This window comes from Phyllobates terribilis, unplaced genomic scaffold (genome assembly GCF_046119375.1).
Source record: "Phyllobates terribilis strain yellow unplaced genomic scaffold, ASM4611937v1 Scaffold_263__1_contigs__length_2631358, whole genome shotgun sequence".
NCBI classification, from domain to species: Eukaryota; Metazoa; Chordata; class Amphibia; order Anura; family Dendrobatidae; genus Phyllobates; species Phyllobates terribilis.
Genome location: NW_027363023.1, coordinates 2,228,574 through 2,372,752, shown reverse-complemented (window position 1 = coordinate 2,372,752; position 144,179 = coordinate 2,228,574). Strand labels below are relative to the sequence as shown.

The 144,179-nt window shown below is 47.5% G+C and overlaps 1 protein-coding gene and 1 long non-coding RNA gene across 2 annotated transcripts; one reads left to right on the top strand and one right to left on the bottom strand.

The window, feature by feature from the left end:
- The first annotated feature begins 34,755 nt into the window (after nt 1-34,755).
- Nucleotides 34,756-87,482, top strand: LOC141219323 (microtubule-associated serine/threonine-protein kinase 3-like). The gene is made up of 8 exons (XM_073666086.1): nt 34,756-34,764; nt 38,189-38,354; nt 38,461-38,559; nt 38,802-38,924; nt 39,069-39,178; nt 39,280-39,371; nt 39,768-39,904; nt 87,391-87,482. Exons 1-8 carry the CDS (start codon nt 34,756-34,758, stop codon nt 87,480-87,482), a joined length of 828 nt encoding a protein of 275 aa, XP_073522187.1.
- Nucleotides 87,483-128,507: 41,025 nt separating this feature from the next.
- LOC141219315 (uncharacterized) lies at nt 128,508-129,399 on the bottom strand. Its single transcript, XR_012287862.1, has 4 exons — nt 129,311-129,399; nt 129,106-129,204; nt 128,741-128,863; nt 128,508-128,596 (listed from the first exon to the last, which is right to left on the bottom strand). It is a non-coding gene; the product is annotated as an uncharacterized lncRNA (long non-coding RNA).
- Between the last annotated feature and the right edge of the window lie 14,780 nt (nt 129,400-144,179).

The window sequence follows — 144,179 nt, the reverse complement described above, 5'->3', positions numbered from 1 at the left end:
GCAGAGGTAGGAGCCCATTCAGGGCCGGCGTCAGCACCCGGCGCACCCGGGCAAATGCCGGGGCCCTGAGCAGGCAGAGGGGCCCACTGGCGGTCGCGCACCCCGCTGGGCTATGGGCGGAAGAGAGCGGTGTCAGCGCCCGCCCTTCTCCTCCGCTTGCTCAGGGCCCCGGCAGCTGGATACTTACCTCTCCCCGTGCCTCCGCAGATCAGCTGTCTTCCTGCTCTGCGCTCCCTGTGACGTCTCAGGTCAGAGGGCGCGGTGACGCCTTTACACCGCGCCCTCCCCTGAGCCGTCACAGGGAGCGCTGAGCGGGAAGACGCCGACAACGCTGGAGTTCGGACCCGAGCAGCGGACAGCGGGCAGCAGGCAGCAGGTAGCAGGTAGCAGGTGAGGAGAAGGGAGGTGAGTATTTGATTTTTTTTTTTTTAATGTATGGAGGCATGGGGCAGTATAAAGAGAAGGGGGGGGCATCCTGCATGGGGGATTATAAAGAGGAGGGGTGACAGCCTGCATGGGGCATTATAAGGTGGGGAACAGCCTGCATGGGGCATTATAATGAGGGGGGGGGACATCCTGCATGGGTCATTATAAAGAGGAGGGGTGACAGCCTGCATGGGGCATTATAAGGTGGGGAACAGCCTGCATGGGGCATTATAAAGGGGGAGGACAGCCTGTATGGGGCATTATGTGGGGGGTAACAGCCTGCATGGAGCATTAAAAGGGGGGGGCCTGTATGGGGCATTATGTGGGGGGTAACAGCCTGCATGGAGCATTATAAGGGGGGGGCAGCCTGTATGGGGCATTATGTGGGGGGTAACAGCCTGCATGCAGCATTATATGGGGGCCAGTATCCTGTATGGAGCGTTATAAGGGGACCGGTATCCTGTATGGAGCGTTATATGGGGGCCAGTATCCTGTATGGAGTTTTATAAGGGGACCAGTATCCTGTATGGAGCGTTATATGGGGGCCAGTATTCTGTATGGAGCCTTATATGGGGGCCAGTATTCCGTATGGAGCCTTATATGGGGGCCAGTATTCCGTATGGGGGCCAGTATTCCGTATGGAGCCTTATATGGGGGCCAGTATTCCATATGGGGGCCAGTATTCCGTATGGAGCCTTATATGGGGGCCAGTATTCCGTATGGGGCCTTATATGGGGACCAGTATTCTGTGTGGAGCGATTCACCGGTTTCTGAGCTATTGTGGAATTTACAATAGATATCACTCATGTAATGTAAGAAGTGAAATCTTTGCATTGTACTATATATATATATTTCTCCGCCGTATCTCTGCATCATGAATCGTGGTATGTGTTAAAGGGGCCCACTGAGACTCTTTCGCCCGGGGCCCAGAAAAACCTGGAGCCGGCCCTGAGCCCATTGGTTGCTCGTCACCTGGGCTCGGGTGTCAGAGGGAGTATATAAGGTGGGCACCATCTTAGGACAGGGTCTTTTTGGTCTGCTCTGTGCAGAGAGGAGCTCAGCCAGAGAGGGCTGACAGGGAGCTGTGGCTCCGTCTGGGCCCAGCTCCAGAGCCAGGCCTGAAGCAGAGAGAGAGAGAAGTCAGAGGAAGAAGGAACAGAAACACCAGGAAAGGCCCAGAGACGCAAGAGAAGAGGGAACCCTGAGATCCCACGAGTTAACGGGTGAAGGGTTGGCAGAACAGGGTACCGGATCCCAAACTGGTGGAGGCCAATTATCCTCAGCCAGGAACCGGAGGTCGTGGACAAGTTTTGGCGCGACCCCTCGCCATATCCACCAGGAAGGCATACCACGTATAGGGTCAGGGAAGCCGGGAGAGGTTTCACCACCAGAAGGCCCGAGGGAGCTGGACAAAGGTGGATCCCTGGTGGGGACGGCCAGTAGGAAGGAAGAGAGGGGAGCTCAGGACCACGCTCTGGAACTGCCTGGGAGTTGGCTGAGTCCCGCACCTGGTGGACGCAGCACGGCTCGGGTGGTCACTCTTGGCCGAAGTGATCTGAACACCAACTGTGAGTAAAGCTGTGAAAACTGCAATGCACGTCTCTGAGCTTCCTTGTCACACCACTACCACTATCATCTTTTCCTGCTTCATCAGCTGCCCTGAGGCTATACCCCTCCCGTTGGGGGTTATACCATCCACGCTGCACATCCGTACCACCGGCCTCAGCGGACTGCCCTGCAGCGGCGGCTTCATAGCCGCATTCAACGGGTGGCGTAGTCGGACACTAATACCATCATATCAATAACGCCACTTAGTTTGACACCCTGGGCACGGACTGGGTCACCGCCACGAGGACTACTACCCCTATCTGATCCGGCTCCGAGTATTCCCCGCGTGCGCAACGCTACACAAACATGGCCCAGGGGGCGCGTCACCTTTGGCGTAGTCGGCAGGATTACGTGCCCGCAACCACCGGGTACTGCGTGCCTGAAGAAAAGTTCACATTTACCTCAAAAAGGAGTCTCCCGCCAATTCCAGAGGGTTCCCGCCATCAGACGCCGTCCGGAGTCGTTTCCCGCCGTTTGCCCGCCATCTGCAGCCTTTGCCCGCCATCCACGAAGTTTCCCGCCATCAGTGGACGATTCCCGCCATCTTGGGCAGTTTCCCGCCCTGGCAGAGCGGACGCCATTGTGGGCGTGCCAGAGAGTGGCAAGAGACCACCTCCCATCGTGGGCGCGGTCCCAGAAGGGCGCCAAAAGCGGAGACCGCCCCCACCAGCCGAGACTACCACCATGGAAATGTCCATCAAGGTGGGGGGTCTGCCCCTGAAACTGACTGTCACTAAGTTGCCCCGGGACCACTCCCAAGGGGGGCGGATAGAGAACAAAACGGAGAAGATGGGTGCAGCCTGGAGGAGTCTGGACAGATCGCACCCGGGGATGGAGGAAGAGACAAGCGGTACCGACCCCGTGGTCCGGGGCCTGCTGCAGGCCGCCACCCCAGAAGGCCTGGTGGAGATCCTGGCACAGCTCCCCAGAGATCGGGAGCGTGCACAGACCGCGCTGGAGGCCTTGGCCCGGAAGATGGCCCGAGTACAGCAGGAAGCACTGGCCGAATGGGGGAGGGAGATGGCCCAGCAGGCTGGAACCCGCCAGCAGAGGACGCCACCCGCAACGTGGAGCATGTCTGCCCCTGAGGATGGTGCAGGAGGGACGAAGGCCGGAGACGACGCCGCGGAGGGAGCCGCAGGGATGGAAGCAGGTAATGGGGACGTCACCACCCTGAGCCCAGTAGCCGAAAACCTGCCCCAGCTCCCCGTCGCAGAGCCTGAAGTCCCACTCACCGCGCCCGTTGCCGCACCGCCACTGCTCCCAACTAGGCCTCAAGCGGCCGGAGCCGCGGTCACGCCCCCTTCCGCGCGCCACGCCCCTTGACCCTGAGCGCGGCAAAAGAGGAAGTGCCCCCGGCCTGGTCGCAAGGCCGAGTACCCCCGGGCGCCGCGGTCTCAACAGCGCCCTCCTCCCGGAAGGCGCCATATTTGAATCCAGACAGGATGCCTACGGCCTGGACACAAGGCCGAGCACCCCCGGGCGCCACTGCCCCTACAGCGCCCTCTACCTCCACCGTGCCACCCCTGGGTGAAGATCTGTTTGCACAGCATACTAGCCCGGATGGGCTGCCCTTCGTTTGGCCACCGGAGTACATCAATTCCCGACTCCGGAGGGAACGGCCCCTGTGTGAGCCTCTAATCCCGGCTCCGGCGCCCGCCAAAATTGTCCCACTCCCGTTGGAGGAAGCCCAGTTTGCATGGGACCCCACCGGTGAGAACCTAATGGGGTTTACCCAGGAGACCCGGGCGGACGCAGCCCGGCGTGAGGAGTGCTGCCGTCAACAGCTAGAGGTCTTCGGGAGAGAACGACGAGAGAGGCGGATCCGCGAAGAACAGCTGCAGGTCCGGAGCGCGGAGCAGAAACGCCGAGCCCGACGAAACCCCCGTGCGGCCCACGGTCCCCGCGCCACCGGGACCGTAATAAAGTTCCAGCTGGAGCATGGCTGGGGCTTTATCCGGGATCACCGAACCCCCGGCGACGTCTTTGTCAACCGCAGGGATGTCGAGAGCCACCTTCCAGAAGGACACCGAGGACGCGACCTCTACTCAGGTGATGAGGTCACCTTCACCCGGCATCAGTGTGCCAAAGGACCGTACGCCCTTCACGTACACCGGCTGACTGAGGAGGAGATACAATATGAGGAAAGCCAAGAGGACCCGGACGGGTCTGAAGACTACCCTCAGGAGGAGGCAAGGAGAGGATACCGCTACTGAAGGAAGTAGCATAAACAAAGTACTGTATATAGTTACCCGTCAGGGAATGAGAACTGTTGCTGAAGTTGTTGCTGAGTGAAGTGTGGTCCCCGTTGGGACTAGTGTGGGACTGTTAAAGAACTGTTTCCTGTGTGCCCCTATCCATTACCAGGCTGAGGACTGTGAGCAGCCATTCCCCTATTCCCACTGGCCGAGGACTGAGAGCGGCCATACCCTGTAAATAGTTGCGCTTCTTAAGGCGCCCCCTACTGGTTTTAGAGAAGAACTGCTTTTCTACTTTGGAACTAGTGACTGTTGCACTTTACCTGGTCACAAGTTGCACCGTGGCCAGAAGATCAAGAATATGTTTGAAAATGTTTTATTTGAGAATGTCTTATAATGGAAAGTTAAATATGCTGCTAAAATAATAATGCCAAAAGTTTTAAATGGTGTTTTTCAAAAAGAGTTCCGGTGGCATTAGGAAAATGTTTTATACCTGTAACGTTTAAAAAGAGTAGAGTACCTCCCATAAAGGGATGAGTTCATAAGTTAATATCTTATATATGAGTGCACTTTAAAAATTTTGTATGTTGTAATTTGCTTTTGCTCTATTCCAGCCCGAGGACGTGCTGTGGTTTACCAGGGGGGAATGTAGCACCCCGAGGACTCGGCTGCTACAGGGGTATTGCACCTCAGACCAGAGGTGTGGTATTCCACTCCCGGGTAAGGATGGAGTGTGGAACTGGGCTCAGTTAGCTGCATGCACTACACTCACCCCATTTCCGGGGGACAGATCAACGGTACTCCCACCAGATAGATGTGCAGGTACGACAGCTTCTGTCCCTGGCTGGAGTGGGGAGGGGGGAGGAACATCCCAGTGGTGTAGGAGCAGATAGGGGAGGGACTCTGGGCAGAGGTAGGAGCCCATTGGTTGCTCGTCACCTGGGCTCGGGTGTCAGAGGGAGTATATAAGGTGGGCACCATCTTAGGACAGGGTCTTTTTTGGTCTGTCTGTGCAGAGAGGAGCTCAGCCAGAGAGGGCTGACAGGGAGCTGTGGCTCAGTCTGGGCCCAGCTCCAGAGCCAGGCCTGGAGAGGAGGCCTGAAGCAGAGAGAGAGAGAAAGGAGAAGAAGGAGGAACAGAAACACCAGGAGGGGCCCAGAGACGCAAGAGAAGAGGGAACCCTGAGATCCCACGAGTTAACGGGTGAAGGGTTGGCAGAACAGGGTACCGGATCCCAAACTGGTGGAGGCCAATTATCCTCAGCCAGGAACCGGAGGTCGTGGACAAGTTTTGGCGCGACCCCTCGCCATATCCACCAGGAAGGCATACCACGTATAGGGTCAGGGAAGCCGGGAGAGGTTTCACCACCAGAAGGCCCGAGGGAGCTGGACAAAGGTGGATCCCTGGTGGGGACGGCCAGTAGAAAGGAAGAGAGGGGAGCTCAGGACCACGCTCTGGAACTGCCTGGGAGTTGGCCGAGTCCCGCACCTGGTGGACGCAGCACGGCTCGGGTGGTAACTCTTGGCCGAAGTGATCTGAACACCAACTGTGAGTAAAGCTGTGAAAACTGCAATGCACGTCTCTGAGCTTCCTTGTCACACCACTACCACTATCATCTTTTCCTGCTTCATCAGCTGCCCTGAGGCTATACCCCTCCCGTTGGGGGTTATACCATCCACGCTGCACATCCGTACCACCGGCCTCAGCGGACTGCCCTGCAGCGGCGGCTTCATAGCCGCATTCAACGGGTGGCGTAGTCGGACACTAATACCATCATATCAATAACGCCACTTAGTTTGACACCCTGGGCACGGACCGGGTCACCGTCACAAGGACTACTACCCCTATCGGATCCGGCTCTGGGTATTCCCCGCGCGCACGCGCGCCGCACCCCAGACATGGCCCAGGGGGCGAGTCAGATAGGGCAGGATTTCTTGTATTTCTGTAGACCGTCACTAATTTCTTGTCTCTCTGTCAGATTCTATGCCGCTGAACTCGTCTGTGGAATCCAACATCTCCACTCAAAGGGCGTCATCCACAGAGACCTCAAGCCCGAGAACATCTTGGTGGCTGAAACGGGCCATATTAAGATCACAGATTTCGGTCTCTCAATTGACAACATGCATGGAGACCGAACAGCCACTGGATACGCTGGAACTGCAGGCTACATGGCTCCTGAGGTGAGAAGAACAAGGATTTTCTCTTTTTTTCATACTGTAATTGTATGTCTGCCTGGATCACACACATAATCCAACAAATGTCCATTACAGTAAATGGGACATTCTGACATTGACATCTGGCATGCCATACACATTAGATAGGCAGCTTGCCTCAGCTGAGTGTACATGCGTTCTGAATGGGAGGGGGGAGTATGACCATGCCAGACACAAAGGATCGGGCACTGAAATTCAGCATCCAGTGTTTGAGCTGAATTGGGATGTCTCCATACACATTAGATGATCTCTCCGGAATCTGTGAGTCCGGCCACAATACATGATCATGCTATATGTTTTGCCAGCATTAGAGACCCAAAGAGTTACAAGTCAGCCAGCAAAGGTTCTGGAGCTCAGAAGAGCAGCATGGCTCCTTTCAGTCATTAGTGTAGTAATCATAATATTCAAGTGATGCCACAACCAGAGGAATCATCCACTCTCACTATATTACATAGTCTTACAATTATTATACTGAGAACTTTGTTACACTGAAGATATGGAACTTTTTGACCAACTCTTTATCTATTTTCTTCTTCTTTATGTAGATTTTGGCTGGGAAGGAGTATAACGCCGGAGTAGACTGGTATTCTTTTGGTGTCATCTTAAAAGAAATGGTTACCGATGAGTGCGCCTACCATCAGACACTCAACGATAAATCCTCCGGCATCAGGAACATCATTAAACAGGTCAGTTGTCTTAACAGTCATTAGTACTATGATGTATACAATGTTATAGTTGTAGAGATGAGCAAACCTTTTGAAATTCAAATTAACCAGCTTGTTCCAATTTTTTCCCAAAAATGTTAAAATCGCAAGTACTCAACATAAATGGGTAAACTTGTGGTAACCGTTCTTTACTGCTGTGCTGTCACATACTATCTGTGCAGTCTTTTACTGTTTTATGTCTTTCTCTCTCAATCTCTACTGCTAAGCTGTGATGTGCTCTCCCTATCCAGATTCACCACAAAATGACTCCTACATTCATTGCTTTGGCTTTCATACAGGCTATGATAGTCCCTCCTGATTGTGCTATAACATGTGATGTGACACCTTAAAGCATTATGGTGAAGCCTGGATGGCTTACATCAGAGGTCCCATAAGTCTTCTCTGACTGATGTAATTTTTAGTAATACTGCATGAAAATTGGCTGCAATTATTTTAGGTGATTCCCAAGAAGCAAATCACAAATTGTTGAAATTCACCGGGTTCAGCAGATTCACAAAAATTCAACACAAATTCAGTTCGCATCAAGTGGATTTGCTCATCTCTGCATAGTAGTCATCATTTTCTCTCCAGTTTACATTCATGGATTTTGGTTTTATCTTTATTAGCTCCTTCAGAAAGATCCTGCCAGTCGCTTAGGAGCCAACGATAACATCAGAAAGCACAGGTTTTTTCAGCGTATCGACTGGGTCTCTGTGGAAGCCCTGAAACTGCCTCCACCATACGTCCCTGTAGTAAGTATATGAGCAGATATGGTTTCTTAGTATTAAAATCTTTGTGTCTATTCTTTTACTAGTTTTCAATCAACACAACTTGTTTTTAACGGAGACTCTGATATAAAGTCATAATTTTAATGTTATAATTCCTTTTTTCCTTTATAGCCATCTGAGCCTCCCCGTCGTCATAAACCATTCCATCTGGAGAAACTAGAAGCAGCAGAGGCCACAGCACCTATATCAACAAAGGACCAGGCATTGTTTGAGGGATTTTCATTTGTCAACTTGGAAACCCTTGAGCAGACCCCAGCTCTATAGTCATCAGAGCGAGCGGCCCACCTGAGCCTCCGGAAGACTGAAAATCAGAAGACTGGACATCACTGGAACAAACGCTGCAAGAATCAAGGTGACCATGGAGACGTCGAGGGACCCCGAATGAAGACACAGAGAATGACGGAGCCAGCAGATCCACCTATGGGCTGGCGGTAAGAATAAGCGCCATAATATCTGCGCTTTATTCCAATCATAGGCATGTGCCAAACATTTTTCACTGACCGGTAATAGGATTTCCTCCTGCTCATTTTAGCTCCAATTTTTGGTGCTGTCTTGGGCAGCGATGAAATACTGAGGTGCGTGATGGCCGGCTATTAAGGGGTGGCAGGAGGCCGGATTTTTTTTTTTTAACAACATCTTGCACTTGCCTATGATAAATCTACCATTACCGGCAGTTGGATTTCCTCATACTTATGATAGTGTTGTCATAGGAGTGGGGAAAAAGGTGAGAGATGGCCGGCTATTAAGGGGTGGCAGGAGGCCGGATTTTTTTTTTTTTTTTTTTAAAATAGGGAAAATTTGACCTATGGAGAACACAAGAGCTTACAGCTAGTGGACTTGCACATCCTCCAGATGTAAGTGTAAAATGAGAGCCGCAGTCTTAAAAAGTACATTTTGTTAAGACCCTGAGGATGGCAGAGCCGGCAGATCCACCTATGAGCTGGGGGTAAGAATGGAGGACTATTTCATCAAAGTCCTGTGAAGACACCCATGCCAATGTCATTCCAGTCCATGCCAGGGGTACCCATTCCAGAAGCCATTGAGCCTTCTCATGGAACATCTATATAGTTAAACAAAACAAAAAAACCTGCAAAGCTTTTTAATGCAACTAAAACCTCTTACATTTTTCTTACATCTGTAAATAACAACAGAATGAAGTGGGTTAAAAGTGTATTTTGAATATTCCCATTTTTTAAGGCACCTAAACAGGAAAGGGTTCTTTACAGTCAGAGCAGTGGGACTGTGGAATTCCCTACCACAAGAGGTAGTGATGGCAGACACTATAACAGCTTTCAAAAAAGGGTCTGGATGATTTCCTCGAAACACATAACATTGAGGGTTACAGTTAAATTAGACAAAATGTTACAACTATAGAAGTACATTTAATACCATAATAGTAATTACATAATTAGTATCATAATTAGGTTTGATCCAGGGTTCCTGGACTGATCGCCTATTTTCGGGGTCAAGAAGGAATTTTTCCCCTGTGACACAAATTGGCTGAAGGTGTCCTGGGGTTTTTGCCTTCTTCTGGATCAACAATGTAGGCATAGGGCAGTATTATTAGTGATAGGAAAGTTAGAATAATACTGTAATAAGATAGCAGGATGTTAATAATAGTAACGATATCAAATAGTCACATTTATAAAAATAAAAACAAATTAATTAATAACTGCAGTAGTACAATAAGTAGTGTAATATTAAATATATAACTAGTAATAACATAATTAGGTTTGATCCAGGGTTCTAGGACTGATCGCCTTTTCTCGGGGTCAAGAAGGAATTTTTCCCTGTGATGAAAATTGGCTGAATGTGTCCTGGGGTTTTTGCCTTCTTCAGGATCAACAGATTTAGGCATAGGGATTCTAGTAATACCATTATTAGAATCACAAGAGTAATACAAAATATAAAACTAATTAAAAAATTAAATTATAAACGGGTACATTCTTAATTGTTATAGTGCAGCAATAATAAAAAAGGTAATAATAATAATAATAATAATAATAATACATTTGTGAGGTCTAGTGCCAGTTAGTTAGTAAGTTAGTGTAGTGTTAGTGTACGGAGTACAATTGGGGGAGGAAAGTTGAACTTGATGGACCGAGGTCTTTCTTCAACCTACGTTACAATGTTACTAATATCTGCGCTTTATTCCAATCATAGGCATGTGCCAAATATTTTTCACTGACCGGTAATAGGATTTCCTCCTGCTCATTTTAGCTGCATTTTTTGGTGCTGTCTTGGGCAATGATGAAATACTGAGGTGCGTGATGGCCGGATATTAAGGGGTGGAGGAGGTTGGATTTTTTTTTTTTTAAATAGAGAAAGTGTTTGACAAGTCAATGTATTGCTCAACCCGGCCACACAAGGCTTCAATACTGTATAACCCTAGAGACATTGCTTCATCTTCCGGCTCAGCTGTAAATGGAGAAAATCATAATCTTTGAATGGGCGTTAATATACTTTTTTTTTTTTTAAATCAAAGCAGCAAAAGCATATATAAATATAAGAGCTATAAAATACATACACATTTTGCCAAGATGTTCTTTCTGTAGGCTTTAATTCTGAAAAAGAAGAGGTATAATATAACAGCACAGGCAGAAATAAGCATGCTGTTACAGTGTAACCCAATGAATGAGGTTATGACCCGGAAATATGAGCCCCGAGTCGCCGTCTGCTGTAAAGACTTAATATTCTATTCTGTATTGAATGATCTTAAGGGCAATAAGCACAAGAAGAACAGTTACTCGCTCCAACACTTTTAATGCTCTCACTATTGTAAGGCTACAATATGTTTACATGGGGCGTAATTACTGAGGATTCACCATCCAAATCTGCAATAAAGTTCAGTACAGAATTTGTGTTTATAAAGGAAAAATATCTCAGCAGATTTGAGAATTTCTTGTAAGGCATGGATGCTCCTAAAAAATATATATTTAAAAAATAAATCCAACGCAGTTCGCTCTGAGGTCGGTGCTGCCTGCTCCGTTTGGAGGACCCAAGACTGCTAAAGCCTGTGATTGGCAGCAGCGCTCAGGTGACTAGAATTGGATGTTTCTTTATTGTCCCCATCACAGCCTCGGTGCAGGAGATTTTGGGAAGCGAGTGACGTCTTACACTAAAACTATGACAGGGACATTGAACTCTTCTTCAGTCACAAAGAGGGGGCATGATTATAGCACATGAGGCCGGGCTAGTCCCGGCCAATAGATGCTCACCCCCCTCTGGACTAGTATTGGCGGCCAATAGATTGCGCATCCCCACTTCCCCCTCTGGACTAGTCGCAGACAATAGATGCCGCTGCCCCCCCCCTCCAGACTAGTCCCAGCCAATAGACCCCCCCCTCTGGACTAGTTCCAGCCAATTTGCATATTGCTAGCAGCGATGTAAGAAATGTTTTTACTGCACGTAGCAATCAACTTTTGGTTCCTGCATCATAATGAAGGATAATAACAGTTTGGGAGACTTGGAAGACATCACAGGTTTCCTTTGATAGGAATATCCCATAAAGTGTCATACATGACAAATCTATAGCCTGCGTCTCTTGTTGGGATACCCCTTTCACTTTCCAGTAGAATAGGATTTTATAGCATAAGTATAAAAAAAAGTGCTAGGGGCCACACATGCTCAGTCTCCACAGCCAGATCTCTGTGTCCGTGCACAGGAAACTATTCCCATTGGTCCTTTACAGTGAACAGAGGATAACTGTGCAGAGGACAGGATGGGGGGACATAGGTCCATTAGCATTAAGCTTATTAGATGGACATGCAATTTGATACACACTTTGAACACTGTTAAATGGTTAATTATGGAAATTCATTTGGAATGTTAATTAATAATGGATATTCATTTTATCCTTAATTTTGAGTTCTATACAAGGATTGCCTCAGCCATTGTGTCTAGTTGACATGCGCTATTTGTGTGTGCATTTTTGGTTCACTACCATATGTAGAACAGGTGTGCCATACGACTGGCTATAAAAGCCCATGGTACAGAAAGGGGGGGGCTCTCTTGCTCTTCCCACCCCACAAGAAGAATCTTCATGCTGAGAAGTATCTGACATGTAGGCCTGGACACGTGCTGGATAAAGACATGATTTACCAGCCAGGTTCCAAGGAAAGATGGGTGAATCTCAACAATTAAGCTAATTATGGACAAATGGACAATTACTTTATAACTAATTATTGTATGTACCTGCTGCAATTTGATTCTTTTTAATGGACAATCCAAGAATAAATAGATACATTTTTTTATAAGAATATCGTGATATTGATACTTTGCGAAGTCCTCAGTAGGAAAAAATAATACAGGAAGAGTATTATTTTACAATGGTGAGCCAGCCAGTCCTGTTTTTTCGTTTTTTTAAATTAAGTAAGTGAATTTCTTCCGTGAACAAGGGGGGAAGTCCTGACGAGCTGAACAGCTGTTGTTCACGTGTCAGTAAATTCACTAGTTTGTCACGAGAAGCAGAAAGGAACCTATAGACTGAGGACTAACAGGAAGCAGAGGTACTAACAAGGAACAGAATCACACAGGAAAAGAATCAGACGAACTGAAGACAGGACGTGCTGATAAAGGGAAGCCAAGGAATCTTAAGGTAAGCAAAATATGGATATAATTTCTTCTTTTGCTAAACAAAGTAATATTAATTTCAAAGTTAATGTAGGAGATGACATAGAAGTTTTGTGGCTCAGTTTATACAAAGAATGTGAATTGCAGAATTTACAGTTAACTTTTAAATTGGTAAATAGAGACAAACAGAAATTGAGAAATATTCTACATTTGGTAGATTTTTTTCATAGTCTTGTGTTAGAGATTTCTAAGCAGGAAAATAGTGTAGAAGTGTCAGATGGTGATACTGATTCTGACTGTAATGTGGAAAATGAACAAGAAGTAAGACACGTGTCTGTAACTGAAGGTGACCTTGGGTCTGACCAAGAGACGGACATACAGAAACCTGACATGGGAGGAGACATGACTGACATACGAGAAACCGACATACTAGGTGATGTGGGAGGAGACGTGAGTGACGTAGGAGGAGCGGACGTACAAGAGCCACTAAAAATATCAGAGAATTCAGGAATTACCCAGGCTCAACTGCAAATTAAAATGAGGAAAAATTTGCTGAAATTATACAAAATCATGCCAAAATATGATGTCAAAATCCATGCCTGTAGAAATTCAGAGACATTTGAGAGCTTTTCTGATAAGTTTGATCTAACCAATGAGGAGAGGAATCAATTATTTAAAATATGGATTCCTGTGACATTGTCCAGACGTTTACATTTAATGCCCTGTGAAAATGACTCTCCTAATGGATGGGAAAATGATTTGGACAGGTTAAGATATTTGATTTATTGTGTCACAAAGGATTTTCCCAACATAGAAGATCTGCAGAAACTAAGGATTGGTAGGAAGGAATGTACATATACATTCATGTCCATATTTGAACGGTTGTACAAAGCTCTCATCAAAAATGGAAAAGTACAACAAATGGTAACAACTTTTGTACAAAAATTCAAATTTCTAGATCCAGTATGTAGAGTTATAGCGTCACAAAAAGAATCCCTATTCAAATGTGCGCAGTTGCTGGATTCTGTTAGAAAACATGAGAATCGTGAAAAGAAAATAAATCAAGTTAAATTTATAAAACCAGGAAAGGTAAAATCTTACCAAAAGCCAATATCAAACTCTCCTAGACTGAGTCATCCCCATAGTGAACTCTATCAAATACGCAGGAGATTTCATATCTGTTATAAGCCATATCAGATGATTCAAAACTCCATATCTCCACAGAAAGAGTTAAAAATGCAAAGCTGTGACTTTTCCCTAGAAAAGAAAATGGCCGAAATAGACGGACAGAGACAGGTGAGACGACCAGGTGAGAGTGACGTCAGGGAATGTGGACAGAAGGACAGGCAGTTCTCTGAGGTTTTGAAGGATAGAAAAATGTCTTTCCTAAATAGGACGTTCCTGGAGATATTTGAGAGAGACAGAAGATTTGGTTTAGGGAGTGGCTAAGGAAAAACTGTAATTATAATGTAGCATAGAAGTGTTATAATGTCTCAATATTTATTTATAATCTTATACAGTAAAATTGTAGTTACATAGTTTCTAATAGTTCATATATATATATATATATATATATATATATATATATATATATACACTTGTCTAAGTAGAGATTGTGTATAATTGTATTTATATATATATTTATAAAAAATATATATATATTAATTAATAAATTAGAACTTCATATATAAATTTAAGTAGCAATATTTTGAATTACATTAGAACCAACCAATATATGTATAAGATATTTAAATAATTCTTTTTCTGTATGAATTTGATATTTAATTTTATCTTCTTATATTTCCTTAGAGGTTTCATTCCAAAGCAGGATTTGATCAAACAACTCTAAAATGGATTTATTTCTTTATTCACACAGGAAGTTGAAAAATTGCATGATTTTATGTGTATAACATTTTAAAATAATAACAATATAACTAGTTGGATCATTATGTGTAGCACTTATGAATTAATATTTTCTGTGCATGAAGTGTTCGTTATAACAAGTAGCTTTACAGCATGACGTGTGACAGCTGCGGCCTTTGAACTTTGAGCTAATAGTATAGATCCCATTCATTCTATTTTCAGCTGATGTAACTTAAAACCTGGCAGCCAGTGAAAAAAGAATCTAAGTCAAGAGTTTTTTCAAGTGTCTGAAATTCCAGTGACTTACTCTCATATTATATAATATGTACTTGGGGAATATTCAAAGAAATATTAAGATATGACAATGCGCATTAATAAATTGGGATACAACAATTTTGGGTTAAATATATATATATATATATATAAAACTTCATATGTGGAATGTTTGAGTTGAACAGATCTGTGAATGTCAGAGTGAAGGTGACAGATGAGTAAATCAGCAGCTGCTAAGTGTGATTGATGTGACAGAGGCCTCGTATGTTTGTATGTTTGGAAAGAAAAAAAAAAGTTTCTTTATGTGAAGGTACAAAAATATATTTAATTCTGAGGAAATTATAATACATAATTAGGTATTATCTACATATATATATTTCTATATTTCTTTAATAATTATTATTTCTTGATTTAACTAATAGTGGATAAGAGCAACCACACATCAAATGGTTTACAAAGCAAATTTACATTTAGAATAATTTTCCACATGATAATATTCTTGAATAACTATGATATTATTTTTAATGGTTACCTAAATAGGTACACACCTCTCTTTAGACAAATCTATGCTACTCATCGATATGAAATTTATGCAAAATATTTCTAGAAGAATAATTATTTTAATTTGGTTCTGATATATACATAAATTTTATAAAATAATATTTTTTGGTATTAAGGGGGAAAATGTGTTTTTGATCCTGATTACATAATCACTTTTGATCAATACTTATTTTCCACACATTTTAATAAAGAAGAAATAATAATAAGGTACTATGGTATAATTAAGAAGGGTATTACATGCAAAGTTGCATAGTTTAATAATTTTTTGGTGATACAAGGTTATGACAAATATGAAATCATCCAGATAATGGAGATATAAGGGTATTTTTTATGGAGAATATAATTACTCTGCATTTGTCATTACAATTTAAAGGCCTTATTTTTATTTTTATTCTTATTTTTACTCTTAATTTTATTTTTCATTTTTAAAATTGTATTCTTACTTATTTTCTTATTTTTCCATTTTTCATTTTTAATTCTCAATTTTTGATTTTAATTCAGTTCAAGATTTCAATTGAGAAAACACATTAATATTTAATGGGGTAATGTCAAGTACAAGAATATTGCTTCATCAAATATAATGATGATTTGAATTAATATAAGAAAAATTTTTACATTTTCTGAGTAAACACAACAATTCATTCATTCATTCATTCCTTCATACATTCATATATTTATTCATTTTAGTTCAGCAGTATACATTCTTTGGTATTATTGGTTTAATAAAGATATAAACACTTGTTTCAAAACACACTGACACCTATGGGTTGGAAAAGGTAATTACCCCTATGACATAAAAATGTTCTATCATATGGAGAACTTGATTAATAATGAATTATTATCTATTATTGTTTATTATTCCAAACATAATTTATTTTAATATTTTGATAATAATTAGATGGATATTATTGATTGCTATGGTACGCTGTGATATTATAGGTTAGGAAAAACTGCCAGATTTGGTACCAGATTAGGGAATGAAGACATCAATCAAGACATCGCAATTATGAATTCTATCTTAATAAAGACTTTTCATATTTATAAATCAAAGAGACTCTCAAAAGTTACAAGAAGAAGCAACTGATATCCGGAAGTCTCAGAAGGTAACAGGTGTGAATGCTGAGTGTTATAATAGACTGTGTCCATTACATACAATACAATTGTAATGCACACGCCCGGGATGAGCGGCGTGTGCGTGTGATTGTAGTGATTCCACTGGACCGTGCCGGAGAGTGAATGCCTGGAGGGGCGTAACTAGGTATTCACCCGATCCGACCAGGGTCGCACGACGGCATACGACGCCAGTGCACCAAGGAGGAACCGAGCAGAGGGACCAGGTGCTACTCCAGGACAGACCCCGGACACGGCTGTTGACCCACACAGGGGAATACAGGAACAGACTGGTAGGCTGGCACACAGACTGGTGGGTATAGGCAGGCACGACTGGTATGCAGGCAGGCGGGTATGCAGGCAGGGGGGTACAGGCAAGCACAGCTAGAGTGCAGACAGGGAGGCACTAGCAGGTAGGAACACAGGCGGGATAGGACCCAGTACACACTGGGACTCAGGAACAGAACCACAGATGTGGCGGACAAACACAGCAGAGTGAGACCTCCCAGAGAGGTGAGCGAGAACAGGGCAGGACAAGGCCGCCTGGAGCGGTGAGCAAGAGTAGAGCAGGACAAGGCCGCCAGGAGCGGTGAACAAAGGGTCAGAGCTGAGCGAGACTGCCGGAGCATTGAGCAAGAGTAAAGCAGGACGAGGCCGTCTGGAGCGGTGAGCAAGAGTGGAGCAAGACTGCCGGAGCAGTGAGCAAAAGGATAAGAGCGGAGCGAGACTGCCGAAGCAGCGAGCAAAAGGGTCAGAGCGGAGCAAGGCTGCCGGAGCAGCGAGAAAAGGAGTCAGAGCAGGCTAGAACCGCCGGAGCGGTGAGCAAAGGAGTCAGAGCAGGCTAGAACCGCCGGAGCGGTGAGCAAAGGAGTCAGAGCAGGCTAGAACCGCCGGAGCGGTGAGCAAAGGAGTCAGAGCAGGCTAGAACCGCCGGAGCGGTGAACAAAGGAGTAGGAGCAGGCAAGAACCGCCGGAGCGGTAAGCAAGGCAGAGCAGAGGGGACAGGGCTCTGTTCACACGGAACAGACAGGAAGAGAAAGGCAGAGCCAGATACCCACAAGATACTTGCAGTGAAGTAGCGAGTGGACCAAAAACTCACAAACGGGAGTACAGAGACAACAAGCAGGAGTTAGGTACGAGTTCAGACTCTGCAGAAAAAGGAAGGGAACGGACATAGAGGCAAAACAGGTAAAGGATAGGAAAGAGTACAGACTGGAACTGAGTGTACAGAGGAGACCGACACTGCAGCGGGATACAGGAGCGGGTCTGGGAATACGGCCCCCAGAGAGGCGGGACGAACAGGCAAGGAGCGTGTTCAGACAGGACAGACAAGATACAGGAACAGGTCTAGGTAATCGGCCCCTAGAAGGCGGGAGGAACAGGCTAGGAGCGTGTTCAGACAGGACAGACAAGATACAGGAACGGGTCTAGGTAATCGGCCCCTAGAAGGCGGGAGGAACAGGCTAGGAGCGTGTTCAGACAGGCCTGGAAATACAGCCTCCAGGATAGGCAGACAAGAGAACACAGACAGGACTCAGTTCAGACACGGGAACTGATACCGCAAGGCAGGAGACATAGACAGGACTCAGTTCAGACACGGGAACTGATACCGCAAGGCAGGAGACATAGACAGGACTCAGTTCAGACACGGTAACTGATACCGCAAGGCAGGAGACAAAGAACGGGACCTGGCACCTACAGAGTGCAAGCACACACTGAATGAAACACTATGCTCAGGCAGGGATTGATTGCCGCAGCTGGGTTATATACCAGGTGACAGACAGCAATAGGCTGAGGACGCACAAGGGGTGTGACCCACAGCAGGTACAAAAAGCAGGAAGTGATCGGGTGCCGCCCTTAAGCAGCAGAAACAGACACAAACAGACAGCATGGAGGGAAGCCAGAGAGACATTCTGGACAGGAGATCAAGTGCGCGCTCTTGCACAGTGGGAGATGGACCACTATGCAAGGACGCCGCCAGGTATGTTACAGTACCCCCCCCCCTTACGCCCCCTCTTCTTCAGGCCTGCCAGAATCTTCCGCAGGGAATTCGAGGGCCAATTCTTCACTTCGAAGAGATCACTTCCACTGTCCACCGGAAAAACTGGTCTCCTCTGGGTAGCTAGGATGCTACCTCCCATCCAGCCACCCTTAGCAACAGACGAAACGGGTGGAGTACCAGGAACAGCACACAAGGAAGTCTCTCTCCACATATTTTCAGGTGGCACCCCAGAGAGTACAGGAGACAACTGGAAGTCCTCCACCGGGTTGGAGGGGGACAGAGACTTGGGGGTAATCTCTGCTTCAAGGTACATCTTGTCAAGCTCACAGGAAGAAATAGACGGGTTATCAGGTACATAATGAGGAAAAGTCACTGTCTCTTTGTTATCTGGTGGTACCCCGGAGGATTCAGGAAACAACTGGAGGTCCTCCGCCGGGTCAGAAGAGTGCAGAGGCTCAGAGAAAACATCTGCTTCAGAGAACACTAGGTCGGACTCACTGGACGAAGCAGGCGAGGTATCGGGTACCGAGTATAGGAAAGTCTCTGTCCATTCACCACCAGGTGGCACCCCGAAGGGTTCTGGAGACAACTGGCGGTCCTCCGCCTGGTCAGAGGGGTGTAGAGACTCACCGGTAACCTCTGCTTCAGAGTACACTAGGTCGGACTCACTGGACGAAGCAAGCGAGGTATCAGATCCAGGATATAGGAAAGTCTCTGTCCATTCACCACCAGGTGGCACCCCGAAGGGTTCTGGAGACAACTGGAGGTCCTCCGCCTGGTCAGAGGGGTGTAGAGACTCATGGTTAACCACTGCTTCGGAGTACACTAGGTTGGACTCAGTGGACGAAGCGAGCGAGGTATCAGGTACAGAGTATAGGAGAGTCTGTCCTTTCGCTACCAGGTAGCACCCCGAAGGGTTCTGGAGACAACTGGAGGTCCTCCGCCTGGTCGGAGGGGTGTAGAGACTCGGGAGTAACCTCTGCTTCGGAGTACACTAGGTTGGACTCACTGGACGAAGCGAGCGAGGTATCAGGTACAGAGTATAGGAGAGTCTCTGTCCTTTCGCTACCAGGTAGCACCCCGAAGGGTTCAGGAGACAACTGGAGGTCCTCCGCCTGGTCGGAGGGGTGTAGAGACTCGGGGGTAACTACCACTTTGGGGTACCCATTGTCATGCTCACAGGACGAAGCGGACAAAGTATCGAGTACCGGGTGTAGAGAAGTCTCTCTCCATTTGTCATCGAGTGGTATCCCGGAGGATTCAGGAGGCAACAGGGAGTCCTCCACCAGGTAGTAGAGGTGCACAGACTCTGAGGTAACCACAGCTTTGGAGCATCATTGGACATGCACACCGGTTAAAGTGGGTGAAGCATCTGATGCCGGGTGCAGGAAGTTCTCCTGTGTGGAGTCTGGATGGGCAGAAGTCTCTTCGGGCAGGAGAACTAGTGCACTACCCACGCACATTACCCGTTGGGGCTTCTCCGGGATACAGGGAGATGAAGCTTCAGTAGGGACTTCAAGGTTGGGGTCAGGAGGTCTCAGGTAGGACAGACCCTGGCGTGACGGCTTGCCTCTACGTCTAGCACGTCTGGACTGCCTCTTGAGGTTGGGAGAAGTATTCCGGAAAGCGTAGTCACCCTGTGAGGATTCTGGGTGGGCAGTAGTCTCATTGGGCTGAAGGACTATTGCGCTACCCACACACATTACCCGTCGGGGCTGCTCCGGGATATTGGGAAGTGAAGCTTCAGCAGGGGCTTCAGGGTTAGGGTCCTCGAAGACCATACGAAAGGCCACCAGGAAGGCCTGCAGGTCAAGGACGACAGGATCCCATGCTTCCCATAGGGGGGTGACCCATTTCAAGGCATCACCCGCTAGGTAGTCAATCATAAAGGCCACTTTAGCCCAATCGGAAGGAAAATAGAGAGGGTAGGCCTTAAAGTGTAGCATGCATTGCTCCACAAATGCACTACACTGTCTTGGATCCCCATAGTAACGTGGCGGATGCGCAGGAACGAGAGCTGATAGATCCATCTGGACGGTGCGTAATTCGCCTGGAACTCAGCTAAGGAAAAAAAAAAAAATTATTTATTTATTTTAATGCATGTATTCGCTGGAAAACTTCTCAGAGAGCGAAGGCCGTGGGGCTCAACGGGAACCATGGCCTGAGCATGCTGTAATGCACACGCCCGGGCTGAGCGGCGTGTGCGTGTGATTGTAGTGATTCCACTGAACCGTGCCGGAGAGTGAATGCCTGGAGGGGCGTAACTAGGTATTCACCCGATCCGACCAGGGTCGCACGACGGCATACGACGCCAGTGCACCAAGGAGGAACCGAGCAGAGGGACCAGGTGCTACTCCAGGACAGACCCCGGACACGGCTGTTGACCCACACAGGGGAATACAGGAACAGACTGGTAGGCTGGCACACAGACTGGTGGGTATAGGCAGGCACGACTGGTATGCAGGCAGGCGGGTATGCAGGCAGGGGGGTACAGGCAAGCACAGCTAGAGTGCAGACAGGGAGGCACTAGCAGGTAGGAACACAGGCGGGATAGGACCCAGTACACACTGGGACTCAGGAACAGAACCACAGATGTGGCGGACAAACACAGCAGAGTGAGACCTCCCAGAGAGGTGAGCGAGAACAGGGCAGGACAAGGCCGCCTGTAGCGGTGAGCAAGAGTAGAGCAGGACAAGGCCGCCAGGAGCGGTGAACAAAGGGTCAGAGCTGAGCGAGACTGCCGGAGCATTGAGCAAGAGTAAAGCAGGACGAGGCCGTCTGGAGCGGTGAGCAAGAGTGGAGCAAGACTGCCGGAGCAGTGAGCAAAAGGATAAGAGCGGAGCGAGACTGCCGGAGCAGCGAGCAAAAGGGTCAGAGCGGAGCAAGGCTGCCGGAGCAGCGAGAAAAGGAGTCAGAGCAGGCTAGAACCGCCGGAGCAGTGAGCAAAGGAGTCAGAGCAGGCTAGAACCGCCGGAGCGGTGAGCAAAGGAGTCAGAGCAGGCTAGAACCGCCGGAGCGGTGAGCAAAGGAGTCAGAGCAGGCTAGAACCGCCGGAGCGGTGAGCAAAGGAGTCAGAGCAGGCTAGAACCGATGGAGCGGTGAACAAAGGAGTAGGAGCAGGCAAGAACCGCCGGAGCGGTAAGCAAGGCAGAGCAGAGGGGACAGGGCTCTGTTCACACGGAACAGACAGGAAGAGAAAGGCAGAGCCAGATACCCACAGGATACTTGCAGTGAAGTAGCGAGTGGACCAAAAACTCACAAACGGGAGTACAGAGACAACAAGCAGGAGTTAGGTACGAGTTCAGACTCTGCAGAAAAAGGAAGGGAACGGACATAGAGGCAAAACAGGTAAAGGATAGGAAAGAGTACAGACTGGAACTGAGTGTACAGAGGAGACCGACACTGCAGCGGGATACAGGAGCGGGTCTGGGAATACGGCCCCCAGAGAGGCGGGACGAACAGGCAAGGAGCGTGTTCAGACAGGACAGACAAGATACAGGAACAGGTCTAGGTAATCGGCCCCTAAAAGGCGGGAGGAACAGGCTAGGAGCGTGTTCAGACAGGACAGACAAGATACAGGAACGGGTCTAGGTAATCGGCCCCTAGAAGGCGGGAGGAACAGGCTAGGAGCGTGTTCAGACAGGCCTGGAAATACAGCCTCCAGGATAGGCAGACAAGAGAACACAGACAGGACTCAGTTCAGACACGGGAACTGATACCGCAAGGCAGGAGACATAGACAGGACTCAGTTAAGACACGGGAACTGATACCGCAAGGCAGGAGACATAGACAGGACTCAGTTCAGACACGGGAACTGATACCGCAAGGCAGGAGACAAAGAACGGGACCTGGCACCTACAGAGTGCAAGCACACACTGAATGAAACACTATGCTCAGGCAGGGATTGATTGCCGCAGCTGGGTTATATACCAGGTGACAGACAGCAATAGGCTGAGGACGCACAAGGGGTGTGACCCACAGCAGGTACAAAAAGCAGGAAGTGATCGGGCGCCGCCCTTAAGCAGCAGAAACAGACACAAACAGACAGCATGGAGGGAAGCCAGAGAGACATTCTGGACAGGAGATCAAGTGCGCGCTCTTGCACAGTGGGAGATGGACCACTATGCAAGGACGCCGCCAGGTATGTTACAACAATTCACACCACTGATCACCGGGACGGCAGAGGACGATGATCCTATATGAACTGTGTTGTGTTCAAGTTTCATCACGTTCCAGTGGTTTCCTATCACCTGCAACGCTTCAATGAAAGCTGGTGAACAGGTAATACCTGGCATATGTGTCCTGTATATAAAGGACTGAGTACTGGTTATGGGGCTATATAAAGCAGGGAAGTGTCAAGTTAACCCTTGCTTTACTGACCAAAGACGTCACATCTGTTCCAAAAGTGACACGAGACCAGTGCGGACGACACGGAAGATTCCAGAACTATCCAACGTAAGTCCAGGTGACATCACACAGATATTAAAGCTACATTTCATCCATGGACTTTGTTTTTTCTTATCAATTGACACATGATCTTTCTAATAAAGAATACAGTTTATAGACTGCACAATAATGAATACAATTATGGACTGTACAATATCTACACGCTGTCATTTATTTCAAAGGAGTTTTCATCTAAAGACTGTTATAAAAGAACCAAGAAGAAGACGAGACGACGACCCGATGACATCAGATGATGACGATTGGACCCGCGATTGCTTCGATTTAGATATAGGGAAGTATAATTATACATATTAAATGAATATTAGTCACGGCTTACCATAACATGAATTCACATCATTATATAACAATAATCAGATATTGATATTATTATTATTATTATTATTATTATGGAAATTTAATAATATTGCCAAGGAAGAAGAAAAGGAAAAAAAATGATTGTTATCCTAATGATAAACCTGTCTTCTTTTGAGGATTTTTCAGTCCTTTTTATCCTCAAAAAGGGGGGAATGTTAAATAATTATTATTCGATAATCATTTTTCTTAAATCTGAGTTCTATGCCTCAGCCATCGTGTCTAGTTGACATGCGCTATTTGTGTGTGTATTTTTGGTTCACTACCATATGTAGAACAGGTGTGCCATACGACCGGCTATAAAAGCCCATGGTACAGAAAGGGGGGGGCTCTCTTGCTCTGCCCACCCCACAAGACACAGAATCTTCATGCTGAGAAGTATCTGACATGTAGGCCTGGACACGTGCTGGACAAAGACATGATTTACCAGCCAGGATCCAAGGAAAGATGGGTGAATCTCAACAATTAAGCTAATTATGGACAAATGGACAATTACTTTATAACTAATTATTGTATGTACCTGCTGCAATCTGATTCTATTTAATGGACAATCCAAGAATAAATAGATACATTTTTTTTATAAGAATATCGTGATATTGATACTTTGCGAAGTCCTCAGTAGAAAAAAATAATACAGAAAGAGTATTATTTTACAGTGTTACAGGGGCCCACTGAGACCCTTTCGCCCAGGGCCCACGAAAACCTGGAGCCGGCCCTGGTTGAAAGCAATGATGGAGGAGGGAGCTTCATGTGACACTCCCTCTCCCATCATTCCTCCTGACGCAGCGGCATGATGACGCGCCACGCTGTGTCAGACAGTGGAGCTGGCAGCTGCTGAGGTGATCAGCTGCAGAGACTGAAGCAGCAGGGAACGAGGAGCGGTAAGTATGTATTTATTTATTTATTTATTTTTAAATCAGTGTGTCCTGATAATACTGGAGGACTGGGGCTGCATTTTACCCTATGGTGGGGGACCGCATTTTACTCTTTGGGGGGCTGCACTATACTGCGTACAGGACCATGGGGAGTGCATTATACTGTGTGCAGGACCATGGCGAGTGCATTATACTGTGTGGAGGACCATGGGGTGTGCATTATACTGTGTGGAGGACCATAGGGTGTGCATTATACTGTGTGGAGGACCATAGGGAGTACGTTATACTGTGTTGATGACCATAGGGAGTGCATTATACTGTGTGGAAGACCATAGGGAGTGAACTATACTGCGTGGAAGACCATAGGGAGTTCATTATACTGCGTGGAGGACCATAGGGAGTGCATTTTACTGCATGGAGGACCATAGGGAGTGCATTATACTTAGTGGAAGACCATAGGGAGTGCAATGTACTGTGTGGAGAACCATAGGGAGTTCATTATACTGTGTGGAGAACTGTGGCACCCCAGGGGTCTGGTTTCCACAGTAACAGCAATGTTATGTCTGAGAGCAGGTGGGAGGTCTCTTGGTCAGGAATCCTATGCATGCCACACCTCCTGCCCAGTCCTGGGAGGGGAAGAACTTCCCCTGTATAAACCTGGGGCTGAGGCAGGGTTAGAGGGTTCAGAGGGAGAGTTCAGCCAGGAGGGCTGACAGGGAGCTGTGGCTCCGGCTGGGCCCAGCTCCTGGGCCATGCCAGAAGTAGAGAAGAGAAGCAGCATAGGAAGAAACAACAGGAGCTCTGTGGGAGCAGTGTTACAAAGAGTCAGGGGCTGGCAGCTGCAGAGCTCGCCCTGACTGAGAAGATTTCTTACCGGACCCGGAGTCCGAGGCTGTGGGGACTAACTCCTACCCAGCAGCAGAATCCGTCAGGCAGGGGATTTCAGGTCCTCTGGCCAAGAAACCCGAAGGCACGGTCACACGCATGGGACCAGCACCGCCGTCGTGGAGCGGAAGCTACTAGAAGGCCCCGAGTCACCGGCCATACGGGTGAGCACCACACGGTACACTCAGGGACGTGGGCTACTTATACTCGCTTCTAGCAAGGTAGCCAGAAGAGTATCGTTAGTTTGGGAGGCCTACAACTCCGCCTGGCCAGGGGAGATCCCATCTGCTCAAGGACTGACCAGGCCCCAACCGCTAGCCAGTACTCCGGGAGGGTCTATCTTTGTCACCAGTAAAGACCCTGAACTACACCGCATCGTCTCTGAGTGGTTCCTGCTACCCCCATCATCCACGTCGGCTGCCCTGAGGCCATACCCCTCCCGTTGGGGGTTATACTGTCACACTGCACAATCCTACCACCGGCCTCAGCGGTCTGCCCTGCAGCAGCAGCTCCTTAGCTGTACTCAACGGGTGGCGTAGTCGTCCAACATCTACCGCTAATACAGCGCCACTTAGTCTGACTCCCTGGGCACGGACCGGGTCACCGCCACGAGACTACAACCCTCAACAGATCCGGCTCCGGGTAAGCTCCCGCGTGTGCAACGCTGCGCGACACAGGCCCAGGGGCGCGTCAGAACCATAGGGAGTTCATTATACTGTGTGGAGGACCTTAGGGAGTGCATTATACTGTGTGGAGGACCTTAGGGAGTGCATTAATCTGCGTGGAGGACCATGGCGAGTGTCTTATACTGTGTGGAGGACCATGGCGAGAGTCTTACACTGTGTGGAGGACCATGGTGAGGATCTTACACTGTGTGCACTTTCTGCTGCTCACGGCACTTTACTAAAACTGTGGATGGATGTTAGCAGAAATAACCATATCAAACCCACTAAAATGTAACGCTAATTCCCAGGTGCCGGTACATGTGATCCTGATGCGGCACACTGTTGCCACACGTGTGACAAACAGGGACACGGGACACGGATATCTCTGGTACCGTTTTTTCCTTTCCGGTACTGGAAATATATGGACGTGTGAAACCGGCTTTATAGGGAGTCTGGCCGACTGACAGCGGCTCACCGCTCCTGCAGCTGCACGATCTCGCGACCTAAACACAACAAGGTAAAGGATTGAACTTTATAAAGACACAACGATCAATGACAATGATGTAAATGATTTATCACTTTTTATTAATTCTTCAATACCTTCAATATTTGTCACAGTTGTTAATAGTAAACTAAAATGTTCTATGGAGAAAAAAAAGACAAATGAGGAATAAACCTACACATTATTTCCCATATGACGGAGTATATCTTTTGGGTGTGTTCACAATTGGCTGTTTTTCTGCGGCAATAACACTGCACTTTAAAGTACGAGCTTAGTGACTGAGATTTCTGAAGTCTCATTCACATGCTGCGTTTCTTTTCTAGTGTTTTTAGTATTCTGCAGCTTGTCAATCCTTTTAGGGCCGTTGCAGCGTTTTTCACCAATTCAAATGAATGAGAAAAAAAACAATTAAAAACACAGCAAAAACGTGCGTATTTTACTCAATGTTTTTCCTGCCACCAGTTTGGTTTTTGTTGAACAAAAAATGCTGCAAAAATGCAACGTGTGAACTTACCCTTATACTGGTTGTGTTCTAATTGGAAATAAAAGAGAACGGTCATGATAACATGGAGATGGATTTTATTCTATGGAGTTTCCACTGTACACATTGCTCGGCAGCATCTGTTTGTGCAGAGTCGCCTCTTGAAGATTCTATCACAAGATTCCATCATGACATCACTGGTGATGCTCGCCCATTATGACATCACAGCTCACAGTCACTACTTCTACAATGTACACAGGGTAGCGGGTGCCATTTTGGCTCCATAGCTAGTTACTGAGCGCACTTACAGTTTCTCACTATGGCCGGATTTTTTCTGGATAATTTTCAGGTACAAGCACTATGGGGTATTCTTATCAACAATCGCCCTAACATTGTGCTTCTACCACCCGATGGCGTCCTCAGCTTCACTCACCGGCTGGTGGTGCAGCTAGTAAGGAACTGCCTGACCAAATACCAACAAGGTCATCTCACCTCAGAGTATGTGACGGATTTACTTCATAACATCAGGACATTACTACAGCAGGTAAATAGCGGACGCTCCGCACAAAACTTCTCCATATAGATAATTGAACCCGTTCTACACCCTGGTGACAAGCATTTTTATTGGTACAATTTCGGCACCATTTTTTTAAAGACACTGTGTCTGCGAATTCACACATAGAGTGTCTTCAATAAAATGGAGCCGGATAGCGTAGTATGCGCACACGCAAACCCCCATAGCCTCCCCACGTCCAGCAGGAGACCCCCATAGCCTCCCCACGTCCAGCAGAAGACCCCCATAGCCTCCCTACGTCCAGCAGGAGACCCCCATAGCCTCCCTACGTCCAGCAGGAGACTCTCATAAACTCCCCACGTCCAGCAAGAGACCCCCATAGCCACCCCACATCCAGCAGGAGACCCTCATAGCCTCCCTACGTCCAGCAGGAGACCCCCATAGCCTCAATGCATCAAGCAGGAGACCCCTATAACCTCCCCACGTCCAGCAGGAGACCCCTATAGCCTCCGCACATCTAACAGGAGACCCCCATAGTCTCCCCCGGTCCAGCAGGAGACCCTCATAGCCTCCCCACGTCCAGCAGGAGACCCCCATAGCCTCCCCATGTCCATCAGGAGACCCCCATAGCCTAAACACGTCCAGCAGGAGACCCCCATAGCCTCCCCACCTCCAACAGGAGACCCCCTATAGTCTCCCCACGTCCAGCAGAAGACCCCCATACCCTCCCCATGTCCAGCAGGAGAACCCCATAACCTCCCCACCTCCAGCAGGAGACCCCCATAGCCCCCCACCTCCAACAGGAGACCCCCATAGCCTCCCCACATCCAGCAGAAGACCCCCATAGCCTCCCTGCATCCAGCAGGAGACCCCCATAGCCTCAATGCATAAAGCAGGAGACCCCTATAACCTACCCACGTCCAGCAGGAGACCCCTATAGCCTCCACACGTCTAGCAGGAGACCCCCATAGTCTCCCCCGGTCCAGCAGGAGACCCTCATAGCCTCCCCACATCCAGCAGGAGACCCCCATAGCCTCCCCACGTCCATCAGGAGACCCCCAGAGCCTCCACACATCCAGCAGGAGACCCCCATAGCCTCAATGCATCGAGCAGGAGACCCCTATAGCCTCCCCACGTCCAGCAGGAAACCCCCATAGCCTCCGCAGGTCTAGCAGGAGACCCCATAGCCTCCCGTGGTCCAGCAGGAGACCCTCATAACCTCCCCACATCCAGCAAGAGACCCCCATAGCCCCCCCACATCCAGCAGGAGACCCTCATAGCCTCAACGCATAGAGCAGGAGACCCCCATAGCCTCCCCATGTCCAGCAGGAGAACCCCATAGCCTCCCCACATCCAGAAGGAGACCCCTTTAGCCTCCACACATCCAGCAGGAGACCCCATAGCCTCCCCATGTCCAGCAGGAGAACCTCATAGCCTCCGCACATCCAGCAGGAGACCCCCATAGCCTCCCCTGGTCCAGCAGGAGACCCTCATAGCCTCCCCACATCCAGCAGGAGACCCCCATAGCCTTCCCACGTCCAGCAGGAGACCCCCATAGCCTCCACACATCCAGCAGGAGACCCCCATAACCTCCGCACATCCAGCAGGAGACCCCAATAGCCTCCCCACATCCAGCAGGAGACCCCCATAGCCTCAATACATCCAGCAGGAGACCCCCATAGCCTCCCCACATCCAGCAGGACACCCCCATAGCCTCCATACATCCAGCAGGAGACCCCCATAGCCTCCGCATGTCCAGCAGGAGACCCGCATAGCCTCCCCACCTCCAGCAGGAGACCCCCATAGCCTCCATACATCCAGCAGGAGACCCCCATAGCCTCCACACGTCCAGCAGGAGACCCCCATAGCCTCCGCACATCCAGCAGGAGACCCCCATAGCCTCCCCACATCCAGCAGGAGACCCCCATAGCCTCCATACATCCAGCAGGAGACCCCCATAGCCTCCCCACATCCAGCAGGACACCCCCATAGCCTCCATACATCCAGCAGGAGACCCCCATAGCCTCCGCATGTCCAGCAGGAGACCCGCATAGCCTCCCCACCTCCAGCAGGAGACCCCCATAGCCTCCATACATCCAGCAGGAGACCCCCATAGCCTCCACACGTCCAGCAGGAGACCCCCATAGCCTCCGCACATCCAGCAGGAGACCCCCATAGCCTCCCCACATCCAGCAGGAGACCCCCATATCCTCTGCATGTCCAGCAGGAGACTCCCATAGCCTCTGCACGTCCAGCAGGAGACTCCCATAGACTTCTCACGTCCAGCAGGAGACCCTCATAGCCTCCACACGTCCAGCAGGAGACCCCCATAGCCTCAATGCATTGAGCAAGATACCGCATAACCTCCCCATGTACAGCAGTAGAACCCCATAAACTCCTCATGTCCAGCAGGAGACCCCCATAGCCTCCCAACATCCAGTAGGAGACTCCTATAGCCTCCCCACGTCCAGCAGGAGACCCCATAGCCTCTGCACGTCCAGCAGCAGACTCCCATAGACTCCCCACGTCCAGCAGGAGACCTCCATAGCCTCCACCCCTCCAGCAGGAGACCCCCTTAGCATCTGCATGTCCAGCAAGAGACCCCGATAGCCTCCCCACGTCCAGCAGAAGACCCCCATAGCATTCACACGTCTAGCAGGAGACCCCCATAGCCTTCCCCGGTCCAGCAGGAGACCCTCAAAGCCTCCCCACGTCCAGCAGGAGACCCCCATAGCCTCCCCACGTCCAGCAGGAAACCCCCATAGCCTCTGCACGTCCAGCAGGAGACTCCCATAGACTCCCCATGTCCAGCAAGAGACCCCCATAACCACCCCACATCCAGCAGGAGACCCTCATAGCCTCAACGCATCGAGCAGGAGACCCCCATGGCCTCCCTACGTCCAGCAGGAGACCCCCATAGCCTCCGCACGTCCTGCAGGAGACCCCCATAGCCTCTGCACGTCCAGCAGGAGACCCCCATAGCCTCCGCACGTCCAGCAGGAGACCCCCATAGCCTCCGCATGTCCAGCAGGAGACCCTCATAGCCTCCGCATGTCCAGCAGGAGACCGCCATAGCCTCCTCACGTCCAGCAGGAGACCCCTATAGCCTCTGCATGTCCAGCAGGAGACCCCCATAGCCTCTGCATGTCCATCAGGAGACCCCCATAGCCTCCGCACATCCAGCAGGAGACCCCCATAGCCTCCCCACGTCCAGCAGGAGACCCCCATTGCCTCTCCACGTCCAGCAGGAGACCTCCATACAGAGGCGTACATAGGAATCATGGGGCCCCATAGCAGAAGCGCTAAATGGAGCCCCTCCAAAAAAGTGAAAATTGTCGGGGATCAAGGAAGAGCATATCTCATAACTTTCCAGCCTTTACACAGTAATTTTTCTCCTGCTGAAGTCCTAGATTCCTCTTTTATTTCCCCATAAGGTATGATGCCAACAACAGTGCCCCCCCTAAACACAGTATGTTACCCCCATGGTGAATTCCTCCACATGCACAGTATAATGACTCTACCGTACCCCACCTCAACTCTCAAGGCAAAGTATGGTGACTCCAACACAGTATGATCCCCCAACTGTGACCCCCACACAGCCCTCCATGTAGTATAATGGCCCCACACCTCTCCACACAGTATAATGCACTCGCCATGGTACTCCACACAGTATAATGCACTCGCCATGGTCCTCTACACAGTATAATGCACTCACCATGGTCCTCCACACAGTATAATGCACTCCCTATGGTCCTCCACGCAGTACAATGCACTCCCAATGGTCCTCCACACAGTATAATGCACTCCCTATGGTCCTCCACACAGTATAATGCACTCCCTATGGTCCTCCACACAGTATAAGACATTCTTCATACAGAATACTGGCCCCCATATAGTCCTCTCCATACAGTATACTGGCCTGCATATAGTCCTCCATACAGTGTACTGGCCCCCATATAGTCCTCCATACAGTATACCGGCCTCCTTATAGTCCTCTATAGAGAATACTGGCCTCATATAGTCCTCCACACAGTGTATGGGTCCCAATATAGCCCTCCATACAGTGTATTGGCCCCCATATAGTCCTCCATACAGTATACTGGCCCCCATATAGTCCTCCATACAGAATACTGGCCCCCATATAGTCCTCCATACAGTGTACTGGCCCCCATATAGTCCCATATAGTCCTCAATACAGTATACTGGCCCTCATATAGTCCTCCACACAGTGTATGGGCCCCCATATAGTCCTCCCTACAGAATACTGGCCCCCATATAGTCCTCCCTACAGAATACTGGCCCCCATATAGTCCTCCATACAGTATACTGGCCCCCATATAGTCATCCATACAGTATACTGCCCCTCATATAGTCCTCCACACAGTGTATGGGCCCCCATATAGTCCTCCATACAGTGTACGAGCCCTTATATAGTGTATGGGCCCCAGGCCTCCATACATTAAAAAAAAAAAAAAATGACATACTCACCTCACCTGCTGCCGCTGCTCTGCTCTGGACTCCTCAGCGTCGCTGTCTTCCCGCTCTGCACTGTGACTGCTCAGCAGAGGGTGTGGTGGAAAGACGTCATCCCACCCTCTAACCTGAGACGTCACAGCACAGGACGCGGAAGACACCGGAGCTGCGGAGGCACGGGGAGAGGTAAGTATTGTGCCGGGGCCCTGAGCGGAGCGGGGCCCCCCGCCTGCTCAGGGACCCGACACTTGCCCGGGTGCTAACGCCGGGCCTGGGAGCGGAGCCTGTTGCAAGGGCCCCGCTGCGGGGCATACACGGTGCAGGCGACTGCTATGGGCCCCCCCCCGGCTCACGGGCCCCATAGCAGTGGCGTGGCCTGCCGCCATTGGCGGTACGCCACTGCCTCCATAGCCTCCCCACTTTTAGCAGGAGACCCCCCATAGCCATGATGAAATGACGCATACCTCTATTTCTGGCACCACACTCCTCCTCCATCCCCGTCCGCCTCCCGGTCTGGATGTGTTCTTCTATCTGCGGCCACATTGTGCAGGTACAGTGCGCTTGCGCAGTCTATAGCGGCTTCTGAAAGAAGGACCCATCCCTGGTTATATTATAGATAATGGTGGGATAGAAGTTTCTTTCCTCCAATATAAAACACGATGAGTCCCCAGAGTTATTGTATCTGCAGAGAGGAGCAAATGTCACATACAATGGCGGCCTCCTCCATTGTGACCTTTCTCATCTCAAAATTTTCCTTTTTGTTTCTTTTCCTCTTTTTAGGCTGAAGAAAGATCTCAATATGGAGATTTGGCTTTTATTAAAGACCTGGCCGAAAAAGTCCTGTGTGTACTGGAGCGTCCGGCTCGCTCATTGGAACGCCTGGTAAGGAGCCGTCATCTTCTCTAGCACACGTCTGATTTGTACAGTTACAATTGGCTGCATCTGTAAATGCAGGTTTAGTCCTTCCTGATTTATCTATGTGATGATTTAGTGTAAGGTTCCACATGTTAATTATATATATATTATATCTATCAGGAAACAGCAGAAGGCGACACCAAAGACGAGCAAAATCTAATCCCGGGACTGAACAGCGATCTGACTACAGGTAAGCCGATCACCCGACCTCCTACAAGAAATATCCAGATATTATAGAGAACAGGGAATAATCTTACATTTACTCTGTATATTCTGTGTAATGGGAACCTGTCAGCACATTTTTGCATATTGTGGTATGACTGTACTGGCCATTTCTCTGTAATAATTTTTTGCAGAAAACCAATGTCTCAGTCAAGGGAAATCTAAAGTAGAAGCCGTATACAAATCAGCATGGAAGTGCACTGGGGGCGTGGAAGAAGAAATCCATACTGTGACACGCCCCCAGTGCACTTCCAGGATAATCTGCATATTGCTCCTATGCTTCAGCTCTCTTACCATCACTCACATGTACAGCGAGGGTGGGGGGGTCCTCATTCATGTGATCATTGGGGGGTCCTCCATCATTTCCATTACATTTATTCATGGATGCGCCGTACGTTCACATATTTGGAATCCCTATATAATAAGTATTATTCCCATTTACAGACATCTTGTCATGTCTGAGTTATATTGTTGTAATATATATGTAGGATTAATATCGTCTAATACATTTTATTTCTTCATAATTTTTTCACTCTTTTAGAAACAACTGTGTTGGCGGATGCTGACAGTAGAATCTGTGAGATCCCGGAGATCCAACAATCTGACGGTGTAAGTATCATGGAGAGAGATGTCGGTGTATCACCAGATTATGGGGTGGGAATGACACGTCCAGTATTGTCCCCATATAACCATGGGATGTCTCTATTCTAAGAGGAGATGACAGAAGGGAGACGTTTTTGCATCTAGAGCTTTTTTCCAGCAGCTTCTATATCTTTATATAATTTCTTATTCTTTTATAGAGCGTGATCAAATCATTGACCCCGTCAAGACAGCCGCATAAGAGCGACTATGGGACATCCAAACTGATCAGCAGTGGAAGTTTTGGGTGAGTTTTCTGTTGGCATAATCCACGTTTCTCAAGGTTCCCAATGACAATGCTCCAGACTCTGTGCTCTGCCCTTCAGTGTTATCATAGGGAAATTATATGATCTGTAGGAAAACAAACTGTTAAGGAAAGGGATTAAAATAGAATAATATATTACACCTGCCTGTCCTAGACCCTCATCTGTTCTTACACTGCCACCCCCATCAGAGCTTCCCCCTCCTCCGCACCGGTCTGTTCTTTTCGGAATCCATTAGCGAACTGATAAGAGTAATTGGCAACACATGGTCAAGTGAGGGGGTGACACGAAATTTCATCAATGACATCTGCACCCCCCATCCTCCACCATGACCATGTGAGTCTACTCACTGGTCTCAGCAATAAAGACTGGCACAGAGGACAAGTGGCTATAATGGGTTTCATTTTTTGTAGCTCCTTCGCTCCCCTCCATTTAGTATGTTGTTATGTCTTGGGGTATGCGGGAGCATAATTAACGTCATGTTATGGCAATTGGACCACTTTTAATTTGGGCCAACTTTTATTTGCACTGAATCGTATCTACTGGTCAAATGTAGTGAATCTGCCCAAGAATAATTTCAGTAGATTCTCTCATCTGTAATGTGACCTGGGTGAGGGCTCCGGCGGACGTGGCATTGTGGACACCTCCCATAGGTGATCTATGTAGTGATCTTTTATCAAATTCTAGACATGGACTTCCAGTGACGGACAGACTTCTAGCATTAAACATTAGTACAAAACATTATATAATGACTTCTATAGATGTTCTTGTAGTAAAGATTCATTCTAACCATTGATTCTCTTTCTCTCCAGTGCCGTCTACTTAGCGCACCATAAAGACTCACACCAGATCTTTGCTTTGAAGAAAATGTTCAAGCGAAACCTGAACACTCCAAAAAGAGTGGCATTGGCCTTTCTGGAGAGGGACATCCTAACATTCGCTGATTGTCCCTTCGTGGTCTCCATGCTCTGCTCCTTTCCAACGAAATCTCACCTGTGTATGGTCATGGAGTATGTAGGAGGTAGGACATGTATATTGTAGTATATTCAGCCCATGTCTGCTTACATCTTATCACTGCTCATATAATTAGGAAAATTAGGACAGTTACATCCTCACAGTGCATTTACTGTAGGTTTTCTATTACCAAGATGCCTGGAAATTCATTGATCTGTGTGCAGCAGTGCTATGGTGCCAGTGAGTCAGATCGGGCCTGGCACCGCTCGGCACTGGGCCCCATTCCACCACCTGTCATCACAATTTCAGTGGTATTCACATTGTCAGAATATGAATACCGATGAAAACAATGGTGGATCAGGGAGCCAAAGGTTCCTAAATCCACCATTCAGCCTCCGCAGATGGGTCCGAGACTCCGTGTACTGCAGGTTCTTCGATGACGCCACAATATTGCATCTGTAGTGTGGAGTCTCAGTACTTACACTGCACAGGTGGGGCTGGTGGGGGCCATAACACTGAGTGATGGGGCAGGTGGAGACCATATGCTGAGTGGTAGGGCTGGTTGTGGCCATAATACTGAGTGGTGAGGCTGGTGAGGGCGATAATTCTAAGTGGTGAGGCTGGTGGGGGCCATAACACTAAGTAGTGGTGGGGGTCATAATACTGAGAGGTAGGGCTGGTGGGGGCTATAGTACTGAGTGGTGGGGCTGGTGGGTGCCTTACTACTAAGTGGTGGGGCTGGTGGGGGCCATAACACTGAGTGGTGGGGCTAATAAGGGCCATAATTCTGAGTAGTGGGGTTGGTGAGAGCGATAATACTGAGTGTTGATGCTGGTGGGGGCCATAATACTGAGAGGTGGGGCTGGTGGAGGTGGTAGTACTGAGTGGTGGGTGCCTTACTACTAAGTGGTGGGGCTGGTAGGGGCCGTAACAATGAGTGGTGGGGCTGGTGAGCGCCATAATACTGAGTCTTGAGGCTGGTGGGGGCCATAATACTGAGTAGTGGGGCTATTGTGTGCCTTACTACTAAGTGGAGGGACTGTTGGGGGCAATAACACTGAGTGGTGGGGCTGCTGAGGGCCATAATACTGAGTGGTGGGGCTGGTGAGAGCAATTATACTTAGTTGTTGGGCTGGTGGGGGCATAATACTGAGTTGTGAGATTGGTGGAAGCCATAATACTGAGAATTGAGGGTTGTGGGTACCATAATACTGAATGGTGTGCCGTGTGTGGGGCTATGGGGGACTGTGAATGCCGCTATATTGAGTTGGTGACTGTACATGCCCCTACACCCCCTGGGGGTCCTCATATTGAATGGTGTGCAGTGGGGGTCCTTATTCTGTGTGGGGATCCTAATTCTGTTTGATTGGCTTTGGGGGCCATCATACTGATTGGCAGTGGTGGAGACCATTATATTGTCTGAGGGGCTATGGGGGCCATTATATTAAGTAGGGGGGGCTGTGGGCGCCATTATACTGAGTAGGGGGCTGTGACTGGCCTCATACTGAGTGGGGACATTATAGACAGGTGCTACATCATATCTGTAAGGTGAAACTGGATTAAGATTTCACTGTGGGGATATCTAACTCAGTCTGTGGGTGGGGCATTTTTGGGAGCATCATACGCTAAAATGGCTATAAAAGGTGTATTGCTGTTGAGAACATCGATTGACTTCAGTAAGGGTTTTTTTTGAAGGGGCGTGCAGTTAGAACTTTTGCTATGGGGCCCTGAGATTTCTCTGTCCGCCACAGTCTGTGTGATCTCCCTGTAAGTCCGCACTGAGCATGTCAGTATCTCCAGCTGTAGACGAGATGTGACATCACTTTATGTTATTAGTTACATGGAGGACATTTCTCCATCGATTCAGACTAATATTATGTGCACTATACATTATATCTGTTTATATTCTCTCCTATCCCAATGTCTCTGCTCACTTCCCATTATACATCATGGTGATCTGCTGTATAAACCACTCACCGGTCATATTTCCTTTCTTCTATAGGTGGTGACTGTGAGACCCTCCTAAGCACCAGGGGTCCTCTATCTGTCCCCTTGGCCCGCTTATACTTTGGAGAAGCGGTTCTTGCTGTGGAATACCTCCATAGCTACGGTGTGGTGCACAGAGACCTGAAGCCGGATAAGTAAGTGCCCCTCGTAGTATAATAAAGGGGGGAAGTTATCATTTATTATCATACGGTCTGTGAGGCTAAAACCATCTTCTCTTCCACAGCCTCCTGATTACATCTGCTGGACACATAAAAGTTACCGATTTTGGGATTTCAAAAGTTGGTGTCATGATGCCAAAAACCAACACCTACAAGGAATTAGCGGAGGACATCACCAGGGAGTTCCTGGACCGTGAGGTGGGTAACACTTACAGGAATTTAGATTGTTCTTTACAAATCTCCAAGGACCAAAGCAAAGAAAGATCTTAAATATAACTTTTAATAGATACATTTAAAAGCACCCATATCAATATATAAAGAGAAAATCCATAAAATGTGGCGGCAGCAGTATTCTCCGATCGGGGTGTATTTATCTCCCGCGTCTGTCCACTGACTCATTGTGGCTATCTCCTAATATGATCCCCTGATGAACCCCAAATTAGGAGGGGGAGAAACGTGTTGGGACAATTTACAGATAAGTCCTCTGGTTACTGCTGACTAAAATGCTTTTTTGGCAACTTTTTTTGTAATTCGCACACTGGATAATGCTCTGTCCCAACATTTGGACGTGTCCTGTGTAGATCAGTCCTGACTATAGATTAGCCAGGGTGGTTATGAGGTTGTCTATATATACCGTCTGTCCTAGACTATTATCTTCATGCTCAATGTCATTATATAGGTGACTTGTTACTACTTTGGACATATTTATGTTCCTATGTTTACCGTTAATTGAGCACACGTGCTTTTATAATATTGTTCTTGTTGCCCGTAATTGCCAGCACTAATGTACTTTATGTATCTATAATAGGCTTCTGAATGATGGTTTATATATCATACTGAATTGTGTATAGATTGGTGCATTTGATATCGCTCTCTGTACTAGTGGAACTACATTATATCAGCTTCCCTGTTTCCATATAATTGATACATTGAATATTGCCTTTTTTTCATTCAGCATGTTAGCAGCAACATGACTGTCTGCCTTTCATCATTATCTGTATATGTGTATGTCTGTCTAGGGATGGATAGGGTCACGGAGGGTGTGCCGATGTGGAGCGGGGGCGCCAAACCGATTAGCTAGGGTGTCAACCTCCACTGGCAGACGGGATCTCAGCCCATTTGGGATCTCTAGGGCAAGCCTGCATGTCAATTATCCTACGTTTATCCCACTACCCATATATTGTACATTTTATGGATTTTGTCTTCATATATTGATATGGGTGCTTTTAAATGTAGCTATTAAAGATTATATTTTAAGGGGTTTTCTTTGTTTTGCTTTGGTATTTGGTTAACTAATATACCCCATCTGTTCACCTTGCCTTTGGCATATGTTTTTTTTTCTTTACAAATCTCATCACACTATTGTGTCTTCTCTACATTCTTCATTTCTAGAGAACGTTTCCATTGATATTTTATCTTTTGTCATTGTGTTTTTATGGCGAGAACGTGTTATAATAATCATTTTATCATTTTCATCTCTATCTTCTGTTGTTTTCCAGTTATGTGGCACCCCATATTACATCGCCCCAGAGGTCATCCTGAAAGAAGGCTATGGAAGACCTGTTGACTGGTGGTCAATGGGGATAATCCTACATAAATTTCTCACGGGATCTGTACCATTTGATGGAGATTCTGTAGCTGAGCTTTATGACAGGATTGTCATTGGTAAGTGGAATGATCCGACCATTGCTTTGATCAGTTACATTGGTTTAGGTGTTTACTTTGCTTTAGCTTACAGTCCAGTAAAGAGATTTTATTTTCTGTATAACAGGTGACATAATTTGGGATTGTAATTCCGCTCCTACTCCCAATGCACAGAACCTGATTACTGAGCTGCTCAGAACAAATCCTGCAGATAGACTTGGGACAGGTAAGAGATATAATACTATTCATATTAGTATTAATATTCACCTATCACACTTATCACTCATGTCCTTGAGGATCAACACTTCTCTATCAGATTGTCCATTTCTAGTTCTCCACACTATGACTTTCAGTCTTCTTCCTTCATGTTGACTCAGTTATGTCATTAATTCAGATTAAGTTAAACTGTTCAGATGTGAAGCAATCTCTGACAATGTCCACATCACTTTTGTTTTGTTCTTTTTCCAGGAGGATCACTTGAGATCAAGAGTCATCCATTCCTGAGTGACTTAGATTTTAACAACCTTCTAAGTCAGAAGCCAGAGTACATTCCTCAGCTTGCCTCAGATGTGGACAACAGCTTATTTATCGGTAAGTAGAAGAAGACATCATCTAGACTAAGCGGCTGTTTGTCTTGTCTTCCATAAAATGTAATAATCAGTACCCACTAATATTGTGATAAATGACGCCTGTTTTATACTAACAACCTCTAATAATACTTCATTACTTTTGTAGATCACTCTGAAATAGACCATTCGGTCTCAGAGGATGAGGAGGGTACAAGTGTGAACAATGAGAACCTTGACTTCCAAAATTTTACATCTTCTTCTGAAAGGCTTTCTAAAGTAAGTACCGTATGTACGCAATAAATCCAAAATATGTGAAACAAAAAAGACCTCTAAAAGTAAAAAAAAGTATTTCATATCTTGTTTTTGTCCATGTTTAGCTCTGTACCATCACTACCAGAAAGATGAATGATGAGGACCAGAAGTCTCCTCCAGAGTGTACGCCAGCAACCAATACAAATATCTCAGAAATGTGAGTAGATTATGGGGTCATTAATGGGAGTTCCAGGCTGATATATATGCACAACACATAATATAGGACATAAATACCATAATATCAAATTCAGCCTCAATGATTAGCGGTCATTGTGCTTTTGGCTTCAGAAACCGTTGGTGATAATAGCTCATAATTGCAGCCATTCACACGTATTAGAGCTGCCCATACTGTAGGAGAGATGTAGTATGACATGCCAGCCATTATTGCTAGTTGTTTTTCGCTCTGATCCATAGAAGGTAGATTGGAGCATAAAACCTTCCTCACTATGACTGTCATATGTCCTATTAGGCCCTCTAGTCGGTGTTCTTCTAGTGAGACCACCCCTTTTATTCTGCATTGACTTGTGATTTACATGTTTTTCTTAAATCATAGAATGGAAGAGTTGGAAGTTACCTCCTGGGTCTTCTGGTCCGACCCCCTGATTCTTCCTGACAGGCAGAAAGAATCGTTTTCTGAATCTGATAGCGACAATGCTATAAACAGCTTGTCATCCTCGTCCCCATCATCAGGTATGTATGTACAGCATCAAAAGGTGAATGTTGACTTCAAGGCTCAAATATTTGGTTTTTCTGTATTAGGTCTCCTATGTTGTCCAGGTTTCATGGATCCCAATTATGTTTTCCATGGGCCCATACTGTATTTCTATTTCCTTCATTTTATCCAGGAATTGTTTTCATGGATTCTGTAAAATACGTTTTAGCATCCAGGAACTCACTTCAATATAAGGAGACATCGTCTCCTATAGTAGAATATCGCTCATTAGTGATGCACCACGTGGCGGCACACAGGGCGCTTACTGCTCCATATCAGTGATACATCTAATGCCCCTCAGATTAGGTCATGAACGGTATATAGGACTTATTCTGCCCTATAATAATGCAATGCCAGATTATCAGGACTATAGGGGACAGGACTAGAACAATTCTTCTATATACAGTACACAAAGCAGATCCTATAAGAATATTTCTTTACTGAGTTTTTTTTACTTTCTGATCAGAATTTCCAACTGAAGAGGAAAGAAAATCTGAAATGAATCTGAGTATAGACCAACAAAACTCAGAAAATGGGAAAAAGGGGAAAAAGAGACGAGGTAAGTGTGAGAATCATCTCCATGTTGTGTGATGTTAGTGATGAGAATAAGTCATGGGGAGCAGATGTCATCTGTCAGTGATGGGATTGTCACATGTATGATGGCTGACAATGACCCCGGACATCTGTGTGAATAAGATTCCTCTGCTGTCCGGCCGGCCGGCCACACTGACCGCACAGTAGCATCATGTAATATGGAGTCCCATCACTTACATTGTATTTATTTCTCTTCTCTTAGGTTCCATCTTCCGCCGGATCTTATCATCCTGCCGGCGTGGACTATCCAGGGCAGCTCGTGCATTTGCATGCTGTCGCTGTTGCCCAAGTGTCATCTAAAAGACGGAAAAGCTCCGCATCTAGCGGAGTACAGCCGATCCACCATCACTGCTGGACCTGTAAAGAAGGACCTTCACCATCTACCTGTGGTCTTCTAACTGTAACACCTCTACCCGGACTTGTTTCGGTAATGCCTCTGTCACCAGGCTCCGCTGTATCCAAACTGCTCGCCTGACTTGGCTTTTTAAACTGATCACCTGGTATCTGACCCGGATTTCTTCCTGACTATGATTTTGTCTACTGCTTCTGTCCCTGATTTTGTTCATCCCTTATCCTTCTACCCTATCCCTAATAAAAAAAAAAAACAACTTCTATATTTATTGAGATTTTCTTATATCTATCAAACTTCACTCTGCATTCTGCTAAGCGATAAAAAATACATATTAACACTTCTGCTTTTAAAAGCATTTTTATATATATATATATATATATATATTATATATATATATATATATATATATATATAAATCAGGGCTGGACTGGGATGAAAAATGAAAATGCACGCCTGTCACACAAACCCCACCAGCCCACATACCACATCACCACCCCCCTCATCCCATTGAGGCACAATGAAAAGTTCAGCACATTTTGCTTTACTTGTTCATGCCCCTCACCACTCCATTATAGGGGATGTTTATTAAGCCACGTGTGAATGGAGCTGCAGTGCGAATGATCGACTACCGCTCCATTCACCCAGAGCTCTTCAAATCCCTGGTTCTCGGAAACAGTGGGGGTCCCGGCTGTTGGACTCCCAGCAATCAGAAAATTATTCCATATCCCAATGATAGAGGACAATTTCCAACCTTCAGATAACCCTTTTAAACAAGTTGTTCAGGATTAAGTTTTATTTAACCATAGGATTGTAGACATAGAAAATAATAAACCCATCAGTACTGACCCTCCCCAAAGCCAATGCCACCTCTTCTTCAGCAGAACAGGAGAAGTGGTACTGTGCAGTGTATATATACAGAATAATACAGATACTGAGAATTACACCCAGTATACAGGACAAGAGAAGTGGTACTGTGCAGTGTATATATACAGAATAATACAGATACTGAGAATGACACCCAGTATACAGGACAAGAGAAGTGGTACTGTGCAGTGTATATATACAGAATAATACAGATACTAAGAATTACACCCAGTATACAGGACAAGAGAAGTGGTACTGTGCAGTGTATATGACGCGCCCCTGGGCCTGTGTCGTGCTGCGTTGCGCACGCGGGAGCTTACCCGGAGCCGGATCTCTTGAGGGTTGTAGTCTCGTGGCGGTGATCCGGTCCGTGCCCAGGTAGTCAGACTAAGTGGCGCTGTATTAGCGGTAGATGTTGGACGACTACGCCACCCGTTGAGTACAGCTAAGGAGCTGCTGCTGCAGGGCAGACCGCTGAGGCCGGTGGTAGGATTGTGCAGCGTGATAGTATAACCCCCAACGGGAGGGGTATGGCCTCAAGGCAGCCGACGTGGATGATGGGGGTAGCAGGAACCACTCAGAGACGGTACGGTGTAGTTCAGGGTCTTTACTGGTGACAACGATAGACCCTCCCGGAGTACTGGCTAGCGATTGGGGCCTGGTCAGTCCTTGAGCAGATGGGATCTCCCCTGGCCAGGCGGAGTTGTAGGCCTCCCAAACTAACGATACTCTTCTGGCTACCTTGCTAGAAGCGGGTATAAGTAGCCCACGTCCCTGAGTGTACCGTGTGGTGCTCACCCGTATGGCCGGTGACTCGGGGCCTTCTAGTGGCTTCCGCTCCACGACGGCGGTGCTGGTCCCATGCGTGTGACCGTGCCTTCGGGTTTCTTGGCCAGAGGACCTGAAATCCCCTGCCGGTCGGTTCCTGCTGCTGGGTAAGGATTAGTCCCCACAGCCTCGGACTCCGGGTCCGGTGGTAACTCTTCAATCAGGGCGAGCTCTACAGCTGCCAGCCCCTGATTCCTTTTAGCACGACTTCCCCAGAGCTCCTGATCTCTCTTTCCTATAGCTGCTTCTCCTCTCTGTCTCTACTTCTGGCATGGCCCAGGAGCTGGGCCCAGCCGGAGCCACAGCTCCCTGTCAGCCCTCCTGGCTGAACTCTCCCTCTGAACTCTCTAACCCTGCCTCAGCCCTAGGTTTATATAGGGGAAGTTCTTCCCCTCCCAGGACTGGGCAGGAGGTGTGGCATGCATAGGATTCCTGACCAAGAGACCTCCCACCTGCTCTCAGACATAACATTGCTGTTACTGTGGAAACCAGACCCCTGGGGTGCCACATTCCCCCCTAGTGAAATTTAGTACTCCGGGACTAAACATATTTTTAGAAAAACATAACAAGGTATAAACAATAATAATACAATAAGAAAAACACATAAAGATGGTTACGGCGTGTCCGCAACTGGGTGCAGTCTTTGAAGAAAAGTAAGGTGTCCATTTCACCAAAACAGGGAGACGTAACCAGGTAGGGGTCTGTCCTGCCCCGAGTCCTTAACAGTCTTTAGTCCATTCCTGGGTTACGCTCCAACCATGTACAAAGGATTCCCGGTAAATCCACCAAAGACTCCCATAAATTACTAGAAACACATAATTATTTACAGGATATGGCCGCTCTCAGTCCTCGGCCAGTGGGGATAAGGAATGGCTGCTCACAGTCCTCAGCCTGGTTTAAGATAGGGGCACATGGGGAACAATTCACTAATCCCAACGGGGACCATATTTTAATTAGCAGCAGTCCTTGTACCCTTACGGGTAACTATTTACAGCTCTTTATTCACGCTACTTCCCTTCAGTAGCTATGTCCTCTTTGTGCTCCCTCCTGAGGGTAGTCCTCAGACCCGTCCGGGTCCTCTTGGCTTTCCTCGTATTGGTAGTACTGCAGCTCCTCCTCGGTTAGCTGGGTTAGTATCTCTGCGACAGTCCTCCTCCCAGGTGGCCAGGACTTTACCTCCCTTTGGGCTGCCCCGGTTAATTGGGCCACCAGGATGCTCACTTTTTGCTCCTCTGTGAGGGGGTACACCTGGAAGAGGCTATCCAGCTTTTCTCTAAAGTCATGCAGGGTATATGACTCCCCTGAGTACTGGGGTAGCCAGGCTGCCCCCGGGATATAGGGCATGGTGAAAGGCATGACCGCAACAGCGGTGGCGCTGGCGGGGGTTGAAGCGGTGAAGCTCTCCTCCGTATCCGGCATCCTTCTCCCCCCTAGTGGACCGTGGCCTACCTTGCGATGATCCTCTTCCGTAGGCCGCGGCTCCGCAGTGGATCGTCAGGGTTGAGGACCTTCCGTCGCGCTCCTGTGACGTCGGCGTCTGCTGGGCTCCTTCCAGGACCTTACGCAACGTCCGGACGTGAGGCGGGGCTTCAGTTCTCGCGCGCTTTCGGAGTCCACGCCCCTCTTCTTCCCGCGCGGCGTCCTCAAGATGGCGTCCAATGGCGGGAAAACTCCACGTATGGCGGGAAGAAGGCTGAAGATAGCGCCGGATGGCGGGAAAACTCCACCGATGGCGGGAAGGAAGCGGAAGATGGCGCCGGATGGCGGGAATCTTCACCACAGGTAAGTTTGAACAGTCTTTTTCAGGCACGCAGTACCCGGTGGTTGCGGGCACGAAATCCTGCCGACTACGCCAAAAGTTGACGCGCCCCTGGGCCTGTGTCGCGCTGCGTTGCGCACGCGGGAGCTTACCCGGAGCCGGATCTCTTGAGGGTTGTAGTCTCGTGGCGGTGATCCGGTCCGTGCCCAGGGAGTCAGACTAAGTGGCGCTGTATTAGCGGTAGATGTTGGACGACTACGCCACCCGTTGAGTACAGCTAAGGAGCTGCTGCTGCAGGGCAGACCGCTGAGGCCGGTGGTAGGATTGTGCAGCGTGATAGTATAACCCCCAACGGGAGGGGTATGGCCTCAGGGCAGCCGACGTGGATGATGGGGGTAGCAGGAACCACTCAGAGACGGTACGGTGTAGTTCAGGGTCTTTACTGGTGACAACGATAGACCCTTCCGGAGTACTGGCTAGCGATTGGGGCCTGGTCAGTCCTTGAGCAGATGGGATCTCCCCTGGCCAGGCGGAGTTGTAGGCCTCCCAAACTAACGATACTCTTCTGGCTACCTTGCTAGAAGCGGGTATAAGTAGCCCACGTCCCTGAGTGTACCGTGTGGTGCTCACCCGTATGGCCGGTGACTCGGGGCCTTCTAGTGGCTTCCGCTCCACGACGGCGGTGCTGGTCCCACGCGTGTGACCGTGCCTTCGGGTTTCTTGGCCAGAGGACCTGAAATCCCCTGCCGGTCGGTTCCTGCTGCTGGGTAAGGATTAGTCCCCACAGCCTCGGACTCCGGGTCCGGTGGTAACTCTTCAATCAGGGCGAGCTCTACAGCTGCCAGCCCCTGATTCCTTTTAGCACGACTTCCCCAGAGCTCCTGATCTCTCTTTCCTATAGCTGCTTCTCCTCTCTGTCTCTACTTCTGGCATGGCCCAGGAGCTGGGCCCAGCCGGAGCCACAGCTCCCTGTCAGCCCTCCTGGCTGAACTCTCCCTCTGAACTCTCTAACCCTGCCTCAGCCCAGGTTTATATAGGGGAAGTTCTTCCCCTCCCAGGACTGGGCAGGAGGTGTGGCATGCATAGGATTCCTGACCAAGAGACCTCCCACCTGCTCTCAGACATAACATTGCTGTTACTGTGGAAACCAGACCCCTGGGGTGCCACATATGTATACAGAATAATACAGATACTGAGAATTACACCCAGCACTAAAAGGACAAGAGAAGTGGTACTGGGCAGTGTATATATACAGAATAATACAGATACTGAGAATTACACCCAGTATACAGGACAAGAGAAGTGGTACTGGGTAGTGTATATATACAGAATAATACAGATACTGAGAATTACACCCAGTATACAGGACAAGAGAAGTGGTACTGTGCAGTGTATGTGACTCGCCCCCTGGGCCGTGGGGCACTCAGATCCGGGCAATAGGGAAACGGTGGGAGTAGTAGTGGCAACCCGGTTCCGTGGCTCAGGGTGGTCAGGCCAGTGGTAGTCCGTTATGTGCTGATGATTATGTCCGACTACGCCACCCGTGGATTTGCGGTCATTAGGAACCGCCGCTGCAAGGCAGACCGCTGGGGCTGATGATGTATGCAGCTGGGATGGTGTGACTCCCCACGGGAAGAGTGCGGCCCCAGGGCAGTGTAGTGGATGTTGGGAGTGATGGTAGTGAGAGTCCCGGTGCTGATAGTGCTGGAGGAGCAAGGAGCACGCAGACAACAGGTTGCAGTCCAGGGTCTTTACTAGAACAGGTAAATTGACCCACAAACAGTCCCAGCTAGGAAGGGACCTGGATGTCTGAGAGCAACGGGGAAATTGGCCCTGGTCAGGGTGAGGGTGTAGGCCTACCGTGCTTTCTGCGCTCCTTCTGGCTAACTCCTTGTTATAGGGTAACAGCCCACGTTTCCGAGCTTTCCGTGTATTCTCGCCTGTATGGCCTGCGACGTGGGTTCCTTTCTGCTCCCGGCCTGGTACGGCTTTACTGGTCCCTTCGGTTGTGGCAGGGCCTCCAGGCTTCTTAGGCCAAGGAATATACAGTCCCTTGCGGACTGGTTATCTGCTGGGGGATGTGGAATCCTTCCAGCCTCAGACACCAAAGTCTGGTAAATTAAGTCTTTTATCTGTCAAGACAGGCTCTCTTCGCCTCTTGTCTCTGGCTTGTGGCTCTCCTCCTGCCACACTTCCTCTTAGGTGCAATACAACTGTCTGTCCCTGCTCTGCTCTGGGACAAGTCTCAGTCCTGAGACAGGCCATCAAGTTCTCCCTAACCCTGCCCTCAGTACCAGCTTTTATAGGGGCAGACAGCTCCCCCTATTGGCCTGAGGCAGGAGGCATTGCATGCTAATGTTCCCCTGACTAGAGAACCTCCCCCTTGCTCTCAGACACAGCTTTATTTACACTTGTGGCATCAAGGCCAGGGTGACACATATGTATACAGAATAATACAGATACTGAGAATTACACCCAGTATACAGGACAAGAGAAGTGGTACTGTGCAGTGTATATAAACAGAATAATACAGATACTGAGAATTACACCCAGTATACAGGACAAGAGAAGTGGTACTGTGCAGTGTATATATACAGAATAATACAGATACTGAGAATGACACCCAGTATAATACAGATACTGAGAATTACACCCAGTATACAGGACAAGAGAAGTGGCACTGTGCAGTGTATATATACAGAATAATACAGATACTGAGAATTACACCCAGTATATAGGACAAGAGAAGTGGTACTGTGCAGTGTATATATACAGAATAATACAGATACTGAGAATTACACCCAGTATACAGGGCAAGAGAAGTGGTACTGTGCAGTGTATATATACAGAATAATACAGATACTGAGAATGACACCCAGTATAATATACAGAATAATACAGATACTGAGAATGACACCCAGTATAATATACAGAATAATACAGATAATGAGAATTACACCCAGTATACAGGACAAGAGAAGTAGCACTGTGCAGTGTATATATGCAGAATAATACAGATACTGAGAATTACACCCAGTATACAAGACAAGAGAAGTGGTACTGTGCAGTGTATATATACAGAATAATACAGATACTGAGAATGACACCCAGTATAATATACAGAATAATACAGATACTGAGAATTACACCCAGTATACAGGACAAGAGAAGTGGTACTGTGCAGTGTATATATACAGAATAATACAGATACTGAGAATTACACCCAGTATAATATACAGAATAATACAGATACTGAGAATTACACCCAGTATACAGGACAAGAGAAGTGGTACTGTGCAGTGTATATATACAGAATAATACAGATACTGAGAATTACACCCAGTATACAGGACAAGAGAAGTGGTACTGGGCAGTGTATATATACAGAATAATACAGATACTGAGAATTACACCCAGTATACAGGACAAGAGAAGTGGTACTGTGCAGTGTATGTGACTCGCCCCCTGGGCCGTGGGGCACTCAGATCCGGGCAATAGGGAAACGGTGGGAGTAGTAGTGGCAACCCGGTTCCGTGGCTCAGGGTGGTCAGGCCAGTGGTAGTCCGTTATGTGCTGATGATTATGTCCGACTACGCCACCCGTGGATATGCGGTCATTAGGAACCGCCGCTGCAAGGCAGACCGCTGGGGCTGATGATGTATGCAGCTGGGATGGTGTGACTCCCCACGGGAAGAGTGCGGCCCCAGGGCAGTGCAGTGGATGTTGGGAGTGATGGTAGTGAGAGTCCCGGTGCTGATAGTGCTGGAGGAGCAAGGAGCACGCAGACAACAGGTTGCAGTCCAGGGTCTTTACTAGAACAGGTAAATTGACCCACAAACAGTCCCAGCTAGGAGGGGACCTGGATGTCTGAGAGCAACAGGGAAATTGGCCCTGGTCAGGGTGAGGGTGTAGGCCTACCGTGCATTCTGTGCTCCTTCTGGCTATCTCCTCGTTATAGGGTAACAGCCCATGTTTCCGAGCTTTCCGTGTATTCTCGCCTGTATGGCCTGCGACGTGGGTTCCTTTCTGCTCCCAGCCTTGTACGGCTTTACTGGTCCCTTCGGTTGTGGCAGGGCCTCCAGGCTTCTTAGGCCAAGGAATATACAGTCCCTTGCGGACTGGTTATCTGCTGGGGGATGTGGAATCCTTCCAGCCTCAGACACCAAAGTCTGGTAAATTAAGTCCTTTATCTGCCAAGACAGGCTCTCTTCGCCTCTTGTCTCTGGCTTGTGGCTCTCCTCCTGCCACACTTCCTCTTAGGTGCAATACAACTGTCTGTCCCTGCTCTGCTCTGGGACAAGTCTCAGTCCTGAGACAGGCCATCAAGTTCTCCCCAACCCTGTCCTCAGTACCAGCTTTTATAGGGGCAGCCTGCTCCCCCTACTGGCCTGAGACAGGAGGCATTGCATGCTAATGTTCCCCTGACTAGGGAACCTCCCCCTTGCTCTCAGACACAGCTTTATTTACACTTGTGGCATCAAGGCCAGGGTGACACATATGTATACAGAATAATACAGATACTGAGAATTACACCCAGTATACAGGACAAGAGAAGTGGTACTGTGCAGTGTATATATACAGATTAATACAGATACTGAGAATTACACCCAGTATACAGGGCAGGAGAAGTGGTACTGTGCAGTGTATATATACAGAATAATACAGATACTGAGAATGATACCCAGTATAATACAGATACTGAGAATTACACCCAGTATAATATACAGAATAATACAGATACTGAGAATTACACCCAGTATACAGGACAAGAGAAGTGGCACTGTGCAGTGTATATATACTGAATAATACAGATACTGAGAATTACACCCAGTATACAGGACAAGAGAAGTGGTACTGTGCAGTGTATATATACAGAATAATACAGATACTGAGAATTACACCCAGTATACAGGACAAGAGAAGTGGTACTGTGCAGTGTATATATACAGAATAATACAGATACTGAGAATGACACCCAGTATAATATACAGAATAATACAGATACTGAGAATTACACCCAGTATAATATACAGAATAATACAGATACTGAGAATTACACCCAGTATACAGGACAAGAGAAGTAGCACTGTGCAGTGTATATATACAAAATAATACAGATACTGAGAATGACACCCAGTATACATGACAAGAGAAGTGGTACTGTGCAGTGTATATATACAGAATAATACAGATACTGAGAATGACACCCAGTATAATATACAGAATAATACAGATACTGAGAATTACACCCAGTATACAGGACAAGAGAAGTGGTACTGTGCAGTGTATACAGTGCCTACAAGTAGTATTCAACCCCCTGCAGATTTAGCTGGTTGACACATGCGGAATTAACTTGGCATTGTGACATTTGTACTGTAGATCAGCCTGGAAGTGGGAAATGCACTGCAGCAAATATTGTTTTTTTTTTTTGTTTGTTTTTAAACGTTAAAAGTTAATTCAGAGTGTCATTTATTATTCAACCCCTCAAACCACAAGAATTCTGTTTGGTTCCCCTAAAGTATTAAGAAGTAGTTCAGGCACCAAGAATAATGAGCTTCACATGTGTGGATTAAAGATCTCTTTTGCCAGCCTTTTCTGACTATTTGAGACCCTCCCCAAACTTGTGAACAGCACTCAGACATGGTCAACATGGGAAAGACAAAGGAGCATTCCAAGGCCATCAGAGACAAGATCGTGGAGGGTCACAAGGCTGGCAAGGGGTACAAAACCCTTTCCAAGGAGTTGGGCCTACCTGTCTCCACTGTTGGGAGCATCATCCGTAAGTGGAAGGCTTATGGAACTACTGTTAGCCTTCCACGGCCTGGACAGCCTTTGAAAGTGTCCTCCCGTGCCGAGGCCAGGCTTGTCCAAAGAGTCAAGGCTAACCCAAGGACAACAAGGAAGGAGCTCCGGGAAGATCTCATGGCAGTGTGGACATTGGTTTCAGTCAATACCATAAGTAACGTACTCCACCGCAATGGTCTCCGTTCCAGACGAGCCCGTAAGGTACCTTTACTTTCAAAGTGTCATGTCAAGGCTCGTCTACAGTTTGCTCATGATCACTTGGAGGACTCTGAGACAGACTGGTTCAAGGTTCTATGGTCTGATGAGACCAAGATCGAGATCTTTGGTGCCAACCACACACGTGACGTTTGGAGACTGGATGGCACTGCATACGACCCCAAGAATACCATCCCTACAGTCAAGCATGGTGGTGGCAGCATCATGCTGTGGGGCTGTTTCTCAGCCAAGGGGCCTGGCCATCTGGTCCGCATTCATGGGAAGATGGATAGCACGGCCTACCTGGAGATTTTGGCCAAGAACCTCCGCTCCTCCATCAAGGATCTTAAGATGGGTCGTAATTTCATCTTCCAAAAGACAACGACCCAAAGCACACAGCCAAGAAAACCAAGGCCTGGTTCAAGAGGGAAAAAGTCAAGGTGTTGGAGTGGCCTAGTCAGTCTCCTGACCTTAACCCAATTGAAAACTTGTGGAAGGAGCTCAAGAATAAAGTCCACATGAGACACCCAAAGAACCTAGATAACTTGGAGAAGATCTGCATGGAGGAGTGGGCCAAGATAACTCCACAGACCTGTGCCGGCCTGATCAGGTCTTATAAAAGACGATTATTAGCTGTAATTGCAAACAAGGGTTATTCCACAAAATATTAAACATAGGGGTTGAATAATAATTGAACCACACTTTTATGTTTAAAATTTATTAAAATTCAACTGAGCAACATAACTTTTGGTTTGTAAGATTTATGCTTCTGTTCATAAAACCTAATCTCGTTTGCAGTTTGAAGGCTCTAACTTATTTGCATCTTATCAAACCAGCTAAATCTGCAGGGGGTTGAATACTACTTGTAGGCACTGTATATACAGAATAATACAGATACTGAGAATGACACCCAGTATAATATACAGAATAATACAGATACTGAGAATTACACCCAGTATACAGGACAAGAGAAGTGGTACTGTGCAGTGTATATATACAGAATAATACAGATACTGAGAATTACATCCACTATACAGGACAAGAGAAGTGGTACTGTGCAGTGTATATATACAGAATAATACAGATACTGAGAATTACACCCAGTATACAGGACAAGAGAAGTGGTACTGTGCAGTGTATATATACAGAATGCTACAGATACTGAGAATTACATCCACTATACAGGACAAGAGAAGTGGTACTGTGCAGTGTATATATACAGAATAATACAGATACTGAGAATTACACCCAGTATACAGGACAAGAGAAGTGGTACTGTGCAGTGTATATATACAGAATAATACAGATACTGAGAATTGCATCCACTATACAGGACAAGAGAAGTGGTACTGTGCAGTGTATATATACAGAATAATACAGATACTGAGAATTACACCCAGTATACAGGACAAGAGAAGTGATACTGTGCAGTGTAAATATACAGAATAATACAGATACTGAGAATTACACCCAGTATAATATACAGAATAATACAGATACTGATAATTACACCCAGTATACAGGACAAGAGAAGTGGTACTGTGCAGTGTATATATACAGAATAATACAGATACTGATAATTACACCCAGTATAGAGGACAAGAGAAGTGGCACTGTGCAGTGTATATATACAGAATAATACAGATACTGAGAATTACACCCAGGATACAGGACAAGAGAAGTGGTACTGTGCAGTGTATATATACAGAATAATACAGATACTAAGAATTACACCCAGTATACAGGACAGGAGAAGTGGTACTGTGCAGTGTATATATACAGAATAATACAGATACTGAGAATGACACCCAGTATAATACAGATACTGAGAATTACACCCAGTATAATTTACAGAATAATACAGATACTGAAAATTACACTCAGTATACAGGACAAGAGAAGTGGTACTGTGCAGTGTGTATATACAGAATAATACAGATACTGAGAATGACATACAGTATAATATATAGAATAATACAGATACTGAGAATTACACCCAGTATACAGGACAAGAGAAGTGGTACTGTGCAGTGTATATATACAGAATAATACAGATACTGAGAATTACACCCAGTATACAGGACAAGAGAAGTGGTACTGTGCAGTGTATATATACAGAATAATACAGATACTGAGAATTACATCCACTATACAGGACAAGAGAAGTGGTACTGTGCAGTGTATATATACAGAATAATACAAATACTGAGAATTACACCCAGTATACAGGACAAGAGAAGTGGTACTGTGCAGTGTATATATACAGAATAATACAGATACTGAGAATTACATCCACTATACAGGACAAGAGAAGTGGTACTGTGCAGTGTATATATACAGAATAATACAAATACTGAGAATTACATCCACTATACAGGACAAGAGAAGTGGTACTGTGCACTGTATACATACAGAATAATACAGATACTGAGAATTACACCCAGTATACAGGACAAGAGAAGTGGTACTGTGCACTGTATACATACAGAATAATACAGATACTGAGAATGACACCCAGTATACAGGACAAGAGAAGTGGTACTGTGCAGTGTATATATACAGAATAATACAGATACTGAGAATTACATCCACTATACAGGACAAGAGAAGTGGTACTGTGCAGTGTATATATACAGAATAATACAAATACTGAGAATTACACCCAGTATACAGGACAAGAGAAGTGGTACTGTGCAGTGTATATATACAGAATAATACAGATACTGAGAATTACACCCAGTATACAGGACAAGAGAAGTGGTACTGTGCAGTGTATATATACAGAATAATACAAATACTGAGAATTACATCCACTATACAGGACAAGAGAAGTGGTACTGTGCACTGTATACATACAGAATAATACAGATACTGAGAATTACACCCAGTATACAGGACAAGAGAAGTGGTACTGTGCACTGTATACATACAGAATAATACAGATACTGAGAATGACACCCAGTATACAGGACAAGAGAAGTGGTACTGTGCAGTGTATATATACAGAATACTACAGATACTGAGAATTACACCCAGTATACAGGACAAGAGAAGTGGTACTGTGCAGTGTATATATATACAGAATAATACAGATACTGAGAATTACACCCAGTATAATATACAGAATAATACAGATACTGAGAATTACACCCAGTATACAGGACAAGAGAAGTGGCACTGTGCAGTGTATATATACAGAATAATACAGATATTGAGAATTACACCCAGTATACAGGACAAGAGAAGTGGTACTGTGCAGTGTATATATGCAGAATAATACAGATACTGAGAATTACACCCAGTATACAGGACAAGAGAAGTGGCACTGTGCAGTGTATATATACAGAATAATACAGATACTGAGAATTACACCCAGTATACAGGACAAGAGAAGTGGTACTGTGCAGTGGATATATACAGAATAATACAGATACTGAGAATGAGACCCAGTATACAGGACAAGAGAAGTGGTACTGTGCAGTGTATATATACAGAATAATACAGATACTAAGAATTACACCCAGTATACAGGACAGGAGAAGTGGTACTGTGCAGTGTATATACACAGAATAATACAGATATTGAGAATGACACCCAGTATGATATACAGAATAATACAGATACTGAGAATTACACTCAGTATACAGGACAAGAGAAGTGGTACTGTGCAGTGTATATATACAGAATAATACAGATACTGAGAATTACACCCAGTATACAGGGCAGGAGAAGTGGCACTGTGCAGTGTATATATACAGAAAAATACAGATACTGAGAATGACACCCAGTATAATATACAGAATAATACAGATACTGAGAATGACACCCAGTATAATATACAGAATAATACAGATACTGAGAATTACACCCAGTATAATATACAGAATAATACAGATACTGAGAATTACACCCAGTATACAGGACAGGAGAAGTGGTACTGTGCAGTGTATATATACAGAATAATACAGATACTGAGAATGACACCCAGTATAATATACAAAATAATACAGATAATGAGAATTACACCCAGTATAATATACAGAATAATACAGATACTGAGAATTACACCCAGTATACATGACAAGAGAAGTGGTACTGTGCAGTGTATATATACAGAATAATACATATACTGAGAATTACACCCAGTATACAGGACAGGAGAAGTGGTACTGTGCAGTGTATATATACAGAATAATACAGATACTGAGAATGACACCCAGTATACAGGACAAGAGAAGTGGTACTGTGCAGAGTATATATACAGAATAATAAAGATACTGAGAATGACACCCAGTATAATATACAGAATAATACAGATACTGAGAATTACACCCAGTATACAGGACAAGAGAAGTGGTACTGTGCAGAGTATATATACAGAATAATACAGATACTGAGAATTACACCCAGTATACAGGACAAGAGAAATGGTACTGGGCAGTGTATATATACAGAATAATAAAGATACTGAGAATTACACCCAGTATAATATACAGAATAATACTGATACTGAGAATTACACCCAGTATAATATGCAGAATAATACAGATACTGAGAATTAAACCCAGTATACAGGACAAGAGAAGTGGTACTGTGCAGTGAGTATATACAGAATAATACAGATACTGAGAATTACACCCAGAATACAGGACAAGAGAAGTGGTACTGTGCAGTGTATATATACAGAATAATACAGATACTGAGAATGACACCCAGTATAATATACAGAATAATACAGATACTGAGAATTACACCCAGTATACAGGACAAGAGAAGTGGTACTGTGCAGTGTATATATACAGAATAATACAGATACTGAGAATGACACCCAGTATAATATACAGAATAATACAGATACTGAGAATTACACCCAGTATACAGGACAAGAGAAGTGGTACTGTGCAGTGTATATATACAGAATAATACAGATACTGAGAATATTGCAGTCAATTTATATACACAGAATAATACAGATACTGAGATTTACATCAGTATACAGAGCAGGAGAAGTGGTACTGTGCAGAGTATATATACAGAATAATACAGATACTGAGAATGACACACAGTATAATATATAGAATAATACAGATACTGAGAATTACACCCAGTATAATATACAGAATAATACAGATACTGAGAATTACACCCAGTATACAGGACAAGAGAAGTGGTACTGTGCAGTGTATATATACAGAATAATACAGATACTGAGAATGACACCCAGTATAATATACAGAATAATACAGATACTGAGAATTACACCCAGTATACAGGACAAGAGAAGTGGTACTGTGCAGTGTATATATACAGAATAATACAGATACTGAGAATGACACCCAGTATAATATACAGAATAATACAGATACTGAGAATTACACCCAGTATACAGGACAAGAGAAGTGGTACTGTGCAGTGTATATATACAGAATAATACAGATACTGAGAATGACACCCAGTATAATATACAGAATAATACAGATACTGAGAATTACACCCAGTATACAGGACAAGAGAAGTGGTACTGTGCAGTGTATATATACAGAATAATACAGATACTGAGAATATTGCAGTCAATTTATATACACAGAATAATACAGATACTGAGATTTACATCAGTATACAGAGCAGGAGAAGTGGTACTGTGCAGAGTATATATACAGAATAATACAGATACTGAGAATGACACACAGTATATTATATAGAATAATACAGATACTGAGAATTACACCCAGTATAATATACAGAATAATACAGATACTGAGAATTACACCCAGTATACAGGACAAGAGAAGTGGTACTGTGCAGTGTATATATACAGAATAATACAGATACTGAGAATGACACCCAGTATAATATACAGAATAATACAGATACTGAGAATTACACCCAGTATACAGGACAAGAGAAGTGGTACTGTGCAGAGTATATATACAGAATAATAAAGATACTGAGAATTACACCCAGTATACAGGACAAGAGAAGTGGTACTGTGCAGTGTGTATATACAGAATAATACAGATACTGAGAATTACACCCAGTATAATATACAGAATAATACAGATACTGAGAATTACACCCAGTATACAGGACAAGAGAAGTGGTACTGTGCAGTGTATATATACAGAATAATACAGATACTGAGAATTACACCCAGTAAACAGGACAAGAGAAGTGGCACTGTGCAGTGTATATATACAGAATAATACAGATACTGAGAATTACACCCAGTATACAGGACAGGAGAAGTGGTACTGTGCAGTGTATATATACAGAATAATACAGATACTGAGAATGACACCCAGTATAATATACAGAATAATACAGATACTGAGAATGACACCCAGTATAATATACAGAATAATACAGATACTGAGAATTACACCCAGTATACAGGACAAGAGAAGTGGTACTGTGCAGAGTATATATACAGAATAATAAAGATACTGAGAATTACACCCAGTATACAGGACAAGAGAAGTGGTACTGTGCAGTGTGTATATACAGAATAATACAGATACTGAGAATTACACCCAGTATAATATACAGAATAATACAGATACTCAGAATTACACCCAGTATACAGGACAAGAGAAGTGGTACTGTGCAGTGTATGTATACAGAATAATACAGATACTGAGAATTACACCCAGTATACAGGACAAGAGAAGTGGTACTGTGCAGTGTATATATTCAGAATAATACAGATACTGAGAATGACACCCAGTATAATATACAGAATAATACAGATACTGAGAATTACACCCAGAATACAGGACAAGAGAAGTGGTACTGTGCATTGTATATATACAGAATAATACAGATACTGAGAATGACACCCAGTATAATACAGATACTGAGAATTACACCCAGTATAATATACAGAATAATACAGATACTGAGAATTACACCCAGTATACAGGACAAGAGAAGTGGTACTGTGCAGTGTATATATACAGAATAATACAGATACTGAGAATGACACCCAGTATAATACAGATACTGAGAATTACACCCAGTTTAATATACAGAATAATACAGATACTGAGAATTACACCCAGTATACAGGACAAGAGAAGTGGCACTGTGCAGTGTATATATACAGAATAATACAGATACTGAGAATTACACCCAGTATACAGGACAAGAGAAGTGTTACTGTGCAGTGTATATATACAGAATAATACAGATACTAAGAATCACACCCAGTATACAGGACAAGAGAAGTGGTACTGTGCAGTGTATATATATACAGAATAATACAGATACTGAGAATGACACCCAGTATAATATACAGAATAATACAGATACTGAGAATTACACCCAGTATACAGGACAAGAGAAGTGGTACTGTGCAGTGTATATATACAGAATAATACAGATACTGAGAATTACACCCAGTATTATATACAGAATAATACAGATACTGAGAATTACACCCAGTATACAGGACAAGAGAAGTGGTACTGTGCAGTGTATATATACAGGACAGGAGGAGTCGTGCTGAGAGTAGCACCTGCCTCCTGAGCTCAAGCACTTCCAGGAGGAGGGTCGTCGTCTGCCTCTCTTCTCCCCAGGGAGAGGCAGGCCTACTGGGAGGCCGGCATGGCTTCCCAGCCTCCTATTCCCCGGTCTATGCCGGCGGGGGAGAAGGAGCCTCAACAACCGGCCCAGGAGGGAGTGAGGAGATCGGGAAGGGTGAGGAAGAATACATCCACCTGCTCCAACCCCGAGACTGTTCACCGCCAGCCCAGAGAGGGAGACCGGGGCACCCCAGGCCCCAGGAACAAGAGCCCAGCAAGATCCTGGGGGGAGATGAGCTCCAGCGAGTCCACAAGTTCCTTCTCCTCCCGAGTGGTCGCCACGTTGCGAGAGTACGAGGACGCCGGCAAAGCACTAACCCAGCTGAAAGAGGAGCTGAGGGAGGCCCGGGTCCTGAACACCAGGGCGTCCAACAAGGAAAGACCCGCGACCTCCCAGAGGTTTGAAGCCCTCAGAGACGAGGTGGTCAGGTTAGTGCTCCTCCGGGAAGGGATTGAGAAAAGCGCAGGTCCCTTCCTGGAGAGGTTTAAGAACCAGCGGCGGTTCTCAGAAATGAAGGGGTTAAACACCTCAGGAGAACTTCCAGCCGGCGTCCTTAGTGTGTCGGGGTAAAAGAGAATATATATTTTTGTAACTTTTATACTTTTGTAACTTTTATACGCTTTTTTGCTTATGTACTAACCACCATTTTGTGTCATATAACAATAAGCTTTCCTTGCTACATATTACTCAAATCGAAACTTAAACTAAGACAGTTCCAGTGTTGCCAAGACTTATTTCAGAGAAACGAAACAAGATTATAAGCTGACGGCTGCAATATCTGCCCAGAGACTGAGATAAGGAGATGTGGACCAATCAGGAGTGGCCAGACACTGGACTTTCATGGCTTACCCCGCCCCGGACAACCCCTTTCCCCTCCCCATTATGTAGTGTATTTAGTTTTGTGTATGTAGGAATAAACACAGAACATTGCTGAGAACGTTGTCTGTAGTAGCCTTCTGAGCATGCTCTGAGTTTGAACCAGCTTGTTGTCTGACTCATTCTTTGAATGGTTGACCCATGCTCATAGCCTTAATTTGGAGTGACTGGAGGACGAGTGGAATGTCATCACGACCCCCACAAGTGAAGAGGAGGAGGAGGATGAAGAGGTGACTGGAGTCTCAATTGCTGGAGCCAGTGAGGGGCAGAGCCGGAGTTCCAGTGGTCTCCCTGCAGGGCAGAGGACTCCGACAGCAGAGGCTGGAGTGTCGGGGGAGGAGGAGGAAGGAGGACTGCTGAGGGAGATCCGACTGCTGGAGTCTCCAGTGGACCTGACGCGGTTTTCCTTCGGTGAGGACAAACCAGTGGAGGTGACCAAGAGGAGGAAGAGGAAGACCGGAGGAGCTGCACAGGAGGTGGTGAGTTATAAGTATGTACCAATGTCTGATGTTGCGCCTGCCACCTTCTGTTTAAACCCCACCAAACCTAAAGGCACGGGCTCTGCAGTGGGCTCGAGGCAGAGGCAAGGTGGGGAGAGGAGGAGGACGTCCGGTGATGCTGCCATCTGTGCGGGGAACAGTGCAGGGGGCGAGGCTGTGGAGGTACTCACAGCGCCGGACATAGGGAGTTCTGTGGAGTTTCCCTCCCTGCCCTCTGCGGCTAAGCCGGTTATCACCGGGGCCGGGGGGGCAGGGAAGGATGTGAAAAACACATCTGCAAAGAACACTGGGCACACTGCTGCGACAGGGGGGCAGTGTGCCCCAGCGCCCAAAAAGGACACTAAGACCCCAAAGTCTGTGGGTGCAGGGCGGGCAGAGGTGCCGAGAAAACAGTCTGGCCAGAACAAGGACCAAAATGCTGCAGTAGGGGGGCGGGGCGCTCCAGCAGACGACCTGCAGAAAGCCAGCAGCAACCAAAAGAAAACGGGTGTGGTGCTGCAGGGAAAGGAGTCTCTGGGAGTGCTCCCCTCCCCCGGCCCAGCAGGTGTGAGTGCAGAGACACCAGACACAAGGGAGGAAGGAATGGAGGTGACTGTGGAAGGTGCAGAGAACAGCAGAGGTAATGGGGTGACAAGTAAAGGGAATGGAAATAGTGGTGCAGTGAATGATGGGAGTAATGGTGGAGCAGATGGTGAGAGTAATGGTGGAGCAGATGATGAGAGTAGTAGGAATGGTGGAATTAGTGGTACAGTGAATCATGATGCAGCAAATGGTGGGGGTAGTGGTGCAGTGAATGATGATGTAGCAAATGGTGGGGGTAGTGGTACAGTGAATGATGATGTAGCAAATGGTGGGGGTAGTGGTGGAATGAATTCTGGGAGTTGTGGGAATGGTGGGAGTTGTGGTGTAGAAAATGTTGGGGGTAGTGGTGTAATGAATGGTGGGAGTAATGGTCTTGCGAATGGTGTGAGTAGTAGTGGAGTGAACGATGGGAGTAATGGTCCTGCGAATGGTGTGAATAGTACTGGAGTGAATGGTGGGAGCAGCACTGATGTTGGTGGGGGGGAAGTAGGCGCTGGTCCCGCTGCCCCCCCAGCATTGGCGGGGGCTTCAGCCCAAAGCTATTCAGGAGCTGTCAGTGCTGGGGGTAGTAGTGCGCCCTCGTCTGGTGGCCCTGGGGATGGTGACTTGCAACAGCAGCTCCTGGACGCCCTGAGGAGAGGAGAGAGCTCCATCACTGTAGAGGGGAGGGAGGTTGATCTGTCTTTCTGGATAGAGAGACATGGTCTTTCAGCCTTCCGAGATAGAGGGGCAGAGACTGTCTGGTCTCTGCCGACAACGGGGCAGAGGAGTAACCGTAGGAACGTGGTCCGTCTCCAGTGGGTAAGCAAGGATGCCTGTCCTGATAGGTCGAAGGTGGTTGAGCTCCTGCTGGGGATGGGCTTTGCGGCATATGACATCTTTGCCTTGATCCATCCCTACGGGACCTCCTACTTCGATGTCAGCTTCGTGAGACCGGAGGGCCTTGAGCTTTTCTGGTCTCGCCATGAGCTGGCTCGGAGTCGCCCTGAATGGCATGGTCTCTTTCCCCTGGCAATAACCCGCCAAGATTCAGTCAGGAAAGTGACCGTTTTGACTAGTAACGAGTCGCTTTCCTGTATGGACATTACCACCTGGGTGAGTCGATACGGAGAGGTCACCAATATTCCCGAAAAGAATCTGGATGACCATGGTATCTGGTCAGGGGCCTGGACCTTCATGGTGAGATTGAAGGTTTCGGGAAACACTGTTACCCATATCCCCTCCTCAACCTTTTTGGGGAGGGATAGGATCTTGATTTTCTACCGGGGGCAGCCTAAGGTCTGTCACAGGTGCGGTAGTCCCACACACTTCAGTGCGCAGTGTACCACCCAGAAATGCGCACTGTGTGGGGACCTCGGTCATCTTGCTGCTGCCTGTCGCAGGATTAGGTGTAACTTGTGTGGTGACCTCGGTCACCCGTTCAGTCGCTGTCCGCGTTCCTTCGCCAATGCGGTCCTGAAAGCGGCGAGTGCGGGACAGGCGAAAGCTGGAACTAATCTTGCCGGTGAAGGGACCAGTAGGGGCGGGGGAGGCAGGGAACCGGTGAGGAGCAAGCTGCCGCCATCCACCATCAGGCGGCAGGAGAAGCGCCGTGGGGACAGGGGGCAGGGAGTAATGTCCCTAAACTCTGACCCAGGTACTTCACTTGCAGCTGAGGATCCTAAAGACAGTGAATTGAGCGAGGAAGTCAAGAGACTTGAAAGGGAAGAGCGAAAGGACGCCACGTCTTCCCAGGAACCCTCTTCTGGTGACAGTCTAGATGAGGGAGAGGGGGAGTGGTCACAGAAAAAGAAAAAGGGTAACAGAAAAACGGCCAGAGGTAGGAGGGGGACCAGGTCTCGAGCTGCCTCTTTGGAGTGCGACCCCTCTGACTCTCTGGCCGTGATCCAAGCGCCATTGGAGGGTTCAGCCACCCCCCCTCTGGTGGATCTCTCCAACCGGTTCGGGGCTCTCCAGGACCTCCCTCTGGAGGGGGGAAGTGGGGACCCGGGGCCGGAGGTTGCGGACAAGGTGGTTGGGGCTCAGGAGATGGCTGGGTCTTCCTCTCGGGGGGCAAATACAAAGCCCTCTGGGGGGACGACTAACCCAGTACCACCAGACGAGGGCAAGAATGTATGTAAGGAGAGAATGGACGAGTCTGTTTGTCTTAAGCGCACTAAAAACCCGTCATTATCGGAGGAAGAGGTTGGGACTGTCAGTGGTGGGAAGAAAAAGGCTATCTAATTCAATTAATCATGATGGCGGCACCCACCCCGTTGACGCTGGCAACTATTAATGTTTGCAGCATAAAGTCAGATGCGGCAAGGTACACGGCCTTTCATTTTCTCGGCCAACTTGACGCCGACATTTTGTTTTTGCAGGAGACCAGGTTGACCGATATATCAACCTTGCATAAAGCAAGGCGGGAGTGGAGGCATGGGCCCTCTTACTGGTCTCTTGCGGCCGAGCCGTATAGCGGGGTGGCGGTCCTTTTTAAGACCGCAGCGGTTGAATGCAGACGAGTGATCAAATTAGAAATGGGGAGATGCTTGATCCTAGATGTCTCCATGGGGGGACATGAGCTTCGGCTCATTAACATCTATGGTTCCCAGTCCAAGTGGGACCGCAAATGTCTCTTCCTGAAGATCAAACCTTTTTTATTTTCGAGTCGGCAGGTGGTCTTCGGAGGGGATTTCAACAATGTCACGAGATCCTGTGATAGAGGAGGTTCCGGAGACCGGCTGGCTTATGACTGCGTCGCGTTAAACAGGATAGTGAGTGAGGCTCGCCTGGTGGATGTCCACATCCGGCACAACCAGGGCGACACGGGATTCACCTTTTTTAGAGGTAGTCAGTGCAGGTCTAGGCTAGATAGGTTTTATTTGAAGGAGGAGGCCGTCTCTTCACCGTTGTCGGTTGTGGAGGTGGAGTTCTCCGATCACTGTTTGATTATGTTTTCTCTCAACGTTACAGAGACTCCTCGGATGGGAAGAGGCTATTGGAAGCTGAATTCATCACTCCTTGAGGAAGAAGCTGTAAGACTGTCTTTTGAGGAATTCTTTCAGAGCCAAGTACCATTGCTGGGCCTAAGTAACACTAAGTCGGAGTCGTGGGAGATGTTCAAACATCGGGTGGCGAGATTCTTCCGGCAGCTCTCGAACCTCAGAAGCCTGAACAGGGATCGCCTGTATCAGAGCCTGAGGAGGAAACTCGAGCATCTTGTCTCGACTGGAGGTAGCCGCGAGGAGATCTCCAGAGTGAAGTCCTTGCTGAAGAGGTGTCAGTACGATAGGCACGCATCTTTGGTTTTCGAGAGGGACTACGGGAAGTACTGCTCGCCCGACCCTTACAGAAACTGTAAGATGTCAGTGAATAGTAAGATAGTGACGGGGCTGGTGGACAGTACGGGGTCCCTGAGAAGGTCCAGATCAGGGATCTTGGAGGTTGTCAGTTCCTACTACTCGCACCTCTTGGGAAGGAGGGAGCTTGATCGTGACGGGATGTCGGCTTTCCTGGCTGAATCTGTTCCTGAGCCAGGGGCTGACCTCTCGCTGGGCGATTTGGCAGAAGCGATCAAAGAAGAGGAAGTGAGACTGGCGATCGATGGGCTTAGGCCCAAAAAGTCGCCAGGTCCGGATGGCTTAACATCCGAGTTCTTTAGGACCTTTAGGGACTCTTTGGTCCCCCTCTTGACTCAGGTGTTTAACAAGTGTCTCTCCTCGGGCACTCTGCCGAGATCATTAAGGAGGTCAGCTTTGATCATTTTGTCATAGGGTAAGGATCCGTCACGCATTGAGAACTGGCGTCCCATAGCACTTCTCAATGTGGACAGGAAGATTTTGGCTAAGATACTTTTCAACAGGCTGGTGAAGTTTGCACCCCGGCTCCTTTCGGAGGTTCAGCACTGTTGCGTTCCTGGCCGTAGCACTTTTAGTGCTGTTCTAGGTGTCCGAGAGGCCGTGGAGCAAGGCAGGGCGGGCCTCTGGAAGGGGTTCTTGCTGACCCTGGATCAGGCAAAAGCCTTTGATCGGGTTAACCACGAGTACCTCTGGTCCACTCTTTTGAGGTATGGTCTGCCTGGAGGGTTTGTGGACTGGCTTAAGACCTTGTATGCAGGGGCTAAGACTTTCCCTCTGGTGAATGGGTGGATTGGACGACCTTTTGGGGTAGGATCCGGTGTCCGTCAGGGCTGTCCTCTTAGCCCTTTGCTTTACGCGTTTGCGATCGATCCCTTCCTCAGAAGGATCGATTGTAGACCGTTGGCGGGGGTGCGGGTTGGCGGGGCGGCGCCGGAGGCTATCCTGAGGGTGGTGGCCTACGCGGACGATGTCACCGTCTTTGTTTCTTCGCAAGAGGAGGCAGCAGCGGTGATGTCAGAAGTGGAGCGCTACTCGGAGGCATCCGGGTCCAAGGTCAACCAGGATAAGTGTGAGAGTCTCTGGCTGGGAGGCGGAGATCCCGGGTTTGATCTTCCGGACACCCTCCCCGAACCCCAAGAACATGCCAAAGTCCTGGGCATCGAATTCGGCCAGGGTGATTACCCCACGAAAAACTGGGAAGGCAGAATCAAAGGTGTCGCCCAAAGAGTGGACCAATGGAGGGGTTGGTCTTTGACCCTGAGGGAAAGGGTTGGCCTGTGCAAAGCTTTCCTGCTCCCCTTGCTAATCTACCTGGGCAGCGTCTGTGTCTTGCCAGAGCCTCTCTGGACACGGGTCTACAGTCTGTTCTTCCAGATGTTATGGGGGAACAGACTGAACCTAGTCAAGCGGGAGGTCACTTACCGCACGAGGAGACTAGGGGGTTTGAATATGGTGAACCCCGTGGTGTTCCTAGTGAACACTTTCTTGAGGGTGAACGTGCAAACCTCTGGAAAGAGAGGGCTCTTCCGTGGGTATTCTCCTGCAAGGGATGGTTTCAGCCTTTCTTCCAGGAATGGGAGACAGGGGGAAGATTGAACGATCTTCGCACACCACACGGGCATCTCCCGGCTTATGTTACCCCGGTTCTGAAAATGATCCGCCGGTGGGGTCTGGGAATGTGGGAGGTGAGGTCCCTCCCGAGGAAACTCCTCGATATGAGGGTCTTGCTTTCTCGTTTTCAGAGTCCATTGGCCCTCAAAGACTGCCCAAGTCGGGATCTGGAGGTTGGGTTGAGTTTGTTAAATTCTAGCAGGATCCCCGAGAAGTACTGGGACTTGACTTGGCGCTGCTTCCATGGTAAGCTGTATGTGAGGGACAATTTGAAGTACAGGAGCTCCGAGGACAGGAATTGCCCCCGTGAGGCTTGTGCTAACGTGCTGGAAAGCATGGAGCACTTCCTGCTTCATTGTCCCTTTAATACAGAGGTGTACAACAGGGTGGGGGCTTCCATTGGTTGGCCGCGGCTGGCTACTCTGTCCTACGCAGGGTGGGCCTATGGAGCATTCGGAGACCTTGGGAGAAGGGACCGAGACACTTTATTCATAGTCAGCGCAGTGGTCAGGTATTTCACGTGGAACGCACGAGTTTTAGTCTCGACGCAGAGTAAAATCCTCCATGTAGATGAAGTTTGTAGGAACATCCTAGGTGACCTGGTGAAGGTACGTTCTCTGTAGTATGAAAGACTGGGTGCCCGGAGGGCGGCCCGTCTCTGGAGGGGCTTTTCCTTCAGGGTGCCTTAGTCCGGTAGTACTCCTATATCCTGGTGGTGGGCTCATGTCTTTCCACCCTAGATTTTTGTTTTGTATTTCTGTCTCCTGGATAGAAGGTTTGCCGGCATTGAACTTGAGCCTTGGATGGTGAGTGTGTAGATTGTGTTCTGTATATATTGTATATAATGTATAATAGGGGGTTTTAGTTAGGTTGGGTGGGGGATTTGGGGGGGTTTTCATCGGCGGTGATAAGAGGACTGATCTGGCCTGGTCCAGGCACCGCCTGGGGAAAAACTTTGGGGCCTGATCCTAGCTCGGAGTAATCCTGAACTTTGTGGCCAGAGCTGGATCAGGGGTGGCGGGATAGTTAGTGTAGGTCTGTGTTTTATGTATATATTAAAAATTACATATTAGGTTTTATAATATTTATTTCCTGTATATGTATATATTCCTGCGATGATTTATTTTGTTTCTATTTTCTGTGATTTGTCGTCTTGTTTTGTTCTTATGTTCGGTGTCCTGTAATGTATTATTGTTCTGTCATGTACTGTACTTATTCTATCAATAAAAAAAAGACCTGCAGTGTATATATACAGAATAATAAAGATACTGAGAATTACACCCAATATACAGGACAAGAGAAGTGGTACTGTGCAGTGTATATATACAGAATAATACAGATACTGAGAATTACACCCAGTATACAGAACAAGAGAAGTGGTACTGTGCAGTGTATATATACAGAATAATACAGATACTGAGAATGACACCCAGTATAATATACAGAATAATACAGATACTGAGAATTACACCCAGGATACAGGACAAGAGAAGTGGTACTGTGCAGTGTATATATACAGAATAATAAAGATACTGAGAATTACACCCAGTATACAGGACAAGAGAAGTGGTACTGTGCAGTGTGTATATACAGAATAATACAGATACTGAGAATTACACCCAGTATAATATACAGAATAATACAGATGCTGAGAATTACACCCAGTATACAGGACAAGAGAAGTGGTACTGGGCAGTGTATATATACAGAATAATACAGATACTGAGAATTACACCCAGTATACAGGACAAGAGAAGTGGTACTGTGCAGTGTATATATACAGAATAATACAGATACTGAGAATTACACCCAGTATAATATACAGAATAATACAGATACTGAGATTTACATCAGTATACAGGACAAGAGAAGTGGTACTGTGCAGTGTATATATACAGAATAATAGAGATAATGAAAATTACACCCAGTATACAGGACAAGAGAAGTGGTACTGTGCAGTGTATATATTCAGAATAATACAGATACTGAGAATGACACCCAGCATAATATACAGAATAATACAGATACTGAGAATTACACCCAGAATACAGGACAAGAGAAGTGGTACTGTGCATTGTATATATACAGAATAATACAGATACTGAGAATGACACCCAGTATAATACAGATACTGAGAATTACACCCAGTATAATATACAGAATAATACAGATACTGAGAATTACACCCAGTATACAGGACAAGAGAAGTGGTACTGTGCAGTGTATATATACAGAATAATACAGATACTGAGAATGACACCCAGTATAATACAGATACTGAGAATTACACCCAGTATAATATACAGAATAATACAGATACTGAGAATTACACCCAGTATACAGGACAAGAGAAGTGGCACTGTGCAGTGTATATATACAGAATAATACAGATACTGAGAATTACACCCAGTATACAGGACAAGAGAAGTGTTACTGTGCAGTGTATATATACAGAATAATACAGATACTAAGAATTACACCCAGTATACAGGACAAGAGAAGTGGTACTGTGCAGTGTATATATACAGAATAATACAGATACTGAGAATTACACCCAGTATACAGGACAAGAGAAGTGGTACTGTGCAGTGTATATATACAGAATAATACAGATACTAAGAATTACACCCAGTATACAGGACAAGAGAAGTGGTACTGTGCAGTGTATATATATATACAGAATAATGCAGATACTGAGAATGACACCCAGTATAATATACAGAATAATACAGATACTGAGAATTACACCCAGTATACAGGACAAGAGAAGTGGTACTGTGCAGTGTATATATATACAGAATAATACAGATACTGAGAATGACACCCAGTATAATATACAGAATAATACAGATACTGAGAATTACACCCAGTATACAGGACAAGAGAAGTGGCACTGTGCAGAGTATATATACAGAATAATACAGATACTGAGAATGACACCCAGTATAATATACAGAATAATACAGATACTGAGAATTACACCCAGTATACAGGACAAGAGAAGTGGTACTGTGCAGAGTATATATACAGAATAATATAGATACTGAGAATTACACCCAGTATACAGGACCAGAGAAGTGGTACTGTGCAGTGTATATATACAGAATAATACAAATACTGAGAATTACATCCACAATTCAGGACAGGAGAAGTGGTACTGTGCAGTGTATATATACAGAATAATACAGATACTGAGAATTAAACCCAGTATACAGGACAAGAGAAGTGGTACTGTGCAGTGTATATATACAGAATAATACAGATACTGAGAATTACACCCAGTATACAGGACAAGAGAAGTGGTACTGTGCAGTGTATATATACAGAATAATACAGATACTGAGAATGACACCCAGTATAATATATAGAATAATACAGATACTGAGAATGACACCCAGTATACAGGACAAGAGAAATGGTACTGTGCAGTGTATATATACAGAATAATACAGATACTGAAAATTACACCCAGTATACAGGACAAGAGAAGTGGTACTGTGCTGTGTATATATACAGAATAATACAGAAACTGAGAATTACATCCACTATACAGGACAGGAGAAGTGGTACTGTGCAGTGTATATATACAGAATAATACAGATACTGAGAATTACATCCACTATTCAGGACAGGAGAAGTGGTACTGTGCAGTGTATATGTATTTCACCCAAAATTGTACTAATAAAAGCATCATCTAGCCAAGGCAAAAATAAGCCGTCACACAGCTCCAGTATATAGAGGAAATGTCCAGTGAACTGTAGTATATAGAGGATGTGTCCCGTGTGGTGTAGTATATAGAGGATGTGTCCTGTGTGGTGTAGTATATAGAGGATCTGTCCCATGTGGTGTAGTATATAGAGGATGTGTCCCGTGTGGAATAGTATATAGAGGATCTATCCTGTGTGGTGTAGTATATAGAGGATCTGTCCCGTGTGGTGTAGTATATAGAGGATGTGTCTCTTGTGGTGTAGTATATAGAGGATGTGTCTCTTGTAGTGTAGTATATAGAGGATGTGTCCCATGTGGTCTAGTATATAGAGGATGTGTCCCGTGTGGTGTAGTATATAGAGGATGTGTCCCGTGTGGTGTAGTATATACAGGATCTGTCCTGTGTGGTGTAGTACATAGAGGATCTGTCCTGTGTGGTGTAGTATATAGAGGATGTGTCCCGTGTGGTGTAGTATATAGAAGATCTGTCCCGTGTGGTGTAGTATATAGAGGATGTGTCCCGTGTGGTGTAGTATATAGAGGATGTGTCTCTTGTGGTGTAGTATATAGAGGATGTGTCCCATGTGGTATAGTATATAGAGGATGTGTCACGTGTGGTGTAGTATATAGAGGATGTGTCCCGTGTGGTGTAGTATATAGAGGATCTGTCCCGTGTGGTGTAGTGTATAGAGGATGTGTCCCGTGTGGTGTAGTATATAGAGGATGTGTCCCGTGTGGTATAGTATATAGAGTATGTGTCCCGTGTGGTGTAGTATATAGAGGATGTGTCCCGTGTGGTGTAGTATATAGAGGATGTGTCCCGTGTGGTGTAGTATATAGAGGATGTGTCCCGTGTGGTGTAGTATATAGAGGATCTGTCCTGTGCGCTGTAGTATATAGAGGATGTGTCCCGTGTGGTGTAGTATATAGAGGATGTGTCCCGTGTTGTGTAGTATGTTATGCACACGCCTGGGCTGACTGGCATGTGCGTGATTTAGTGATTCCACTTTGCCATGAACCGGAGAGTGCCTGCAGGGGCGTAGCTAAGTATCAACCCGATCCGGCCAAGTTCGCACGACGGCTAACGACGCCGTGCACCAGGGAGGAACCGAGCAGAGAGACCAGGTGCTACTCCAGGCCAGATCCCAGACACGGCTGTTGACCCACACCGGGGAATACAGGAACAGGCGGGTTAGGCTTGCACACAGACAGGTGGGTATTGGCATGCACGGCTGGAGTGCAGACAGGAGGATACTGGCAGGCATGGCTGGTATGCAGACAGGAGGGTACTGACAAGTGTGGCTGGCGTGCAGACGGGGAGGTACTAGCAGGTTGGAGCACAGGCTGGATAGAGTCCAGTACAGACTGGGATACAGGAACAGAACCACAGATGCGGTAGACAAGCAGAGCAGGGAGAAACCTCCAGAGCGGTGAGCAAGGCAGAGCAGACAGGAACCGCTGGAGCGGTGAGCAAGGCAGAACAGGCAGGAACCGCCGGAGCAGTGAGCAATGCAGAGCAGGCAGGAACCGCCGGAGCGGTGAGCAAGGCAGAGCAGGCAGGAACCGCCGGAGTGGTGAGCAAGGCAGAGCAGGCAGGAGCCGCCGGAGCGGTGAGCAAAGCAGAGCAGGCAGGAACCGCCGGAGCTGTGAGCAAGGCAGAGCAGGCAGGAACCGCCGGAGTGGTGAGCAAGGCAGAGCAGGCAGGACCCGCCGGAGCGGTGAGCAAGGCAGAGCAGGTAGGAACCGCCGGAGCGGTGAGCAAGGCAGAGCAGGCAGGAACCGCCGGAGCGGTGAGCAAGGCAGAGAAGAGGGGACAGGGCTCTGTTCACACGGAACAGACTGGAAGGGAAAGGCAGAACCAGATATACACAAGATACTTGCAATGAAGTAGAGAGTGGACTCTAAACTCACAAACGGAAGTACAGCGACAACGAGTAGGAGTTAGGTGCAGGTTCAGACTCTGCAGAAAAAGGGAAGGTACGGACATAGAGAAAAACAGGTAACAGGCTTGGAGAGTGTTCAGACAGGAACTGAGTGTTCAGACAGGAACTGACACTGCAGCGAGATACAGGAGCGAGTCTGGGTATGCGGCCCCCAGAATGGCGGACAAACAGGCTAGAAGACACAGATAACAGGTCTGGGTATGCGGCCCCCAGAAGGCGGGACGAACAGGCTAGGAGAGTGTTCAGACAGGCCTGGGAATACAGCCTCCAGGAAGGCGGACAGGCAGGAAAAACAGAACAGGACCTGGCACATCAGGCAAGAAGCCCTCTGAGGATAAGAGTTGCTCAGGCACCAGCTTCAAGGTGGAGCTGGTTTAAATATCCAGTGACAGACAGCAATAGGCTGAGGACGCATTAGGGGTGTGCCCACAGCAGTTACAAAAAACAGGAAGTAACCGGGCCGCTGCCCTAAGCAGTCAGAGCAGAGACAAACAGACAGCATGAATAGAAGCCAGGCTAGCAGACTGGACTGAAGATCAAGTTTGCAATCTTGCATAGTGAGAGATGGTACACCATGCAAGCCCGCCACCAGGTATGTTACAGTGTATATAGAGGATCTGTCCCGTGTGGTGTAGTATATAGAGGATGTGTCCCGTGTGGTGTAGTATATAGAGGATGTGTCCTGTGTTGGTGTAGTATATAGAGGATGTGTCACATGATGTGTAGTATATAGAGGATGTGTCCCTTGTGGTGTAGTATATAGAGGATCTGTCAACTCTCCTGTGTGGTGTAGTATATAGAGGATCTGTCCTGTGCGCTGTAGTATATAGAGGATGTGTCCTGTGTGGTGTAGTGTACAGAGGATCTGTCGGCTCTCCTGTGTGGTGTAGTATATAGAGGATCTGTCCCGTGTGGTGTAGTATATAGAGGATGTGTCCCGTGTGATGTAGTATATAGAGGATGTGTCCCGTGTGGTGTAGTATATAGAGGATGTGTCACATGATGTGTAGTATATAGAGGATGTGTCCCTTGTGGTGTAGTATATAGAGGATCTGTCAGCTCTCCTGTGTGGTGTAGTATATAGAGGATCTGTCCTGTGCGCTGCAGTATATAGAGGATATGTCCCTTGTGGTGTAGTATATAGAGGATGTGTCACATGATGTGTAGTATACAGAGGATCTGTCCCGTGTGGTATAGTGTATAGAGGATCTGTCGGCTCTCCTGTGTGGTGTAGTATATAGAGGATCTGTCCCGTGTGGTGTAGTGTATAGAGGATCTGTCGGCTCTCCTGTGTGGTGTAGTATATAGAGGATCTGTCCTGTGTGGTGTAGTATATAGAGGATCTGTCCCATGTGGTGTAGTATATAGAGGATCTGTGCCGTGTGGTGTAGTGTACAGAGGATCTGTCGGCTCTCCTGTGTGGTGTAGTATATAGAGGATGTGTCACTTGTGGTGTAGTATACAGAGGATGTGTCCCGTGTGGTGTAGTATATAGAGGATGTGTCCCGTGTGGTGTAGTATATAGAGGATGTGTCCCGTGTGGTGTAGTATATAGAGGATCTGTGCCGTGTGGTGTAGTGTACAGAGGATCTGTCGGCTCTCCTGTGTGGTGTAGTATATAGTGGATGTGTCACTTGTGGTGTAGTATACAGCGGATGTGTCCCGTGTGGTGTAGTATATAGAGGATGTGTCCCGTGTGGTGTAGTATATAGAGGATCTGTGCCGTGTGGTGTAGTGTACAGAGGATCTGTCGGCTCTCCTGTGTGGTGTAGTATATAGAGGATGTGTCACTTGTGGTGTAGTATACAGAGGATGTGTCCCGTGTGGTGTAGTATATAGAGGATGTGTCCCGTGTGGTGTAGTATATAGAGGATCTGTCCCATGTGGTGTAGTATATAGAGGATCTGTGCCGTGTGGTGTAGTGTACAGAGGATCTGTCGGCTCTCCTGTGTGGTGTAGTATATAGAGGATGTGTCACTTGTGGTGTAGTATACAGAGGATGTGTCCCGTGTGGTGTAGTATATAGAGGATGTGTCCCGTGTGGTGTAGTATATAGAGGATGTGTCCCGTGTGGTGTAGTGTATAGAGTATCTGTCGGCTCTCCTGTGTGGTGTAGTATATAGAGGATCTGTTCTGTGCGCTGTAATATATAGAGGATGTGTGGCGCCCTGCTGCGCAATAGTACCACAGATCCTAGAGGGGTGCTTGGACGGATTTCTCCACAAGAGGCCCTCAGAGCATACACACACCTCCACCCTACCTCAGACCACCAGAAGGAGCACGGATAGGGACATATATATACGGAGGGTGGAGTTAGGCAGTCAGAACAGAGCAGGAAGCTCCTGCAAGTACAGCCTGTGAGTCTGCTGCAGCCACAGAGCAGAACAGTCTAGTTGTGTTCTAGTGTAGGCTCAGACTCAGAAACAGGTCTGCAGCCAGTTCCTGCAGGAGTCAGTCTGCAGAGGTAGGCCAAGCTAGACTCAAGTAGCTCAGGTTAGTGAGCTTAAGGTGTACCAACGCCATAAGGGCGGTGAAGCGCAGCCTGCCAGCTGCTAGTGTGTATAGCCTAGTGAGGGCCCCGAGTAGGCTGAAGGCTAGTGGAGTGAGTAGCATTGGGGGCAGAGGAGCTGTACAAGCTCACCCCAGAAAAATATACCGGACACCGGGTCCGCGTCTACAGGGACATATATTCCCCTGTAGAGACAACCGGATTCCCTGGAAGACTTTAGGTCCCAGGATCACCCAAGAGCTGATACGTACCAGAGCCAGGAGTCACGGAGGCCCCGCAAGCAGGGAGTGTGAACTCCAAGAGAAGGCCCTATCAGAAGATCAGACGTTGCAGGACAGTGACAAAGTTAGGCCTAGCTCCAGGCAGGTCAGAAACTTACTACACAAAGGCAAGAAACAGGAGGCCCTATACCTGCTCACTGGGGAGAATCCTGATATGCACCCTTCACCCTATAGTGCTCCGGAATGTGCCTGAATTTCCACCAGTAAAAGGTACTGAAGTGAACTGTGTGTGCTTGCCAATCCTTCTTCAGACCCGGCTGGGTCCCCTCTGTCCTGCATCCCTACATTTACACTGCCCTGAGGCCCAGCTCCACCTGTGGGGAGCTATACCACCCAAGCTGCCTTAACACCGGCTTCAGCGAACTGCCGCAGCGCTGGTGATCCTCACCAGACACCACAGGTGGCGTCACAAACTTTCACATAATTATCCACCTTTTTAAATCGAGGCCCAGGGTACGGGCCCAGGAGCCGACTACCGCGACATCCCCCAAGGCCAGGCATCAAGGCCCGGGCGCCAAGTACATCCCCATCCCCTGGGCTCGTCATCTCTTTCCTGGCGTCACGAACAGGATAGCGTGCCCGCGGCTACGGAAGGAGTTGTGCCCGTTGCCACCGGGTACTTTATTCACGAACTGTATAGTGTACTGTGGCGAAGATTGCCGCCATTGTTACGTCACTGTGCGAGAAGAAGGGCGTAACCACGCGAAAACTAGGAGGCGTACCTGTGTAACCGCGCGAAGTCTCTGACACGCCCCACGCATTGACGCAGCATCAGGTCCTGGCAGGAAGCCCCAACGCACGCTCTGACATAAGACGAGAAGCGACGCAAGGTCCTATCCGAAGACTGTCACCTGCAGAGCTGCGGCCTACAGAAAAAGAAGGTAGGCCACGGTTCGCTAGGGGGGTGCCAGGATGTCGCAGGAGCAGCCCGATACCGGGGTCCGGGTCGAGAACCCCGATGATCCCACCGGGGATGATGCCGCGCGGGATCGAGCAACCGCCCCATCAACAGGGCCTGTAGCGCCTATCGTACCATTGACTTTACCGTACATGCCGGGAGCAAAGTGGCTCCCCCAGTACAGCGGCAAGCCAGACACCCTGTCGGGATTCAAGCGAAAAATATGCAGCATACTGGACATGTATTCTATGATGGGCAAACAAAGAGCTGCAGTTGTTGTGGGACAATTGACTGGTGCTGCAAAGAGAGAAGTAGAGACTTGGTCGGCCACAGACCAGGAGTCAGTGTCTTCCGTAATCTTCAAAAAGTTACAAACTTCTTTGAGGACCGCACTGAGGCAGACCTCCAGATGAGGTTCTACCACTGCTCACAGAAACCGGTGGACAGTGTTCGGGACTATGCCTGCCGTTTGCAAGGGGCCCTGCGGGCTCTGAAACAGGTCAGTCCAACCAGCATAACCGATGAAAGTAAAATGCTAAAAGAACAATTTGTCCGGGGACTGAGGTCCCAAGAGGAGAGCAGGACTGTGCGTTGGTGGTCCTTGGATCATCCAGATGCTACCTTTGACACCCTTAAGGACATGGCTATAAAGGAACTGCAACCCCTGGAAACAGCAGATACTGCTATACAACATTACCAGGGTAGGGCCACTCCAACGCCCGCAGCACCCACCTTTTCCCCGCTGGCTGATGAAGCCAAAGTGCAGGCAGCGCCCCCTTGTGAGCTGGACAGTCTGGGCTCAGAAGTGCGCCAGCTGACTAAAAACCTGGCCACTGTGATGAGTGCCCTGCAGCTACGGACGGAGCCAGAGACAGAGGGAAGGATCCTGCTAGCCGACTGCCCTGAGGATGTCCCCTGGATGAGAGGAAGGAGGAGGACGCTGCCGCCCCGGAGGAGGACAACGCCGCCCGGGAGGAGGACAACGTCACCCCGTGGAAGGACCAACAACCAGCGCCACCCTCAACGAGAGTTTGTCTGCCACCGCTGCCAGAAGGCAGACCACACAGTGCAATTGCCCTTTAAAGGAGCAAACCCTGGGTCCGAGGGCCAACACCCAGAAATAGACTCAGCAGGCCCCTCAGACTGGCACAGCAGGTTCGTGGGAGGAAGACCTTTCCTGTCCATAATCCTGGACAGCATTGAGATACCTGCCCTGCTGGACACTGGATCTCAGGTAACCATAATGCCTGATGCCCTTTACAAGAGATTCTGGTCCATGGACAATCGCCAACCCCCAGATACAGATTTCTCCATTTATGCCTCTAACAACCTCCCTCTTAACCTAGTCGGGGTTAAGGATGTGGCGGTAAAGGTGGGGAGAGTGGAGCTGAAGGACCAGGGGCTCATTGTAGTAGAGACTCTCTCTGATGAGAATGGACTGTATATGGTACTAGGTACTAACATTGTTGATAACTGTTTGGAGGAAGTGGTGTTTTTACTCCAACAGCTCGCTGACGTCGCCAGTCCGGGGCAGAGGAGAGCCCTCCAGAAGGAGATTCGAGCCCTGATGTACCACCAGCAAGTAAAGTTATCCGGTGGTGAGATTGGTAATGTGCGGGTAACAGACCCGATACCCATTGTGACTCCTCCAATGAGTGAAATGCTTATATGGTGTAGAGCAGCAATAGGTCTTAAAGGACAGAGTTACCAGGCAGTAGTAGAACTCCTTAGCTCAGAGCACAGACCTACACTCTTAACTGCCAGAGGGGTAGTGGATGTACGCAATGGGAGGGTGCCCGTCCGTCTTCTCAACTATGGGGAAGACGAGGTCAGATTACCACGATATACCACTGTTGCCAAGTTACATGCTGTAAATAACAACTCCATCCACACGGTGGAGTCCTTAACCTCCCCAGACCAAGTGGAGGATAATGACCCGGCAACCCAGGTGGAGGACTGGTGTCAACAGATCCATGTTGGGACAGACACCACTCCAGCTCACCAGAAACAGGGGGTACCCCGGGTGGTTCAGGATTACGCGCAGGTATTCAGCAAGCATCCACTTGACTTTGGAAGGATTAAGGGGGTACAACATCACATCCCCACAGGCAACCATCCTCCCATCAAAGAACGGTACAAGCCTATACCACCAGCACACTACCAGAAAGCCAAGGAGATGTTGCACGACATGAAAAAGGCAGGGTAGTAAGGGATAGTTGTAGTCCCTGGGCAGCTCCCCTAGTGTTAGTCAGGAAGAAGTATGGAAGCATGAGGATGTGTGTAGATTACAGAAAAGTAAATCGCATTACACATAAAGATGCATACCCTTTACCACGAATAGAGGAATCCCTGGCTGCCTTAAAGTCTGCAAATCAAATTACTTTTCCACACTTGACCTCACTAGTGGGTACTGGCTGTGGCTGTGGCTGTAGCTGTGGCTGAGGAGGATCGGGAGAAGATGGCCTTCACCACCCCGATGGAACTCTGCGAGTTCAACAGTATGCCTTTTGGACTCTGCAATGCCCCTGGAACGTTTCAGAGATTGATGGAGTGCTGCTTGGGACACCGCAACTTCGAGACTGTGTTACTATACCTGGATGACGTGATTGTGTACTCCAAGACGTATGAGGACCACTTGAAGCACCTGGCAGAGGTATTTCAGTCACTGTCCCAGTATGGGATGAAGGTGAAGCCCTCAAAGTGCCACCTGCTCAAGAGAAAGGTACAGTACCTGGGGCACATTGTCAGTCCAGAGGGAGTGGCACCAGACCCGGAGAAGGTCACTGCCATCCAGAAATGGCCGGAGCCGAAGAACCTCAAGGAGGTACGTCAGTTCCTGGGACTAGTAGGATACTACCGGAGGTTTGTAATAGATTACACCAAGAAAGCAGCGCCTCTGCAAGACCTCCTGGTAGGACAGTCCCCCCAAAGGCAGAAATCCCCCATTCCACTGGGGTGAGGAGCAAGCCGAATCATTTCAAGAGATGAAGGAGATACTGACAGGCGACGAGATCCTAGCCTACCCTGACTACAGCCAACCGTTCCTGCTGTATACTGATGCCAGCAATGAAGGATTAGGAGCTGTCCTAAGTCAGAAGCAGAATGGCCTAGAGAAAGTGATAGCCTATGCAAGCAGGAAGCTCCGCCCGACTGAGAGGAACCCAGAGAACTATAGCAGCTTCAAGTTAGAGTTCCTGGCCTTGGTCTGGGCCATCACTGAAAGGTTCAAGCACTACTTAGCCTCCAGCAAGTTCACTGCCTACACTGACAATAACCCCCTGACTCATCTTGAAACAGCCAAGCAAGGAGCCATGGAACAGCGATGGATGGCTCGGCTGTCCAATTACCAATTCACAATTAAATACCGGGCGGGCCGCAAGAAAGCCAACGCCAATGCCCTGTCCAGGATGCCTCACCAGTCAGACACAGAAGAAGAAATGGATGACCTGGAGGAGATTGAGCTACCTGCCTTTCACCGGAATGGGATGATCCACGAGTAACGAGCCTTCAGGAGGCAGCGTGGTAAGATGTTAAACCCTTTGCCTCACCACAGCTGGAAGGAGACCCAGGACAGCGACCCGGTTGTCAGCCGTATCAAGGAGTTGATAACCCAAGAAGGTTCCTCCCTGGAGAAGGATGCGTCTCTCCAAGCAAAACAGCTGTGGAATGAGAGAAGCCGGCTGTTCATCTATTGAGAGAAGCTGTGCCGGAGGTACGTCAATCCCAAGACCCACAAGATGGTATGGCAGATAGTGGTCCCCAAGATGGAGATCCAGATGGTGTTGGAGGCCTACCACGATCAGGCGGGGCACTTTGGCTGGAAAAAGCTAGAAACCCTGCTAAAGTGTCGATTCTACTGGGTGGGAATGCGCAGCTCCATTGAGAAGTGGTGCAGAGACTGTGGACCCTGTAGCCTCAGAAGAAAAGACTACAGCAGCCAGAAGGCGCCCCTGCAACCCATCAAGATGACTTGACCCCTGGAGATCGTGGCCCTGGACCATGTCAAGCTGTCACCCAGCAGGTCAGGGTACTCCTATGCCCTGACCATAGTGGATCACTACTCCAGGTTCCTGGTGGTTGCCCCTGTCAAAGACCTAACAGCAGAAACAGCAGCAAAAACGTTCCAAGCATATTTCTGCAGACCCCATGGATACCCTGAGCAGGTGCTGACAGACCAAGGCCCAGCCTTCGAGGCCGAGTTGTTCAAAGAGTTCTGCCATTTGTATGGGTGTAAGAAGATAATAACTAGACCGTACCACCCCCAAACCAATGGTCTCTGTTAAAAGATGAACAACATTGTCATCGACCTGCTGAAGACCTTACCACTTGAGGAGAGAAATCAGTGACCAGACCTACTACCTGACCTGGTAGATCTGTACAATCACATACCTATGAGTTCCACCAATTGCACTCCAGCATATCTCATGCGAGCAAGACCAGGAAAGTTGTCCATGGACCTGGAGCTTGGTGTTGTAGAACCAGAAGCAGATATGTCCACTGAGGACTGGGACACATCCAGACAGGAGCAGTACAGAAGAGTACAAGCCTGTGTCGAAGACAGTCTCGCTAGGGTGAGGGACAAGCAGGAAGCCCACTATAATAAGAGTGCGCCAGCAGAACCCTTCACACCAGGAGAAGTGGTATTGAAAAGGAAAAGGAGAAACCACAAACTTGATGACCAGTGGGAGAGAGAACCCTACACTGTGTTGAATTCAAGGTTTGATAACAGGAAGACGTGTTTGATTAGCAAAGATGAAGGAAGAACAACTGCAATGGTATCTAGAGACCACCTGAAGTTGTGTCCAGAACTGCTAAAGCCCCAAGAAGTGCCTCTCATCACCCCGGAGGAACCTGAAGAAGCAGTAATCCATACTGATTTAGGAGATTTCCTGGCAGATTGGCCTCAAATAGGAGGAGCAGTCATAATCCCAGTACTCCACTTCTTTCGACAGCCAGAAGACCCTACCACAGCAAGATGAATCTGTAAGTGCTGCAGAAGAGCCTAGTGCTGCAGAAGAGCCAGCTCAAGAAGAATTCCCGGATGAAGCATCCCCGGCAGGAGCAGAGCAAGAAGGCCCAGCCAATGGTGAACTTGCCAGGCCCAAAGGGAGGTTAAGGCAGTTTTTCAATACCATCACTAGTAGAACAAATCGGGTAACTGACAACACAGATACCACACATTCTATGAAGAATCCTTTATCGTGATTAGTAATTCTTCTATATAAAGTAAATGACATGTGGGAGTATGGTGATGATTACCGCACCCATCCTTCTAAAATAATTCCAGTGCAGAAGAACAGCATGTAGTCTGACCTGGGTATCAGGGGTGTATTAAGGATAGCCAGGGCCCCGCGTGGCCCCCCCACGTGACGGGTCAGAGGTCACCATATACCTGAAACATTATTATTGAAAAAAATAGCTGCCGAGTGAAACTAACCTAAAAAACATCCATTAATCTAAAATTTACCTTCAGTTAAAAAAAATACTTTACCCATAGTATTGAACAGACCAACTTTAATATGTAATCAAGTCTCTTGCCAATTTTCACAAGGTTTTCATATCAATAGTGCAACAAACACAGAATACAGTAGAAAACATTAACAATATAACACTTCCATTACAACAGAAACATCAGTCATTATATCTAAAAGTGTCAAATGCATAACAATAAATAAATATATATTTTTCAAAAGCTGTCAGAACCATAAACTGTAGAAGCAAAGTATCCTCTCACTAAGCCTAAGCTCCAGCATACCAGATAGTTTTGGGGTATGTTACTTGCTACATTTAATAGGTTAATTTGAACTTTAACCAAGGGATGTTAGTAAAGATTTGTCTCTGGAAGTGTCACCCATTTCCCCTGTATGAGGTTGATCAACCAAACTGGAGGCATGAAGGAAAAAAAAAAGAAAAACCAACAGATTAAGGCAAGACCTCACCTTTTCTGAGTAATATAAGACTCATGTTTAAAGCAATACTGCAGTTTTTTTGTATTACGGCACTGGAGTAGAGCCACTAATCTAAGTTCCCTGCCCCTAGTCTCATCCTTACCAACCGGCATCTTCATCTGTATTCCGTGAGGCTCCTGACGTTCTCCAGCAGTTTGTGACCTGCTGGCTTGCTCCAGTGTTTGCTGGCCTATCAGGAAGTCAGAACTCAATTTAAGCCCATGAGATCCAGAACAAGGCCAGCAACAGGCCCCCACACTTACACTGAGAGCTTCTGACCATTACTTCAGGTCAGTCCAAAGTTGCAGTCAAAACATGGCTGTGGGACTGAAGCAACGCTGGGAAGAGCTGAAGACAGTGGCTAGTAAGTATAATAATAGGGTTAAGGGACCACTAGTTTAGTTGCACCACTCCAGCGCTGAAATAAAAGAAAACAAACCCTGGAGTGGGGCTTTAACCAGGTGACAAAACTGTCACTATCAGTGATTACTGTGCAGGCGGAGGAGAGCAGAGGTGTGTGATTCCATATACTGCTCTGCATCTATCTCAGGCTGTGTGGAATAATGCCCTGGTACCTGAGGTAGATGCTGAGCGCTGTATGTGACACGTGCTGATCGGACACTGCAGCTCTCATCTCAGTACTGTCCTGCTGCTGTGAGACAAGAACTGTAATGTGCCATCAGCACTTGTAACAAACAGCGCTCAGCATTTAGCCCAGGTGCCTGAAAGTTATTCCCCAAAGCCTGGGATGGATGCAGAGCAGTATATAGAATCATACACCACTGCACAGCAATCAATAGAAGGCAGATTTTATTTTTAACTAGTTAGACATGAGTATTATATACAGAGAAAGCCAGCTCTCATATCCTCTGCGATTGTGCGCTTTATCCTCTGCCTGACACCGCCTGCACATTATTGGGTAACATCATACAGGGAAAAAAGTAAATGCCCCCTTAGTTGAAGGGGAAATTGGCATAAAGTTTACAAGTAATTACAAAAACTAAAAATGGCTGCTGTGTCAGTCTGTGTGTTTTGTGAGTAACTTACAGTTTGGCTGGTACTTTGAAGAGGAAACACACGATGGTATGTGCTGTGCTTGAATTTTCAATACCTAAAAGAAATGAGGCAAAAAATAATTTTTCTTAACATCTGTTTACACATATACATAGTAACAGTCATCCTTCAACCTTAAAAAATAAGTCCATCTAGTTCAAGCCATAGCCTAACATGCTGATCCAGAGGAAGGCAAAAAAAAACCATGTGGCAAACACTAAGCTCCACATTGGGGAAAAAAATTCCTTCCTGACTCCATACGACAATCAGACTAGTTCCCTGGATCAACGCCCTATCAAGGAATCTAGTATACAGTGCTGTGCAAATTAATTGGGACAAAGCCAAAAAAAACCATATTTTTGAATATTTAATAATAAAATGTTATAATGCACTGTTACATACAAATTATAGTAAGAAATATGTCCTCCTTTAGCAGATATGAGATTTTCAATGCGTTTTGGCATTGATTCTACCAAGTTTTTGCATAAATTCTTCCATTCTTCATCATGGAACCACACTTGTATGGCACTGTTTATCATGCGTTCTTTGGTTGTACAGTCCATTTTGCCAAGACGTCTCTTCACAATGCTCCACAAATTTTCTATAAGATTTAAGTCTGGTGAATTGCCAGGCCAGTACAGCACTTTTACTTTATTTTCTTCCAGGAATTTCTTCACACACTTGGAATTGTGGCATGGAGAAAAAGTACACTAAACCACTCCTCACAGAAACAAGCTCTCAACTGAAGCTGAGGGGGCAGCTAGCTGTTATTTTCTGACTAAAACCAGTCAAACCACATTTTGTTACTCACGGTTGTACACTCACACCTGTTCAAAAAAGTTAAAACTGGTTTGAATCACTGACTGGTAACCAACTTACGATTTTACTTAAAAAATGCTTTGTCCCAATTAATTTGCACAGCACTGTATATAATCTGTAATATTATACTTATCAAGAAAGGCCTCCATGCCCTTCTTAAATGTTAGTAGTGAATCCCTCATTACAACATCATGCGGCAGAGAGTTCCATAGTCTCACTGCTCTTACAGTAAAGAATCCGCGTCTGTGATTATGATTAAACCTTCTTTCCTCCAGACGTAGAAGATGCCCCCTTGTCCCCGTCTCAGGCCTCAGAGTAAAAAGATCAGTAGAAAGGTCTTTGTACTGTCCCCTCATATACTTGTACATACCGTGTTTCCCCGAAAGTAAGACCCCCCCGAAAGTAAGGCAGGGTGGGGGGTTTCGGGGGGGTCCGCCAATGTAGGGCACCCCCCGATTGTAAGGCAGGGTAGCGGGGGGGGGGCCGGGGAATGTAAGGCTGATTCGTCACAGGCTCCCTAGCCGGCTCGCAGCTGATTGGCCGATCAGCCTGTTCGTCACAGGCTCCCTAGCCGGCTCGCAGCTGATTGGCCGATCAGCCTGTTCGTCACAGGCTCCCTAGCCGGCTCGCAGCTGATTGGCCGATCAGCCTGTTCGTCACAGGCTCCCTAGCCGGCTCGCAGCTGATTGGCCGATCAGCCTGTTCGTCACAGGCTCCCTAGCCGGCTCGCAGCTGATTGGCCGATCAGCCTGTTCGCCACAGGCTCCCTAGCCGGCTCGCAGCTGATTGGCCGAATCAGCTGCGACGTCACCGCCTGCAGGCTCGCTCCGATTGGTCCAGCTTCCCCGGCATCCGAATCGTCAGCCCGGCACCGCAGAGGAGATCGAAACAGAAGGAAAGTAACGGTAAGTTCCGAAACTCTCTCTGTGTGTGTGTGTGTGTGTGTGTGTATACGATATGTGTACGGTATGTGTATGGGTGCCGTATGGGGCTGTGTGTGTGTGTGTATACGATATGTGTACGGTATGTGTATGGGTGCCGTATGGGGCTGTGTGTGTGTGTGTATACGATATGTGTACGGTATGTGTATGGGTACCGTATGGGGCTGTGTGTGTGTGTGTGTGTGGTGGCAGAGTGGGGGGCAGAACCACTGTATGGGGAGGCTGCATACTGTTCAGCCTGTTTTTTTTCCCAATGTAAGGCCTCCCCCGAAAGTAAGGCAGGGTGGGACTTTTGGGGGTAAAATTAATGTAAGACAGGGCCTTACTTTCGGGGAAACACGGTAGTAATAAGATCACCCCTAAGCCTTCGTTTTTCCAAACTAAATAACCCCGAGTGAAATTGATAAGAAAGTGTGTGTCATATGCGAGTGTACTTGAGAAACACTTACTAGAAAGTCACTGGATCTCTGTTTTGTCTTTCTCCAAGAGCTTCTTGGTCCTGACACGTGTTCCATTGATCAAATCATGAGAGAAGTTCCTGCAGACAAACCCTGAAAAACATAATGCGAGTCAGTTCTGACCAGATTGTCATCTACTTTTCTCAGAACGTCTACTTCTACTTCTCTTAACGTGAGAAAATGGCTGTGGATTTTTAACATTTCTTTTACTTTGTTAGTCCCCTTAGGCAACTTGAAACTGAACGTTAGATCACTTGTCTATATTCAAAAGTACTTTTGCATTGCTACATATAAAATCACTATTGCCTGTGAAGCCCAACCACAGAATGACAGTGGCATGTGAAGAGAACCTAGTATGTCCATATCCTCAAACGCTATTGACGCGCCCCCTGGGCAGCGGGGTACTCGCCAACCGGGCCTTGATGGATTTGGGGGATGTCACAGTGGCTGGCCCATTCCGTGACCCAGGGTGGTCAGTCCAAAAATAAAAGGGGGGATAAAAATGTAAACCAAAAAGGGGAAGTAGGGTAGGTTTGTAAATGTTCGTGACGCCACCCGTGGTACCCGGTAATGACTACTGGCGCTGCGACAGTCCTCTGAGGCCGGTGTTCCGGGCAGCTTAGTTGGTGCTACTCTCCACGGGTAGAGTAGGCCTCAGGGCAGTGTAGATGTGATGTAGAGTGGTGGCGGGTGCTGTGCCGCTGTAGAAAGAACAGGCAGAGATAGCGGTTGAAGTCATCCGAGTCTTTACTCACTTTTTATCAGCTCAGAGCTTCTCTCTGCTGTCACACGGCGAGCTGCGGCCGCCAGGGTGGGGCTCAGCACTTTCCAGGTAGTTCAGGAGCACCTGCCAGGACCCCGCTCTAGTGTGTTCCTCTCTTGCTCAATTTCTCCCGCCGTGTGTTCCCCACTGAGTCCCGTACGGGTGCTGCAATCTCTCTATGGGCAACGTGTAGTTCCCGGACCGACTGGGCGCCCTTTTTGGTGACTTGTGGTGAGGCTGAGGCGTAAGGCTGGGTCCCTCTGGGTAAACTCAGATTAGGGCATACAGGTGGCGACTCCGCTCCATCCGTATCCCCCTGGGATCCACATAAGCCTCCGGATTCTTCCGACAGAGACGTGAAGTACAAAGTCAGATTGGGGACCGGTTACCCCTCTTGCGGCCGGGTCCCTCTGGCTAGGCCAGAATAAGGTATGCAGGTGGTGGCTCCGCTCCGTCCATATCCCCTGGGATCCTTTCGCCTGTGGAGCTTGACTCCTCTGCTCCCCTCCTGGGCCTCCTACTCTCAGGACCCTGACCGAGACAGAGCCTACAGCAACTCTGCCCTGCTCCTCGTCTCGAGGCCTGAGACCGAGGACCGTGGACCCTCAGCTGGCTGCAGCGTTGTGCTGTCTACCGACCAACGACCCACAACCAAAGACAATGATACCAAGATGGCCTCCATATATATATGATCCAGCTAAGTGCTCAAAATAAATGCTTCCTCCACCCTCACTCACTACATGGTTCCCCCCAACTCCTCCATTCTGGCCCGGGGCGGCACTATGGTGCATATAGGCCCCCTTCAGAACTGGAGTGGTGTAGTGTTGAGTGTGTGTTTGGGGTCCTGTATGGTACTCCATCCTTACCTGGAAGAGGAGATATCACACCCTTAAGTGGGGTGCAATAACTCTGTGGCGACTGAGCCCGCAGGTGCGCCACATTATTGACCTGCAGTGCAGGTTAATAGTATAGAAAAGTGCCCAACCGCTGTACTGAACGTGCAGCTCATGGGAAAAAAATGGAATTTAAATCATTCCAAGAACCTTTACTGGCCTTCAGTCATACAGGTGTGTACAAAGCATCTACAATTGCAGCCCATAGCACTGCGAGTGGCTCCTGCAAGCACGTGTGACGCTCACAGCCCTCCCTGGGAAGATGGGGGGGTACTCAGAGCCGGGTCAGATGTTGGGGGATGTAGCCGTGGCCTGGACCCGTTCCGTGCCCAGGGCCGTCACATTAAAAGATTTAATGGGCTTTCAGGGTTGGTGTTAATTGAGTGGTTGTATTGACTACACCACCTGTGGTGCCTGGTGATTCTCCACCAGCTCTGCATTCAGTCCTCTGAAGCGGGATGTAGCGGCAGCAGAAGATGGTACTACTCCCCACAGGCGGAGCAGGGCCTCAGGGCAGAGAGGACAAGAGGATGGGAGCTGTTGTGGAAGATGTTGTGCGGTGTAGTGCGGTGCCGCGTTGCAATAAGAAACCGGAGGCCATAGGGGTAGTCCTCCAAGCTTTACTCACGGTAGAATGCTCAGCTGCAAGGCTTCTCCCTGCTCCTCACGGCGCGCTGCGGCCACCAGGACCGGGGGTCCGACAACCTCCGGGTAGTTCAGGTGCTTTGGTCAGGACCCCGCACCAGAGTGTTCCTAGACTTTCCCACTAGGTCCTCTCCTGTCCGTTTGTGGTGCGTTTACTAAGGCCGGGTCTCCCTCTGGACTATGCACAGAACAAGGGTACGGGTGGCGACTCCGCTCCGTTACCCGGTGGGATCCACTGAGCCTCCGGGCTTCTCTGACTAAGACTTGTAATGACAGAGTCAGATATCGGGGGCCGGTACCCCTTTTGCAGCAGGAATCCCTCAGACTAGGCCAGAATAGTGAGGACAGGTGGCGTATACTGCTCCGTCTTCATCCCCCTGGGATCCTTTTGCCTGCGGAGCTATACTCCTCCGCTCCCCTCCAGACCTTCTTAAGTAAGGACCTTGACCGGGTAGAGACAGCCGTTAACTCTTGCCCGTTCCTCGACTCAAGGCCAGAGTTCGAGGACCGTGTCCCCATCAACTGCAGGTTCACACAGAAAGCCACGTTCAGCGATGAAGATCACAATCAAAGACCTTGAACTTAAGATGGCTGGCTATTAAATATGAATTTAGTACGTGTAACCTCTAAGTGTATCCTCCACCCTCACCCACTACTAGGTTCCCCCTTACTTTGGTTCCCCCATCTCCACTTATCCCGGCTGGGGCAGCACCCTGGTGCCTTAAAGCCCCCCTACAGGTGGGAGAGATGTAGTGTTGAATGCAGAGGTGGGGTCCTGACAGCTGCACCATCCTTACCTCGAAGGAGAGATACCACACCTCATTAAAGAGATGCAGTACCCCTTTGGCGACCGAACCCTCAGGGGCGCCACACACGCCCTGGCACTTTGACTGATAGCTGACTCTACAGTGATGCACTGCATCGCGAGAGGTCAAATTGCTAGGGTGTGCTTACAGCAGCCACTCGCATGTATGACTGAAAACCGGCAGTTCTTGCGATGAAGTCTATTTCTCTCTTCTCATCTCTCAAACAATCCTGCTATTACATATAGACGCTTAAAAAAATTAAAATATCTTCTGGTAAACAGCCACCTTGGGGGGCCAGCAGCTAAGGGTTTATTTGGATCCAAGGGCCCAAGCTGGGGCTGCCACCCATGTGGCTCTTGCGTGGCGTGCCTCAATATAGAGTCTACGAAAATCTTTACAAATTCAAATGGTACGAAGCAATATAAGATTACTCATACCATCACATGTACCACAGTTGGGGTGATCTACAGTGCAAAATGCCCTTGCAACAGAATATATGTAGGCCTTACATCAAGAGAACTCCGAAGAAGAACTAGAGAACGCGTCTTGGATATCAAGGCAGCAAAAGAAATTTACAATGTGGATGAGCTCAAGACATTACCGCGTCACTTTATGAAGTTTCATAACAGTGACCCTTCTGGTCTCCAGTTGAGTGGTTTTAATAGGGTCTACCCAGGCACTAGAGGAGGTAACTGGAAAAAAATCCTGGCACAGAAGGAGGCAAGGGGGATCACTGTGTTGAACACCTTAACCCTCCATGGTCTCAATGAGACAAATAGTTTTGTTTCATTTCTTTAATATTGTTGGGTGGTTCCTAGTGGAGTGCATTGTATTATGGTCATTTTACTTTTAATCTTATTTTAATTGTTTTTATTCGTTTATACTTACGTTTTCTTCTTTCCTTCTTTTCTTAGTTCTTTCGCCTGACGTTTGCTATTTTTCAGAGTTGGTCATCTTCTTGAGCGTCATCATCACCAGTGCATTTGAACCTCTTTTTATATTTTAAAGAATTTAAATATCTTCTAGTAATATATGTATAATGTCATGCATTTATGTGCCCCATGCCTTTTTGTTATATAAATATATTTTTCATCTCATCATATTTTTCACTATATATTCACTAGCACAATTGCACTGTATGGGTCATATTATATGATAGGTGTCACACTATCCATCATATATCATAGATATATAATTTTTTCATATGATATATATTCTCCTATAACATTTTCACGTTATTATCTCATATACGTCCCTGGTATCCTGTTATTAATTTCCAGGGCAGGTCCTTGTTAGCTAGTGGACTGAAAAAAAGGTAATTAGCTCATATCACCTGAAACTCACAGGAATCCCAGGCTCACGGATTAGTGTCCAGCATAAACTTGTAAGGATATATAGAAAAAGTAAAATCCGGTGCCACAAGCGATAAATCCTTTATTCCAAAAATTAAAAATCACATGTCCCTAGGAGGGGAACAACTGGACGCGTTTCGAGGACACAGCCCCTTAATCGTCAGTATACAAATGAATTAAAAAACAACACATTTATAATAAAAACTGTGACCACCCCTAAGCATGTGTGATAGATTAGTATACACATTAGGATATTAACTCCTACTTAGACAAGATTTGCGTGCAACAAATTCTCATAGAATATACAGACAGAGTTAGGGGAAAAAAAAAACAAAAAAAAAACTTTTATGTAAATAATTTGCCATATAGATGCACAGAACAGAATATGCATATAATATTATAAATGCAAGTATATATATATATAATTCAATAAAAAAACATTAAATCTGATCTATAATTCATACCTTGCGGTATCCGTGCATTTAATTTCAATATCCACAATTTTTCTTTGTTATGGAGCATTTTCTCCCAATTACCGCCACGATGGGGACGTGGTACTCTCTCTATGCCTGTAATATTTAATGTGCTTATATTGCCCGCATGTACCTCTCTGAAATGTTTGGAGAGACCTGATAACCTGATGGATTTTGAGGCAGGATTTGCTCCTGTAATATGTTCTGATATTCTTGCCTTAAGGGCTCTGGTAGTGCGGCCTATATAATATTCTGAACAGCTGGCACAAGTTGCCATATAGACAACATGGGAGGTGTTACAATTTATATAAGACTCTATGTCATATTTTCTACCTGTATGTAAATCAGAGAAACTTGAACCCATAGCGACATATTTGCACATACAGCATCTATTTTCACCACATTTATACATGCCGACATATTTCAGCCAGGTGGGACTTTGTACTTTATTATCCAAAAATACGCTGGGTGACAACATATTGCGTAGATCCTGACCTTTCCTTGAAACCACCCTACAGCCTGCTTCCAATATATTAGACAATTTGTCATCCTGATATAATATGGGTAAGTTCTTGAGAAAGATTTGTTTAATGTTGTAAAAATGATCACTATATGGCATAGAGAAAGTTAATGAAGATTTAGCCTTATTGGAACTATGTTTTACTGATTGTGTCAACAAACCTTCTCTATCTTTAGATATAGCTATAGATATAGCCCTATCGATCATCCATTTTTTATATCCCCTAGACCTCAGTCTCGCTGACATGGTTTTAGTTTCCTCCTCAAAACACTCTTGTTCACTGCAATTGCGTCTAGCTCTAATGAACTCACCCACTGGTAAATTTTTTATAACATGTTTTGGGTGGCTGCTTTCAGCTCTCAAGAGAGAATTGCCGCTAAGGGGCTTGCGGTAAAGTTTAGAGGCAATTTTCCCTGTACTCACACAACCAGTCAATACGACATCCAAAAACGGAGTGGACTCCTTGTGAATCTCCATAGTGAATTTCAAATTGTAGTTGTTATTCTCCAGATAATTTAGAAATTCAGTAACAGGTGGTGCGGGAGACCCCGATGACAGACCCCATATGAGGATCATGTCATCAATGAATCTCCCGCACCACCGAATATTGTTCCTATATGGACAACATTCATTGAAAATATATTCTTCCTCCCATCTTTTCATATAAACATTGGCCAGTGAAGGGGAAAACTTAGAGCCCATCGGACAACCGCAAAGCTGTAAGTAAAATTTATCATTGAAGATGAAAAAATTACTCTTCAAAAGAAATTCCAAACTCAAAAGCAAAAATTCCTTGACACCATCAGTAAAAATGTCAGTTAGATTCAAAAAATATTGCACAACCCTCAATGCCTTATCGTGAGGTATTGAGGAATACAACTGGACAACATCACATGTTATCCAATTACAGTCCTCCTGCCAAGACATAAGATTAATGGCCTGCATTAAATGCTGAGTATCTTTTATCATACCTGGTGATCCCTCCAGTAAGACACGTAATCTGGAATCCACCCACCCTGAAAGTCTCTCATGGAGGGAATGTATACCCGCCACGATTGGCCTCAGGGGAGGTGGAAACACTGACTTATGCGTCTTAGGGAGGGCATGAAAAATCGGAATAACAGGCTGATCTGGAGACAAAAATTCCTTCATTTTGGAATCAATGGCTCCAAGAGCTACTCCTTCCTCCAGTAGCCTGTTTAATTTTATAGTAAAATTCTTTGTGGGATCAGAGACTAAGGGGCGGTAGGTGGTGGAATCAGATAATATATCCTCTACCAATTTTTTATATAATCCTGAATCCAGAATCACCACCGAACCCCCCTTGTCTGAAGGTCTAATGACAATGGTAGAATTAGCCCTTAGGGAAATTATTGCTTCCCTTTCCCTTTTGGAAAGATTATTTGATACTCTCAATTTTCCATCATCCAAGAGATTATTTAGATCCCTTTCCATTGCGGCTTGAAAGGAATCCATAGCTGGTATCCTCGCCGCAATGGGATAATAACTTTCGTTGGATGTAGCAAAATTGGATATTTCCAAGTCACTTACCCATATTATATCAGGATGACAAATTGTCTAATATATTGGAAGCAGGCTGTAGGGTGGTTTCAAGGAAAGGTCAGGATCTACGCAATATGTTGTCACCCAGCGTTTTTTTGGATAATAAAGTACAAAGTCCCACCTGGCTGAAATATGTCGGCATGTATAAATGTGGTGAAAATAGATGCTGTATGTGCAAATATGTCGCTATGGGTTCAAGTTTCTCTGATTTACATACAGGTAGAAAATATGACATAGAGTCTTATATAAATTGTAACACCTCCCATGTTGTCTATATGGCAACTTGTGCCAGCTGTTCAGAATATTATATAGGCCGCACTACCAGAGCCCTTAAGGCAAGAATATCAGAACATATTACAGGAGCAAATCCTGCCTCAAAATCCATCAGGTTATCAGGTCTCTCCAAACATTTCAGAGAGGTACATGCGGGCAATATAAGTACATTAAATATTACAGGCATAGAGAGAGTACCACGTCCCCATCGTGGCGGTAATTGGGAGAAAATGCTCCATAACAAAGAAAAATTGTGGATATTGAAATTAAATGCACGGATACCGCAAGGTATGAATTATAGATCAGATTTAATGTTTTTTTATTGAATTATATATATATATACTTGCATTTATAATATTATATGCATATTCTGTTCTGTGCATCTATATGGCAAATTATTTACATAAAAGTTTTTTTTTTTTTCTTGTTTTTTCTCCTAAGTCTATGTCTGTATATTCTATGAGAATTTGTTGCACGCAAATCTTGTCTAAGTAGGAGTTAATATCCTAATGTGTATACTAATCTATCACACATGCTTAGGGGTGGTCACAGTTTTTATTATAAATGTGTTGTTTTTTAATTCAGTTGTATACTGACGATTAAGGGGCTGTGTCCTCGAAACGCGACCAGTTGTTCCCCTCCTAGGGACATGTGATTTTTCATTTCTGGAATAAAGGATTTATCGCTTGTGGCACCGGATTTTACTTTTTCTATATATCCTTACAAGTGTATGCTGGACACTAATCCGTGAGCCTGGGATTCCTGTGAGTATCAGGTGATATGAGCTAATTACCTTTTTTTCAGTCCACTAGTACTCAGCATAGCTCTCACCTCTCACATTTTTAAGACATTGCTCTTTTCATTTGGGCTGGTTAAATCTCACCCATGGAATCCACGCGAGACTACCTATCATTATGCCGGGATTTGCGTGCAAAAAAACTGGACTCTATTTTCTCTGGTGGTGGAAATATGGACAGGAGTGCTCCTGAAATTCATGAGGCATTTTTTACTTTGGAAAAAGCTTTGATTCAGCATCTAAAGGTTTGGTGGGATCATGCCACCTTGAAGAAATACGTCTTGAAAAAGATGATTCCTCGAGGCCTCCGTATTAAAAAGATTGCAACTACTCCGTTCAGTGATGAATTTACAAGTAAGTGGAACGATGTTCTTTCGGAATGTTCTTTTAAATTAATGAATCTTATCATTTTGGAGGAGGAAAATAAATTGGAGTCTTTAGAGAATGATATCAAGGTTTTGCAAGATGCAGCGGATAAGTTTATTTCTCAGAATGTATATGAATCACTATATGAGAATATGCATAAAAAAAATTGATGAACTTGAAAAGACTATCATTGATTTAAAAAGTTCCAAGTACAAACGAGATTTAAAAGACTATGAAAGTAATTCTGTCTATGTATGGAAACATCGTACTCCTGGAAAAACTCGTTTTTTATCTACCGCTAGCACACCTAAAACTCCTAAACATTCCACAAAATCAGGCACCATAAAATCCATTCTGAGAAATCCACCTGAACAAGTGAGCAACCGTAATGTGAGTTTTTCTTCACCTGTCTCATCAGCAAGTACAGATGAATCAGATGTGCCGTTTTCTGGTCAGGATGGAAATGGCTCTTTTAGAGCATACAATACTAGATATGCCTCCACATCTGCTGTTTCAAAAAACTGCTACAAAGGCCGAAAAGGCGCTCACGGAGAAGGAGGAAAAGAGAAACACAGGAAATAAATAACATAGATATAGTTTCTGTTCACAATTTATCTGCTTGCATTTTTTCTGAACATGAACTTAAAGTTTTGGAGAAAGATTTAAATTTTGTACCTAATAAAAATGCTGATTTATTTCAAACATTGAAGGATGTAAACAAGAAATTTAGCAGTTAAAAGACATTTTTATGATAGAAACATCCTTCAGGTCTCTACAGATCATGATTGTGTCCCTCCTATATTGCCTGACTGTTATCCATTACATATGGGGTTACAGGAAACCATGTGCATCAAGGATTTACATCATTTGGAAAACAATGTTAAGATCAAAAAATGTATGAAATTAAGAAATGACTTGGAAATATTCAATTTTGCTACATCCAACGAAAGTTATTATCCCATTGCGGCGAGGATACCAGCTATGGATTCCTTTCAAGCCGCAATGGAAAGGGATCTAAATAATCTCTTGGATGATGGAAAATTGAGAGTATCAAATAATCTTTCCAAAAGGGAAAGGGAAGCAATAATTTCCCTAAGGGCTAATTCTACCATTGTCATTAGACCTTCAGACAAGGGGGGTTCGGTGGTGATTCTGGATTCAGGATTATATAAAAAATTGGTAGAGGATATATTATCTGATTCCACCACCTACCGCCCCTTAGTCTCTGATCCCACAAAGAATTTTACTATAAAATTAAACAGGCTACTGGAGGAAGGAGTAGCTCTTGGAGCCATTGATTCCAAAATGAAGGAATTTTTGTCTCCAGATCAGCCTGTTATTCCGATTTTTCATGCCCTCCCTAAGACGCATAAGTCAGTGTTTCCACCTCCCCTGAGGCCAATCGTGGCGGGTATACATTCCCTCCATGAGAGACTTTCAGGGTGGGTGGATTCCAGATTACGTGTCTTACTGGAGGGATCACCAGGTATGATAAAAGATACTCAGCATTTAATGCAGGCCATTAATCTTATGTCTTGGCAGGAGGACTGTAATTGGATAACATGTGATGTTGTCCAGTTGTATTCCTCAATACCTCACGATAAGGCATTGAGGGTTGTGCAATATTTTTTGAATCTAACTGACATTTTTACTGATGGTGTCAAGGAATTTTTGCTTTTGAGTTTGGAATTTCTTTTGAAGAGTAATTTTTTCATCTTCAATGATAAATTTTACTTACAGCTTTGCGGTTGTCCGATGGGCTCTAAGTTTTCCCCTTCACTGGCCAATGTTTATATGAAAAGATGGGAGGAAGAATATATTTTCAATGAATGTTGTCCATATAGGAACAATATTCGGTGGTGCGGGAGATTCATTGATGACATGATCCTCATATGGGGTCTGTCATCGGGGTCTCCCGCACCACCTGTTACTGAATTTCTAAATTATCTGGAGAATAACAACTACAATTTGAAATTCACTATGGAGATTCACAAGGAGTCCACTCCGTTTTTGGATGTCGTATTGACTGGTTGTGTGAGTACAGGGAAAATTGCCTCTAAACTTTACCGCAAGCCCCTTAGCGGCAATTCTCTCTTGAGAGCTGAAAGCAGCCACCCAAAACATGTTATAAAAAATTTACCAGTGGGTGAGTTCATTAGAGCTAGACGCAATTGCAGTGAACAAGAGTGTTTTGAGGAGGAAACTAAAACCATGTCAGCGAGACTGAGGTCTAGGGGATATAAAAAATGGATGATCGATAGGGCTATATCTATAGCTATATCTAAAGATAGAGAAGGTTTGTTGACACAATCAGTAAAACATAGTTCCAATAAGGCTAAATCTTCATTAACTTTCTCTACGCCATATAGTGATCATTTTTACAACATTAAACTAATCTTTCTCAAGAACTTACCCATATTATATCAGGATGACAAATTGTCTAATATATTGGAAGCAGGCTGTAGGGTGGTTTCAAGGAAAGGTCAGGATCTACGCAATATGTTGTCACCCAGCGTATTTTTGGATAATAAAGTACAAAGTCCCACCTGGCTGAAATATGTCGGCATGTATAAATGTGGTGAAAATAGATGCTGTATGTGCAAATATGTCGCTATGGGTTCAAGTTTCTCTGATTTACATACAGGTAGAAAATATGACATAGAGTCTTATATAAATTGTAACACCTCCCATGTTGTCTATATGGCAACTTGTGCCAGCTGTTCAGAATATTATATAGGCCGCACTACCAGAGCCCTTAAGGCAAGAATATCAGAACATATTACAGGAGCAAATCCTGCCTCAAAATCCATCAGGTTATCAGGTCTCTCCAAACATTTCAGAGAGGTACATGCGGGCAATATAAGCACATTAAATATTACAGGCATAGAGAGAGTACCACGTCCCCATCGTGGCGGTAATTGGGAGAAAATGCTCCATAACAAAGAAAAATTGTGGATATTGAAATTAAATGCACGGATACCGCAAGGTATGAATTATAGATCAGATTTAATGTTTTTTTATTGAATTATATATATATTTACTTGCATTTATAATATTATATGCATATTCTGTTCTGTGCATCTATATGGCAAATTATTTACATAAAAGTTTTTTTTTTGTTTTTTTTTTCCCCTAACTCTGTCTGTATATTCTATGAGAATTTGTTGCACGCAAATCTTGTCTAAGTAGGAGTTAATATCCTAATGTGTATACTAATCTATCACACATGCTTAGGGGTGGTCACAGTTTTTATTATAAATGTGTTGTTTTTTAATTCAGTTGTATACTGACGATTAAGGGGCTGTGTCCTCGAAACGCGTCCAGTTGTTCCCCTCCTAGGGACATGTGATTTTTAATTTTTGGAATAAAGGATTTATCGCTTGTGGCACCGGATTTTACTTTTTCTATATATCCTTACAAGTGTATGCTGGACACTAATCCGTGAGCCTGGGATTCCTGTGAGTATCAGGTGATATGAGCTAATTACCTTTTTTTCAGTCCACTAGCTAACAAGGACCTGCCCTGGAAATTAATAACAGGATACCAGGGACGTATATGAGATAATAACGTGAAAATGTTATAGGAGAATATATATCATATGAAAAAATTATATATCTATGATATATGATAGATAGTGTGACACCTATCATATAATATGACCCATACAGTGCAATTGTGCTAGTGAATATATAGTGAAAAATATGATGAGATGAAAAATATATTTATATAACAAAAAGGCATGGGGCACATAAATGCATGACATTATACATATATTACTAGAAGATATTTAAATTCTTTAAAATATAAAAAGAGGTTCAAATGCACTGGTGATGATGACGCTCAAGAAGATGACCAACTCTGAAAAATAGCAAACGTCAGGCGAAAGAACTAAGAAGAGAAGGAAAGAAGAAAACGTAAGTATAAACGAATAAAAACAATTAAAATAAGATTAAAAGTAAAATGACCATAATACAATGCACTCCACTAGGAACCACCCAACAATATTAAAGAAATGAAACAAAACTATTTGTCTCATTGAGACCATGGAGGGTTAAGGTGTTCAACACAGTGATCCCCCTTGCCTCCTTCTGTGCCAGGATTTTTTTCCAGTTACCTCCTCTAGTGCCTGGGTAGACCCTATCAAAACCACTCAACTGGAGACCAGAAGGGTCACTGTTATGAAACTTCATAAAGTGACGCGGTAATGTCTTGAGCTCATCCACATTGTAAATTTCTTTTGCTGCCTTGATATCCAAGACGCGTTCTCTAGTTCTTCTTCGGAGTTCTCTTGATGTAAGGCCTACATATATTCTGTTGCAAGGGCATTTTGCACTGTAGATCACCCCAACTGTGGTACATGTGATAGTATGAGTAATCTTATATTGCTTCGTACCATTTGAATTTGTAAAGATTTTCGTAGACTCTATATTGAGGCACGCCACGCAAGAGCCACATGGGTGGCAGCCCCAGCTTGGGCCCTTGGATCCAAATAAACCCTTAGCTGCTGGCCCCCCAAGGTGGCTGTTTACCAGAAGATATTTTAATTTTTTTGAGCGTCTATATGTAATAGCAGGATTGTTTGAGAGATGAGAAGAGAGAAATAGACTTCATCACAAGAACTGCCGGTTTTCAGTCATACATGCGAGTGGCTGCTGTAAGCACACCCTAGCAATTTGACCTCTCGCGATGCAGTGCATCACTGTAGAGTCAGCTATCAGTCAAAGTGCCAGGGCGTGTGTGGCGCCCCTGAGGGTTCGGTCGCCAAAGGGGTACTGCATCTCTTTAATGAGGTGTGGTATCTCTCCTTCGAGGTAAAGATGGTGCAGCTGTCAGGACCCCACCTCTGCATTCAACACTACATCTCTCCCACCTGTAGGGGGGCTTTAAGGCACCAGGGTGCTGCCCCAGCCGGGATAAGTGGAGATGGGGGAACCAAAGTAAGGGGGAACCTAGTAGTGGGTGAGGGTGGAGGATACACTTAGAGGTTACACGTACTAAATTCATATTTAATAGCCAGCCATCTTAAGTTCAAGGTCTTTGATTGTGATCTTCATCGCTGAACGTGGCTTTCTGTGTGAACCTGCAGTTGATGGGGACACGGTCCTCGAACTCTGGCCTTGAGTCGAGGAACGGGCAAGAGTTAACGGCTGTCTCTACCCGGTCAAGGTCCTTACTTAAGAAGGTCTGGAGGGGAGCGGAGGAGTATAGCTCCGCAGGCAAAAGGATCCCAGGGGGATGAAGACAGAGCGGTATACGCCACCTGTCCTCACTATTCTGGCCTAGTCTGAGGGATTCCTGCTGCAAAAGGGGTACCGGTCCCCGATATCTGACTCTGTCATTACAAGTCTTAGTCAGAGAAGCCCGGAGGCTCAGTGGATCCCACCGGGTAACGGAGCGGAGTCGCCACCCGTACCCTTGTTCTGTGCATAGTCCAGAGGGAGACCCGGCCTTAGTACACGCACCACAAACGGACAGGAGAGGACCTAGTGGGAAAGTCTAGGAACACTCTGGTGCGGGGTCCTGACCAAAGCACCTGAACTACCCGGAGGTTGTCGGACCCCCGGTCCTGGTGGCCGCAGCGTGCCGTGAGGAGCAGGGAGAAGCCTTGCAGCTGAGCATTCTACCGTGAGTAAAGCTTGGAAGACTACCCCTATGGCCTCCGGTTTCTTATTGCAACGCGGCACCGCACTACACCGCACAACATCTTCCACAACAGCTCCCATCCTCTTGTCCTCTCTGCCCTGAGGCCCTGCTCCGCCTGTGGAGAGTAGTACCATCTTCTGCTGCCGCTACATCCCGCTTCAGAGGACTGAATGCAGAGCTGGTGGAGAATCACCAGGCACCACAGGTGGTGTAGTCAATACAACCACTCGATTAACACCAACCCTGAAAGCCCATTAAATCTTTTAATGTGACGGCCCTGGGCACGGAACGGGTCCAGGCCACGGCTACATTCCCCAACATCTGACCCGGCTCCGAGTACCCCCCCATCTTCCCAGGGAGGGCTATGAGCGTCACACGTGCTTGCAGGAGCCACTCGCAGTGCTATGGGCTGCAATTGTAGATGCTTTGTACACACCTGTATGACTGAAGGCCAGTAAAGGTTCTTGGAATGATTTAAATTCCATTTTTTTCCCATGAGCTGCACGTTCAGTACAGCGGTTGGGCACTTTTCTATACTATTAACCTGCACTGCAGGTCAATAATGTGGCGCCCCTGCGGGCTCAGTCGCCACAGAGTTATTGCACCCCACTTAAGGGTGTGATATCTCCTCTTCCAGGTAAGGATGGAGTACCATACAGGACCCCAAACACACACTCAACACTACACCACTCCAGTTCTGAAGGGGGCCTATATGCACCATAGTGCCGCCCCGGGCCGGAATGGAGGAGTTGGGGGGAACCATGTAGTGAGTGAGGGTGGAGGAAGCATTTATTTTGAGCACTTAGCTGGATCATATATATATGGAGGCCATCTTGGTATCATTGTCTTTGGTTGTGGGTCGTTGGTCGGTAGACAGCACAACGCTGCAGCCAGCTGAGGGTCCACAGTCCTCGGTCTCAGGCCTCGAGACGAGGAGCAGGGCAGAGTTGCTGTAGGCTCTGTCTCGGTCAGGGTCCTGAGAGTAGGAGGCCCAGGAGGGGAGCAGAGGAGTCAAGATTCACAGGCGAAAGGATCCCAGGGGATATGGACAGAGCGGAGCCACCACCTGCATACCTTATTCTGGCCTAGCCAGAGGGACCCGGCCGCAAGAGGGGTAACCGGTCCCCAATCTGACTTTGTACTTCACGTCTCTGTCGGAAGAATCCGGAGGCTTATGTGGATCCCAGGGGGATATGGATGGAGCGGAGTCGCCACCTGTATGCCCTAATCTGAATTTACCCAGAGGGACCCAGCCTTACGCCTCAGCCTCACCACAAGTCACCAAAAAGGGCGCCCAGTCGGTCCGGGAACTACACGTTGCCCATAGAGAGATTGCAGCACCCGTACGGGACTCAGTGGGGAACACACGGCGGGAGAAGTTGAGCAAGAGAGGAACACACTAGAGCGGGGTCCTGGCAGGTGCTCCTGAACTACCTGGAAAGTGCTGAGCCCCACCCTGGCGGCCGCAGCTCGCCGTGTGACAGCAGAGAGAAGCTCTGAGCTGATAAAAAGTGAGTAAAGACTCGGATGACTTCAACCGCTATCTCTGCCTGTTCTTTCTACAGCGGCACAGCACCCGCCACCACTCTACATCACATCTACACTGCCCTGAGGCCTACTCTACCCGTGGAGAGTAGCACCAACTAAGCTGCCCGGAACACCGGCCTCAGAGGACTGTCACAGCGCCAGTAGTCATTACCGGGTACCACGGGTGGCGTCACGAACATTTACAAACCTACCCTACTTCCCCTTTTTGGTTTACATTTTTATCCCCCCTTTTATTTTTGGACTGACCACCCTGGGTCACGGAATGGGCCAGCCACTGTGACATCCCCCAAATCCATCAAGGCCCGGTTGGCGAGTACCCCGCTGCCCAGGGGGTGCGTCAATAGCGTTTGAGGATATGGACATACTAGGTTCTCTTCACATGCCACTGTCATTCTGTGGTTGGGCTTCACAGGCAATAGTGATTTTATATGTAGCAATGCAAAAGTACTTTTGAATATAGACAAGTGATCTAACGTTCAGTTTCAAGTTGCCTAAGGGGACTAACAAAGTAAAAGAAATGTTAAAAATCCACAGCCATTTTCTCACGTTAAGAGAAGTAGAAGTAGACGTTCTGAGAAAAGTAGATGACAATCTGGTCAGAACTGACTCGCATTATGTTTTTCAGGGTTTGTCTGCAGGAACTTCTCTCATGCTTTGATCAATGGAACATGTGTCAGGACCAAGAAGCTCTTGGAGAAAGACAAAACAGAGATCCAGTGACTTTCTAGTAAGTGTTTCTCAAGTACACTCGCATATGACACACACTTTCTTATCAATTTCACTCGGGGTTATTTAGTTTGGAAAAACGAAGGCTTAGGGGTGATCTTATTACTATGTACAAGTATATGAGGGGACAGTACAAAGACCTTTCTACTGATCTTTTTACTCTGAGGCCTGAGACGGGGACAAGGGGGCATCTTCTACATCTGGAGGAAAGAAGGTTTAATGATAATCACAGACGTGGATTCTTTACTGTAAGAGCAGTGAGACTATGGAACTCTCTGCCGCATGATGTTGTAATGAGGGATTCACTACTAACATTTAAGAAGGGCATGGATGCCTTTCTTAATAAGTATAATATTACAGATTATATACAGTGCTGTGCAAATTAATTGGGACAAAGCATTTTTTAAGTAAAATCGTAAGTTGGTTACCAGTCAGTGATTCAAACCAGTTTTAACTTTTTTGAACAGGTGTGAGTGTACAACCGTGAGTAACAAAATGTGGTTTGACTGGTTTTAGTCAGAAAATAACAGCTAGCTGCCCCCTCAGCTTCAGTTGAGAGCTTGTTTCTGTGAGGAGTGGTTTAGTGTACTTTTTCTCCATGCCACAATTCCAAGTGTGTGAAGAAATTCCTGGAAGAAAATAAAGTAAAAGTGCTGGACTGGCCTGGCAATTCACCAGACTTAAATCTTATAGAAAATTTGTGGAGCATTGTGAAGAGACGTCTTGGCAAAATGGACTGTACAACCAAAGAACGCATGATAAACAGTGCCATACAAGTGTGGTTCCATGATGAAGAATGGAAGAATTTATGCAAAAACTTGGTAGAATCAATGCCAAAACGCATTGAAAATCTCATATCTGCTAAAGGAGGACATATTTCTTACTATAATTTGTATGTAACAGTGCATTATAACATTTTATTATTAAATATTCAAAAATATGGGTTTTTTTGGCTTTGTCCCAATTAATTTGCACAGCACTGTATACTAGATTCCTTGATAGGGCGTTGATCCAGGGAACTAGTCTGATTGTCGTATGGAGTCAGGAAGGAATTTTTTTCCCCAATGTGGAGCTTAGTGTTTGCCACATGGTTTTTTTTTGCCTTCCTCTGGATCAGCATGTTAGGCTATGGCTTGAACTAGATGGACTTATTTTTTAAGGTTGAAGGATGACTGTTACTATGTATATGTGTAAACAGATGTTAAGAAAAATTATTTTTTGCCTCATTTCTTTTAGGTATTGAAAATTCAAGCACAGCACATACCATCGTGTGTTTCCTCTTCAAAGTACCAGCCAAACTGTAAGTTACTCACAAAACACACAGACTGACACAGCAGCCATTTTTAGTTTTTACAATTACTTGAAAACTTTATGCCAATTTCCCCTTCAACTAAGGGGGCATTTACTTTTTTCCCTGTATGATGTTACCCAATAATGTGCAGGAGGTGTCAGGCAGAGGATAAAGCGCACAATCGCAGAGGATATGAGAGCTGGCTTTCTCTGTATATAATACTCTTGTCTAACTAGTTAAAAAAAAATCTGCCTTCTATTGATTGCTGTGCAGTGGTGTATGATTCTATATACTGCTCTGCATCCATCCCAGGCTTTGGGGAATAACTTTCAGGCACCTGGGCTAAATGCTGAGCGCTGTTTGTTACAAGTGCTGATGGCACATTACAGTTCTTGTCTCACAGCAGCAGGACAGTACTGAGATGAGAGCTGCAGTGTCCGATCAGCACGTGTCACATACAGCGCTCAGCATCTACCTCAGGTACCAGGGCATTATTCCACACAGCCTGAGATAGATGCAGAGCAGTATATGGAATCACACACTTCTGCTCTCCTCCGCCTGCACAGTAATCACTGATAGTGACAGTTTTGTCACCTGGTTAAAGCCCCACTCCAGGGTTTGTTTTTTTTTATTTCAGCGCTGGTGTGGTGCAACTAAACTAGTGGTTCCTTAACCCTATTATTATACTTACTAGCCACTGTCTTCAGCTCTTCCCAGCGCCGTTTCAGTCCCACAGCCATGTTTTGACTGCAACTTTGGACTGACCTGAAGTAATGGTCAGAAGCTCTCAGTGTAAGTGTGGGGGCCTGTTGCTGGCCTTGTTCTGGATCTCATGGGCTTAAATTGAGTTCTGACTTCCTGATAGGCCAGCAAACACTGGAGCAAGCTGGCAGGTCACAAACTGCTGGAGAACGTCAGGAGCCTCACGGAATACAGATGAAGATGCCGGTTGGTAAGGATGAGACTAGGGGCAGGGAACTTAGATTAGTGGCTCTACTCCAGTGCCGTAATACAAAAAAACTGCAGTATTGCTTTAAACATGAGTCTTATATTACTCAGAAAAGGTGAGGTCTTGCCTTAATCTGTTGGTTTTTCTTTTTTTTTTCCTTCATGCCTCCAGTTTGGTTGGTCAACCTCATACAGGGGAAATGGGTGACACTTCCAGAGACAAATCTTTACTAACATCCCTAGGCTAAAGTTCAAATTAACCTATTAAATGTAGCAAGTAACATACCCCAAAACTATCTGGTATGCTGGAGCTTAGGCTTAGGGAGAGGATACTTTGCTTCTACAGTTTATGGTTCTGACAGCTTTTGAAAAATATATATTTATTTATTGTTATGCATTTGACACTTTATTGATATAATGACTGATGTTTCTATTGTAATGGAAGTGTTATATTGTTAATATTTTCTACTGTATTCTGTGTTTGTTGCACTATTGATATGAAAACCTTGTGAAAATTGGCAAGAGACTTGATTACATATTAAAGTTGGTCTGTTCAATACTATGGGTAAAGTATTTTTTTTAACTGAAGGTAAATTTTAGATTAATGGATGTTTTTTAGGTTAGTTTCACTCGGCAGCTATTTTTTTCAATAATAATGTTTCAGGTATATGGTGACCTCCGACCCGTCACGTGGGGGGGCCACGCGGGGCCCTGGCTATCCTTAATACACCCCTGATACCCAGGTCAGACTACATGCTGTTCTTCTGCACTGGAATTATTTTAGAAGGATGGGTGCGGTAATCATCACCATACTCCCACATGTCATTTACTTTATATAGAAGAATTACTAATCACGATAAAGGATTCTTCATAGAATGTGTGGTATCTGTGTTGTCAGTTACCCGATTTGTTCTACTAGTGATGGTATTGAAAAACTGCCTTAACCTCCCTTTGGGCCTGGCAAGTTCACCATTGGCTGGGCCTTCTTGCTCTGCTCCTGCCGGGGATGCTTCGTCCGGGGATTCTTCTTGAGCTGACTCTTCTGCAGCACTAGGCTCTTCTGCAGCACTTACAGGTTCATCTGGCTGTGGAGGGTCTTCTGGCTGTCGAAAGAAGTGGAGTACTGGGATTATGACTGCTCCTCCTATTTGAGGCCAATCTGCCGGGAAATCTCCTAAATCAGTATGTATTACTGCTTCTTCAGGTTCCTCCGGGGTGATGAGAGGCACTTCTTCTTGGGGCTTTAGCAGTTCTGGACACAACTTCAGGTGGTCTCTAGATACCGTTGCAGTTGTTCTTCCTTCATCTTTGCTAATCAAACACGTCTTCCTGTTATCAAACCTATAAATTCAACACAGGGTAGGGTTCTGTCTCCCACTGGTCATCAAGTTTGTGGTTTCTCCTTTTCCTTTTCAATACCACTTATCCTGGTGTGAAGGGTTCTGCTGGCGCACTCTTATTATAGTGGTCTTCCTGCTTGTCCTTCACCCTAGCGAGACTGTCTTCGACACAGGCTTGTACTCTTCTGTACTGCTCCTGTCTGGACGTGTCCCAGTCCTCAGTGGACATATCTGCTTCTGGTTCTGCAACACCAAGCTCCAGGTCCATGGGCAACTTTCCTGGTCTTGCTCGCATGAGATATGCTGGAGTGCAATTGGTGGAACTCATAGGTATGTGATTGTACAGATCTACCAGGTCAGGTAGTAGGTCTGGCCACTGATTTCTCTCCTCAAGTGGTAAGGTCTTCAGCAGGTCGATGACAATGTTGTTCATCTTTTCACAGAGACCATTGGTTTGGGGGTGGTACGGTATAGTTCTTATCTTCCTACACACATACAAATGGCAGAACTCTTTGAACAACTCGGCCTCGAAGGCTGGGCCTTGGTCTGTCAGCACCTGCTCAGGGTATCCATGGGGTCTGCAGAAATATGCTTGGAACGTTTTTGCTGCTGTTTCTGCCGTCAGGTCTTTGACAGGGGCGACCACCAGGAACCTGGAGTAGTGATCTACCATGGTCAGGGCATAGGAGTACCCTGACCTGCTGGGTGACAGCTGGACATGGTCCAGCGCCACGATCTCCAGGGGTCAAGCCATCTTGATGGGTTGCAGGGGCGCCTTCTGGCTGCTGTAGTCTTTTCTTCTGAGGCTACAGGATCCACAGTCTCTGCACCACTTCTCAATGGAGCTGCGCATTCCCACCCAGTAGAATCGACACTTTAGCAGGGTTTCTAGCTTTTTCCAGCCAAAGTGCCCCGCCTGATTGTGGTAGGCCTCCAACACCATCTGGATGTCCATCTTGGGGACCACTATCTGCCATACCATCTCGTGGGTCTTGGGATTGATGTACCTCCGGCACAGCTTCTCTCGATAGATGAACAGCCGGCTTCTCTCATTCCACAGCTGTTTTGCTTGGAAAGATGCATCTTTCTCCAGGGAGGAACCTTCTTGGGTTATCAGCTCCTTGATACGGCTGACAACCAGGTCGCTGTCCTTGGTCTCCTTCCAGCTGTGGTGAGGCAAAGGGTTTAACGTCTTACCACGCTGCCTCCTGGAGGCTCATTACTCGTGGATCATCCCATTCCGGTGAAAGGCAGGTAGCTCAATCTCCTCCAGGTCATCCACTTCTTCTTCTGTGTCTGACTGGTGAGGCATCCTGGACAGGGCATCGGCGTTGGCGTTCTTGCGGCCCGCCCGGTATTTAATTGTGAATTGGTAATTGGACAGCCGAGCCATCCATCGCTGTTCCATGGCTCCTTGCTTGGTTGTTTCAAGATGAGTCAGGGGGTTATTGTCAGTGTAGGCAGTGAACTTGCTGGAGGCTAAGTAGTGCTTGAACCTTTCAGTGATGGCCCAGACCAAGGCCAGGAACTCTAACTTGAAGCTGCTATAGTTCTCTGGGTTCCTCTCAGTCGGGCGGAGCTTCCTGCTTGCATAGGCTGTCACTTTCTCTAGGCCATTCTGCTTCTGACTTAGGACAGCTCCTAATCCTTCATTGCTGGCATCAGTATACAGCAAGAACGGTTGGCTGTAGTCAGGGTAGGCTAGGATCTCGTCGCCTGTCAGTATCTCCTTCATCTCTTGAAATGATTCGGCTTGCTCCTCACCCCAGTGGAATGGGGGATTTCTGCCTTTGGGGGGACTGTCCTACCAGGAGGTCTTGCAGAGGCGCTGCTTTCTTGGTGTAATCTTTTACAAACCTCCGGTAGTATCCTACTAGTCCCAGGAACTGACGTACCTCCTTGAGGTTCTTCGGCTCCGGCCATTTCTGGATGGCAGTGACCTTCTCCGGGTCTGGTGCCACTCCCTCTGGACTGACAATGTGCCCCAGGTACTGTACCTTTCTCTTGAGCAGGTGGCACTTTGAGGGCTTCAGCTTCATCCCATACTGGGACTGTGACTCAAATACCTCCGCCAGGTGCTTCAAGTGGTCCTCATACGTCTTGGAGTACACAATCACGTCGTCCAGGTATAGTAACACAGTCTCGAAGTTGTGGTGTCTCAGGCAGCACTCCATCAATCTCTGAAACGTTCCAGGTGCATTGCAGAGTCCAAACGGCATACTGTTGAACTCGCAGAGTTCCATCGGGGTGGTGAAGGCCGTCTTCTCCCTATCCTCCTCAGCCACAGCTACTTGCCAGTACCCACTAGTGAGGTCAAGGGTGGAAAAGTAATTTGATTTGCAGACTTTAAGGCAGCCAGGGATTCCTCTATTCGTGATAAAGGGTATGCATCTTTATGTGTAATGCGATTTACTTTTCTGTAATCTACACACATCCTCATGCTTCCATCCTTCTTCCTGACTAACACTAGGGGAGCTGCCCAGGGACTACAACTATCCCTTACTACCCTGCCTTTTTCATGTCGTGCAACATCTCCTTGGCTTTCTGGTAGTGTGCTGGTGGTATAGGCCTGTACCGTTCTTTGATGGGGGGATGGTTGCCTGTGGGGATGTGATGTTGTACCCCCTAAATCCTCCCAAAGTCAAGTGGGTGCTTGCTGAATACCTGCGCGTATTCCTGAACCACCCGGTGTACCCCCTGTTTCTGGTGAGCTGGAGTGGTGTCTGTCCCAACATGGATCTGTTGACACCAGTCCTCCACCTGGGTTGCCGGGTCATTATCCTCCACTTGGTCTGGGGAGGTTAAGGACTCCACCGTGTGGATGGAGTTGTTATTTACAGCATGTAACTTGGCAACAGTGGTATATCGTGGTAATCTGACCTCGTCTTCCCCATAGTTGAGAAGACGGACGGGCACCCTCCCATTGCGTACATCCACTACCCCTCTGGCAGTTAAGAGTGTAGGTCTGTGCTCTGAGCTAAGGGGTTCTACTACCGCCTGGTAACTCTGTCCTTTAAGACCTATTGCTGCTCTACACCATATAAGCATTTCACTCATTGGGGGAATCACAATGGGCATCGGGTCTGCTACCCGCACATTACCAATCTCACCACCGGATAACTTTACTTGCTGCTGGTACATCAGGGCTCGAATCTCCTTCTGGAGGGCTCTCCTCTGCCCCGGTCTGGCGACGTCAGCGAGCTGTTGGAGTAAAAACACCACTTCCTCCAAACAGTTATCAACAATATTAGTACCTGGTACCATATACAGTCCATTCTCATCAGAGAGAGTCTCTACTACAATGAACCCCTGGTCCTTCAGCTCCACTCTCCCCACCTTTACCGCCACATCCTTAACCCCGACTAGGTTAAGAGGGAGGTTGTTAGAGGCATAAACGGAGAAATCTGTATCTGGGGGTTGGAGATTGTCCATGGACCAGAATCTCTTGTAAAGGGCATCAGGCATTATGGTTACCTGAGATCCAGTGTCCAGCAGGGCAGGTATCTCAATGTCGTCCAGGATTATGGACAGGAAAGGTCTTCCTCCCACGAACCTGCTGTGCCAGTCTGAGGGGCCTGCTGAGTCTATTCCCGGGTGTTGACCCTCGGACCGAGGGTTTGCTCTTTTAAAGGGCAATTGCGCACTGTGTGGCCTGCCTTCTGGCAGCGGTGGCTGACAAACTCTCGTTGAGGGTGGCGCTGATTGTTGGTCCTTCCACGAGGTGGCGTTTTCCTCCTCCCGGGCGGCGTTGTCCTCCTCCGGGGCGACGGCGTCCTCCTCCTTCCTCTCATCCAGGGGACATCCTCAGGGCAGTCGGCTAGCAGGATCCTTCCCTCCGTCTCTGGCTCCGTCCGTAGCTGCAGGGCACTCATCAGAGTGACCAGGTTTTTAGTCAGCTGGCGCACTTCTGAGCCCAGACTGTCCAGCTCACAAGGGGGCGCTGCCTGCACTTTAGCTTCATTAGCCAGTGGGGAAAAGGTGGGTGCTGCGGGCGTTGGAGTGGCCCTACCCTGGTAATGTTGTATAGCAGTATCTGCTGTTTCCAGGGGTTGCAGTTCCTTTATAGCCATGTCCTTAAAGGTAGCATCTGGATGATCCAAGGACCACCAACGCACAGTCCTGCTCTCCTCTTGGGACCTCAGCCCCCGGACAAATTGTTCTTTTAGCATTTTACTTTCATCAGTTATGCTGGTTGGACTGACCTGTTTCAGAGCCCGCAGGGCCCCTTGCAAACGGCAGGCATAGTCCCGAACACTGTCCACCGGTTTCTGTGAGCAGTGGTAGAACCTCATCTGGAGGTCTGCCTCAAAGAAGTTTGTAACTTTTTGAAGATTACGGACACTGACTCCTGGTCTGCGGCTGACCAAGTCTCTACTTCTCTCTCCGCAGCACCAGTCAATTGTCCCACAACAAGTGCAGCTCTTTGTTTGCCCATCATAGAATACATGTCCAGTATGCTGCATATTTTTCGCTTGAATCCAGACAGGGTGTCTGGCTTGCCGCTGTACTGGGGGAGCCACTTTGCTCCAGGCATGTACTGTAAAGTCAATGGTACGATAGGCGCTACAGGCCCTGTTGATGGGGCGGTTGCTCCATCCCGCGCGGCATCATCCCCGGTGGGATCATCGGGGTTCTCGACCCGAACCCCGGTATCGGGCTGCTCCTGCGACATCCTGGCATCCCCCTAGCGAACCGTGGCCTACCTTCTTTTTCCGTAGGCCGCAGCTCTGCAGGTGACGGTCGTCGGATAGGACCTTGCGTCGCTTCTCGTCTTACCTCAGAGCGTGCGTTGGGGCTTCCTGCCAGGACCTGACGCTGCGTCAGTGCGTGGGGCGTGTCAGAGACTTCGCGCGGTTACACAGGTACGCCTCCTAGTTTTCGCGTGGTTACGCCCTTCTTCTCGCACAGTGACGTAACAATGGCATCAATCTTCGCCACAGTACAATATACAGTTCGTGAATAAAGGCGCACAGTACCCGGTGGCAACGGGCACAACTCCTTCCGTAGCCGCGGGCACGCTATCCTGTTCGTGACGCCAGGAAAGAGATGACGAGCCCAGGGGATGGGGATGTACTTGGCGCCTGGGCCTTGATGCCTGGCCTTGGGGGATGTCGCGGTAGTCGGCTCCCGGGCCCGTACCCTGGGCCTCTCTTTAAAAAGGTGGATAATTATGTGAAAGTTCGTGACGCCACCTGTGGTGTCTGGTGAGGATCACCAGCGCTGCGGCAGTTCGCTGAGGCCGGTGTTAAGGCAGCTTGGGTGGTATAGCTCCCCACAGGTGGAGCTGGGCCTCAGGGCAGTGTAAATGTAGGGATGCAGGACAGAGGGGACCCAGCCGGGTCTGAAGAAGGATTGGCAACCACACACAGTTCACTTCAGTACCTTTTACTGGTGGAAATTCAGTCACATTCCGGAGCACTATAGGGTGAAGGGTGCATATCAGGATTCTCCCCAGTGAGCAGGTATAGGGCCTCCTGTTTCTTGCCTTTGTGTAGTAAGTTTCTGACCTGCCTGGAGCTAGGCCTAACTTTGTCACTGTCCTGCACCTGCTGATCTTCTGATAGGGCCTTCTCTTGGAGTTCACACTCCCTGCTTGCGGGGCCTCCGTGACTCCTGGCTCTGGTACGTATCAGCTCTTGGGTGATCCTGGGACCTGAAGTCTTCCAGGGAATCCGGTTGTCTCTACAGGGGAATATATGGCCCTGTAGACGCGGACCCGGTGTCCGGTATATGTTTCTGGGGTGAGCTTGTACAGCTCCTCTGCCCCCAATGCTACTCACTCCACTAGCCTTCAGCCTACTCGGGGCCCTCACTAGGCTATACACACTAGCAGCTGGCAGGCTGCGCTTCACCTCTCTTATGGCGTTGGTACACCTTAAGCTCACTAACCTGAGCTACTTGAGTCTAGCTTGGCCTACCTCTGCAGACTGACTCCTGCAGGAACTGGCTGCAGACCTGTTTCTGTGTCTGAGCCTACACTAAAACACAACTAGACTGTTCTGCTCTGTGGCTGCAGCAGACTCACAGGCTGTACTTGCAGGAGCTTCCTGCTCTGTTCTGCCTGCCTAACTCCACCCTCCGTATATATATGTCCCTATCCGGGCTCCGTCTGGTGGTCTGAGGTAGGGTGGAGGTGTGTGTATGCTCTGAGGGCCTCTTGTGGAGAAATCCGTCCAAGCACCCCTCTAGGATCTGTGGCACTATTGCGCAGCAGGGCGCCACACATCCTCTATATATTACAGCGCACAGAACAGATCCTCTATATACTACACCACACAGGAGAGCCGACAGATACTCTATACACTACACCACACGGGACACATCCTCTATATACTACACCACACAGGACACATCCTCTATATACTACACCACACGGGACACATCCTCTATATACTACACCACAAGTGACACATCCTCTATATACTACACCACACAGGAGAGCCGACAGATCCTCTATACACTACACCACACGGCACAGATCCTCTATATACTACACCACATGGGACAGATCCTCTATATACTACACCACACAGGACAGATCCTCTATATACTACACCACACAGGAGAGCCGACAGATTCTCTATACACTACACCACACGGGACAGATCCTCTATATACTACACCACACAGGAGAGCCGACAGATCCTCTATACACTACACCATACGGGACAGATCCTCTGTATACTACACATCATGTGACACATCCTCTATATACTACGCCACAAGGGACACATCCTCTATATACTACAGCGCACAGGACAGATCCTCTATATACTACACCACACAGGAGAGCTGACAGATCCTCTATATACTACACCACAAGGGACACATCCTCTATATACTACACATCATGTGACACATCCTCTATATACTACACCACATGGGACACATCCTCTATATACTACACCACACGGGACACATCCTCTATATACTACACCACACGGGACAGATCCTCTATATACTACACCACACGGGACACATCCTCTATATACTACAGCGCACAGGACAGATCCTCTATATACTACACCCCACAGGAGAGCCGACAGATCCTCTGTACACTACACCACACGGGACACATCCTCTATATACTACAGCGCACAGGACAGATCCTCTATATACTACACCACACAGGAGAGCTGACAGATCCTCTATATACTACACCACAAGGGACACATCCTCTATATACTACGCATCATGTGACACATCCTCTATATACTACACCACACGGGACACATCCTCTATATACTACACCACACGGGACACATCCTCTATATACTACACCACACGGGACAGATCCTCTATATACACTGTAACATACCTGGTGGCGGGCTTGCATGGTGCACCATCTCTCACTATGCAAGATTGCAAACTTGATCTTCAGTCCAGTCTGCTAGTCTGGCTTCTATTCATGCTGTCTGTTTGTCTCTGTTCTGACTGCTTAGGGCAGCAGCCCGGTTACTTCCTGTTTTTTGTAGCTGTTGTGGGCACACCCCTAATGCGTCCTCAGCCTATTTCTGTCTGTCACTGGATATTTAAACCAGCTCCACCTTGAAGCTGGTGCCTGAGCAACTCTTATCCTCCGAGGGCTTCTTGCCTGATGTGCCCGGTCCTGTTCTGTTTTTCCTGCCTGTCCGCCTTCCTGGAGGCTGTATTCCCAGGCCTGTCTGAACACGCTCCTAGCCTGTTCGTCCCGCCTTCTGGGGGCCGCATACCCAGACCTGTTATCTGTGTCTTCTAGCCTGTTTGTCCGCCATTCTGGGGGCCGCATACCCAGACTCGCTCCTGTATCTCGCTGCAGTGTCAGTTCCTGTCTGAACACTCAGTTCCTGTCTGAACACTCTCCAAGCCTGTTACCTGTTTTTCTCTATGTCCGTACCTTCCCTTTTTCTGCAGAGTCTGAACCTGCACCTAACTCCTACTCGTTGTCGCTGTACTTCCGTTTGTGAGTTAAGAGTCCACTCGCTACTTCATTGCAAGTATATTGTGTATATCTGGTTCTGCCTTTCCCTTCCAGTCTGTTCTGTGTGAACAGAGCCCTGTCCCCTCTTCTCTGCCTTGCTCACCGCTCCGGCGGTTCCTGCCTGCTCTGCCTTGCTCACCGCTCCAGTGGTTCCTGCCTGCTCTGCCTTGCTCACCGCTCCGGCGGGTCCTGCCTGCTCTGCCTTGCTCACCACTCGAGCGGTTCCTGCCTGCTCTGCCTTGCTCACCGCTCCGGTGGGTCCTGCCTGCTTTGCCTTGCTCACCACTCCGGCGGCTCCTGTCTGCTCTGCCTTGCTCACCACTCCGGCGGTTCCTGCCTGCTCTGCCTTGCTCACCGCTCCAGCGGTTCCTGCCTACTCTGCCTTGCTCACTGCTCCGGCGGTTCCTGCCTGCTCTGCCTTGCTCACCGCTCCGGCGGTTCCTGCCTGCTCTGCCTTGCTCACCGCTCCGGCGGTTTCTAACTGCTCTGCTTGCTCACAGCTCCAGCGGTACCTCTCTGCTCCGCCTTTCCCACCACTCCGGTGGTACCTCTCTGCTCTGCTTGTCTACCGCATCTGCGGTTCTGTTCCTGTATCCCATTCTGTACTGGACTCTATCCAGCCTGTGCTTCAACCTGCTAGTACCTCCCCGTCTGCACGCCAGCCGCACTGGTCAGTACCCTCCTGTCTGCATAACAGCCGTGCCTGCCAGTATCCTCCTGTCTGCACTCCAGCCGTGCATGCCAATACCCACCTGTCTGTGTGCAAGACTAACCCGCCTGTTCCTGTATTCCCCGGTGTGGGTCAACAGCCGTGTCCGGGATCTGGCCTGGAGTAGCACCTGGTCCCACTGCTCGGTTCCTCCCTGGTGCACGGCGTCGTTAGCCGTCGTGCGAACTTGGTCGGATCGGGTTGATACTTAGTTACGCCCCTCCAGACACTCTCCGGTTCATGGCACAGTGGAATCACTAAATCACGCACATGCCAGTCAGCCCAGGTGTGTGCATAACATACTACACAACACGGGACACATCCTCTATATACTACACCACACGGGACACATCCTCTATATACTACACCACACGGGACACATCCTCTATATACTACAGCGCACTGGACATTTCCTCTATATACTGGAGCTGTGTGATGGCTTATTTTTGCCTTGGCTAGATGATGCTTTTATTAGTACAATTTTGGGTGAAATACATATACACTGCACAGTACCACTTCTCCTGTCCTGAATAGTGGATGTAATTCTCAGTATCTGTATTATTCTGTATATATACACTGCACAGTACCACTTCTCCTGTCCTGTATAGTGGATGTAATTCTCAGTATCTATATTGTGGCACCCCAGGGGTCTGGTTTCCACAGTAATAGCAATATTACGTCTGTGAGCAGGTGGGAGGTCTCCTGGTCAGGAATCCTATGCATGCCACACCTCCTGCCCAGTCCTGGGAGGGGAAGAACTTCCCCTATATAAAACTAGGGCTGAGGCAGGGTTAGAGAAAGAAAGAGCAGAGAACACAGACAGAGACACAGTCTGGTCTGTAGTGGAGCAGCTTTAGGGAAAGAAAGATCAGGAGCTCTGTGGGAGCTGTGCTAAAAGAGATCAGGGGCTGGAAGCTGTAGAGCTCGCCCTGATTGAAGAGTTCTTACCGGACCCGGAGTCCGAGGCTGTGGGGATTAATCCTTACCCAGCAGCAGAAACCGCCTGGCAGGGGATTTCAGGTCCTCTGGCCAAGAAACCCGAAGGCACGGTCACACGCAAGGGACCAGCACCGCGACGTGGAGCGGAAGCTACCAGAAGGCCCCGAGTCACCGGCCATACGGGTGAGCACCACACGGTACACTTAGGGACGTGGGCTACTTTTATCAGCCTCTAGCAAGGTAGCCAGAAGAGTACGATTAGTTGGGGAGGCCTACAACTCCGCCTGGCCAGGGGAGATCCCATCAGCTCACGGACTGACCAGGCCCCGATCGCTAGCCAGTACTCCGGGAGGGTCTACCTTGTCACCAGTAAAGACCCAAAACTACACCGCACCGTCTCTGAGTGGTTCCTGCTACCCCCTTCATCCACGTCGGCTGCCCTGAGGCCATACCCCTCCCGTTGGGGGTTATACCATCCACGCTGCACAATCCTTCCACCGGCCTCAGCGGTCTGCCCTGCAGCGGCAGCTCCATAGCTGCGTTCAACGGGTGGCGTAGTCCTCCAACATCTACTGCTAATACTCAGCCACACAGTTTGACTCCCTGGGCACGGACCGGGTCACCGCCACGAGACTACTACCCCCAACAGGCCCGGCTCCAGGTAGTCCCCGCGTGCGCAACGCTACACCAAGTAGGCCCAGGGGCGCGTCAATATTATTCTGTATATTATACTGGGTGTAATTCTCAGTATCTGTATTATTCTGTATATTATACTGGGTGTCATTCTCAGTATCTGTATTATTCTGTATATATACACTGCACAGTACCACTTCTCTTGTCCTGTATAGTGGATGTAATTCTCAGTATCTGTATTATTCTGTATATATACACTGCACAGTACCACTTCTCTTGTCCTGTATAGTGGATGTAATTCTCAGTATCTGTATTATTCTGTATATAAACACTGCACAGTACCACTTCTCCTGTCCTGAATTGTGGATGTAATTCTCAGTATTTGCATTATTCTGTATATATACACTGCACAGTACCACTTCTCTTGTCCTGTATAGTGGATGTAATTCTCAGTATCTGTATTATTCTGTATATATACACTGCACAGTACCACTTCTCCTGTCCTGAATAGTGGATGTAATTCTCAGTATCTGTATTATTCTGTATATATACACTGCACAGTACCACTTCTCCTGTCCTGTATAGTGGATGTAATTCTCAGTATCTGTATTATTCTGTATATATACACTGCACAGTACCACTTCTCTTGTCCTGTATACTGGGTGTCATTCTCAGTATCTGTATTATTCTGTATATATACACTGCACAGTACCACTTCTCTTGTCCTGTATAGTGGATGTAATTCTCAGTATCTGTATTATTCTGTATATATACACTGCACAGTACCACTTCTCCTGTCCTGAATCGTGGATGTAATTCTCAGTATTTGTATTATTCTGTATATATACACTGCACAGTACCACTTCTCTTGTCCTGTATACTGGGTGTAATTCTCAGTATCTGTATTATTCTGTATTTTATACTGGGTGTAATTCTCAGTATCTGTATTATTCTATATATTATACTGGGTGTCATTCTCAGTATCTGTATTATTCTGTATATATACACTGCACAGTACCAGTTCTCTTGTCCTGTATACTGGGTGTAATTCTCAGTATCTGTATTATTCTGTATACTAGATGGTGGCCCGATTCGAACGCATCGGGTATTCTAGAATAGGTATGCGGCCGACGGGGCGCAATTAGCAGAGCGGCGTTTAAATTTGGCGCCCAAATCGCTGATTGGTCACGTTCGGCAACCGCGACCAATCAGCAAAGCGGTGTTTAAATTTGGCGGCAATATCGGTGATTGGTCGCGGGCGGCGGCCGCGACCAATCTGCGAACCGTGTTAGTGAAGACTGGAGAGCGTGTTTAAATTTGGCACCAAAATCGCTGATTAGTCGCGACCAATCAGCAGAGCGGTGTTTAAATTTGGCGCCAATACTGCTGATTGGTCGCGGCCGCCGACCGCGACCAATCAGCAAAGCGATGCAGCGCGGGGTTTAAATTTGGCCCCAAAGTCGCTGATTAGTCGCGTCTGACGGCCGCGACCAATCAGCGATTTTGGCGCAAAATTTAAACAACGCTCTGTTGATTGGTCGTGGTCGTCATACGCGACTAATCAGCGACTTTGGGGCCAAATTTAAACCCCGCTCTGCATCGCTCTGCTGATTGGTCGCGGTCGCCGGCCTCGACCAATCAGCAGAGCGTTGTTTAAATTTGGCGCCAATCTCGCTGATTAGTCGCGGATGGCGGCCGCGACCAATCAGCAGAACGGTGTTTGAATTTGGCGCCAAAATCGCTGATTGGTCGCGGGCGGCGGCCGCGACCAATCAGCGAACCGTGTTAGTGAGGAATGGAGAGCGTGTTTAAATTTGGCACCAAAATCGCTGATTAGTCGCGACCGCGACCAATCAGCAAAGAGGTGTTTAAATTTGGCGACAATACTGCTGATTGGTCGCGGCATTTGTGTTAAAATCGCTGATTGGTCGCTGGCGCTGCCCGCGACCAATCACCAATTTGGGCGTCAAATTTAAATATCGGACGCGACCAATCACCAATCTTGGCTCCAGATTTAAACACCGCTGTGCTGATTGGTCGCGGCCGATATTTAAAATTGGCGCCCAAATCAGTGATTGGTCGCGGGCAGCGCCAGCGACCAATCAGCGATTTTTAACACAAATGTCCGGATCTTTGTAACACCATGCGCATACTGTGGGGAGATCAGCGGTTAGGGTGTGAAGGGAGGACCGGGGAGCGGCGCTGCGGGTCGGGATACTTCTGCTGCGAGCAGTCGCTCATGTCCCGGGTTCTCACAGCGGAAGTAGCCGCACAGGCAGCGGCGCTCCCCGGTCCTCACTAATACGATTCCGCTCCCCGCTCCTCACCAATATGATTCGCTGATTGGTTGCGCTCTCCGCACGCAACCAATCAGTGATCTTGGCGCTAAAGTTAAACACCGCTCTGCTGATTGGTCGCGGCCGCTGCCCGCGACCAATCACCGATTTGGGCGCCAAATTTAAATATCGGCCGCGACCAATCAGTACAGCGGTGTTTAAATGTGGAGCCAAGTTCGGTGATTGGTCGCGGCCGATATTTAAATTTGGCGCCCAAATCGGTGATTGGTCGCGGGCACCGCCGGCGACCAATCAGCGATTTTTAACACAAATGTCCGGATCTTTGTAACACCATGCGGATACTGTGGGGACATCAGCGGCTAGGGTGTGAAGGGAGGACCGGGGAGCGGCGCTGCGGGTAGGGATACTTCTGCTGCGAGCGCCCTCTCATGTCCCGGGTTCTCGCAGCGGAAGTATCCGCACAGGCAGCGCCGCTGACATTCATGCGGCTAGGGTGTGAAGGGAGGACTGGGGAGCGGCGCTGACATCCAATTGGTCGCGGCCGCTATTTAAATGTGCCGCACAAATCGGTGATTGGGCGCGGTCTTGGCCCGCGACCAATCACTGATCTTGCGGCTAAAGTTAACCACTACTGTGCTCATTGGTCGCGGACGCTGCCTGCGACCAATCATCCATTTGGGCGCCAAATTTAAATATCGGCCGCGACCAATCACCGATCTTGGCTCCAGATTTAAACACCGCTGTGCTGATTGGTCGCGGCCGATATTTAAATGTTGCGCCCAAATCGGTGATTGGTCGCGGGCAGCGTCGGCGACCAATCAGCACAGCGGTATTTAAATCTGGAGCCAAGATCGGTGATTGGTCGGGTCCGAAGACCGCGACCAATCATCGAATCGTCTTGGTGAGGACCGGGGAGCGGCGCTGCCTGTGCGGTTACTTCCGCTGCGAGAACCCGGGACATGAGCGGGCGCTCGCAGGAGAAGTATCCCGACCTGCAGCGCCGCTGCCCGGTCCTCTCTTCCGCATGGAGGTCAGCGACGCCGGCGGTCCTTCCGCTGCTACCGGCCGGGAGATGAGCGCCTCGCGCCGCTCATCTCCCGGCTGCATCTCCGTCCCGCAGATGGGTCCGGCGGTCGGGTTCCTTCTGCTGTTGCCGGCCGGGAGATGAGCGCCTCGCGGCGCTCATCTCCCGGCTGCATCGCCGCTCAGCTCCGTCCCGCAGATGAGCCGCTAACGGCCGCCATCTTTTTTCAGAAATCCCGCGGTGCTGATTGGCTGCTGCCGGACCAATGAGCGACGCGGGATTTCCTGGACAGACAGACACATAGACACACAGACACACAGACAGACAGACGGGATAAGACGATTATATATATAGACTAGATGATGGCCCGATTCTAATGCATCAGGTATTCTAGAATAGGTATGCGGCTGACCGGGTGCAATCAGCAGAGCTGTGTTTAAATTTGGGGCCAAAATCGCTGATTGGTCGCGTTCGGCGGCCGCGACCAATCAGCAGTGCGGTGTTTAAATTTGGCACCAAAATCGCTGATTAGTCGCGACCGCGACCAATCAGCAAAGAGGTGTTTAAATTTGACGACAATAGTGCTGATTGGTCGCGGCCGGTGGTTGCGACCAATCAGCAGAGTGAGGTTTACATTTGGCGCCAATACTGCTGATTGGTCACGGCCGACAACCGCGACCAATCAGCAGAGCGGTGTTTAAATTTTGCGCCAATCTCGCTGATTGTTCGCGGCTGGCGGCCGCGACCAATCAGCAGAGCAGGGTTTAAATTTGGCACCAATAATGCTGATGGGTCGCGGCCGGCGACCGCGACCAATCAGCAGAGCGTTGTTTAAATTTGGCACAAAAAACGCAGATTGGTCGAGGCCGGTGGTTGCGACCAATCAGCAGAGTGAGGTTTAAATTTGGCGCCAATACTGCTGACTGGTCACGGCCGACAACCGCGACCAATCAGCAGAGCGGTGTTTAAATTTTGCGCCAATACTGCTGATTGATCTCGGCCAGCGACCGCGATCAATCGGCAGAGCGTTGCTTAAATTTGGCGCCAATCTCGTTGATTGGTCGCGGCTGGAGTCCGCAACCAATCAGCAGAGCATTGTTTAAACTTGGCGCCAATCTCGCTGATTGGACGCGTCCGGCGTCCGCGTCCAATCAGCACAGCAGTATTTAAATGTGGCGCCCAAATCGGTGATTGGTTGCGGGCAGCGGCCGTGACCAATCAGCAGAGCGGTGTTTAACTTTAGCGCCAAGATCACTGATTGGTCGGGTGTGGAGAGCGCGACCAATCAGCGAATCGTATTGGGGAGGAGCGGGGAGCGGAATCGTATTAGTGAGGACCGGGGAGCGCCGCTGCCTGTGCGGCTACTTCCGCTGCGAGAACCCGGGACATGAGCGGGCGCTCGGAGCAGAAGTATCCCGACCCGCAGCTCCGCTCCCCGGTCCTCCCTTCACACCCTAGCCGCTGATGTCCCCACAGTATCCGCATGGTGTTACAAAGGTCCGGACATTTGTGTTAAAAATCGCTGATTGGTCGCTGGCGCTGCTCGCGACCAATCACCGATTTGGGCGCCAAATTTAAATATCGGCCGCGACCAATCACCGATCTTGGCTCCACATTTAAACACCGCTGTGCTGATTGGTCGCCGACGCTGGGCGCGACCAATCACCGATTTTGGCGCCACATTTAAATTTAAATAGCGGCCGCAACCAATTGGATGTCAGCGCCGCTCCCCGGTCCTCCCTTCACACCCTAGCCGCATGGATGTCAGCGCCGCTGTCTGTGCGGATAGTTCCGCTGCAAGAACCCGGGACATGAGAGGGCGCTCGCAGCAGAAGTGTCCCGACCCGCAGCGCCGCTCCCCGGTCCTCCCTTCACACCCTAGCCGCTGATGTCCCCACAGTATCCGCATGGTGTTACAAAGGTCCGGACATTTGTGTTAAAAATCGCTGATTGGTCGTTGGCGCTGGCCGCGACCAATCACCGATCTTGGCGGCAAATTCAAACACCTCTGTGCTGATTGGTCGCCGACGCTGTGCGCGACCAATCACCGATTTTGGCGGCACATTTAAATAGCGTCCGCGACCAATCAGTACAGCGGTGTTTAAATGTGGAGCCAAGATCGGTGATTGGTCGCGGCCGATATTTAAATTTGGCGCCCAAATCGGTGATTGGTCGCGGGCAGCGACAGCGACCAATCAGCGATTTTTAACACAAATGTCCAGACCTTTGTAACACCATGCGAATATTGTGGGGACATCAGCGGCTAGGGTGTGAAGGGAGGACCGGGGAGCGGCGCTGCAGGTCGGGATACTTCTGCTCCGAGCGCCCGCTCATGTCCCGGGTTCTCGGAGCGGAAGTATCCGCACAGGCAGCGGCGCTGACATCCATGCGGCTAGGGCGTGAAGGGAGGACCGGGGAGCGGCGCTGACATCCAATTGGTCGCGGCAGCTATTTAAATGTGCCGCACAAATCGGTGATTGGTCGCCGACTTGGCCCGCGACCAATCACTGATCTTGCGGCCAAAGTTAAACAGTACTGTGCTGATTGGTCGCGGACGCTGCCCGCGACCAATCACCGATTTGGGCGCCAAATTTAAATATCGGCCGCGACCAATCACCGATCTTGGCTCCATATTTAAACACCGCTGTGCTGATTGGTCGCCGACGCTGGGCACGACCAATCACCGATTTTGGCGCCACATTTAAATAGCGTCCGCGACCAATCCGCACAGCGGTGTGGAGCCAAGATCGGTGATTTGTCGCGGCCGATATTTGAATGTGGCGCCCAAATCGGTGATTGGTCGCGGGCAGCATCCGCGACCAATCAGCACCGTAGTGTTTAACTTTTGCGGCAAGATCCGTGATTGGTCGTGGGACAAGACCGCAACCAATCACCGATTTGTGCGGCACTTTTAAATAGCGTCCGCGACCAATTGGATGTCAGCGCCGCTCCCCCGTCCTCCCTTCACACCATAGCCGCATGGATGTCAGCGGCGCTGCCTGTGCGGATAGTTCCGCTCCGATAACCCGGGACATGAGCGGGCGCTGGCAGAAGAAGTATCCCGACCCGCAGCGCCGCTCCCCGGTCCTCCCTTCACACCCTAGCCGCTGATGTCCCCACAGTATCCGCATGGTGTTACAAAGGTCCGGACATTTGTGTTAAAAATCGCTGATTGGTCGCTGGCACTGCCCGCGACCAATCACCGATTTGGGCGCCAAATTTAAATATCGGCCACGACCAATCACCGATCTTGGCTCCACATTTAAACACCGCTGTGCTGATTGGTCGCGGCCGATATTTAAATTTGGCGCCCAAATAGGTGATTGGTCGCGGGCAGCGCCAGCGACCAATCAGCGATTTTTAACACAAATTTCCGGACCTTTGTAACACCATGCGGATACAGTGGGGACATCAGTGGCTAGGGTGTGAAGGGAGGACCGGGGAGCGGCGCTGCAAATCTGGATACTTCTGCTGCGAGCGCCCGCTCATGTCCCGGGTTCTTGTAGCGGAAGTATCCGCACAAGCAGCGGCGCTGACATCCAATTGGTCGCGGACGCTATTTAAAATTGCCGCACAAATCGCTGATTGGTCGCTGTCTTGGCCCGCGACCAATGACTGATCTTGGCGCCAAAGTTAAACACTATTGTGCTGATTGGTCGCGGACGCTGACCGCGACCAATCACCGATTTGGGCGCCAAATTTAAATATCGGTCGCGACCAATCACCGATTTGGGCGCCAAATTTAAATATCGGCCGCGACCAATCACCGATCTTGGCTCCACATTTAAACACCGCTGTGGTGATTGGTCGCGGACGATATTTAAATTTGGCGCCCAAATCGGTGATTGGTCGCGGGCAGCGTCGGCGACCAATCAGCACAGCGGTGTTTAAGTTTTGCGCTAAGATCAGTGATTGGTCGGGTCCGAAGACCCCGACCAATCATCGAATCGTCTTGGTGAGGACCGGGGAGCGGCGCTGCCTGTGCGGCTACTTACGCTGCGAGAACCCGGGACATCGCGGGCGCTCGCAGCAGAAGTATCCCGACCCGCAGCGCTGGTCCCCGTTCCTCCCTTCCGCATGGAGGTCAGCGGCGCCGGCGGTCCTTCCGCTGCTACCGGCCGGGAGATGAGCGCCTCGCGCCGCTCATCTCCCGGATGCATCTCCTTCCCGCAGATGGGTCCGGCGGTCGGGTTCCTTCTGCTGTTGCCGGCCGGGAGATGAGCGCCTCGCGGCACTCATCTCCCGGCTGCATCGCCGCTCAGCTCCGTCCCGCAGATGAGCCGCTAACGGCCGCCATCTTTTTTTAGAAATCCCCCGGCGCTGATTGGCCGCTGCCGGACCAATGAGCGACGCGGGATTTCCTGGACAGACAGACACACCGACAGACACACAGACAGACAGACAGACAGACAGACGGGATAAGACGATTATATATATAGATATACACTGCACAGTACCACTTCTCTTGTCCTGTATAGTGGATGTAATTCTCAGTATCTGTATTATTCTGTATATATACACTGCACAGTACCACTTCTCTTGTCCTGTATACTGGGTGTAATTCTCAGTATCTGTATTATTCTGTATATTATACTGGGTGTCATTCTCAGTATCTGTATTATTCTGTATATATACTCTGCATAATACTACTTCTATTGTCCTGTATACTGGGTGTAATTCTCAGTATCTGTATTATTCTGTATATATACACTGCACAGTACCACTTCTCCTGTCCTGTATACTGGGTGTAATTCTCAGTATCTGTATTATTCTGTATATATACACTGCACAGTACCACTTCTCCTGTCCTGTATACTGGGTGTCATTCTCAGTATCTGTATTATTCTGTATATATACACTGCACAGTACCACTTCTCCTGTCCTGTATACTGGGTGTCATTCTCAGTATCTGTATTATTCTGTATATATACACTGCACAGTACCACTTCTCCTGTCCTGTATACTGGGTGTAATTCTCAGTATCTGTATTATTCTGTATATATACTCTGCACAGTACTACTTCTCCTGTCCTGTATACTGGGTGTCATTCTCAGTATCTGTATTATTCTGTATATATATGTAGCACCCTGAGGATTCGGCTGCTACAGGGGTATTGCACCTCAACCCAGAGGTGTGATATTCCACTCCCGGGCAAGGATGGAGAGTGGGACTGAGCTCGGTAGGCTGCATGCACTACACACATCCCATTTCCGGAGGGCAGACCAACGGTACTCCCACTTAGAAATGTGCAGGTACGACCGAGTCTGTCCTTGGCTGGAGTGGGAGGGGGTTGGAACATCCCATGTAGTGTAGGGGCAGATAGGGGGTGCAGTCTGGGTAGTGATAGGAGCTCATTGGGTGCTGGTCACCTGAGCTCACACATAGAGGGATATATAAGGTGGGCACCAACTAAGATCAGGGTCAGATGCAGAGAACAAGTCAGCGAGCAGAGGAGAAGAGAGACCCAGAGTGAGAGAGGAGAAGAGAGACCCAGAGGGGGAAACAGAAAAGAGGACTCCAAGAACCCAAATTAAATCCCCGGGTGAAGAGTCGGCACAGGGTACCGGATCCCAAACTGGTGGGGGCAGAAAACACACCCTAGCCAGAGACCGGAGGCCGTGGGCAGCGTCTGCCACGGTCACCCACCACATCCACCCCGAAGGCATACCACATGAAGGGTCAGGGAACCCAAGGCCAAGGGTGTACCAACAGAGGGCCCGAGGGAGCTGGACCTAGGTGGATCACTGGTGGGGACGGCCAGAGAACGGGACAGAAGGAGAGCTCAGGGCCACGCTCCGGACTTGTTTGGGGGTTGGCTGGATCCAGGACCTGGTGGACGCAGCACGGCTCGGGTGGTCACTCAAAGCTGGAGTGACCAGTACAACATCTGCAGTAAGTAAACACCCTTAACTGCACAACCCGACTCTGTCTTAATTGCCGTCTGCACTGCACCACCACAACCCCCATCCTCTGCACCTGTCCCCCCTGAGGCTATACCCCTCCCGTTGGGGGTTATCCCACCAAGCTGCGCACCCACCATCAGCCTCAGCGGACCCTGCTGCAGCGGCGGCCACAGTGACCGCATCACAACGGGTGGCGTAGTCGACACAAAAGAACTCTTAATAACATCTGTAGGACTGCCACATAACACTGAGTTTGACGCCCTGGGCACGGGCCGGGTCACAGCCGCTCGGAGACTACAACCCCCCATCTGATCCGGTGCCGGGTATTCCCCTCAAAAAGGAATATGTCCCAGGGGGCGCGTCATATACACTGCACAGTGCCACTTCTCTTGTCCTGTATACTGGGTGTCATTCTCAGTATCTGTATTATTCTGTATATATACTCTGCACAGTACTACTTCTCTTGTCCTGTATGCTGGGTGTAATTCTCAGTATCTGTATTATTCTGCATATATACACTGCACAGTACCACTTCTCTTGTCCTGTATACTGGGTGTCATTCTCAGTATCTGTATTATTCTGTATATATACTCTGCACAGTACTACTTCTCTTGTCCTGTATACTGGGTGTAATTCTCAGTATCTGTATTATTCTGTATATATACACTGCACAGTGCCACTTCTCTTGTCCTGTATACTGGGTGTCATTCTCAGTATCTGTATTATTCTGTATATATACACTGCACAGTGCCACTTCTCTTGTCCTGTATACTGGGTGTCATTCTCAGTATCTGTATTATTCTGTATATATACTCTGCACAGTACTACTTCTCTTGTCCTGTATACTGGGTGTAATTCTCAGTATCTGTATTATTCTGTATATATACACTGCACAGTGCCACTTCTCTTGTCCTGTATACTGGGTGTCATTCTCAGTATCTGTATTATTCTATATATATACACTGCACAGTACCACTTCTCTTGTCCTGTATACTGGGTGTAATTCTCAGTATCTTGTAATGCAGCAGCTTGCTAGCATTACTGTAAATGGTCCAGGATGTGTTTTACCTGACCATGTACCTTCCCCTTTAACTGACTGGTCACATGACTGTGACATCACACAGGTCCTGTATGCACAGTAAAGGTCTGTACACATGACTGGGACAGCACACAGGACCTATACACACAGCTGACTGATCACATGACTGTGACATCAGCAAGGTCCTGTCAGTATGGGTGTATGTGTGCACAGGATATATAAACCCCGGTAATTGGAGACAGGTGTGTTCGGTGTGAGGCGTGAGGCCTGTGCTCCGTGTGTGTGGGACACTGTTTGTGAGAGGCCTAGTGAGGCCGAGTGAAGCCTGGCAGCCTGAAAGGCAAAGACTGGATAATGTGCGGATGCTAGTGGCCTTGGAAGGCAGCGGCTTTGGAGTGAAGCCTGGTACCTGAAAGGTCGAGCCTGGATCCTGTGTGGATGTCAGTGGCCTTTGAGGGAACGACGGCTGGAGACCCCTACCTGGGAAGCCGCAAAGCCACAGTGGTGGCGGATTATTGAGGAAGAGTCCTGAAAGGCAGAGCCTGGATCCTGTGTGGATGTCAGTGGCCTTTGAGGGAACGACGGCTGGAGACCCCTACCTGGGAAGCCACAAAGCCACAGTGGTGGCGGATTAAAATGGACTGCAGCAACTAAACCGGCAAAGGTAGTACACTTTGTTACATGGACTGTGTTATGGTCATTGATAATTTATTACCTTGCCGTAGGCTGTAACCTGGAGCAAGTGGGCCTGTGTGCCACTTGTCTCATGAATGTTGTAGATATGTGTGTCGGCGTGCCACGGAGTTGGACCTGGTGAACTGTGGCTTATGATGTAATAAACTGCAACATTGTGAGAAAAATGTAAAGACATTGCACGTGTGCATTGATTGACGCAGCGAAGCGAGTAACCCCCAGTATGATGACTAGCGCTGCCTTACAATCTGTATTATTCTGTATATTATACTGGGTGTCATTCTCAGTATCTGTATTATTCTGTATATATACACTGCACAGTACCACTTCTCTTGTCCTGTATAGTGGATGTAATTCTCAGTATCTGTATTATTCTGTATATATACACTGCACAGTACCACTTCTCTTGTCCTGTATAGTGGATGTAATTCTCAGTATCTGTATTATTCTGTATATATACACTGCACAGTACCACTTCTCTTGTCCTGTATACTGGGTGTCATTCTCAGTATCTGTATTATTCTGTGTATATATACGCTGCACAGTACCACTTCTCTTGTCCTGTATACTGGGTGTAATTCTCAGTATCTGTATTATTCTGTATATTACACTGGGTGTAATTCTCAGTATCTGTATTATTCTGTATATATACACTGCACAGTGCCACTTCTCTTGTCCTGTATAGTGGATGTAATTCTCAGTATCTGTATTATTCTGTATATATACACTGCACAGTACCACTTCTCTTGTCCTGTATACTGGGTGTCATTCTCAGTATCTGTATTATTCTGTGTATATATACGCTGCACAGTACCACTTCTCTTGTCCTGTATACTGGGTGTAATTCTCAGTATCTGTATTATTCTGTATATTACACTGGGTGTAATTCTCAGTATCTGTATTATTCTGTATATATACACTGCACAGTGCCACTTCTCTTGTCCTGTATACTGGGTGTAATTCTCACTATCTGTATTATTCTGTATATATACTCTGCACAGTACTACTTCTCTTGTCCTGTATACTGGGTGTAATTCTCAGTATCTGTATTATTCTGTATATATACACTGCACAGTGCCACTTCTCTTGTCCTGTATTCTGGGTGTAATTCTCAGTATCTGTATTATTCTGTATATTATGCTGGGTGTCATTCTCAGTATCTCTATTATTCTGTATATATACACTGCACAGTACCACTTCTCTTGTCCTGTATACTGGGTGTAATTCTCAGTATCTGTATTATTCTGTATATATACACTGCACAGTACCACTTCTCTTGTCCTGTATACTGGGTGTAATTCTCAGTATCTGTATTATTCTGTATATTATACTGGGTGTAATTCTCAGTATCTGTATTATTCTGTATATATACACTGCACAGTACCACTTCTCCTGTTCTGCTGAAGAAGAGGTGGCATTGGCTTTGGGGAGGGTCAGTACTGATGGGTTTATTATTTTCTATGTCTACAATCCTATGGTTAAATAAAAATTAATCCTGAACAACTTGTTTAAAGGGGTTATCTGAAGGTTGGAAATTGTCCTCTATCATTGGGATATGGAATAATTTTCTGATTGCTGGGAGTCCAACAGCCGGGACCCCCACTGTTTCCGAGAACCAGGGATCTGAAGAGCTCTGGGTGAATGGAGCGGTAGTCGATCATTCGCACTGCAGCTCCATTCACACGTGGCTTAATAAACATCCCCTATAATGGAGTGGTGAGGGGCATGAACAAGAAAGCAAAATGTGCTGAACTTTTCATTGTGCCTCAATGGGATGAGGGGGGCGGTGATGTGGTATGTGGGATGGTGGGGTTTGTGTGACAGGCGTGCTTTTTCATTTTTCATCCCATTCCAGCCCTGATCTATATATATATATATATATATATATATATATATATATATATATATATATATATATATAATTAAAATTCTTTTAAAAGCAGAAGTGTTAATATGTATTTTTTATCGCTTAGCAGAATGCAGAGTGAAGTTTGATAGATATAAGAAAATCTCAATAAATATAGGAGTTGTTTTTTTTTTTTATTAGGGATAGGGTAGAAGGATAAGGGATGAACAAAATCAGGGACAGAATCAGTAGACAAAATCATAGTCAGTAAGAAATCCGGATCAGATACCAGGTGATCAGTAAAAAAAGCCAAGTCAGGCGAGCAGTTTGGATACAGCGGAGCCTGGTGACAGAGGCATTACCGAAACAAGTCCGGGTAGAGATGTTACAGTTAGAAGGCCACAGGTAGATGGTGAAGGTCCTTCTTTACAGGTCCAGCAGTGATGGTGGATCGGCTGTACTCCGCTAGATGCGGAGCTTTTCCGTCTTTTAGATGACACTTGGGCAACAGCGACAGCATGCAAATGCGCGAGCAGCCCTGGATAGTCCACGCCGGCAGGATGATAAGATCCGGCGGAAGATGGAACCTAAGAGAAGAGAAATAAATACAATGTAAGTGATGGGACTCCATATTACATGATGCTACTGTGCGGTCAGTGTGGCCGGCCGGACAGCAGAGGAATCTTATTCACACAGATGTCCGGGGTCATTGTCAGCCATCATACATGTGACAATCCCATCACTGACAGATGACATCTGCTCCCCATGACTTATTCTCATCACTAACATCACACAACATGGAGATGATTCTCACACTTACCTCGTCTCTTTTTCCCCTTTTTCCCATTTTCTGAGTTTTGTTGGTCTATACTCAGATTCATTTCAGATTTTCTTTCCTCTTCAGTTGGAAATTCTGATCAGAAAGTAAAAAAAACTCAGTAAAGAAATATTCTTATAGGATCTGCTTTGTGTACTGTATATAGAAGAATTGTTCTAGTCCTGTCCCCTATAGTCCTGATAATCTGGCATTACATTATTATAGGGCAGAATAAGTCCTATATACCGTTCATGACCTAATCTGAGGGGCATTAGATGTATCACTGATATGGAGCAGTAAGCGCCCTGTGTGCCGCCACGTGGTGCATCACTAATGAGCGATATTCTACTATAGGAGACAATGTCTTCTTATATTGAAGTGAGTTCCTGGATGCTAAAACGTATTTTACAGAATCCATGAAAACAATTCCTGGATAAAATTAAGGAAATAGAAATACAGTATGGGCCCATGGAAAACATAATTGGGATCCATGAAACCTGGACAACATAGGAGACCTAATACAGAAAAAACAAATATTTGAGCCTTGAAGTCAACATTCACCTTTTGATGCTGTACATACATACCTGATGATGGGGACGAGGAGGGCAAGCTGTTTATAGCATTGTCGCTATCAGATTCAGAAAGCGATTCTTTCTGCCTGTCAGGAAGAATCAGGGGGTCTGACCAGAAGACCCAGGAGGTAACTTCCAACTCTCCCATTCTATGATTTAAGAAAAACATGTAAATCACAAGTAAATGCAGAATAAAAGGGGTGGTCTCACTAGAAGAACACCGACTAGAGGGCCTAATAGGACATATGACAGTCATAGTGAGGAAGGTTTTATGCTCCAATCTACCTTCTATGGATCAGAGCGAAAAACAACTAGCAATAATGGCTGGCATGTCATACTACATCTCTCCTACAGTATGGGCAGCTCTAATACGTGTGAATGGCTGCAATTATGGGCTATTATCACCAACGGTTTCTGAAGCCAAAAGCACAATGACCGCTAATCATTGAGGCTGAATTTGATATTATGGTATTTATGTCCTATATTATGTGTTGTGCATATATATCAGCCTGGAACTCCCAGTAATGACCCCATAATCTACTCACATTTCTGAGATATTTGTATTGGTTGCTGGCGTACACTCTGGAGGAGACTTCTGGTCCTCATCATTCATCTTTCTGGTAGTGATGGTACAGAGCTAAACATGGACAAAAACAAGATATGAAATACTTTTTTTTTACTTTTAGAGGTCTTTTTTGTTTCACATATTTTGGATTTATTGCGCACATACGGTACTTACTTTAGAAAGCCTTTCAGAAGAAGATGTAAAATTTTGGAAGTCAAGGTTCTCATTGTTCACACTTGTACCCTCCTCATCCTCTGAGACCGAATGGTCTATTTCAGAGTGATCTACAAAAGTAATGAAGTATTATTAGAGGTTGTTAGTATAAAACAGGCGTCATTTATCACAATATTAGTGGGTACTGATTATTACATTTTATGGAAGACAAGACAAACAGCCGCTTAGTCTAGATGATGTCTTCTTCTACTTACCGATAAATAAGCTGTTGTCCACATCTGAGGCAAGCTGAGGAATGTACTCTGGCTTCTGACTTAGAAGGTTGTTAAAATCTAAGTCACTCAGGAATGGATGACTCTTGATCTCAAGTGATCCTCCTGGAAAAAGAACAAAACAAAAGTGATGTGGACATTGTCAGAGATTGCTTCACATCTGAACAGTTTAACTTAATCTGAATTAATGACATAACTGAGTCAACATGAAGGAAGAAGACTGAAAGTCATAGTGTGGAGAACTAGAAATGGACAATCTGATAGAGAAGTGTTGATCCTCAAGGACATGAGTGATAAGTGTGATAGGTGAATATTAATACTAATATGAATAGTATTATATCTCTTACCTGTCCCAAGTCTATCTGCAGGATTTGTTCTGAGCAGCTCAGTAATCAGGTTCTGTGCATTGGGAGTAGGAGCGGAATTACAATCCCAAATTATGTCACCTGTTATACAGAAAATAAAATCTCTTTACTGGACTGTAAGGTAAAGCAAAGTAAACACCTAAACCAATGTAACTGATCAAAGCAATGGTCGGATCATTCCACTTACCAATGACAATCCTGTCATAAAGCTCAGCTACAGAATCTCCATCAAATGGTACAGATCCCGTGAGAAATTTATGTAGGATTATCCCCATTGCCCACCAGTCAACAGGTCTTCCATAGCCTTCTTTCAGGATGACCTCTGGGGCGATGTAATATGGGGTGCCACATAACTGGAAAACAGAAGATAGAGATGAAAATGATAAAATGGTTATTATAACACGTTCTCGCCATAAAAACACAATGACAAAAGATAAAATATCAATGGAAACGTTCTCTAGAAATGAAGAATGTAGAGAAGACACAATAGTGTGATGAGATTTGTAAAGAAAAAAAAACATATGCCAAAGGCAAGGTGAACAGATGGGGTATATTAGTTAACCAAATACCAAAGCAAAACAAAGAAAACCCCTTAAAATATAATCTTTAATAGCTACATTTAAAAGCACCCATATCAATATATGAAGACAAAATGCATAAAATGTACAATATATGGGTAGTGGGATAAACGTAGGATAATTGACATGCAGGCTTGCCCTAGAGATCCCAAATGGGCTGAGATCCCGCATGCCAGTGGAGGTTGACACCCTAGCTAATCGGTTTGGCGCCCCCCTCCACATCGGCACTCCCTCCGTGACGCTATCCACCCCTAGACAGACATACACATATACAGATAATGATGAAAGGCAGACAGTCATGTCGCTGCTAACATGCTGAATGAAAAAAAGGCAATATTCAATGTATCAATTATATGGAAACAGGGAAGCTGATATAATGTAGTTCCACTAGTACAGATAGGATATCAAATGCACCAATCTATACACAATTCAGTATGATATATAAACCATCATTCAGAAGCCTATTATAGATACATAAAGTACATTAGTGCTGGCAATTACGGGCAACAAGAACAATATTATAAAAGCACGTGTGCTCAATTAACGGTAAACATAGGAACATAAATATGTCCAAAGTAGTAACAAGTCACCTATATAATGACATTGAGCATGAAGATAATAGTCTAGGACAGACGGTATATATAGACAACCTCAAAATCCCCCTGGCTAATCTATAATCAGGACTGATCTACACAGGACACGTCCAAATGTTGGGACAGAGCATTATCCAGTGTGCGAATTACAAAAAAAGTTGCCAAAAAAGCATTTTAGTCAGCAGTAACCAGAGGACTTATCTGTAAATTGTCCCAACACGTTTCTCCCCCTCCTAATTTGGGGTTCATCAGGGGATCATATTAGGAGATAGCCACAATGAGTCAGTGGACAGACGCGGGAGATAAATACACCCCGATCGGAGAATACTGCTGCCGCCACATTTTATGGATTTTCTCTTTATATATTGATATGGGTGCTTTTAAATGTATCTATTAAAAGTTATATTTAAGGTCTTTCTTTGCTTTGGTCCTTGGAGATTTGTAAAGAACAAGCTAAATTCCTGTAAGTGTTACCCACCTCACGGTCCAGGAACTCCCTGGTGATGTCCTCCGCTAATTCCTTGTAGGTGTTGGTTTTTGGTATCATAACACCAACTTTTGAAATCCCAAAATCGGTAACTTTTATGTGTCCAGCAGATGTAATCAGGAGGCTGTGGAAGAGAAGATGGTTTTAGCCTCACAGACCGTATGATAAATGATAACTTCCCCCCTTTATTATACTACGAGGGGCACTTACTTATCCGGCTTCAGGTCTCTGTGCACCACACCGTAGCTATGGAGGTATTCCACAGCAAGAACCGCTTCTCCAAAGTATAAGCGGGCCAAGGGGACAGATAGAGGACCCCTGGTGCTTAGGAGGGTCTCACAGTCACCACCTATAGAATAAAAAGGAAATGTGACCGGTGAGTGGTTTATACAGCAGATCACCATGATGTATAATGGGAAGTGAGCAGAGACATTGGGATAGGAGAGAATATAAACAGATATAATGTATAGTGCACATAATATTAGTCTGAATCGATGGAGAAATGTCCTCCATGTAACTAATAACATAAAGTGATGTCACATCTCGTCTATAGCTGGAGATACTGACATGCTCAGTGCGGACTTACAGGGAGATCACACAGACTGTGGCGGACAGAGAAATCTCAGGGCCCCATAGCAAAAGTTCTAACTGCACGCCCCTTCAAAAAAAAACCCTTACTGAAGTCAATCGATGTTCTCAACAGCAATACACCTTTTATAGCCATTTTAGCATATGATGCTCCCAAAAATGCCCCCACCCACAGACTGAGTTAGATATCCCCACAGTGAAATCTTAATCCAGTTTCACCTTACAGATATAATGTAGCACCTGTCTATAATGTCCCCACTCAGTATGAGGCCAGTCACAGCCCCCTACTCAGTATAATGGCGCCCACAGCCCCCCCTACTTAATATAATGGCCCCCATAGCCCCTCAGACAATATAATGGTCTCCACCACTGCCCACTCAGTATGATGGCCCCCAAAGCCAATCAAACAGAATTAGGATCCCCACACAGAATAAGGACCCCCACTGCACACCATTCAATATGAGGACGCCCAGGGGGTGTAGGGGCATGTACAGTCACCAACTCAATATAGCGGCATTCACAGTCCCCTATAGCCCCTCACACGGCACACCATTCAGTATTATGGTACCCACAACCCTCAATTCTCAGTATTATGGCTTCCACCAATCTCGCAACTCAGTATTATGCCCCCACCAGCCCAACAACTAAGTATAATTGCTCTCACCAGCCCCACCACTCAGTATTATGGCCCTCAGCAGCCCCACCACTCAGTGTTATTGCCCCCAACAGTCCCTCCACTTAGTAGTAAGGCACACAATAGCCCCACTACTCAGTATTATGGCCCCCACCAGCCTCAACACTCAGTATTATGGCCCTCACCAGCCCCACCACTCATTGTTACGGCCCCTACCAGCCCCACCACTTAGTAGTAAGGCACCCACCACTCAGTACTACCACCTCCACCAGCCCCACCTCTCAGTATTATGGCCCCCACCAGTATCAACACTCAGTATTATCGCTCTCACCAACCCCACTACTCAGAATTATGACCCTTATTAGCCCCACCACTCAGTGTTATGGCCCCCACCAGCCCCACCACTTAGTAGTAAGGCACCCACCAGCCCCACCATTCAGTACTATAGCCCCCACCAGCCCTACCTCTCAGTATTATGGCCCCCACCACTACTTAGTGTTATGGCCCCTATCAGCCTCACCATTTAGAATTATTGCCCTCACCAGCCTCACCACTCAGTATTATGGCCCCAACCAGCCCTACTACTCAGCATATGGTCTCCACCTGCCCCATCACTCAGTGTTATGGCCCCCACCAGCCCCACCTGTGCAGTGTAAGTACTGAGACTCCACACTACAGATGCAATATTGTGGCGACATCGAAGAACCTGCAGTACACGGAGTCTCGGACCCATCTGCGGAGGCTGAATGGTGGATTTAGGAACCTTTGGCTCCCTGATCCACCATTGTTTTCATCGGTATTCATATTCTGACAATGTGAATACCACTGAAATTGTGATGACAGGTGGTGGAATGGGGCCCAGTGCCGAGCGGTGCCAGGCCCGATCTGACTCACTGGCACCATAGCACTGCTGCACACAGATCAATGAATTTCCAGGCATCTTGGTAATAGAAAACCTACAGTAAACGCACTGTGAGGATGTAACTGTCCTAATTATCCTAATTATAAGAGCAGTGATAAGATGTAAGCAGACATGGGCTGAATATACTACAATATACATGTCCTACCTCCTACATACTCCATGACCATACACAGGTGAGATTTTGTTGGAAAGGAGCAGAGCATGGAGACCAGAAAGGGACAATCAGCGAATGTTAGGATGTCCCTCTCCAGAAAGGCCAATGCCACTCTTTTTGGAGTGTTCAGGTTTCGCTTGAACATTTTCTTCAAAGCAAAGATCTGGTGTGAGTCTTTATGGTGCGCTAAGTAGACGGCACTGGAGAGAAAGAGAATCAATGGTTAGAATGAATCTTTACTACAAGAACATCTATAGAAGTCATTATATAATGTTTTGTACTAATGTTTAATGCTAGAAGTCTGTCCGTCACTGGAAGTCCATGTCTAGAATTTGATAAAAGATCACTACATAGATCACCTATGGGAGGTGTCCACAATGCCACGTCCGCCGGAGCCCTCACCCAGGTCACATTACAGATGAGAGAATCTACTGAAATTATTCTTGGGCAGATTCACTACATTAGACCAGTAGATACGATTCAGTGCAAATAAAAGTTGGTCCAAATTAAAAGTGGTCCAATTGCCATAACATGACGTTAATTATGCTCCCGCATACCCCAAGACATAACAACATAATAAATGGAGGGGAGCGAAGGAGTTACAAAAAATGAAACCCATTATAGCCACTTGTCCTCTGTGCCAGTCTTTATTGCTGAGACCAGGGAGTAGACTCACATGGTCATGGTGGAGGTTGGGGGGTGCAGATGTCATTGATGAAATTTCGTGTCACCCCCTCACTTGACCATGTGTTGCCAATTACTCTTATCAGTTCGCTAATGGATTCCGAAAAGAACAGACCGGTGCGGAGGATCGGGAAGCTCTGATGGGGGTGGCAGTGTAAGAACAGATGAGGGTCTAGGACAGGCAGGTGTAATATATTATTCTATTTTAATCCCTTTCCTTAATAGTTTGTTTTCCTACAGATCATATAATTTCCCTATGATAACACTGAAGGGAAGAGCACAGAGTCTGGAGCATTGTCATTGGGAACCTTGAGAAATGTGGATTATGCCAACAGAAAACTCACCCAAAACTTCCACTGCTGATCAGTTTGGATGTCCCATAGTCGCTCTTATGCGGCTGTCTTGACGGGGTCAATGATTTGATCACGCTCTATAAAAGAATAAGAAATTATATAAAGATATAGAAGCTGCTGGAAAAAAGCTCCAGATGCAAAAACGTCTCCCTTCTGTCATCTCCTCTTAGAATAGAGACATCCCATGGTTATATGGGAGACAATACTGGAGGTGTCATTCCCACCCCATAATCTGGTGATACACCGTCATCTCTCTCCATGATACTTACACCGTCAGATTGTTGGATCTCCGGGATCTCACAGATTCTACTGTCAGCATCCGCCAACACAGTTGTTTCTAAAAGAGTGAAAAAATTATGAAGAAATAAAATGTATTAGACGATATTAATCCTACATATATATTACAACAATATAACTCAGACATGACAAGATGTCTGTAAATGGGAATAATACTTATTATATAGGGATTCCAAATATGTGAACGTACGGCGCATCCATGAATAAATGTAATGGAAATGATGAAGGACCCCCCAATCATCACATGAATGAGGACCCCCCCACCCTCGCTGTACATGTGAGTGATGGTAAGAGAGCTGAAGCGTAGGAGCCATATGCAGATTATCCTGGAAGTGCACTGGGGGCGTGTCACAGTATGGATTTCTTCTTCCACGCCCCCAGTGCACTTCCATGCTGATTTGTATACGGCTTCTACATTAGATTTCCCTTGACTGAGACATTGGATTTCTGCAAAAAATTATTACAGAGAAATGGCCAGTACAGTCATACCACAATATGCAAAAATGTGCTGACAGGTTCCCATTACACAGAATATACAGAGTAAATGTAAGATTATTCCCTGTTCTGTATAATATCTGGATATTTCTTGTAGGAGGTCGGGTGATCGGCTTACCTGTAGTCAGATTGCTGTTCAGTCCCGGGATTAGATTTTGCTCGTCTTTGGTGTCGCCTTCTGCTGTTTCCTGATAGATATAATATATATAATTAACATGTGGAACCTTACACTAAATCATCACATAGATAAATCAGGAAGGACTAAACCTGCATTTACAGATGCAGCCAATTGTAACTGTACAAATCAGACGTGTGCTAGAGAAGATAACGGCTCCTTACCAGGCGTTCCAATGAGCGAGCCGGACGCTCCAGTACACACAGGACTTTTTCGGCCAGGTCTTTAATAAAAGCCAAATCTCCATATTGAGATCTTTCTTCAGCCTAAAAAGAGGAAAAGAAACAAAAAGGAAAATTTTGAGATGAGAAAGGTCACAATGGAGGAGGCCGCCATTGTATGTGACATTTGCTCCTCTCTGCAGATACAATAACTCTGGGGACTCATCGTGTTTTATATTGGAGGAAAGAAACTTCTATCCCACCATTATCTATAATATAACCAGGGATGGGTCCTTCTTTCCGAAGCCTCTATAGACTGCGCAAGCGCACTGTACCTGCACAATGTGGCCGCAGATAGAAGAACACATCCAGACCGGGAGGCGGATGGGGATGGAGGAGGAGTGTGGTGCCAGAAATAGAGGTATGCGTCATTTCATCATGGCTATGGAGGGTCTCCTGCTAAAAGTGGGGAGGCTATGGAGGCAGTGGCGTACCGCCAATGGCGGCAGGCCACGCCACTGCTATGGGGCCCGTGAGCCGGGGGGGGGGGGCCCATAGCAGTCGCCTGCACCGTGTATGCCCCGCAGCGGGGCCCTTGCAACAGGCTCCGCTCCCAGGCCCGGCGTTAGCACCCGGGCAAGTGCCGGGTCCCTGAGCAGGCGGGGGGCCCCGCTCCGCTCAGGGCCCCGGCACAATACTTACCTCTCCCCGTGCCTCCGCAGCTCCGGTGTCTTCCGCGTCCTGTGCTGTGACGTCTCAGGTTAGAGGGTGGGATGACGTCTTTCCACCACACCCTCTGCTGAGCAGTCACAGTGCAGAGCGGGAAGACAGCGACGCTGAGGAGTCCAGAGCAGAGCAGCGGCAGCAGGTGAGGTAAGGTGAGTATGTAATTTTTTTTTTTTTTTAATGTATGGAGGCCTGGGGCCCATACACTATATAAGGGCTCGTACACTGTATGGAGGACTATATGGGGGCCCATACACTGTGTGGAGGACTATATGAGGGGCAGTATACTGTATGGATGACTATATGGGGGCCAGTATTCTGTAGGGAGGACTATATGGGGGCCAGTATTCTGTAGGGAGGACTATATGGGGGCCCATACACTGTGTGGAGGACTATATGAGGGCCAGTATACTGTATTGAGGACTATATGGGACTATATGGGGGAAGTACACTGTATGGAGGACTATATGGGGGCCAGTATTCTCTATGGGGGCCAGTATTCTGTATGGAGGACTATATGGGGGCCAGTATACTGTATGGAGGACTATATGGGGGCCAATACACTGTATGGAGGGCTATATTGGGACCCATACACTGTGTGGAGGACTATATGAGGCCAGTATTCTCTATAGAGGACTATAAGGAGGCCGGTATACTGTATGGAGGACTATATGGGGGCCAGTACACTGTATGGAGGACTATATGCAGGCCAGTATACTGTATGGAGAGGACTATATGGGGGCCAGTATTCTGTATGAAGAATGTCTTATACTGTGTGGAGGACCATAGGGAGTGCATTATACTGTGTGGAGGACCATAGGGAGTGCATTATACTGTGTGGAGGACCATTGGGAGTGCATTATACTGCGTGGAGGACCATAGGGAGTGCATTATACTGTGTGGAGGACCATGGCGAGTGCATTATACTGTGTGGAGGACCATGGCGAGTGCATTATACTGTGTGGAGTACCATGGCGAGTGCATTATACTGTGTGGAGAGGTGTGGGGCCATTATACTACATGGAGGGCTGTGTGGGGGTCACAGTTGGGGGATCATACTGTGTTGGAGTCACCATACTTTGCCTTGAGAGTTGAGGTGGGGTACGGTAGAGTCATTATACTGTGCATGTGGAGGAATTCACCATGGGGGTAACATACTGTGTTTAGGGGGGGCACTGTTGTTGGCATCATACCTTATGGGGAAATAAAAGAGGAATCTAGGACTTCAGCAGGAGAAAAATTACTGTGTAAAGGCTGGAAAGTTATGAGATATGCTCTTCCTTGACCCCCGACAATTTTCACTTTTTTGGAGGGGCTCCATTTAGCGCTTCTGCTATGGGGCCCCATGATTCCTATGTACGCCTCTGTATGGAGGTCTCCTGCTGGACGTGGGGAGGCAATGAAGGTCTCCTGCTGGACGTGGGGAGGCTATAGGGGTCTCCTGCTGGATGTGCGGAGGCTATGGGGGTCTCCTGATGGACATGCAGAGGCTATGGGGGTCTCCTGATGGACATGCAGAGGCTATAGGGGTCTCCTGCTGGACGTGAGGAGGCTATGGCGGTCTGCTGCTGGACATGCGGAGGCTATGAGGGTCTCCTGCTGGACATGCGGAGGCTATGGGGGTCTCCTGCTGGACGTGCGGAGGCTATGGGGGTCTCCTGCTGGACGTGCAGAGGCTATGGGGGTCTCCTGCAGGACGTGCGGAGGCTATGGGGGTCTCCTGCTGGACGTAGGGAGGCCATGGGGGTCTCCTGCTCGATGCGTTGAGGCTATGAGGGTCTCCTGCTGGATGTGGGGTGGTTATGGGGGTCTCTTGCTGGACATGGGGAGTCTATGGGAGTCTCCTGCTGGACGTGCAGAGGCTATGGGGGTTTCCTGCTGGACGTGGGGAGGCTATGGGGGTTTCCTGCTGGACGTGGGGAGGCTATGGGGGTCTCCTGCTGGACGTGGGGAGGCTTTGAGGGTCTCCTGCTGGACCGGGGAAGGCTATGGGGGTCTCCTGCTAGACGTGCGAATGCTATGGGGGTCTTCTGCTGGACGTGGGGAGGCTATCGGGGTCTCTTGCTGGACATGCGGATGCTAAGGGGGTCTCCTGCTGGAGGGGTGGAGGCTATGGAGGTCTCCTGCTGGACGTGGGGAGTCTATGGGGGTCTGCTGCTGGACGTGCAGAGGCTATGGGGTCTCCTGCTGGACGTGGGGAGGCTATAGGAGTCTTCTACTGGATGTTGCGAGGCTATGGGGGTCTCCTGCTGGACATGAGGAGTTTATGGGGTTCTACTGCTGTACATGGGGAGGTTATGCGGTATCTTGCTCAATGCATTGAGGCTATGGGGGTCTCCTGCTGGACGTGTGGAGGCTATGAGGGTCTCCTGCTGGACGTGAGAAGTCTATGGGAGTCTCCTGCTGGACGTGCAGAGGCTATGGGAGTCTCCTGCTGGACATGCAGAGGATATGGGGGTCTCCTGCTGGATGTGGGGAGGCTATGGGGGTCTCCTGCTGGATGTGCGGAGGCTATGGGGGTCTCCTGCTGGACGTGTGGAGGCTATGGGGGTCTCCTGCTGGATGTATGTGTGGCACCCCAGGGGTCTGGTTTCCACAGTAACAGCAATGTTATGTCTGAGAGCAGGTGGGAGGTCTCTTGGTCAGGAATCCTATGCATGCCACACCTCCTGCCCAGTCCTGGGAGGGGAAGAACTTCCCCTATATAAACCTAGGGCTGAGGCAGGGTTAGTGAGTAGAGAAGAAGTAGAGAAGAGAAGCAGCATAGGAAGAAACAACAGGAGCTCTGTGGGAGCAGTGCTACAAGGAGTCAGGGGCTGGCAGCTGCAGAGCTCGCCCTGACTGAGAAGTTATCACCGGACCCGGAGTCCGAGGCTGTGGGGACTAACTCCTATCCAGCAGCAGAAACCGACCGGCAGGGGATTGCAGGTCCTCTGGCCCAGAAACCCGAAGGCACGGTCACACGCGTGGGACCAGCACCGCCGTCGTGGAGCGGAAGCTACTAGAAGGCCCCGAGTCACCGGCCATACGGGTGAGCACCACACGGTACACTCAGGGACGTGGGCTACTTATACCCGCCTCTAGCAAGGTAGCCAGAAGAGTATCGTTAGTTTGGGAGGCCTACAACTCCGCCTGGCCAGGGGAGATCCCATCTGCTCAAGGACTGACCAGGCCCCAATCGCTAGCCAGTACTCCGGGAGGGTCTATCTTTGTCACCAGTAAAGACCCTGAACTACACCGTACCGTCTCCGAGTGGTTCCTGCTACCCCCATCATCCACGTCGGCTGCCCTGAGGCCATACCCCTCCCGTTGGGGGTTATACTATCACGCTGCACAATCCTACCACCGGCCTCAGCGGTCTGCCCTGCAGCAGCAGCTCCTTAGCTGTACTCAACGGGTGGCGTAGTCGTCCAACATCTACCGCTGATACAGCGCCACTTAGTCTGACTCCCTGGGCACGGACCGGATCACCGCCACGAGACTACAACCCTCAACAGATCCGGCTCCGGGTAAGCTCCCGCGTGCGCAACGCTGCGCGACACAGGCCCAGGGGCGCGTCATATGGAGGCTATGGGGGTCTCCTGCTGGAGGTGGGGAGGCTATGCGGGTCTCCTGCTGGACATGCGGAGGCTATGGGGGTCTCCTGCTGGATGTATAGAGGCTATGGGGTGTCCTGCTGGATGTGGGGAGGCTATGGGGGTCTCCTGCTGGATGTATGGAGGCTATGGGGGTCTCCTGCTGGATGTGGGGAGGTTATGGGGGTCTCCTGCTGGATGTGTGGAGGCTATGGGGGTCTCCTGCTGGACGTGGGGAGGCTATGAGGGTCTCCTGCTGGACCAGGGGAGGCTATGGGGGTCTCCTGCTGGATGTGCAGAGGCTATGAGGTTCTCCTGCTGGACATGGGGAGGCTATGGGGTCTCCTGCTGGATGTGTGGAGGCTAAAGGGGTCTCCTTCTGGACGTGGGGAGGCTATGGGGTTCTCCTGCTGGACATGGGGAGGCTATGGGGGTCTCCTGCTCTATGCGTTGAGGCTATAAGGGTCTCCTGCTGGATGTGGGGAGGTTATGAGGGTCTCCTGCTGGACCACGGGAGGCTATGGGGTCTCCTGCTAGACCTACGGAGGCTATGGGGGTTTCCTGCTGGACGTGGGGAGGCTATAGGGGTCTCCTGCTCGATGCATTGAGGCAATAGGGGTCTCCTGCTGGATGTGTGGAGGCTCTGGGGGTCTCCTGATGGACGTGAGGAGGCTATGGGGGTCTCCTGCTGGATGTGGGGAGGCTATGAGGGTCTCCTGCTGGACTGGGGGAGACTATGGGGGTCTCCTGCTAGACGTGTGGAGGCTATAGGGGTCTCCTGCTGGACGTGGGTAGGTTATAGGGGTCTCCTGCTTTATGCATTGAGGCTATGGGGGTCTCCTGCTGGATGCAGGGAGGCTATGGGGGTCTTCTGCTGGATGTGGGGAGGCTATGGGGGTCTCCTGTTGGAGGTGGGAGGCTATGGGGGTCTCCTGCTGGAGGTGGGGAGGTTATGGGGTTCTCCTGCTGGACATGGGGAGGGTATGGGGGTCTTCTGCTGGACGTGGGGAGACTATGGGGGGTCTCCTGTTGGAGGTGGGGAGGCTATGGGGGTCTCCTGCTGGACGTGTTTAGGCTATGGGGTCTCCTGATGGACATGGGGAGGCTATGGGGGTCTCCTGCTGGACGTGGGGAGGCTATGAGGGTCTCCTGCTGGACCGGGGGAGACTATGGGGGTCTCCTGTTAGACGTGCGGAGGCTATAGGGGTCTCCTGCTGAACGTGGGGAGGTTATAGGGGTCTCCTGCTTGATGCATTGAGGCTATGGGGGTCTCCTGCTGGACGTAGGGAGGCTATGAGGGTCTCCTGCTGGATGTGGGGTGGCTATGGGGGTCTCTTGCTGGACGTGGGGAGTTTATGAGAGTCTCCTGCTGGACGTAGGGAGGCTATGGGGGTCTCCTGCTGGACGTAGGGAGGCTATGGGGGTCTTCTGCTGGACGTGGGGAGGCTATGGGGGTCTCCTGTTGGACGTGGGGGGGGCTATGGGGGTCTCCTGCTGGAGGTGGGGAGGTTATGGGGTTCTCCTGCTGGACGTGGGGAGGGTATGGGGGTCTCCTGCTGGACGTGGGGAGGCTATGGGGGTTTGCATGTGCGCATACTACGCTATCCGGCTGCATTTTATTGAAGACACTCTATGTGTGAATTCGCAGACACAGTGTCTTTAAAAAAATGGTGCCGAAATTGTACCAATAAAAATGCTTGTCACTAGGGTGTAGAACGGGTTCAATTATCTATATGGAGAAGTTTTGTGCGGAGTGTCCGCTATTTACCTGCTGTAGTAATGTCCTGATGTTATGAAGTAAATCCGTCACATACTCTGAGGTGAGATGACCTTGTTGGTATTTGGTCAGGCAGTTCCTTACTAGCTGCACCACCAGCCGGTGAGTGAAGCTGAGGACGCCATCGGGTGGTAGAAGCACAATGTTAGGGCGATTGTTGATAAGAATACCCCATAGCGCTTGTACCTGAAAATTATCCAGAAAAAATCCGGCCATAGTGAGAAACTGTAAGTGCGCTCAGTAACTAGCTATGGAGCCAAAATGGCACCCGCTACCCTGTGTACATTGTAGAAGTAGTGACTGTGAGCTGTGATGTCATAATGGGCGAGCATCACCAGTGATGTCATGATAGAATCTTGTGATAGAATCTTCAAGAGGCGACTCTGCACAAACAGATGCTGCCGAGCAATGTGTACAGTGGAAACTCCATAGAATAAAATCCATCTCCATGTTATCATGACCGTTCTCTTTTATTTCCAGTTAGAACACAACCAGTATAAGGGTATGTTCACACGCTGCATTTTTGCAGCATTTTTTGCTCAACAAAAACCAAACTGGTGGCAGGAAAAACACTGAGTAAAATACGCACGTTTTTGCTGTGTTTTTAATTGTTTTTTTTCTCATTCATTTGAATTGGTGAAAAACGCTGCAACGGCCCTAAAAGGATTGACAAGCTGCAGAATACAAAAAACACTAGAAAAGAAATGCAGCATGTGAATGAGACTTCAGAAATCTCATTCACTAAGCTCGTACTTTAAAGTGCAGTGTTATTGCCGCAGAAAAACAGCCAATTGTGAACACACCCAAAAGATATACTCCGTCATATGGGAAATAATGTGTAGGTTTATTCCTCATTTGTCTTTTTTTTCTCCATAGAACATTTTAGTTTACTATTAACAACTGTGACAAATATTGAAGGTATTGAAGAATTAATAAAAAGTGATAAATCATTTACATCATTGTCATTGATCGTTGTGTCTTTATAAAGTTCAATCCTTTACCTTGTTGTGTTTAGGTCGCGAGATCGTGCAGCTGCAGGAGCGGTGAGCCGCTGTCAGTCGGCCAGACTCCCTATAAAGCCGGTTTCACACGTCCATATATTTCCAGTACCGGAAAGGAAAAAACGGTACCAGAGATATCCGTGTCCCGTGTGTCCCTGTTTGTCACACGTGTGGCAACAGTGTGCCGCATCAGGATCACACGTACCGGCACCTGGGAATTAGCGTTACATTTTAGTGGGTTTGATATGGTTATTTCTGCTAACATCCATCCACAGTTTTAGTAAAGTGCCGTGAGCAGCAGAAAGTGCACACAGTGTAAGATCCTCACCATGGTCCTCCACACAGTGTAAGACTCTCGCCATGGTCCTCCACACAGTATAAGACACTCGCCATGGTCCTCCACGCAGATTAATGCACTCCCTAAGGTCCTCCACACAGTATAATGCACTCCCTAAGGTCCTCCACACAGTATAATGAACTCCCTATAGTTCTGACGCGCCCCTGGGCCTGTGTCGCGCAGCGTTGCACACGCGGGAGCTTACCCGGAGCCGGATCTGTTGAGGGTTGTAGTCTCGTGGCGGTGACCCGGTCCGTGCCCAGGGAGTCAGACTAAGTGGCGCTGTATTAGCGGTAGATGTTGGACGACTACGCCACCCGTTGAGTACAGCTAAGGAGCTGCTGCTGCAGGGCAGACCGCTGAGGCCGGTGGTAGGATTGTGCAGCGTGACAGTATAACCCCCAACGGGAGGGGTATGGCCTCAGGGCAGCCGACGTGGATGATGGGGGTAGCAGGAACCACTCAGAGACGATGCGGTGTAGTTCAGGGTCTTTACTGGTGACAAAGATAGACCCTCCCGGAGTACTGGCTAGCGGTTGGGGCCTGGTCAGTCCTTGAGCAGATGGGATCTCCCCTGGCCAGGCGGAGTTGTAGGCCTCCCAAACTAATGATACTCTTCTGGCTACCTTGCTAGAAGCGAGTATAAGTAGCCCACGTCCCTGAGTGTACCGTGTGGTGCTCACCCGTATGGCCGGTGACTCGGGGCCTTCTAGTAGCTTCCGCTCCACGACGGCGGTGCTGGTCCCATGCGTGTGACCGTGCCTTCGGGTTTCTTGGCCAGAGGACCTGAAATCCCCTGCCTGACGGATTCTGCTGCTGGGTAGGAGTTAGTCCCCACAGCCTCGGACTCCGGGTCCGGTAAGAAATCTTCTCAGTCAGGGCGAGCTCTGCAGCTGCCAGCCCCTGACTCTTTGTAACACTGCTCCCACAGAGCTCCTGTTGTTTCTTCCTATGCTGCTTCTCTTCTCTACTTCTGGCATGGCCCAGGAGCTGGGCCCAGCCGGAGCCACAGCTCCCTGTCAGCCCTCCTGGCTGAACTCTCCCTCTGAACCCTCTAACCCTGCCTCAGCCCCAGGTTTATACAGGGGAAGTTCTTCCCCTCCCAGGACTGGGCAGGAGGTGTGGCATGCATAGGATTCCTGACCAAGAGACCTCCCACCTGCTCTCAGACATAACATTGCTGTTACTGTGGAAACCAGACCCCTGGGGTGCCACAGTTCTCCACACAGTATAATGAACTCCCTATGGTTCTCCACACAGTACATTGCACTCCCTATGGTCTTCCACTAAGTATAATGCACTCCCTATGGTCCTCCATGCAGTAAAATGCACTCCCTATGGTCCTCCACGCAGTATAATGAACTCCCTATGGTCTTCCACGCAGTATAGTTCACTCCCTATGGTCTTCCACACAGTATAATGCACTCCCTATGGTCATCCACACAGTATAACGTACTCCCTATGGTCCTCCACACAGTATAATGCACACCCTATGGTCCTCCACACAGTATAATGCACA

What these genes read in the sequence shown, in the direction of transcription:
- LOC141219323 (XM_073666086.1), top strand. An exon ending in TTATGACAGGATTGTCATTG is followed by an intron (nt 38,355 to 38,460) that starts GTAAGTGGAATG and finishes TCTGTATAACAG; the next exon opens with GTGACATAATTTGGGATTGT. An exon ending in CTTCTGAAAGGCTTTCTAAA is followed by an intron (nt 39,179 to 39,279) that starts GTAAGTACCGTA and finishes GTCCATGTTTAG; the next exon opens with CTCTGTACCATCACTACCAG.